Genomic DNA, 116,498 nt, shown 5'->3' on the forward strand with positions numbered 1-116,498 from the left:
AGAAGAGAACTTTGGGAGTGGAAGCACAACCAAGGAGGCAAGCCCAACCCTACCCCCTCCCTGCCTGTCCAGGGGCCCTGGAGCACTGCAGACGTGTTTCCCCGGGCGGAGGGTGGGGGAGAAGACCCTTTAGTGGGAGGTCAGCTCAGCCCAGGTCCTCACTGCAGTCAGACGGGCACCACCCTCCATAGGGGCAGAAGGGAGCAGCTGGACGCAGCTCGTTGAGGGTAGGAGCCACGGGCAGGTACTCGGGGGAGCTGGTGACTCAGGTCCAGAGAGTGCCGTCACATCACGCCATCCCCGGGGCTGAGACAGGAACAGGGAGGGGCCGGCCTGGGGGAGGCCTAAAGGTGACCCACCGTATCCTCAGAGAATGCGGGAGGCAGCCTGGGGCCTTGCGGTGCGCACACACACTCACCCCTCCTGAGCGGAAGCGTCGCGTCTCAGCCGGGGAGGAAGCTGCCCGCCGAGGGCTGTGCCCCCTGCCCGCGCCCACACAGACACCAGCTTTCCAGTGAGAAGGCCGGCTCGGAGGCTCCTCGGCTGGTGAAATGTCCACACCATACACTTTCCCACCTTAGCCATTTTCAAGTGTACAGCTCAGCCGTGCCGAGAACGTTCACGATGTTGAGCAACCAGTCTCCAGGACGTCTCTCCTTCTTGCCAAACTGGAACTCTCCCCCCCGTTACACAACATCTCCCTGTCCGCTCCCTCAGGCCTTGGTAACCTCTAATCTTTCTGACGTATGACTTTGACTCCTCTAGGGACACCGTGTCAGTGGACTTGGACCAGAAGTCCGGGCTTCGGTGTCTGGCTTCCCTTCCTGGGCACAGCGTCGGTGGGTGTAAGCCGAGTGGCGGCAGGTGTCGTGGCCCCGCTCCTCCTTAAGGCTGAATTGCTGCCCACTGGATGGGCCACGTTCGGTGCATGCGCTCATCCATCGGGGGCGCGCCCCCGTTTTGGGAGTCACGTTGTTGTGGACAAGGGCGTGCAGACATCCCTTGGCTCTCGCAGTCTCCCACATTATCATCTCTGTGTGAGCTCACAACCCAGAATGGAGCCTGAGGCCCGCCAGGAACAAGAAAGCTGCTGGTGCACCGGAGGGCGGCCCAGCCCCTCCCAGCACCTGGGCTCAGGTCGGGGGGCTTGGGGGGCTGCCCACAGTCGGAGGGGGCACAGGTGTGGGCCCCACTTGCTGTGAGAGAAACGACAGTTTAGCCGGAGGACAGGAGCTTAATCCACCACTTGCAAGTGTGAGCACAGTAGCTGGGTGGCAAAGAAGCTGCCTGCAGTGAGGGAGACCGGGGCTCGATCCCTGGCTCGGGAAGATCCCCTGGAGAAGGGAATGGCAGCCCACTCCAGTGTCCTTGCCTGGAGAGTTTCATGGACAGAGGAGCCTGGCGGGCTGCACTCCATGGGGTCACAGAGTCGGACAGGAGTGAGCGACTAACACTGTGACTTCCGCGGCAGTCCACGGGAACCGCACGGGTGGCCTCAGGAGACTGACCCCAGCCCCATCGCCCCGTCAGCTCTCTCTCAGCCCTGCCGGGGCCCCTCATCGCCCCGCACAGCGGCAGAGTCTCCGTGTCCCTCCGGCGCCCACCCTGCTCTGCTTCCGTCCATCACCCTCCCCCACGCCTGCTCTCACCTGTGGTGCTTCTAGAGTCACCTCCCGCCCCCGCGCTGGCCCCCACTGCGACGGAAGCCCTGCCAAGGCAAGGACCGGATCGCCTGGCGCACAGTAGGTCCTCAGTAAATGCCTGTGGAAGGCAGGAGCTAGCAGGGCTTGACCACCCCTGTCTGTGGCTCCCATGCAGGGCTCCGGGGGAGGGGGGGCGGTTCATCCGGGGCACCGGGCCTCCCCAGCCCCGGACCAGCCAGGCATGGACCCTGGGCAGCAGAGGAGGGCTCTGGTTCTGATCACGGAAGCAGAAGCAGGTGAGGCGGCGTCCTGGGCGGTGGGAGCCACATCTGGGGCTGCAAACACGGAGCAGCAGCCCAGGCGGGGCTGGGGCGGGGCGGGGCGGGGGCGGGCGTCCACCCCCCCGCCCACCCACGCCAGCTGAGGAGGACCCCTCCCCAGGGCTTCCAGCCCGCCGCCGGGAGCTTCCTGATGTCGCCACCAGATGGCAGCACCGGCGGCTGCTGCCCAGCTTCGCACCTGGGTCAGGGCCGCCAGGAACAGGCTCCCAGACCCCGCGGGCCCCACCCAGCCGTGTTCTCTGCCCGCCCTCTCCCCAGGGCACCCTGGAGAACACCACCCCCGCCCCCAGCCGTGTATCCGCAGGGGCCATCCTTCCAGGGGCTTCCGGAGCAGCGTGAAAGCCTTCTCCAATACGCTTCCAGCTGTCTAGCAAACCCCAGCCTCCCCAAGGCCCTGGGAAGCATCAGTGTCCCAGCCCGGCAGGCTGGGGGGCTGCAGGACCACGAAGCAGCCATCCAGGGGACGCTGAGTGGAGGCTCTCGGAGCCTCTATTTCCTCATCTGGGGCCGGGCTAGGGCAGGAGCGTGTGGTCCAGGGTCAGGACTCAAAAGAGGACGAAGTCGGAGAGGGGGCAGGGGATGGGGGCAGGGGTCCGCGGCAGGGTGGATGGTTCTGGGCCCAGCTCTCTCCCCTGGGGCCCTGGAGCCTTTGGGTGGGGGGGCAGGGAGAGGCTGCACAGGTGTGAGCAGGTGAGCCGCTGGAGACGGGCCCCGCCCCTCCCTGACGGACCAGGCGACCTGGAGGCCCAAGGCCTGTCCAGACCTGCCCGGGGGGGAATTGGGGTGGAAGGCCCGCTGGCCAGAGGGCAGAGGAAACTTTGCAGTGGGCAGGCGGGCAGGGTCAGGAGGGCTCTGGAGCCGGGGTCACTGAGCCTGTCTGGGCGCCGGCCGCTTCTGCCCGGGGCCCTCTGACCCATGCTCGGCCCCTCGCCAGCCTGGGCCTGCTGTCCCACGACGGGGTGGGCCTGGTTCCTTCCCCCATCACCGTCAAGGAGGCAAGAGCTGCGCCCGCTCACCAGCCTGAAGGTGACCGCGACACTCGTCTAGCCCTCCCTCAGGCTCCCGGCCGGGGACCCGCGCCCCTGTCATACGGCGGCCCCCAGGGTCAGCCCCTCCATCTCTCTCTGCCTCTCAGGGCCCGGCCCCCTTTTGCCCTCTGCCAGCGTGCTCTTTCAGAACACCGTTGCTAACTGATCGCTTTCAGAATCCTTGCGTGAAATCCGTGTTCATGAGAGCTGCACGGCACGGAAGTCACGATGTAAGAAGCTCGGAAATGCCCCCAAAGCCCATGTGAAGATCATTCCAGCACCTTTCGGTGGCACCTGCTTCCCCTGTCTCAGCCCCTGGAGGCCAGGCTTCGAGGTGGGGTGGGGGCTGCTTTCGAGGTCAGGGGTTCCACGGAAGGCAGAGCCCCACAGGCCAACTCAGCTCTTGTAAAACTGAGCACAGTGCCAGCTGAGGCCGGCTCCAGACCCCAGGCACGGAGGGTTCCTGGGGCCATGCTGATGCCAGGGGTGCCCCAGTCCGTCCCACCTGGCCAGCCAGCCCGCCAAATTCCCAGTGGCTGGTGGGGTCGGCCATGGGTCTGTTCTGGGGCAAAAAGCCCTGTATTTGGAAGTTCCCGAAGAATTGATGCTTTTGAACTGTGGTGTTGGAGAAGACTCTTGAGCATTCCTTGGATAGCAAGGAGTTCCAACCAGTCAATCCTAAAGGAAATCAACCCTGAATGTTCATTGGAAGGACTGATGAAGCTGAAACTCCATACTTTGGCCACCCAATGCAAAGAGCCAACTCGTTGGAAAAGACCCTGATCCTGGGCAAGACTGAAGGCGGGAGGAGAAGGGGACGACAGAGGATGAGATGTTTGGATGGCATCGCCGTCTCAATGGACATGAGTTTGAGCAAACTCCGGGAGATGGTGATGGACAGGGAGGCCTGGCATGCTGCCGTCCACGGTGTCGCAGAGAGTCAGAGATGACTTGACGACTGAAAGGCAACCGCCATCAGGAGCCCTGGCCTTGGACAGCTGGATCTGGGCTCGACCCCTGTGCTCTGAGCCGCCTGGCATTTCTCTTGGGGTCCTCTGGGCCTGACCACCTCACAGACTGTGCCCAGCTGGCTGGGCCTCCAGGACATCGAGCCTGAGGGACCCCCTGGGCCACTCGCCTTGGTCAGGGTGCGCTGGTCAGGAGGCGTCCACCTGGAGGCCGGGACCCCCCGGCTCAGTCCCTTTCTCCTAGCCTGGCCTTCCAGCTGCCCGCCACGTCTTCCCACTGCCACCCCACCCGCCCCCACTGCCTTCGGCTGCCCCTCCCAGGAGCAGGGACAGCCTGCAGGCACCGTCCCCTGGCCTGGATACTCATTAACTCTGCTGCCTACCCTATCAGACTGGGTCTTCCCCCCTCCTCGTACCCTGCATGCAGGCATCTTGACCTGGCGACCTGGCGTGGAGCAGACATCAAACCAGACGCCGCCTTAAGAAAGGCTTGGCCCGGGGCTCTCGGTGGCCACACTTCCCGGTGAGAACTGACCTTCAGGGAGCCCTCAGCCAGTGCCCCGGCCCACGTACGCTGTAGGCCACCCTCCCAGGGGTGTAATTATTTCCCCTTTTCACAGATGGAGAAACTCGGGCTCAGAGAGGGAGGTCATTCATCAAGGTCATTCCGCGAGCTGGTGGCTGAGCAGGGGGTCTGAGCCCAGGTGTGTCCCTTTTCCCCCTGCCCTTATCTATGGGGATGATTCCTTCCCCCAGCCTGGGGGCAGGGCCTGGATCTAGGGAGGAGACCAGAGGCAGGGATGGCCAGGAATTCAAATTGGTAGAGCTGGTGGGGGAGGGCCGGAGTGCCTGGGAGTGGCCGGCAGTGAGGGCTTGGGCAACCGGGCCCTCTGTGTGCAGGGCTCCGGGGGAGGGGGCAGCAGACGGGCAAGACTCTGCTGAGTCAGAGACGCCCCAGGGGCTCGGGGGGGGGGGGGGAGGCGTCAGGCAGGTAGTGCGGGCTGGGGCGGGTGGAGCACCCAGGGTGGTGGGCCAAGGGGCAGAACCGGGCGCTGGGGCCCCAGCCCGGGGTCATCGGGATTTAAGGAGAAAAGAGGCCTCCCAGAGGGCAGGGGGCCACCCTTTCCAAAGGAGGGAGTGGTCAGCCCCACAAGGTCAGGCCAGATAAGGGCCACTGGGCCCAGCCTCCCTCGTGACTTCGCCCAGAGGCTGCTGCCCCAGCCCAGGGGCTTCCTGGTGTGCAGCCACGAGGGAGCTGGCCTTTCCCCCACGAGGCAGGAAGCCCCCCACCCCGGCCTCTTCCCCCGACTCCCCGAAGCAAAGCAAACCTCAAAGCTGGAATTTGGAAGCCCCCAGGGTTCCCCGCTCTGTGCAGCCTTGCTCTCCACCCCATCCCATTGGCAGCCAACCGGGCAGACTCCACCAGACCCTGACCCCAAGCTGGGATTCAGGAGGGGTCTGCCTTCTCTCCTCCTGCCCCCCTTCTGCCCACCTCTCCCCAGTCCTCATCTACAGGCTCCTGCCTGCCCACCCGAGCCCTATGAGTAGAGACCGCTTGCGACCCCATTTCACAGGCGGGGAAACCAAGGCTGATGGAAGCCAGCTCAAAGGCAGCGGGTGTCAGTGGCCTGGCCAGGACCTGGATCCTGCTCCACCTGCCTTTTCCGTGGGCTTCTCCAGAAACAGGCCTGCCAGCCTTCTCCACTCAGAGCCGGGACCGGGCCCCATCTTCATCCGTCCACTCACTGGGGCCAGGCGCCCGGGCTGTAGTCTCCTGCAGACAAATCTCACCACAGACCCTGCCAGTCTGACGGTGGAGGCTACCAGGAACCTGGGGAGCAAGGTGCGGGGTGACCAGGAGTGCGAGGCGCAGGCCTATGGGAGTTTGCAAGCAAGTAGGGGGCCGGCAGAGCTTTCCAAGAAAAGGAGGCTTCACTGCGATTTTTGGCTTTATTTCCTGGTTCGTCCCCTTTCTTTCTTTCTGTTTTGGCCGTGCTGTGCCACGCGTGGGAGGTGAGTCGTTCCCCAAGCAGGGACTGAACCCACGCCCCGTGCAGTGGAAGCGCAGAGTCTTAACCACTGGACCACCTAGGAATTCCCTGTTTTTCCAAATAAAGAAATAACAGAAACGATACAGAGACGTGAAGTTAAGAACCCAACAGCACGGGAGCGCCTCGAGTTAGATGTGAAGACTCGCTCCCCACCCCTCCCCCACACCCACTGCTCCCTGGGTCTCCTGCCCAGGCTTTCTTTAGGAATTTACAACCATATATAGGAATGGAAGCAGGCTTTCCTGGTGGCTCAGGGGTGAAGAATCCGCCTGCCAAGCAGGAGATGCCGGTTCGATCCCTGGGTTAGGAAGATCCCCTGGAGAAGGAAATGGCAACCCACTCCAGTGTTCTTGCCTGGAGAATTCCATGGACAGAGGAACCTGGAGGGCTACAGGTCCATGGGGTCACAAAAGAGTCAGACACGACTTAGCAGCTAAACAACAGGAAGGGAAACACATTTCTGATTTTTCTAAAACCTTTAAAGGCGACCGCATGCTCCACATCGTTCTTGCTCCTCCCGCTTGGTGAACTGTCTCTGCTGACTTAACAGTGTAAGCCTCCCACCCCTCCTGGCTTGTCTAGGGACGGGGGCATCATCTTTGGCTGGGCTCCAGGCCCGTCTTGCCTCCTCTGGGTTACCGGTGGACCAGGCTCGCCCGCATGCCTAACACCCCGGATGCTGGCCCAGGCTGACAGTGTTGCCTGCCTCCCAGCTCTCGTCACACGCCCCGTGAGCCTCTGCATCGGATACCCACCCTCCTCTGGGTACCCCATGAAGCTTTCTTTCCCATCAGGAGTTTGTACACTCTGCTCCCCTGCCTGGCCTCACCCTGCCTTCCACCCAGAGTCTGGCGTTTGGGTCGCACCTATCCATTCACTCACACGCTCCCCAAATTGTTTCCGATCACAGTCCTGGACAGGGCGTCAGGTGCCAGTGTCTAGTTGAATGACACTCAACTAGGGGGGTTGTGGCCTCTCTGGGTGTTCAGGGCGTCTGGCTCTGCCTGGGGCTGTGGGACTGCAAAGTGAGGGGTGGGGCTGGTGAGGGGGAGACCCTGTCCCCAGGCAGGGCTTTCACTGGACAGAAGGTGTGTGGGGACAGCCTTTCTTCAGATGTTTCGAGAGGCTGCCTGTCGGAGCTGGGGCTGCACTCCGCTGTGGAACCTGGGGAGGGTGACCTCAACGTTTCTGAGCCTCATCTGTAAAGTGGGGCAATAACATATGCCTCTCCTACGGTGTCGAAGAGCAGCAAGCCCAAGCGCGTGACGTGCTGTGCCAGTCCCTAGAGTCTTGGCCGCCAGTACCAGCCACTCGAATTCAGGTGGAATCTCTGCCCTTCCAAGGGAAATTCAGCTTCCTTGCCGGACAACCCAGACACCGAGTTTCTGCAGCGCCGCTCTGTCCGCTGTGCGTACCACCTGCCACGCCGCCCCTTGTGACGGGCATGAATGAGGCCCTCGTGGCTTGGGAGAAGCAACAGATGGGGTGCATTGCTGAGGAGGGGAGAGGGCTGGAGAGACTCATTCACCACTTCGACTTTCATCGCGCGCCTGTTTGAGGTCAGGCATGAGCTGGGTACTGGTCTACGAGAGCAAATAAGACAGTCTTCCTGTCCTTAAGGGCCCTGCCCAGCAGCCGCGCTGGGTTGGGGCAGGCAGCCTGGGATTGCGGTGGGTGCCCTTCCCAAAGCGGGTGATGTCTGAGCTGGTTATGAGCTCTCCAGGCAGAGGTGCGGGAGCGGGGGAGGAAGAAGGGCGGCTCAAGTGGCAGGAGCCGGGGTGCCCGTGCCCGGGGATGGGAAGAGAAGTCGGGGCACGTGCAAGAAACGGAGTTTCCTGCTGCGGCTTGGGACAGGGCGGGGGGACGGGAGGCAGGTGAGCTGTGGTTTTGTATGGCACATACTTACACTATAATATTATTAGCTGTTTGTCTGAGATGCAAATTTTAATTGGGTATCTGTATTTTTTAAATCTTGCTGTCATATGAAGAAGCAGTGATTTACCCTTTGGGGACATTTTGTGTTTTATTTTTTCCTTTTTGTTTTTTTTTGATATCAGAGGAGACGATGGTAGAAGCAGCAGATGGTGGCGGGGGGCAGGGACAGCCCAGATACTTGGGAGTAACATACACACACTGCTATATAGAAAAGAGATAAGCAGCAGGGAGCGACTGCGTGGTACTCGGTTTCTTGTGATTGCCTGTGTGGGAAAAGAATCTGACGAAGAACTAGGTATGTGTTTGTGTGTGTATGGGGCTGGTTTAGTTGCTAAGTTGTGTCTGACTTTCTGAGACCCCGTGAACTGTAGCCCCCCAGGCTCCTCCGTCCCTGGGATTTTCCAGGAAAGACTACAGGCGTGGGTAGCCATTTCCTTCCCCAGGGGATCTTCCCGACCCAGGGATCAAACCTGGGTCTGCTGCTTGACAGGCAGCTTCTTTACCACCGAGCCATCTGGAAAGCCTTGTGTGTGTGTCTGTATACATGTATAAACTGAATCACGTTCCTGTACATCTGAAAATAACACAATATTGCAAATCAACGAGAGTGCAGTTTTTCAAAGAAGTAGCTGATCGGCTCTCCTTCATCGCTGAGCCACCCTCCGTGACGCAGCAGTCACAGTCCCTTCGCCCACAACTTGCCGGAGCCTGACTCTGCTCTACCTGCCCAGCCTCCTGTCACTGGATCCTCCCGGGATACCCCCCAGGCGGGAGCCATGACCGTTCCCAAGTGACTGATGGGAAACTTGATCGGAGAGGTTAGGTTCTGTAGAGACACGCAGAATCCCGAGAGCTGAGACAAGAAAAATATATCTGGCTCCCACGGGCTCTCCCGGCCCGCTACCCCGTGCTTTTTCGAGTTCTGGATCCTTTCCACACAAATGGAGCTTGACCAGGTTGCTGCCAGTGAAAACAAAGTTTTGAAATCTGCTGTTTTCACTGAACATCAATACTTTCCACCTGGTTTCTAAGTAGCGATGTAATAATATTGCGGGAGAGCAATCACACGTGGATTTTCTAGCGCGCTGGGCGGGAAATGGGCTTGGCGGTGGACCCCAGAGGTGGGAGCAGCATGGGAGGCTGCCCTGCAGCTAAGAGGGGCACAGCGAGAGCCTTGCTCCTGGCGACTGAGAAATCCCACCCTCACCCCAGACTTCCAGCCCCCCTCGACTTGAAAAGGAATAGGTACTAAGTGGGAAATTTGGAATGCTTTGGAAAGTTAAAGAAGCAGGAAAAATTAAATCTCACCTGCAGGATCTGAATCGCTACACTGTTTTGGGCAAGTAAATTCGGCAGGAAGTACTCACACTGAGAACACACACATATCCCTTACCCACAGGTTTGCTTCTAGAAAACTATTCCACACATGTAAAAGCAGGAATATGTAAGATATATATCTAAGGACTTAAAAAATTCTTTTTTAAAATTCCAAACCTGCATAGCCACGCTTAAGAGAAGTGTTTATGGAAACTTCATGCACCGCAGTGTTCTCAGCTATTAGAGGATGAACCTGGGCACACACTAGAAAGATGTCTGAGATGAGTCTTAGGGGGCAAAGGGCAAACGTGGGTTTTATCGTGACTTACCACTTATATAGCGTATTGTTTTATAGTTTCAAAAAAGCGAGGTCTTTTTTCGTGACACAGGAAGAGACACACGTTGACATCAGAGAAGGAAGCACAGACGCACAGCTGGTAATGTCACTTCAGAGCAGATGGGGGGATGAGAATCAGCAACTTTTAAAACACACTATAGCTAGAATTGTTCCAAATAGAAATATTATTTTTATAATAAAACAACATTAAAATGTATGTGTTGGAAAAAAATCCCAAACCCTAGGAAGAACCTCTGTAAACATTTTGATGTATTTTCTTCATTTGCTTTTCCGTGGATCAATACTCTGCATGCAACACATAGATACAATTTTGTCATTTGCTTGTCTTTATTTTTTGCTTCGTATCCCGTGCACTCATCTAGATTGTAAAATGTCCTTATAAATACCATCCATAGGGCCATCACCAGTCTCTTGTGGAGAGCTTAACCAGTTTCCTTCTGTCACTTACTTTGTGTATGGTTTTCCAAAGGGCGCTTGAAAAGCATAATCATACATTAATTTTAAAATATTTTATTGAAATACAGCTGATTTATAAAGTTGTTTTAGTTTCAAGTGTACAGCAAAGTGACTCAATTAAACATAAGCACATTCTCTTCTGTTATACGCTATTAAAGACACTGAGGCTTGTTCCCCAGATATTAGTTTTCAAATGCAAGTTGAATGAGTGACCCGGGAGCGCCTATGAGTCTCAGGTGAGCTCCCTGGCACCGGGGTTCCAAATCCAGTCTGGATAAAGACGACCGTCAAGCGTGCAGTCTACAAACGCCATTAATTTCCTTAGCACAAAATTCCAGAAAAAGAATTACTGTCAAAGTAATGATCATTCTAAAGCATTTTTATTTTTGGCTTCCACTGGCAAATTCATGTTCAGGAATGCTGAGGCAATTTATATGCTTCCAGTAGTATAGGAGAAAGATTACCCACCAGACCTCAGACTATGTGTGAAGGTTATCATTTGAAACCGATTTCTGAGTTGTTAAAAAAAAGCAAACAAACGAAAGTTTTAACTTCCATGCCTTTGGCTCAGTAGGGCGCTGACAGCTTTTCAGGAGTTTCTTCAGGAAGTCCCCCGCGAGCTGTCTTCGACTCGCCGCCACTGATGCTCCGTACTTCCTTTTCCATCACGTTCTTACCGTTGCTGGAACCTGTCTGTAGGTTTTCTGCTTCTGGGTTAGGGTGTTCTGAATTGAGCGCAGTAGCTTCATTCACTGTTTGCTTTCATATGTTAGCGCAAGTCCACCCTCGTTCGTGTTTTCGTTCCCAAGGCGGGAAAGGATAGCTGTTTGGGGGCTGTTTACTCTTCCAGGTCAAGTTATAATTTTGTTAAGTCTGATAACTGTCCAACTAGGGTTTCATTAAACGTACAAGTTTATTTGGAAGAACGCGTTTTCAGTCTTGCCGGCAAACTTGGGTCCCTCCCAGACTTCAGGTGCGATGTCCTATATTTACCTGGTGTCCAAAGTAAAGAGAGGTCCAGCATGTGACCCCCTAGAGCACGTCGCAGTCCCTGGCCCGCTCCAGCCCCTCCGAACAGCCTGGGTCCCGCCTGCCAACCTGTGCGCGTCGCTTGACCCCAGGGGCCCTCGAGGGGCTGCAGCCACCGGAAGGGGCCGGCTGGGCTCGGCGAGGGGGACCCCCGCGCCCTCGGGGCAGCCAGGGCCGGCGGGCCGCGGGGGGGGGCTTCCTTCTGCAGATCAAGGCCGTCGGCGGACCACGCTGGCCGCCCGCGGCGGGGGCACGGACCTGGGGTGCCAGGGGTCAGGGTCAGGCTCAAGGCTGGAGGGGGGGGGGGGTCGGCTCCGAGTGTGGGGGGGCCGAGCCCCCTTCTAGGGGGTGCGGTCCGCGCGCTCCGGGGCTGAGCTCGCGGCGCCGCCCCTGCACTCGTGGGCGGGGGGGCGACCAGGTGCCCCGGCTCCCCCCGCGCGCCCCTCCCCCCCGCCGCCCGGCGGCCGCCCCGGCCCCGCCCCCGGCCCCGCCCCGCCCGCAGGCCCCGCCCCCGCCGCGCCGCTCGCCCATTCAGATGTGGGTCAGGGGTGAGCGGGCGGCGCGACGTCACAAGCTTCCAAGATGGCGCCGGGCGGGCGGCTGTGAGAGGCGCTCGGCGCGCGGGGCGGGGAGCCGAGCCGAGCCGGCGGCGGGGCGGGCGGGCGGACGCGGGCGGCGCGGGCGGGCGCGGGCGGCGCCGAAGAAGAGGCCGCGGGCGGGCCGGCCGGCCGGCGGGCGAGCGCCGCCGCCGACGCACACGAGGTGAGGCGCGGGGCGCGGGGCGCGCCCCCGGGAGAGGGGCGTGGGCGGGCGCGCGGAGGGGCCGCGGCGCGCGGGGTGCGCGCGCGCGCGGGGCGGAACCCCCGCCGCCCGCCGCCCGCCGCGGGCCGGGGGTGTGCGGGAGCGCGGCGCGCGGCGGGGCCCGGCACAAAGCCCCCCGCGCGCGGGGCCGGCGGGCGGCGGGCGCCGGCTCTTTGTGCCCGCGGCTCCGCGCTGCGCCCCGAGCGGCCCGGGGAGCCGCGCTGCCTGACAGGCGGGCCCCGCTGTATGCGCCCGCCGCCGCCCCTCGCGCGGCTTCTGGCTGAGCGCGGCCCGCCGCCCGCAGGGCACGGCTGCGCGCGGGCAGGGCCGGGGCCGCGGCCGGGCCCTGCGGCGGGTGGGCGCGCGGCCCTGCCCCCAGACCGCCGGTGCGGGCGGCCGCTCGGCAGGAAGAGCGAGGGGCTGGGGGAGGGGGCGGCCGCAGGGGGAGCGCGCCGCCGGGCGCGGCGTGTCACTCTGTTTATCCGCCCGCGTGGTTCGTATTCTCGCCCGCGGAGCTGGGGTGCGGTGGTTGGGCCCGAGGCGGCGACGCCTGTGCCTGGGCGGTGGAGGGGGGGGGGGTTAGTGACTGACGGCGAGGAGGGGACGCGGCCCAGATAAAATGCTCCACAGCGGCCCCACCCAGAAGAGCGCAGAGTCGGCCCCGGGGAAGTGAGCCCGCAGCGGATCCGCCCGGGCCGGGACGGTTTCGAAGTTATTTATCCCGCGTTTCTCGGGTCCCCTCCACCTCCGGTGTGTTTCGCCGGTAGCAGTTGCCAAGCACATCTGGATAAGCGAGGGTCCCGGTCCCCCCCTCGCACCCCGTCAGGAGGAGTTGTCACCCGGGGAGGCCGCCCCTCTCTGACATCTGTGGCGGGGGGGAGGGGCCGAGCCGTGCCCGTAGGAATCCTGTGGGTGAAGATTGTTGACTGATGGACGGATGGCTGTGCTGGGGGGAGGGGGAGGCGGCAGGTAGCGGAGGGGCCTTCCAGAGCTGCTGGGGGTGTTCTCCAGGCCCCCACCCCCGGCCGCAGGGATGGAGCCGGGTCACCCATACCAGGCCCTTTCTGGAGCTAGCGTTTATTGCTTCCTGGCTCCTGGCTTTACTCTTCTCCTGCGTTCCCATCTGCCAGCGTTTGGGCTCCCTGGGCCTTTCAGCAGACATTTTCAAGAGCACAGGCCATGTGGCTGCTCTGTGGCCCTGGCTCTGGGAGTGGGCTTCCGCTCAGCAGAGAGCAGGGTCGCTGCAGTGGTCTGAAAAAAAAAAAAAAGGCAGATGGGCTGGCCACCGGCTGGCCTCCAGAGACAAAGCCGTGTGGTGAGATCGCTGGTTTAGCGGCTCTTAGCACCATGGGTGGGGTGGGGGGGCGGGTGAGAGGCTGATACTTGAAGTCTGCCGTGAGTGGCCCTGCCTGCCAGGGGAGCCAGTCCTGTGAGGTCCTGTGGGCAGGCAGTAGCCTGGGAAGGCTGGCAGGGAGCTTCCCACCTGCCCTGGCGGCACCGCTCCCAGGTTGGTCTTCCCAGCCGCCTGCGGGCCGGTTGTGGGGTGTTGCTGAGGGCCCGTTGCCCAGCTCCTCTGGCCATTCGGCTCGAGTGCTGGGGCTGCGCCCAGGGTTTCTCTCTGCAGTGTTTTCCTGCCAGTTGTTGGGACTTGCAGATTAGTCATTCGGCTTTTACAAGCAATTCCTGAAAAGAAAAATCTCCCTCCGGTTGCTGGCTCTGGGGAGAGGAAGAAGCAGCCTGAGGGAGCCAGGCCTTTAATTAAAGCCGAGCTGAAATGATTGCTGCAGTTGCTGGAAGGAGGGGGCGGAGGCGATGTGCCTTGTCCTGCAGCCAGGTACCTGCCAGGGACAGGTAGGCCGCGTCCCGCACTCCCTGCCCGTCTTGGCCAGCAGCCCGGCCTTCTCCACAAGCTGCAGCCCTGGATTAATCCTTGCATAGTGTTTTCTTTCCATGGATCAGGTTTCTCATTTTGTTAATAAGCACAGCCTCCGATCCACTTGAAGTCAGCTGTCGTGGACTCAGCAACAGGGTTTTGCATTATTGAGCTGACAGGCCTGCTGCCTTCCCCGAGTCCTCATTGTCTGCCCGGAGGTGGCGGCGGGGTGGGGGCAGTGTCTGTGAGCCGCAGCTCGCCCCCGAGCAAGGGCTGGCAGGGCAGTTCTGGAGCGTCGAGGAGCGAGGAAGGAATAAAGTCCAGTTTACCCAGGGGACCCGCCGCCCTGCTTTTTTGCTCGGCCTGTTGGCCTCCAGCAGTCGGCCCCACCCACGGCTGGCCTGCCTTGCCCACCGGGGCTGAGGGCCATTTCCCGCCCCCCAAACCAGGGGACTGATCACTGGGGTGGGGAGGGCTCTTGTTTCCAGCTGCGTCTGCAGAGAGCCCACAGGTCCGCTTCCTCCGGCCCTGGCCTGGGCGCCTGACTGAGGAGGGCCTCTGGGGGCAGTGAGGGGCCCTGGCCTCGGCGCTGTTTACTCTCCAGCGGCCTTGGACCGAGATGGCTTCCCTGGGCCTCGGTGTCTCTAACGTGTTTCTAAAGTGGGAACAGAGCTGGACTTCACCCGCCCGGACTGCGGCCCCCAGAGCTCAGCCTGGGGAAGGCGCGGGGCACACTGTCTCTGAGAGTGCTCCCGGGTGACAGGGGGGAGTGCCCTGGGCACCTGAGGAGGTGCTGAGGGCCGCTGGGCCGGCTGCAGCAGGGTGTTCACGGGGAGCCCTGCGGTCTGGGAAGGCGGGGCCGGGGTTCCGTCAGGAGGAGGGAGACGGGAGCGGGGCCCTGTAGGTGCCCGCTTCCGGGAAGCCGGCCCCGCTGCCGTCGGGCACCCGCGAGGCCGTGCAGGGGCCCCTTATCCGCTCAGCGAAGTGTTCTGAGAACAGAGGTGGTGCCCAGCCCGTGTGCCCGGGGCTGGCCTGGGTCTCTGCCCTCTAGCGCTCAGCCTTGCCTCTGAGCGGTGCGCCTTCGGCCGGGAGGTGCAGGTTCTGCTGCTTTCCCGGGCTGTGCTGCGGCGGCAGCGCCCTCGCAGACCCGGGGTTCCGTCACAGCCTGGGGCTGGGGGGCTCCGGGATCCCAGCGGGGCTCCCTCTGGGCTAGGGGCTGCCAGCCAGCGGGACCAGTTTGACTCGGCCGGGCCGCGGGGCCGCGCTTCCTGCTGGGAGGGGCCTCGCCTGAGGGTTAGGGACCTGGGCTGGGGGAGGGCTCCTGGGAGCGGCCGAGCCAGAAAAGCAGGTGGGGGTGGGTGGGGTTGCGAGTGGGCCCCCGGCGCGCTCGGTCGGGGGGGTGGGTCAGACCCGGAGGGAGCCGCTTCCAGGCCCCAGCGCCGTTCAGGAGGGGAGGGCCCGGGCGCGCGGCCCGGGAGGGTGTGGCCAGGCCGCGAGCGGACCGAGACCCCCGGAGACGCCCGCCCGGCGGGTGGGGTGGGGGCGTGGCCTGGGGGCTCGAGCGGGCCCTTCCGCCCGCGCGCCGCCAGGGTGCTCCGTGCGTGCTTGCTTCCTGTGAGGGGCCGCCTCCCCGAGCACGTGGGTGTGGGCGCGGAGGGAGGAGCCCGGAAGGGCAGGTGGCCGGCCTCTGGGGGCGCCCGGGGCGCTCCCGCTCCTGGGAATTCCAAGGCTCCCAAGGGAAGGCGGGGCCGGGCTTGGTGGGGAGGTGGCCTCCAGGTGGGGAGCGGGCCTCTTGCGGCCCCGGAGCGGCCGGCCCTGGAGTGGTCGCTGTGCGCACTGGCCTCCCGTGGCCTTGGGCTTCTTGCCCAGTAGCACCTCGGGGGTGGGTTCTCCGCGAGAGTGAGAGGGGCTGCCCCAGTGCCCTGGGAACGCCCTCCACGTCCGCACAGGTGGCTGGAGGTCTCCCTCGCCCAGGCTGGGGTCGCTGCCCTTTGGCCTTCTCAGCCTGCTCACAGGCCTTCAAAGGGCAGGCTTGCCCACTGGCCTTGCGGTTCTCCTGCGTGTGCTGCTCGGAAGCCAGCAGTGAGCTCTGGTGAGTAGCTGCAGAAGGGGTGAGAAGAGGGCGCAGAGGTGACGGCCAGGATGTTGGGGCGGCACCCCCGGCTCCTGCGGAACTTTCCCTGTTACGGGCAGGGGTTGCACCCGGCTCCGAGTCCCTGCTGCCCGGTGGGGGCCCTGGTGCTCCGCTCCGCAGGGGTCACCTGGAGCCCACCTATCCACTTTCCCTGAAGCCTGTGAAGTGGATACCACAAGTGCCTTCTCAGGAGGTGGATCTTTGTAGATAGCAAGGTCAAGGGAGCCGTGAGTCCCCTTGGACGAGCAGGGGTGGCCCCAGACTGCCCATGGGGTTGTGCTTACAGAGCAGGCCCAGCTGGCCGATCCTCCCGTGGGCTCCAGGGTCCTGGAGAAGCATCGGGTGCGAGGGGCTCACGCTCTTCATGGCCCCTCTTCCCCAGGTGGCTATGGGAGGGATGCCAGGCGGGTGTGTGCCGGGGAGCACCTTCTGGGCGGCCCCGGGAACCTCGTACCGCTCTCGGGCCTGCTTGGGTTTCAGACGGTCTACTCTGGCCTCCAGGTCGCTTTCTTAGGCCCTGGTTGGCCTCTCTCCCCAGCCGTGGGGACCTGGGAGCTCTTCCTGCTTCCCAAACAAGTCACCGGGGGCTGCCGCTGGGGCTCCCGGAACTGGGTCCTGCCCCCTCTTTCTCACCTTGATCTCAGGGTGTCTGGGAGAGAAGGTCCCTGAGGTTGTTACCTGGGAAGGTGTGTGAGGGAGCCCCTGACCAGGCCTGGAGATGGGGCCAGGGCTGGGAGGGGCACTGGGGGCAGGACCTCAGGTGAGTCCTGGCCGGCTGGCCCCTCTGTCCGGGGCCCGTTGCGTCCCAGGGCGGCCGGCACTCAGCCCCCGCCTGCTCTGGGCGGCCGCCGACGGGTGGTGAGCGGCCGGGCTGCTGGGCGTGGCGAGCCCGGCACTGGCCCGCTTGGTGTCCTCCGGAGTAGGAAGTGCAGCCGGGGGCCGAGTTGTCTGCTCTTCGTGGCCCACGCGTCTGGCAGAGGGGCCCATGGGCTCTGCCGTGAGCGGGAGCGGTTCTGGGCTGTGTGGCTTCTTCACCCGCCCTCCCAGGACCCGAGGCCCTTCCTTTTGGTGGAGAGGGGCTGGCGGTTTCTTCCCAGCAGCTCTGCTTGGACACCGGGAGGAAGAAGGTGCCTGCGGCTCCGGACAGGGCACTGAGGGTGGCGGGACGAGGGCGGGGCCTCCCTCTGGGACTCCTGGCCTACCCTACGTGGGCACGCCTGTGTGAGCACCCCTGGGCAAGCGGCCCAAGCAGGCTCCACACGCGGTCTGGAGTCCGCTGGTGGGGCTCTGGGGTAGAGTGCGCCCGTGGGACAGGCTCGCACTCAAGGGCGACGGGCGGTGAGCCGCTTCACTGGAGGGCCGCCAGGGTTCCGCTGGGTGGGGGCCGTGACTGGCGGCGACCGGGTGTGGACTGGCATCGCTTCCCTGGGCCGCAGGGCCGGGAGGACCCCTCCTGAAACAGCCCTTCCCTCCGCCCCTCCAGGAGGGCGGGTCAGAGCTGGTGGGTCCTCCTGGAGGTGTTGGCAGCGTGGGTGCACGGGTTCGTCTCTGGGCAGAAGGCCTGGGGGGTCGGGGCAATCCTGGCCGCCGTGAGGCTGCCAGTGGGGGCCGGGCGCGGGTGCCCTCGAGCTGCGGTGGGTGAGCCTGCGCCCTGAGGCTGTGGGCAGGGTCGGGGCGCTCTCCGCAGTCCGCATTCCATGCGTGTTGACGCTGACGAGGGCCGGGCGGCCGGCCTGGCGCCTTGAGCAGGCAGCACCCCTGCCCCGGGAGCCCGCCCGGCCCCTCTGCGCCCGGCCGGCGGGGCTGCCCACCTTGCAGGCGGCGAGCGCTGCTGCTGCGGCTGTTCTAGCAGGCCACCTGAAGTGCCGTTTCTTTTCTTGTCTTTGAAAACCGCTCCCCTCAGCGGCCCTCACCTGGGTTTCCAGCCTTTGGTGACCATCCATGAGCTGGGGGAGCAGGCCCTGCTGCAAGCCTGTGTCCCCACGTGCCCTGTGGTGCCCGGAGAGGGGGTAGGAGTGTTTGAGGTGGTGGCCAACAGCTGTTGTCAGCGTGGCCTGTGGACGCTTGGGTCCCCAGGACACTCAGAGTGCTCAGACGTTCCCCACCGGCCCCCGTCCGCAGGCTGACACGCACCTCGGTGCCGGCCGTGGCGCTGCCCTGGGTGCCTGGGCCAGGCTGCCGCTCCAGGGGCCGTGCAGGAGGCCCAGCGGTGAGCCTCGACTCCAGGGGACACAGCGTTGCGTCCCTGGGGCGAGCAGGGCAGGCCGTGTCCGCCGCTGCTCGTGAAGGAGGGGCTGACGGGCAAGGTGGTGGTTCAGCCTGGGGACCTTTTCTCGGGTGAACGGGAGCCTCCAACCGGAGGGAGACAGCTGACGGTGCTGTGGCCGGGGAGGCCGGGGAGGGGCTCGAGAAAGGCCTCCGTTTGTCCTGTGACGCGGCCGCGACGACAGCAAGAACCCGTGTCTTTCGGCCTAAACGTTAGAGCGCATCGGGAAGGTCTCATCAGCTCCGTGAGTGACTGTTTTCTGAATGACCAGCGCTTGGTGTTGCAAACTTGGGCTGGGTGTGAGCGCAGGGTGGGCTGCTGGGCTGCCGGGCCTCCGGGTGCGAGTTAGTCACAGGTGCAGCGTCAGAGGCTTGTTGAGTCTTAAGTGTTGGATCAAGGAAGGCTGGCCGTTGTCTGAGGGGCCTCCTCCCCTCAGCCCATCTGCTCCCTCAGCTGGCCCGTCCTCCCTTCTGGCCCACTTGCCAGCTGGGGGCCACACAGGGTCCCTGAGCTTGGGAGCCCCTTGGGTGCCAGCAGCGGGTGGGGGAGATGGGTGCTTCTCAGAGGTGGAGGCCCTCGGGCGTGCCTGGGGGCTGCGGAGGGGCGGCCCGGCCCTCTAGAAGCTCTCCGCGGGCCAGCCCTGACACGGACTTTATCCAGGCCCGGGAGTCCATTGAGAGCCCTAAGCCGGGGCGTGACTGGACGGACCTGGGTTTGAGGAGATGACTTGGGCCTGGCGGCTCCAGGTCGTGGGGGCACCTGTGTCGGACTTGTGGCTCCCGCCTCGCTCCTGGGGGAGGCGCTCCTGGGGGGGGGGGGCGCTCCTGGGTGCGTCCTGTGGGCCTGGCCCAGAAGCCCCAGTTTGCGTGGGCCTCCCGTGTCCCCGGTCACGTGGCTGGGGGGCCCTGAGGATGGCCCTTCCCTGGATCCGGAAGCTCTTGTCTCCCCGCGGCCAGCACGCCGGCTCTCGTGGACCTGAGGCGGTGGTGCGAAGCACACGCACGTTGCCCTTGTGAGAGGCGGCTCGCGGCCCCTCCTGGGGTCCCCACCGCTGAGTTGTGGGCGCGTGCCACGTCCCCGCGTCTGTCGAGGTCTTTGGACAGCGGGCTTGCCCTGTCTGTAGAGTGGGGTGCTGGTTGTGCCTCTGAGACTCAGCCACCTGCTGGGAGTCACTGCACCCCGCCCCGCGGGCCACCGCAGGCCCGCTTTCTGCCCCGCCTCAGCAGTCTGCGGTCACCCCCTTGGGCCGCTCTGCTTCCCGGGGCAGAGGGCTGTCCACGTCTCTGTCGCTGGACGCAGCCTGTTAACGTCAGATGGCTTTCCAGTCCCATCTGAAGCAGCTCTGAGCGTGTTCCGCCGAGTCCCGGGGACCCTCCTCTCTCCCTCCCTTCCCGAGCTTGGCCTCTCCTGTCTGGCCGGCCACAGGGCCTGCTGGACAGGCAGGCCCTCCTCTGAGTGTCCCCGCGGGCACTTCAGGCCCAGGACATAGGCTGTAGTATGTTCCTTAGCAGTTTCCTAGTTTTATCCTTGAAAAGAGCTTTTTAAAAACTGGTGGGTGCCTGAGGCGTCTGCTCCTGTGTTTACGGTCGTGGACCAGAGCCACCTGGTGGTTCACCTTTGGCGTGCCCCTGGGCTTTGGCGGGAGGCCCTCCAGGCTGGGCAGACCCTTCTGCCCATGGCCTCCTCTGACCCCAGTCCTGGGCCTCGTCCTGCGCCTCCTGGGAGTGCCTGCTGGGGTTTGCAGAGCCCCTTCCCGTCCCTCGCAGGTGTCACCTGGACCCCAGACGGTCAGTGTCGCGGTTGTTGCTGCCTTCGGCTGGCCAACCCGTCTGCCCTGATGAGAGGTTTCTGGTGGTTTTGTCCTGTAAAGATTTTTTTTTTGACGTGGACAATTTTTAAAGCCTTTGTTGGCATTGTTCTAGTATCGCTTTGGCTTTTTATTGGCCACGGGGCACGAGGGGTCTTCGCTTCCGACACCGCCTGCGTTGGAGGGCAAAGTTCCCTCTGAGAGGTTTGAAGGTGGTCCCTCCGTGTCCTGCAGGTTCCTGGCTGGGCTCGGGGGTTCCTTCCTTCACGTCAGGGCTGTTTCTCCCCTCGGGTTGTTGTGATTAGTCTGGGATTGGGTGGGCTTGCTCGTCAGCCCTGGGACCGGCCCTGCACTGACTCTGCCTAAGAAGCGTGCCAGCTGTGAGCGACTGCGCCCCAGGCTCTTCCCAGGTGGGCACACGTCCCGCGTCCAGAACAGAAGCTCCTCGTGTGTCGAGTCCTGCCCGCTCCCTGGCCCCCCCACCCTGGTCCTCCCCTGCTTCTGGCCTTGCCCAGGGCCCCCTGTGCCCCTTTAGGGTCTGGCTGCCCTGCTCCCCCGTTGGCTGGCGGCTGCAGGGCGTGCCCGTGGTCAGCTCTTCCTGAGCCAGGTTCGGCCTGCGCGCCGCCAGGGGGCTCTGCCCCTGCCTGGCTCCTGGGGCTTGCACGCCTCCCATCTCAGTCTTTCTAGAGCCTGAGCGTCCTCTTTCCTGCCCGGAAGCCTGCTTTCCGTCCTCAGTCGGCCGGGTGAACCCTGTCCTGCCGTCTGCCATCCAGTTTGGGTTTTGTTTCTGTGACTGTCCTGGGCAGGGTGTGGGGCCTGGGTGTCTGCCGCCATGCGGGTGCAGGGGTTGGCTGCTCTTTCCTGGGAAGGACCTCCACCCTGAGGGGGTCCTTCCTACTGTTCAGTGGGGAAGCGTCCTCTCGTCTCATACACAGAAGTGGTGATCGAAAGTGATAGGGCCTGTCTTGTCTTCTAGATCTTTGAGAGTCTTGGGTTAGCGTGAGAGGTCCTTTCTGGCTTCTCGAGTTGTTTCATGGTTGGGGTCTTGGAGTCTGCGACCTAGAGAGGCCCTGGGCTGGGCAGCTGCCTCGCTGACTCCTGGAAGGTGCCCCAGGCGGGTGGGCAATGGTGCCGGTCCCTCCCAGCAGGCAGCCCGGCCCCGTCCTGCCTCCGGGACAGCCCTGGGAGCTGAGCCCCATTTCCTAGTCACTCTGGGCATGTTTACGTGGGAAAGGTGTCTTCCCTTTGGGGGCCACCTCGTTCCTCTTGACCCCGGTCGCTGGGTGTTTCCTGCTTTCTGGGGAGTAGGAAGCTGGTCTCCCAGCTTCTGGGTCTGGGGTCAGAGTAGGGCCGGACTGTCTTCGTCCCCTGAATGTGCTCCCCGGTCCGGGCCTGACACCCTGCAGGGCGAGTAGGAAGTGGACGTGGGAGCCACCAGGCAGAGGCTCCTCGGGGCCCTGTATCCCGGCCATGTGGGGACGTCTCCCGCGGGCTCCCTGCCTCCAGGCTCCTGCTCTTTGCTGCCTGCTGTCCCCTTCTCAAGCGCTCAGGCCCCTCCGGCCAGCGGGGGGCCGGGCTGGCACCTTGTCTGGATGTTTTTGTAACAGTGATCTCGCCCCGGGCAGTGCTCCCCTGCCCCTCCCCATCTCAGCACTCCTGGCCAGGGCCTCCCTGCAGGACCCCGCCTGGTGCCCACCGGCCAGCTGTGCCAGGGCCAGCCGTGGGGGGAGCCGGCTGCAGGCCCCATGTCGTGCAGGTGGGAGCGACGGGTGGCTGGAGGAGGGTGGGGGGCACGCGCGCAGGGTTCCCCCAGACAGCAGGCGTCGCGTGGCGCTGTGAGCCCCCCGGGTGGGCTGCGCATGTGGGACAGAGGGGCTGTGGGCATCGGGAGCAGGCTCTGGGCGGTGGGTGGGGTGGGCGCCTCCTCCCACACTGCTCAGGCTTGGAGGCCCGCCCCGGGTCCCTCCCAACGCCTGTCCAGCAGTCTGACCGAGCCCCAGCGTCTGTTTCCTGGGCGTCCCGTCAGGAGGAGGGCAGGGCTCCTGGCATTCACAGGGCCTGCTGCTTTCCAGGAGGACAGTCTGGGAGGCCAGCCAGGATCGGCTGGCGGGCATCCAGGCCTGGGCTCACCGGGGCCGTGGGGCCCACTCGCCAGCAGCCCCACCTGCAGGGCAGCCAGAGGGGCTGCGGAGGGCAGGGCTGTTCCCCAGGGAGCGGCGGGCATGGCCCGGGCCCCAGGGTGAGGTGGTCAGCGGGCCGCCGGACCGGGCATCGGACGGGGAGGAGACACTGGGGTCGTCCTGGGTGGCGAAGTCTGGAGCAGGGCCCTGCTCTCAGCTTGCTCCTGTGACCTTGGGCAGGTTGCTTAAGCCCCAGAGCCCCAGTCTCATCTGCACTGGAGGCAGAGGGTGCACCCTGCGAGCAGGATGCTCATCAGCCTGGCATGGGGCGTCGGGGGCTGGCGCTGCCTCCAGGTGCCCCTCCTGCAGCCCTGGAGCGCCTGGCTCACACCTGCCGGGACCACACCCAGAGCTCCGGGCGCTCACGCCGGGTCAGCTGGACCCCCGCGCTGGTGGCCGCCGTGTGTCTGCGGCCTGTGACGAGCCCGCTGTGCTTAAGGCCCTCGGGCGTGGCGGCCAGGTAGTGGGCATCTTGAGGGGCTCGGCCCCCTGGTGGGGTGGAGGTGGGCTGGGATGCCCCCTTCTCTGGTTGGAGGGAGGGGCGCCTGGTACCACACCCTGTTCCCCTGCATCTCCACCCAGAGGCTGAAGGACGGGGCAGCCCGAGGGCTCAGCCTCCCTGGTTCCGGGCTCCATAGTGGTCCAGGCCGAGCTGGACCGGCTGCTGTGGAATCCGGCTGAAGCACCTGAGGGCTTCTCTCACTGCCTGCTGCCCTCCCGGGCGTCAGGAGAGGCCCTCCGTGAGGCCTGAGCTGGGGGGAGGAAGGGCGCCCGGGACCTCAGCCAGGACCCATTGGTCATCGAGCAGCGGTCGTGGGAGCAGAGGGCTGGGAAAGTTGCCCAGGGCCTCTGTTCACAAGAGACCCCTTCCTTGAGGGGTGTCGGGGTCAGCCTAGCAGGGACAACTCCCAGCCCCCCTCTCTGACCTGTCCGTCTGTCCAGGCTCTGGGCACGGTGGAGTGGGCGCGCGGGGCGGGCGGCTGGCTGCCGGGGCGTTCCAGCCCGTGGCGGCTCCTGCCAGGCTGGGCAGCGGCCCCACACCAGCGGGCCTCGCGCTGCTGGCGAGCCGGGCCGGCCCCCTCCCCGGCCACCCCTGCCAGCGGGGAGCCATGCTAGGGGCAGGAGGCAGCTGGCAGGCTGGAGCAAGGCCTCCCGGCCACCCCGCACCCCGGGTCTGGGCACATTCCTGAGGACCGGCCCGGCCGCCCTGGCCCTGGGCGGGGGAGGGGCGCGCCAGGAGGGGCTCCAGGCTCAGGCCGCCGCCCCCTGCCTGGCTGCACGCCCAGGGTGCCCAGGCCTGCTGCGGTGGGGGGCAAGCAGCCAGGACCTCGGGACTCCTCTCCCAGGACCTGAAGTTCTGGGGGGCCGGGAAGCCCGCCTGCATCTGGCGGCAGCTGCCAGCAGCCTTGGCGGGCTGGTATTGAAAGGGCGAGCCTGCGAGGGCCATGTGGTCAGGCCAGGCTGGGCAGGAGGGGGCTGGGCTCTGGCAGGGAGGGGGCGAGCGCAGACCCAGAGGGAAGGGCAGGGCAGGGCAGGGGGCTGGGGAGCCAGAAGCGGTTGAGACTGGATCTTATAAATAGCCCGCTGCACCAGCGCCTCCATTTCTGACCTTTTGTTATGTAAATGTGGCCAGCCTAGAAGGGCCTTGCCCAGGCCGCCTGCCACCCCGCCCGCCCAGAGCTGCGCGCCTGTCCCCCCACTGCCCCGACCGAGGCGGCCCCCGGAGCACCCTGCTTCCTGTGGGGAGCACGCCACGCCTGCCCCCTTCCTGCCGCTGCCTCCTGCCCAGCTGAACGGGCGCCGACCTCCAGCCTCGAGCCCTCCGCCCCCCGTGCGAGGCCTGCCTGCTAACTGTCCACCTTCTCTGCAGGTGACCAGGCATTGATGCACCCCCAGGGAGGCCGCGCACTCGAGGAGGCCACCCCCCCTGGCTGCTGCTCACATGGTTTCTGGGCCCCTGGCACTCCGGTAGGCTGGGGAGGGGGGGCTGGGGGTGCGGCAGGGGGCGGGGGCTGCTCTTCCTCCTGGGGACTCCGGGCAGCTGAGCGCCTGGCCTGCGTGCTGGCCCTGGCCTTTGTGTGTGGGCAGCGCTGGCAGCGTGGGGGAGGAGGGGCTGTGGGCTCATGGCCCTCCGCACTCCCAGCCAGGTGTTCCGCGCCTTGGGCTCTTTGTCCCCCTTGGCTGGTCACGGCGGGGAGGGGGGCTGGCTCCCTCGGGTCTGAGTGCTGGCCCACGTGGGCACTGTGCGCAGAGCCTTCCCGGGTGGATGGGGTGTGGAGGCTCCTCTGTCTTTGAAGGCAAGGGGCAGGTGGGCGGGCGCGACCCCTCCTGAGGGGGAGGGCGGGGACCCTGCATCCCTGCTGGGGGAGGCCCTGGGCAGCGTGCTCCTCTCCCGCGTCAGGCCCTGAGCCCAGGGACATGAAGGCCCCTGTGGGTAGGCACGCGCGCCTGAGCAGCCGGAGGAGCGGGGCCATGGCCTGGCGCAGCTGCCCCCGCGCACAGCCTCGGCGGGGTTTCCCAGGCTCAGACAACCTGCCCTACCCAGGAAGGCCCTGGGGCCTGCGGTACCAGGCTTGGCCAGGTCACCTCTCTTGCTCGGCACCCAGAGGCACAGGCCGGGGGGATGGGGTGGGGGGGGAAATGGCCGGGCTGCAGCGTCACGTGACGTTGCTGGAGGCTGCGGGTCCTACCTGCCCACATGGTATTCGAGGAGAAGGTGGCTTCAGTGCGCACTGGGCGACTCCGTGTGCAGATCCAATTTCCGGCTGGACTGGAAAGCCGGGTTGCTGTGCGCCCACGCGGGCGATGTGTCCGCCAGGGGTTCTGTCCCCTTGTGGTCTCTGCCGCTCACCCACAGGTCCCTTCCTCTAGGGGACGGAGCCCTGGTTTTTCTGCCCCGCACATGTGCCCCGCGTTGTCCCTGCGTCTTCAAGTGTACGGATGGGCTGGTGGCAGGCGGGCAGCCTGGGGGAGGCCCCCCGCTGATGGGCGCGTGTCTGCTCCTGCCCGCAGGTGGTGCGTGTGGGCGGGGCGCGGGGACCTGGGGCCCGACATGGAGCTGCCCAGCCACTCGAAGCAGCTCCTGCTGCAGCTGAACCAGCAGCGCACGCAGGGCTTCCTGTGTGACGTCATCGTCATGGTGGAGAACGCCGTCTTCCGCGCCCACAAGAACGTGCTGGCCGCCAGCAGCGTCTACTTCAAGTCCCTGGTGCTGCACGACAACCTCATCAGCCTGGACACGGACATGGTCAGCTCCGCGGTGTTCCAGCAGATTCTGGACTTCATCTACACAGGCCGCCTGCTGCCCGGTGAGCCGCCGGCCGAGCCCGACTTCAGCACGCTGCTCACCGCCGCCAGCTACCTCCAGCTGCCCGAGCTGGCGGCCCTCTGCCGGCGCAAGCTCAAGAGAGCCGGCAAGCCCTTCGGCTCGGGGCGGGGCGGCGCCGGCCTGGGGCGGCCCCCCCGCAGCCAGCGGCTGTCCACGGCCTCGGTCATCCAGACCCGCTACCCAGGCCTCGTGGACGGGCGCAAAGGGGCCCACGTCCCCCAGGAGCTCTCCCAGGCCAAAGGCTCCGACGACGAGCTCTTCCTGGGCAGCTTGAGCCAGGAGGGCGCACACGGCCTGGGTCGGCCCGTCTGTCCCGGCAGCGGGGAGGCCGGCCTGGGCGGCTGCAGTACTAACGGGAGCGGCGGCAGCTGTGAGCAGGAGCTGGGCCTGGACTTGTCCAAGAAGAGCCCCCCGCTGCCCCCCGCCACCCCCGGGCCCTCCCTCACGCCCGACGACCCAGCCCAGCTGAGCGACAGCCAGGAGGGCTCGCCCCTCTCGACCTCTGCCCCTCCCGTCGCCAACAGTGCCTCTTACACCGAGCTGGGGGCGGCCCTCAGTGAGCCCATGGATCTGGAGGGGGCGGATGACAACCCGCTGTGCCTGCTGGAGGGGCCGGGCGGGCCGCCGCCCCGCAAGAGCCTCCGGCACTCGGCCCGCAAGAAAGAGTGGGCCAAGAAGGAGCCTGCGGCCGCCTCCCCATTTGAGCGGAGGGACGTGGCACCCAAGGGCCCGTGCCCGGGGGAGGAGGCCGAAGGGCTGGGCGACAGGGTCCCCAACGGGCTCCTGGCCGGCAGCGCGGCGGCAGGCAGGCCCTTCGGGGAGGCCCCGCACGCCTGCAAGGAGGAGGAGGAGAATGGCAAGGACGGCAGCGACGACAGCGCGCAGAGCGGGAGCGAGGGCGGCCCGGCCGGCGCGCCCTACGTGTACCGGCAGGAGGGCTTCGAGCAGGTTCCCTACGGCGACAACCTGTACGTGTGCATCCCTTGCGCCAAGGGCTTCCCCAGCTCGGAGCAGCTCAACGCGCACGTGGAGACGCACGCGGAGGAGGAGCTGCTCCTCAAGGAGGAGGGCGGCGCCTACGAGGCGGGCAGCGCGGGCGCCGACGAGGAGGCGGAGGACCTGTCGGCGCCCAGCGCGGCCCCGGCAGCCGGGCCGCGGCCCTTCCAGTGCTCCGCCTGCGACAAGAGCTACAAGGACGCGGCCACGCTGCGCCAGCACGAGAAGACGCACTGGCTGGCGCGGCCCTTCCCGTGCGGCATCTGCGGGAAGATGTTCACGCAGCGCGGCACCATGACGCGCCACATGCGCAGCCACCTGGGCCTCAAGCCCTTCGCCTGCGGCGAGTGCGGCATGCGCTTCACGCGCCAGTACCGCCTCACCGAGCACATGCGGGTGCACTCGGGCGAGAAGCCCTACGAGTGCCAGCTCTGCGGGGGCAAGTTCACGCAGCAGCGGAACCTCATCAGCCACCTGCGCATGCACACCGCGCCCTCCTAGAAGCCAAAGACCCCGGCGGGCCCCGCGCAGCCTTACCCCCGGCCCCGCGCCCGCCCCGGCCCTGCCCCGCGCCGCCGTGGCGTCTGCGGGCCGGGCCCCGGGCGTGCAGGGTGGGGGGGGGGGGGGGGCGGTGCCGGAGGGAGGGGGTCCGCGCCCTCCCTCCCCGAGCCAGGGGTCACCGCTCAGTGGCGCTGGGACAGCGGGCCCCCACCGCCTACCTCTCCACAGCTAAAGAGCCCTCCGGGCCGGCGTGGCTGTGATTCCTACTGATCTGTTCTGTTCTTCGTTTTGAATTTTGTTTTTTAAACCAAAACCAACAAGATTTTCTTTTCTCCCGGCCCCTCGGGGCTGAGCCTGGCTCTGCAGACTGAATGTACGGGGTTCACCGCCCCCACTCCCCACCCCCGCCCGGCTGCGACCAGGGCCCACCCTCTGGGCCCAGGAGCCCCTCTCGGCCAAAGGCTCCCCTGGGCTCGAGCCCCCCGGCCGCCTCAGGAGAGAGTGCTTTCCCATAGTTGCCCAGGAATCTTCTTTGTTTAGAGGTACTTGTTTTGATTACGAGAAAACCCCGTGTAACGTGTATGTGAGTGTGGGAACTGGAAGGTCTAGGGTGCGGGGGGCGGGGGGGCTGGCCGCGGTGCGGGGTCGGTACGTTTCCATTTTCTCCGTGTGTGTGCGTGCAGCGTGTGTGTGGATCATGTCGCCCCCCTCCCATCAAGGTGGAGAGACTCCGACCTTCGCTACCTCTTGAACAGGATGTGGTTGGTGATGGCAGTTGTGGCCGTGACACTCGTTTTCTCCTCTGGGCGGGTCAGTGTCTGGTGGGCGTCTGGCCAGCCGCCGCCCTGACCCGGCCCGGTGGGCTTGGGCGCTCCGCGCCCAGGGAGCAGGGGAGGAAGTGAGCCCCTCCCCGTCTGGTGCCCGGCCCCCGGCCCCCTTCACCTTGGCACCTCTGGGCAGACTGGCAGCCACCATGGGCTCACCCTGAGTCCCACCCCCGCGCTGGGCTCTGTCAATCTCAGACACCTCCAGGGCTCTAGAGGCTCGCTCTCAAGGCCGGGCCAAGGTCACGAGGTCGGTCCGCTGTCCTCAGCCAGCTGCAGTCCAGGGCTGGACCAGCGGCTTTATCTCCTTCATTTTGCTTCCTGCTTTTATTTCTTCTCTTTTCTTTCTACTTTAATTTCAGACCAAAAATTCCGGAGTCATCCCTTCCCCCCTCCAGAGACCCTCCAGCTGAAACCAGGGACCCGGGTGGAGGGCACGGAGAGTGAGGGGGCTCGGGCCAAGTGGGGCCCTGCTGAGCCCGCTGCCGTCCCTTCCGGGGACGCCTGTTCCGGCAAGTCAGACAGGACCCCCCCAGCCCCTCTGCTCGCCCGACCCCCCCCCTCCATCAGCACTTAAGCCACACGACAAAAGTCTGTAGCGGGAGCTGCACACGCCCGTGGGCGTGGCCCCGGTGAAGCAGGTGGTTCAGGGCAGAGCTTCAGGGACGGGGCATAGAGGCCCTCAGGGACCTTCGTGCGACATAGTATTGTACCCACCTGAGTATTGTATCGAGCCTTCTCTGTATTTTAACAAGAAAGCAAAACACTAGTTTCTTATTTAAGACGTTAAGGGTTTGTGGGGCGGGGCGGGGTTCACAGGACACTTGGATTCGTTCTGCTTTCCCTTGGTTTCACGTGGAGTGCGTGCTCGTGAATGTGTGTGGACATGTGTGCAGAGCCTCACCAGGAGATTAGGCCATTGGAGGCCCAGGGCGGCTTACAGTTCTCTGCTTTAGTCACTTAATTCCTGAATGTTTCGGAGAAACAGGAAACAATAGCAGATGTCATGTAGGAAAGGATTTAAAAAAAAGGCAAAAAAAAAAAAGCTCACACCCAAATTCACAAAAGCTATTTTTTAAACCAAAGCACATTTTGAATGCATATGGAACCTCAATGGGCTCAGAAAAAAGATACTAATATATTTATCTCATTGTTTACATAAACTTTTACAGTTTCAGACCTCAGCAGCTGTAAGGCCAGTACCAGTGAGTCCCCACCTTCCGCTCGAGGCCCTGAGTCGGCCCGGAGGGCTCACGGGCAGGGGGGCCGCCAGGGTGGAGCGGGGGGGCGGGCAGCGTGGAGGCCCCGTCCTCGCGGAGCCCTCCTCCCAGCCCAGCTGGCACCAAAGAGCCGGGGCCTGTGCCGACCGGCCCCCGGGCCTCCTGGCCAGGCCAAGCGGTCCCGGCCAGCTGGCGCAGCAGGGTGGCCTCGGCTGTGGCCGCAGGACCCGAGTCTGGGCTGGGGCCCCGGGATGGAGGTGCATCCCGTCCCGCTGCTCTGCTCGTGAGACCCCCGCTGGGTCCCTCTCAAGCCAAAAAGCCAGGACCTTCGCACAGCTCCGCGGAGACTGCAGCGGGTCCAGCTGTGGGAGGGCTCACTGGGCCGGTTCTTACCGACACAGACGGTGCGAACACTCGGGACAGTGTTGCTTTTGTATCAATATGTTTGTGCAGTGATGAATGTATTTATTTCTCAGACTGGGGCGAGCGGCAGGCCGGGCTCCGCCACGCCACGCACGCTCCCCCGGGAGACCGAGCCCGCCGCCGAGGCTCCTCCAGGATTGCAAAAAAAAAAAAGAGAGAAGACGGACCTTTTAAGCAGATCTGAATCTCAGAGACGCGCAGCATAGCCATACAACCTCAGCCTGTGAAACGGACACTCTGGACCCAGAACCTCACGCAGCCGGGTGTGTTCCCGGCGGCTGCCACCCGGGGGCGCCGGCTGTCCGCCAGCCCCACCCGTCAGTATTCACTGGACTGGCCGCTAACAGGAGTGCGATCGATCATGGGGCGGGCGGACCCCAGCCGCCCTCCCGGCAGCCATCCCGGGCCGGGGCGAGGCTTGGGCAGCCAGGAGGGCAGGGCCGCCCACCCCTCCCTGCGGCTTGGGGACGAAAGCGGAGGCGCCGGGCCTTTGGCGGTGCCCCGTGCAGGGACCAAGGCCCCGCTCCCCCGGCAGCGGTGGTCCCCGAGCCCGCGAACCTGATCCCTGGAGGGGTGGGGCAGGCCCGCCCAGAGCCCGGTTTGACATTCCACGTCAGGGGGTGGGGGTACACCGTGGGAGTCGAGGCTGCCCGGGACCCCCGGCTTGTCACCCCACTGCGACTTTCTACCGGGAGCCCCTCCCCCTACCTCACCTTGCTATTTATTGCTGTAATTTATTGACCTCAAATATGCTGCATAACAGACCTCACTCGGGGCAGGGAAGGTCCCCGGGGCTCCTCCCCGCCGCTCGGCGGGGCCCCATGGGGCCAGGTGCTGAGGGGAGCCCCCTGCCCCCACCCACCACTTGCTTCCCTCTCCCCGTCTTGGGGAGCCCAGGTTGGGCGCTGTCCCATTCACAAATACCTCGTCGGAGAGGGGGGGTGGGGTTCCGCTGTTTCTTGACCGGAAACTGGAGGTGGACTCACGTCCGCCAGGCGCCCTTCTCAGGAAGGGGGCGCGCGATCGCACTCCTGTGCTGGCCACCGCCACTGTCAGGCACCACACTGCCCTCACCTCCCTCCAGAGTCTGGATAATTCAGGTCCGAGCTGGGGGTGCGCAGCCCGCCAGTATCATACAGCTGGTCACTGATGTCTCCATTCAGAGCGTGCAGTCTTAATGTACAGTGACGAGATACTGTTATTTTATGATCTTTTCATTAAAAGCTTGACTCGAAACTTGTGCGAGGCCTCCGCTTCTGGCTGTGTCCGCTGAACGACCAACTGCTTCCCTTTCTCCGTCCAGTGCTTTCAGGACCTGGGGGGTGGGAGCTGCCCACCTCGGTCCTAAGAGCGAGTTTCGGAGGGGCCTGGGTCCTCACTTGGTGGCAGGTGAGCTGGGCAGTGGGGTCTGCACTGTTGGCTCAAGCCGGCTGAGGCGGTGTGGGACGCAGCGGGTGTGTAGACCGGCTGTGGACCTGGTGGCCAGCATCGCCTTTGGGGCAGCGGGATCGGGCTGGGGCAGGGGCAGGCTCCTTCCTGTCCACCCCTCCTTGGTCACTTGGTAGGGAAGTGGGTGAGCTTAGCTTCCAGGGTCGGCGCAGTAGGCCCCATTTCCTAGAGGACTGTTCCACCTGAACCCAGGCGGGGGTCCCAGGCAGAGACAGACCCAGGAGGAGGGACGGACTGGGGCTGGGAGGGTGTCTACCCAGCTCAGGCCCTGGGCTCCAGGGGCCGCAGGCGGCTACAGGCCCGAGATGGGCTGCCCCCCAGAGCAGCATGGACATTGCTGCTGTGCCCTCGGTAAGTTCTGTTCAGCTGTTTAAAAAGGGGTTTGTATTTGTTTGGTTTATCAAAAGCGGTGCTCAAAGATAGTTGCAATGATCAAATGGCTCTTAAAAAGGCCTAAAACTAAACTTAAAACTAAGCACGGTTTCTGGTCCTTCCAAGCCCACTGCCACACGCTGGCCGCAGGGTAGGTGATCACTGTCTACCGTCTTCCCCTCCCCACACCCCTGAGTAAGTTACCAGGCGAGCAGTGTGATCTGGGGCTTGGCAAACTCTCCCCAGAAAGGCGCCAGATAGCAAGTGGTGGGCCACGCGGTCCCCGTGGCGATTCACCTCTGAGTCTCAGAGCAGAGGCAGCCAAAGCGGGCGTGGCCATGCTCGCGGTCAGGCACCAACCGCCGCGCAGTGCGCGTGCGTGACGGCCATCACGGCGCACATTTGTTTAATCCTGGGCCAGCGAGCATATCGGCCCTGCCCCTGTTTATTTTTCTGGAGGCTTAGTAATGATCGTACTTTTTCAATTCAGGATCTTTTCGCCCTGAAATGCCTCCTGGGCCAGTTTTCCACAGACTCGGACACGATTCCTGAGGTCCTGCCTTCCTGTCCTGCATCCGCGGTCCTGGCTTCTGGCTCCCAGGTGTTCTTCCCTTGGACGACGTGTATTTCCTCCAGGACCTTACTGACCACACGTGGGAAGTAGGTTTTTGAGACTTAAAATGTTAAAAATGTTTAAATGACGTGGAGTTTATGACTGCTGTTGTGTTGGGTGTGGAATTGTGGGTTGGACACCATTTTCCTGGGGAATTTTGAAGGAGGACCCTGGTCAGACCGGGTTAGGGCCCATCCTAGAGATCCATCTCTAGACAGTCACATTCTGAGATGCTGGGGGCCACATTTCAGCCCTCGGGGCACACAGACCTCCACGTGTGGCTGCAGGGGCCCAAGCAGCCCTCTGTGTTGCCATCACCTGCAGCGTGGGCCCTGCTCACAGGGTTAGTGTCCCCCCTCCTTCCCCAGGGCGCAGGCCCCCGATGCCCTCAGCAGTCACGGATATGCGTCAGCCCCCACAGTGTGCCCCCCACCCCTGAGGAACTGGCGAGGCCCCTCCCCCGTCCAGCAGGTCTCATCACCGTCCGCTCTGTGCTGCTGTCTTAACCACAGGCCCCGGCAGAAGCGTGTGGTGCGGGCTGGGTCTTGGCCACCAGGAGCCCGAGACACCGGGACGCGTTTGGCGATGGGGCCCCCATAACCTTCCATCTTTATGAGCTACAGGCAAACTTTCCAGGCCCTGGGGGCGCCTCCAGGACTTGGGCAGAGATCAGGACAGTGTTTGTCCGCACGTGCTCTGAGGGCTCCTTCCTGATGGGGACACAGACTTCATCACAGTCAGTCAACCACTCCCCGGCAAACAGGCTGGCGAGGAGCTGTGAGGAGCTGGTCAGACCACACCCTCAGGCAGGGCCATCCACGTGTGAGGAACAGCCTGTGCCAAGAGCGGAGGCCTCAGGGCACGTGGTCTGTTCACGGGGCTGAGGCGACTGCCCCGTGGCTGGAGTGGGCGCAGGCCGGGTGCTGGCCAGTGGGCCCGCGTCGTGGGGACTCTGTGTCATCCATTGTGTGACGCATCAGGGTTTATAGAAATCCTCTTTCTCTTTTTTATTTTGCTGTGCCGTGGTTTGCAGGGGGGCTTCCCTGTGGCTCAGCTGGTAAAGAACCTGCCTGCAGTGTGGGAGACCTGGATTCGATCTTTGGGTTGGGAAGATCCTCTGGAGAAGGGAACGGCTAGCCACTCCAGTATTCTAGCCTGGAGAATTCCATGGACTGTATAGCCCATGGGGTCGCAGAGTCGGACGCGACTGAGCGACTTTAACTTCACTCCACTTAGGTTTGCAGGATCTTAGTTCCCAACCAGAAGTCAAAGCTGAGCCCTGGCAATGACAGCGTGGAGGCCTAACCACAGGGAATCCCCCTTTTCTCTCTTATCAGGCAAAACCTGTTTCACTTACGGCAACAAAAACAAAGCCCCACAGGCGTGGGCTTTATGCTTATTCACTGATTCTTTCTCCCATCAGACACTTCCTGAGCGCCTGGCATCCCACACAGCCCTCAGCTGACGGTGCACTGAGTGTGCCGCTGCGGGGCTCAGTCCTGAAGACGGTGGGGAGTCCTGCACCACCCCCTTCCTGGGCTGCGCCCCTCCGTGGGGGCCCCCTGGTGGGCAGCGAGGCCCCAGAGGAGGACCTTGAACCTCAGTCCTTGGGGGAGGGGCAGAGCCGGGCCAGCGGGCAGCGTGGGGAGGCAGGCAGGTGCTTCCGGCCTCGCGTCTGCTGGGAGCAAAGGGCCGGAGCCCAGGCTGGGGGTCTGCTGCGACGGCTCCTGCCGCCCCCGGGCCCCACCGCCCAGGCACTGGCTTGCGTTTCCCCGGAGGCTTTGTCCGCCCCAAGGCTTTCCCCGTGGGGTGGGGAGGGGTCAAGGTGCCCTTTAGCTCACGCTTGGAAGTTGCAGAAAAGCAACCTGGGGTGGGGTATGGGGAGGTAGCCCCACCTGACAGGTGCAGACCCTGAGGTGCAGAGCTCGGGGGACGCTCACGCGGACACCCTCACCTGCACCAACTGAAGCGGCTCCACCCCGGCGGACCAGGCGGAGCGGTGGGGGCGGGACCCTGGGCGCGGCGCAGCATCAGTGGCGCCCAGTTCCTCCCCATCTCAACACCCACCGCGGCGCCTCTCTGCCTTAACAGCGGGGCAGACCTCCTGCCAGAAATCCACATCCAGCTGACATCTGCTCCTGAATCTCACTGGTAGAATCCTACAAGGAAGCTAAAAGCCACCGTGGGTTTAGACCAGTCCCGCTTTCCGTCTGGGGCAGGGGAAGGACAGCCTGGAACCCTGAGGAACAAGACCCTGGGAAGGGGGCTCACGGATGGGCTTGTGCAGGCGAGAAGGAGCGGGAGGAGGGACTTTTTAGAGGAACCTTAGTGTAGCTGATTTTCAGCGAAGTGACTCCGTTATACATGTACATACAGTCTTTTTCATATTCATTCCGTGATGGTGTATGAGGATAGTGAATATAGGTCCCTGCCATACGGGAGGACCTCGTTGTTTATCCATCCTGTAACAGCTCACCTCTGCTAACCTCAAACCTCCGACCCCTCCCTCCCCCACCCGTCCCCCTTGGCAGCCACAGGTCTGTTCCGTCAATGCGTTTCATAGAGAGGTTCGTTTGTGTCGCTTCCTAGATCCCACCTGTAAGTGGCAGCATGTGGCATTTGTCTTTCTCTGGCTTTCCCAGGAGGGGAGCCCTGGGTCCAGAGACAGGAAACTTGTTTACGGAACCCGATCTTTCCCATCAGAGGCTGCCCGGGCCACAGTGCCCCCGGCAGCGGGCGGGAAAGAGCCGGCCTCGCCCTCCGCCTGCGGCGCGAGCACCCGGCGGTGCGCGCGGTTCCAAAGCGCTCCGCGCTCGGCCCACTGTGACGCGGGCCCGGCGGCGGCCGCGGGCAGAGCCAGGCCATGGCCGAGGCGCAGGAGCTGCTTCTGCAGCTGCAGAAGGACAACCGCGACGGGCGGCTGCGGAAGCAGGAGCTGGAGGAGCTGGTGCGCGGGCTGGAGGCCGAGAGCGAGAGCCTCGCCGCGCGCCTGCAGGACCTGAGCGAGCGCGAGCGCGGGTGCGGGCGGCCCCTCCCCTCGCGCGGCGTGTGGGCGCCGCGAGGGGGCGGGCTGTGTGTGGACGCGGCCTCGGCCGCGGAGCCTCAGTTTCCCCTCCGCAGCCTGCAGCGTCGGCGGAGCCAGGCGGCGCGGGCCCTGCGTGGGGAGGCGCGCGAGGCGGCGCGGGAGCGCGCGGACCGGGCGCGCGGGCTGCTGGAGGCGGCGGAGCAGCGCCGACGGGCCCTGGTGGGGCGGGGCCCTGGTGGGGCGGGGCCTCTAGACGGACGGGGCAGTGGAAAGGGAGCGGCCTGGGCGGGGCGGGGCCGCGAGGGGGCGGGACCTAAGCTGAGGCGAGACCTCTGGGTGGGCGGGGCGGTGGAGGGGAGGGACACAGAATCGGGCGGAGCCCTGGTGGGGCGGGGCCTGCGAGATGGTAGGCTGCGGCGGCACCTCGGTGGGCGGGGGCAGTGGAGAGGGAGGGGCCTGAGGTGGGGCGGAGCCGGCAGCGGGGGCGGGGCCCGCGCTGGGGCGGGGCCCCCGGAGAGGCCTGGATCTTCCCCTCGACCCGGTCCAGGAGCAGCAGAACCGACAGCTGCAGGAGCAGTGGGAGGAGCTGTCAAGCCAGGTACCTTCCGGAGACGGCCTCTGTCTCCCGCTTCCCCCGGGGCTGCCTCGCCCCAGTCCCCGCCCCCGCCCTGCCCCGCCTCCCAGGATAGTCCCCGCCCCCAGCAGCCCCGCCCGCCCGGCCCTCACAAGCCCCACCCCCAGCTCTTCTACTACGGAGGAGAGCAACTGAGCCGGCAGCGGGCGGAGCAGCAGCTCGGGACCCAACTGGCGGCCCTGCAGGTGCTCGGGCGGGGCGTCGGGGCGGGGCTATGGGGCGGGGGCGGGCCTTGGGGCTCCGGGGGCGGGGCCCTGAGGGAGGGGGCGGGGCCTTGGGCGGGGTCAAGCGCGGCGCGTTCGCCGTGTGCCCGGCGCCTGACTCTCCCCGGATTCTCTGGAAGAAACAACTGGCGCTGGTGGAGGCCAAGCACACCATGCAGGCGGAGGCCCTGCGGCAGGTGCGGCAGAGCCGGGCTCTCGGGAGGGCCGGCTTGGGGTGTGCGTGAGGCTGGGCAGGTGCAGGACGGTGGGCAGGGCCGAGTGCCCCCTACCCCGTCTCAGCAGGGCTCCCCTCGTGTCAGAGCGCACGGCGGATGGAGGAGGCCTGGGCCAGCTTCCAGGAGCAGAGCGGAGTCTTGCAGGTGCCGCCCCTCTCCGCCTCCGACCCCGCCGCGGCCTCCGCTCCGCCCTTCCCCGGAGCCGCGGCGGCCTGCCCCGCCCTACCCAAGTCTTCCCGCGTGTGAGGCCTCACTCCCACCACCCGCTCCAGGAGTTGCAGGGCAAGGTGATGGAGGCGGCGGCTGCACTCGACAGCTCGCGGGGCGGCCCGGAGCCGTAAGAGGGTTAAGACTGTCGGATGTCGGGAGTTGGGGGAGGCGCGACTGCGGGCCAGGCGAAGGGCCCATCCTCCTGCCTTTCCCGGCAGGTGCGACTCACAGCCCCGGCGGGGGCAGGACTGCGCGGGCTCGCTCATGGAAGAGGTGGCCAAGGCGGAGTGTGTGAGCCCTGGCGGGGGCGGGCTTGAGCCGAGACCTGCCTCGCGGGGCCGCCCCCCGCACACGGGGGCCACCCCGTCAGGGACCCCCCCCGACCCCACCAGGGACCCACCTCGCCATGCCAACCCCACTGGGGACCACAAGCATCATGGGGCTGCCCACTCAAGAACCGCGCCCGCGTGGGAGCCCAACGGCCCCACGAGCCTCGCACCCCAGGGTCCCGCTCCGTCCGCGGCGTCCGGCAGGAAGATGTTCTCTTGTCTCCGCAGGAGAAGCGGCTGTTCGGCGGGGGTGCGGCGGGCTTCAGGTGAGCGGGCGGCTGGAGGGGGCTCGGGGCTGGGGCCTGGGGGGGCGCCCCGCGCCGCCAGCGCCCATCTGCCGGTGCGTGGTCGGTCCGCAGGCTATGGGCGCTGGGCGCCCTGCAGACGCTGCTGCTGCTGCCGCTGGGCGTCGTGGCGCTGCCGCTGCTCTACCTGGCGCTGGTGAACCCCTCGGCCCTGCGCCGCGGCCTTGCGCGCCCGGGCTCGGACGCCGCCCTGCGCCGCCTGCGCTACACGCTGGCCCCGCTGCTCCAGTTGCGTGCGCGCGGACTGCTGCCCGCCTAGCGCATCACGCCGGCCGCGGCCGCCCGCACCCGAGTCTCCCGAGTGGTTTCTGGGCGCCGGATTGGGGGTGTGTGGGACGGGGGGAGAAGGGGGTGTGATGGGAAAGGGGAGGGGAAGGGGCTTGGGGGTGGCGGCGAGAAACCTGGGGACGCGGGGCAGGGATGTCTTGTGTCCTCCGGCCAGCAGGCGCCGCCCCCCCCCGCCTCCGGGTCCCTCCGCCCTGCCCTCGGTTCCGTCCTGCCCTCGGTTCCGTCCGACCCCTCCGTTCCCCCAGCCCGTCCGCCCACTCCGGAGGTGTCGGAATCACGACTCAACCCACTCTCGCCGCCGGCAAATCCAGCTCGCGGCGCTGGCCGGCGGGTCCCCGCGGAGCTCCGTGTCCCGCGTCCGCGCGCTGGTTACTCAGACCCGCGGCGACCCTCGTCCCTGGTGGGTCCCTTGTTGGGGCGCGGGTGTCCTCCCCCTGGTCCGCGGCCTCTCCGGCGTCCGGGCAGTGGGGGCCCTGAGCCTTCATCACTGTGGTCTTGTCTAGCGTTGTCTGTTTCTGTGAAATATCCTGCTTAATGGAGGGGGAACTCGAGTTTCACTTCGTCTGATGCAAACGCTCGCTCTATTTTACTTTTTTTTTTGGCAGTGAAACTTCCGTACGTCCTGTGCACACATGCGTTGTGTTTCGCTCTGGTCTTTAAACAGTCCTTTTCTCGTTGATTTAATCGCACGTCTTAGTGTTTGGGGTTAAGTTTGTCTTTGCACTTGTGTGCAGTTTAAGAGTTGCGGGTTGAGCCCTAAAAGTCCCTCTTTCGTCTGGAGGTGGTGCTGTTCTGCTGGAACTCCTCCCGGGACTTCGTGACTTCGTGTTCGGTCATCCCCAGATGGCCCTCTGCACGGTCCCACTCTGGTTACAGTGGGTAATTCTGCAATGAGGGACTTCCTCAGTGGAGCCCAGTGGTTACGACTCTTCGATTTCACTGCTGGGTGCGGCTTGAGTGTGTGCTTTTGCTTTCGCTTCTTTTGGGTATTTACGTAGGAGTGGGCTTGCTGGGTCCAAGGGTGCTTCTGTTTAATTGTTTGAGGAGCAGCTAACAGCGCCCCGTCAGCAGTGCCCGCGGGGCCGGCTTCCCCAGGTCCTCTACTTTAGTTTGCTGGGTTCTCTGCTTCTTTTTTAATAACAGCCATCCTACTGGGGCTGATTTTTCTGCTTTCGGTTTTTGGGCACTGCATTCTCTACTTTCTATGACCACACAGTCACATCCATAACACGTTTCATCCGTAAAGCAAGGGAACTCGAGCTTTTACCCCCGAGCCCTCCACCCACTTCTGTGGAAGAGACACTTGATTTTTAAGGTGGACTTTTTTCCCCACAGTAAGTGGACTGCGCACCATCCCTCCCCCTTCCTGGTGAGCACAGCAGGGCACACGACCTCTGTGGCCTCCAGGCCCCTCTATGTCCACATACGCCGCAGCCACCATGGTGACGGGGGTGGGTCCCCATGTGTCCTCGGCAGGCAGCCTTCTGCAAACATCTTTTTGTTATTTTGCCAGAGAATCTGTGAGACCAGTTCCTCAGAGTGGGGTTGTGAGCCAGGGGTGACCACATGCATACTGGGGGGGTGGATGGCTGTGTTGGAGGCCCCTCCCCACAGGATAGGACCCCCTCTCCGCCTCGTGCACGGTGGGTGTGATGGGTGAGCGAGGGCACTTCAGGCTGGCTTTAGCTTGCAGGGGTGGTGGGTGGATAAGGGCCAGGGCCACTTCTTTTCCCGCAACTATCCATGTCACTTGCTGTTGTGGCTGTGCCTCCGTTTGGGGCTGCGACTGTAAATGAAACTGTTCTCATTCCTTTTCTTGGTGTGGGTACACACAGCTGACTTTTCACATCAACCTGTATCCTGAACGTCGGCTGTAGAACAGACCCAGGTTATTGTGGGTTTCTGTGTCCACAGGCCATTCCTGAGTCGCTTCTCTTTCCGATTCTGTTTCCTTCTCTGACTAGCCTGGCGAGGGCCCCAGGGCCCAGCGCTGAGCAGAGGCAGTGAGGACAGTGTGGTCTGGGAGGGCACACCTGTCCTGAGGCGTGGGGCTCTCGGGTGGGCCTTTCATTAACTGTATTATTGGAAGAGGAACTTGACTGCCCTCAACACTTTAGATTTCGTTTCCAGTCTCTGAAGCGATCTATTTGCTTATCAGCTCTTGGGTTTAGACTTTCTACCCAGCATTGTTAAGAACATTTATTTCTGACTTAAAAATGTAGTTTGCACACTGCCCCCGTCTTGTTCACGGCATTCAGCTTTCACTTCAAAGCCGACGCGACAGCCTTCCTTCCCACGAGAGGTGGACGTCAGTCCTGCGGTGGGCGAATCTGTTCTTCCGCGTGTTCACCCTGTGCGTGCCGTCTCTCCTGGCCCACTGCTCCCAGTCTCCCGCAGGCTGCTCCTGGAGGTCACGCCCCGTATTCCGGTTTGCTTATTTGAACATCTCTACCCACCTCCCCAGACACAGCCTGAAAGCCTCTGTCTTTTACGTGTATTTTGCCTGCTGTCCCAGCTCCACTGCTCCAGCTTAGAAATGCGTAGGCCTCCTCCAGCTCGCGTCGATCCCTCACAGTAGCACGGAACCAGCCTGAGGTGGTGAACGGGCGCACGGGCGCTGCCGCCGGTGCCGGGCGGCGTGCGTGCCGCCGGGCGTGCCGCTGTCCTCTGCCCACTGGCTTCCCTGCCAGTCCCGTCGCCTGTGCAGAGAAGGGCGCTGCGAGCCTCCAGCCCTGTTAGTCCATTTCTCCCGAGTTCTGTCAAGTTTTGCTTCAGAAGCACACATGTGCGTGCTGCTGGGGACTTTCCTCCCCGCCTTCCGCATCAGGCCTGTGACTGTATTTGAAGAGCATCTCTCGCCAGGATGTAATCGGGCCTCACATTTCATCCACGTTTGGAACTCCTGCCTCCTCATGGGCGGGCTCAGTCCGTGCACAGGTCACAGGGCTAGTGACGCAGTGGGCCCGTGCCTCGGCCGTGCGGCTGCTCCCCAATGACCTCCCTTCCTGGGCTGGCCCCACGTCTGACAAAGCTGTTGCCTCCCCACTGGCTGCCTGCCTTCCTGCTGCGCTTCCTGCAGCTGAGTGCTTTTGTGCCAGCTCTGGGGTCCCGCTGGGGGCTGGAGTGTCCCACCCCACTTCCCGTTTCTTTGTGCCCCCTTCTAGGTGCCCGTTCTCTCACCCACGGTTCCTCCCTTCACCTCTGTCTTACGCACTATGTACCGACCTTTTGGGCGGCTCACTTCTAGATGTTTTATCGTTTCTTTCGTTTCAGGTCTTTGGAGGGTTGTGGGGGTGGGATGGGCGCTGTGGGTGGAGGTGGGGGTGTCAGTGCGGGAGGACGGTGTGGTTGCGGAGCAGAGCGACCTGAAGATGCTGGAGATGGGCACGGGGAGGAGGCGGAGCGATGGCAGCGGAGGCAAGGCCAGGAAGGGACGCCGCCGGCCCTGAGCCGGCAGGGAGAGCACGGTGCTTTCGCTCCACTGGCGCCGTGCTGCCGTCTCTGCGAAGCTCACAGTCAGGGTGCCGGGGGCGGCCCTGAGCCCCTTGCTGCCCCCCCCCACCCCCCCGCCAAGCTAAATGTGCACTTAGGATCCAAGAGTAAACCAGGGTCCAGCGCAGCAGTGTTTTTGTTTTTATTTTGCTCACGTTGGTTAAATACCGCTTTTCTGACTGTTATGCCTAAGAACATACTCCCTGTACCTCTGAGATAGGACGGGTGGGGAATGTGTCCAGTGCAGGAAGAGCCTGTGCCCACACAGAGACCGGCTCTGATTGTCCTTCTGGCCACGCGGGTGGCACCCGGGACCGTGAGTCTCCGGCTTGGCAGGGGCACCTCTGGCCTGTTTATCCCTCGGATGAAGCGGCGGCCGGTGCACCTGCGGAGCTCGATTGTGGCCGTCCCGCCCTCAGTAGGGGATGTCGTTCTGATAGTACTGGATCATGTCATAGGTCCGGCTCCTGTGGGCACAGAGCGAGGGGCACTGTGAGGGGCTGACCCCTCTGAGCTGCCCTGGAGGCTCAGGGCCCAACCGCGGACCTCTGCCCCGCAGCGCCTCGCCTGCTGGGACCCGTGGAGGCTCCCTCCCTGGCAGCTCCCGGCTCTGCCCCATCTCCTCGCTCGTGGGCACCTAACGCGGGCTCGGGCAGACACCTTTCCTCAGCTGGCTGCCTCCTGTCCTAGGAGCTGAGCCCAGGCTGGGGGTCTGTGCGCCCCCGCCCAGCACACAGCAAAGCCATCTCGCCCCGTGCTGCCCGCCAGACTCCTCCCACCGGGCCACCAAGACCACGTGGCGCCCCCAGGCCGCGCGCCCCGGACCTTGGCGGGCCCACCGGGGTCAGTTCTCCGACCCCAGGGTGTGGGTCTGGCCTCCCGTGGGCCACCCCGTCGTTCAACCTGAAAACCTCCAGGCCACCTCTGACGGTCACAGCCCCGGGAACCTGTCCCCCAGAGTGTCACTGAGACCAGGCCCCTCCGGTCACAGCCCCCGCAGCCCCTCACCCCGCCAGGCCGGGCGTCTCAAGGTAGTGCATCCAGTCACCTGGCCCAGGAGTGGCCCCACCCAGCGCCCCCTGGACACCGCGTGGGGGCACAGCAGAGGGCAGGACTGGGGGCTTGCCTGTTGCTAAGGAAGCAGCTCTGAATGACCTTCAGGATGAAGTTCGCAGCCTCTCGCTCCGTCATGTTGGGGCTGAACCTGTGCCTGTGGGGGAAGGGCCACATCAGGGCTGCCACCCTGCTCGCGTGCATGTGGTCTGGTGTCCTGTGGGGCCATGGTTCCCAGCTGGCCTCAAGGGTTTGGGCCCCGTCCCAGCAGCTCCCGACCATGGGGCCGGCAGCTCGGGTAGGATGGGCAGGGGCTGGGCCTCGATGTGCCCTAAGAAACAAGGGGAGATGGGCACATCCCCTCGTGGCCGCAGAAACCAGAGCGCACCTCGTGCACAGGTCTGGGTGTCCCCGGGGGCACCTGGCCCGGGTGGCAGGCCCCGTCTCAGGGACAGCCACCCCGGTGTCTGCCCAGGACATACTTGAGGAGCTTGATTGTCTGGCCACGGAAGCAGGGCAGGCCCGTGTCCAGCATGAGGGTGACCAGAGAGACGACAGCGTCCATGTAGGGCCTGGGGAAGGGCAGGGAGGGCGGTGAGCAGAGTCCAGCCTGGGCATGGGCCCTGCCCGGGTATCACCACACTGCTCTGTGGCCTTAGCCACGTGGCGTTGGAAACCACGGGCTCTGGCTCAGGAAGAAAGGCGAGGAGGGCACTTGGACTGACTGGAGGCAAGGCCGAGCCTGGGAGGTGCAGACGTGGGGGCACCGAGGCCGAGTGAGGCGCTCTGGCAGAGACGGCAGATGTGACTGGAGCCAGGCCTCAGGGACCTCCTGCACACGCCCCTCCAAACCCCAAACCCGCCCCCCACCCCCCAAGGTCTGAGATGACCCGAGGGGAAGGGAGCCTGGATGCGTGGTCCCAGCAGGGGCCCCACCCTCCCTCATCTGGACCGCGAGGCTCACCGCACAGCCAGGTAGCCACGGACACACATCTCCATGAACCACTTGAAGGGTGTGGCCTCCATCTTGCCCCCCATGATCATCACCATCTCGTCCGTCAGCTTGATGTCTGGCTCCCAGCCGAGGTTGCCTCCCGGGGAGCTTTCAAACATGAACCCGAAATCTGCAGAACCCCCGAAAAGCCGCGGTGCTGGGGTCAGCCGCAGGCTGGGGCGGAGGGACAGAGCCCCGCCTCCTGGCTCCGCCCCCATGTGGATGCCGCGAGGGAGAGCCCCCCCCCTCCGGAGGCCCTGGATGGGCAGCCCCGCCCCGCCCCGCCCCCCGAGGTGGATGACGGGAGTAAAGTTCCGCCCCCCACGTGGAGGCTGTGGATGGACAGCCCGCCCCGCCCGCCCACCGAGGTGGATGACAGAAGTCCCGCCCACCCCCGTGGAGGACGGGGAAGGACAGCCCCGCCCCCGCCCGCCCACCGATGTGGATGAGGTGGCCCTTCTTGTCCAGCATGATGTTGCCGTTGTGCCGGTCTTTGATCTGCAGCAGGAACAGGAGGAGGCTGTAGGCCGCCATGCTGCGGATGAAGTTGTACCGCGCCTGCGGGGGGACAGCGGCTCAGGGCCCGCGCACCAGGCCGGGGGCAGGGCGGACCCGCACTCCAAGAGTCGGCCCTGGGGGGCCCACCCAGGGCTTCGCCGGCCCCAAGCAAGGCCATGGCTGCCCGGGCGGACCCAGACTGGAGGACCCAGGACGCCGGGCGCCCACCTGCTGGAAGGCCAGCGTGGACTCGTCCCCATACTGGCGCGTGAAGTAGTCGTACATGCCGAAGTCGGTCTGGCGGCCCAGCTGGTCCCGGGAGGTGCAGTCGGGGATGCACTCGATGACCCCGCACTAGGGAGGAAGGGCCAGGCTGCAGGCCGAGGGCCGGGCCGAGGGGCTGCTGGGCTTCCGCTCGGGACACTTACCCCGGGGGCGGTGGCCACCACCCGGTACGGGAAGACAAAGAGGTCCAGTCCGACCAGCTGGAAGATGTTTTTGAAGAGGTCAATGATCTGCAGGGCCAGCATGTCCTGGGAGGTGGAGATGCAGATGGTGGTGGGCAGCCACAGGGAAGCAAAGACTCACACTTCTGTGTGAGGCCGGGCGCCACGCCGGCAGCCGTGGAGAGGCCCCGGACGCCCGCACTGCCCTCCCGCCCAGCTGGGCTCTACCTGCCGGCAGTCGTCCCCCACTTTGAAGATGGCCGCCTGCCAGGAGATCTTCTGGCTGTCTGCCTCCTGCACACTGCCCTCCTCCTCGGGGTCTGAGCGGCACCGCAGGCCTGCGGGGAGAGGCCCTGTGAGGGTCCGGGGGCGCCCTGCTCACATGCCTGAAGGAACCCCGAGAACCTTAGGGATCGTGCCTTCAAAGCCCGAGGGGGCCGATGAAGGCCTGGCAGACACCGGGCCAGCGGGTGGGGCCACAGGGCCGCGTCTCTTCCTGAGAACAGCTGAAGACAGAGCCCCCTCTCCCTGGAGCGAGGACCTGCGGGCACTGTCAGGGCTGGGCCCCGTGAGGGGGTGCACAGCAGGAGCCAGGGCCACACCCTGGCTGGTGTCCTCTCAAGCCCACGCTGCTGGGCCTGCGGAGTGTGACTGCGTGTGGTAGCAGGGCCTCGCACAAGTGGCCAAGGCAGCGTGGCCCTGACCGGTGGCCATGCCTTCCCAGAGACAGAAGAGGGGGGACTCCAGCCAAGGCCGAGGACCAACCAGGCCCTGTGCTGGGGGGAGGCGCAGGACCCTGCCCGGAGGGACACCCCGGGCTCAGCACCAGGAGACAGTTGACGCCTGCCACGGAAGCCGGCCTGCCCGTGGGCGCTCGCACGGCGGCCAAGCAGACCGCCCTCCCGGGGTCCCCGTCACTGCACGTGTGTCCGCTGACCCCAGATGAGGGGCCGCACTGACCTGCCACCATTCACAGGAACCCCAGACTACACGGGACAAGGCACTGACCTTCCTTCTCAAGCTCACTAACCCCGCAACGTTTCACCTTGAACTTCGCCAGATACGGGGCCTTGGCAGCGCTAGAAGACAACAGACTGTGGGCGCGAGGGAAGGGGGAGGGGGGCGAGGGACGGGGGAGGGGCGCGAGGGACGGGGGAGGGGGGCGAGGGATGGGAGAGGAGGTACGGGGGAGGGGGGTGCACAAGGGACTGCGAGGGGGTGCGAGGGACGGGGCAGGGGGCCTGCGAGGGGCAGCCGGGGGTCGCACCTCTGCATGGGCGTCCCAGACTTGTAGTCAATGTCCAGCACGATGGCCTCGGGGTTGCTGGGCAGGTAGCAGCCTGTGAGGGTCGGAGGGTTGTCACGGGAGTGGGCGGGATGCAGGACACGCCCTGGGCAGACGGGGCGGTGCTGGGGCCTGGAAGCCCGCCCTCCCTGGCTGCTATTTCTCTGGGTCTGTCCTGACGACCACATGGCCCTCGCCACCCCCACAGACACGTCTCCGAGGGGACGCCTGAACCCTCAGCTTCCTGGGTGCCCCACCACAGGACACACAGGAGCCCTGGCCCCGCCCGCCTGGCCCCAGCTCAGCCTGGCTGAGCGGGTCAAGATGAGAGGACGCCCCAGCCTGGTCTGGGGCTGCAGTTTCAGAGCCCCCAGGGGGGGTCCCGACGGAGGCACTGGCCCTGGAACCACGTGGTCCCCTGCCTCCTCCCTCACTGGCCCAGCCTCGCTCACACGGCCCAGCTCCGCCCTGCAGCTGGCTGGCACCCCAGGGCCTCTGGGATGTGTCCCAGCAGCAGGAGTCCTCTCAGAGGCTGGGCGGGGCTCAGCATGGTCGGGAGACGCTCCCCCCGGGGCTGGTGCCCACCGTGGAGCAGGCCTGGGCACGCAGGCAGGGCCGGGTGTGAAGAGAGCGCGTGTGCGGCAGTGAATAACTGAGAGCTGTGCGGTGACATCTGGGCACTGTCCTGCCAACCAGCAGCACCAGGGCGGGGCACGGGCCCTCATACCATGGGCCCCAGCACAGCGCGGACGCCCCTTCCCACGCACACTGCCTCTGCTACCCTGGAGCTCGGGAACCTTCTAGAACCACAGCTGCTGGGGACAGGGCTTGGCCTTCAGAAAACAGCTGCAGCCAGTAGGCCCACAAGTGGCCGCTGAGCAGGGCAGGTTCTGGAGAGGGATGCCAGGCACCCAGGGCCCGCGCCCCCTTCCCACCAGGCTCCACCCCGCTCACCAGGCTGCACCTTCACTTCAGACAAGGCGGACAGGCAGGCCTTCTTTCTTTCATCGCCTTTGGGGTAGGGCCTGGGGACCAGGACACAGAGGCTGACCTTCACGCTTCTGGCGGCAGGCCCTCCTCTCTGAGGGCCGCTGCCCTGCGTGGCCTCCGGCGGCCTCCAGACCTCTATGCCCCAAGATGAAGGGCTGACGTGGAATTGCGCCCTCACATGCAGAGGGTGGCCCAGGGAGCCCACCCCGACAGCCAGGCGAGGATGGGGTGACTGGGCATGAGCCGGAGCTCTGGGGACAGAGGGGGCCAGGGTCCTTCCCCGGGGTCGGCCAGTGTCAACCCCAAGGCCCGTCCCGCACAAACGTGGGGCCAGGGTGTCTGAGGTTGATGTCCGCCCCGCGTGAACGTACACCAGAGAGGTTAATCGAGACAGGGCCCCAGATCGGCCAGTGGGTCGGGCTGCCTAACGCTGCTGGGCCCCTGGGAGCCTCCAGAACAGTGGCCTCAGACCCGACGCGAAAACTAATACGTGCTTCCCGTGCACCTGAGGGGCCGCGGGAGCCCAGGACGGCAGGTAGGCTCCCAGCCGGCTGCTCTGCGGTGGTGGCCACGGGGCAGGGGGCGGGGGCTGTGTGCACACTGCCTCCGGGGCGGCTCGCCTGCGTGGGGCCTGGAGGAGGTGCACTTACTTGATGATGGCTGACACATTGGTGATCTTGTTGAAAAAGTCAAACTCCCGCTGGTAGAAGTCCTTGGCCGGGCCGGAGAGGGAGCCCGTGATCTCCTCCACCAGCTGCTCCAGGAGATCACCGATGTCGGCTGCGGAGTTGCTGTGGCTGAGCCTGGGCCCGGGGCCATCTCTGTGGACCCCACCCGGAGGACGCGCGGGTTGGCCGCCCAGGGAGTTGCGGGACGGAGCCGCGGGGCTGGGGGCCGAGGTGGGAGTGGAGGGGTGACCTGGGCAGGGGCCCTCACGGGGGCCGGCACTCACGATCCTTCTGGTGGCCCTCTTCGTCCATGTAGATGTTGGTCTTCATGTTCCAGATGAACTGGTGCGCCAGTAGCTGGGACTGGGAGGCGGCCCACAGGATGTACTCCCGCACGTAGCCCATCTACCGGGGCGAGACTGTGGTCAGCCCGGCCCAGCCCCCTGTGAGGCCCTGCGCTGGCTGCAAGCAGCTGTCCTGCAAGCATGTCAGCCTGCCAGCCGGCCACCACATCTCAACTCAGGCACGTGCAGCCTCGCCCCCGCTCCCCCCGACTCTAGCCTGCCTCTGCTACTGTGGAGCAGGAGGTGTGGGCAGGCGGGCTTCCACCGCCACCCTGTGAGCTGCCCAGGGGCGGGTGGGTGCCAGAAAACCCTACAAGCTGGTGGTTGCGCGCTGTGGTCCCTGCCCACCTGTGACCTCTCCTCCCCCGTCATGCCCAGCTCAGGGTGAGTCCCCAGTCTAGGTTACGAAGGCGCTGGCCTTTCTGGAAGACTCCTGGGGGGCAGCCTCTCCTTCCCCACAGCCGCCTCTGCCCCCATCTGGGGCCGCTCCCCCACCACCTGGTAAAGTATTCCCTGGTCGGATGTCCTCGACTTGGTGGGTGCACTTCCCAAAGAGGTCAGGCTTCAAAACACCCAATTCTAACTCAGCAAGCAGAATGGACGTTGAACCGTGAACATGCAACCTCTGGTGCAGGCTTGGGGCTTGGCCGGGACAGGGTGGTCTGGGGGCCCTGGGCTGGGCCGGGAGGGCACTTGCTGGTGCCTGGAGGCGCAGGCTCGGAGAGGCACCGGGCACAGCGGGGTCACCCCGCAGGTGCTGTCTGTCCAGGCCCCTTCGGGGCACGCCCTCGCTCATGGCTGAGTTGTCCCGCCCCCCATCTACACACTGAAGCCCCGTGCTTGCTGGAGGCCTCACTGGAGATGGCTGGAGATGCGCCTTTGAAGAGCTGGTGAAGTTATGTGAGATCAGTGCGGGCCTCATCTAAGCTGACTCGTGTCCTCAGAAGAGATCGGGACACAGACACGAAGGACACAGGGCGGTGGCCCTGTCTCATGGCGAGGAGAGGGGCCTCGGGGGAGCCAGCCCGCCCCACCTGGACCCCAGACATCCAGCTTCCAGGCTTGTTCAGGTTCTGAGCCCGTGGACTCCTCCAGGGTGGCCCCAGCTTGCTAGCACACCTGGCCTCTCCTCCCAGGAGACAGAGAGCTGGGCATGGGAGTCAGGGCCTGCCAAGACCCCCTTCCAGAAGACAGATCCTGGGTGGCGGCCCACGCTGAGTGGCGGCCAGCGATGCTTCCAGAAGCTGCTCACCTGCACAGCAGGCCTGGGACTCAGGCGCTGGATGGCCATGTAGTGGGCAGAGAGCTTGGGCTCAGGTCCTAGCCCTGTGCCCCTGCCTGCCTGGCCCTCGGGGCTGGCGCAGACTTACCTTGTCGTACCTGAGCGCCTGCACGATCTGGGGGATGTAGAACAGGATGGCGTCCTGTGGGGGGCAGGGTGCGGCTGTGACTCCAGGGCGGGGGTCCCAGGAGCCCACCCCGCCTGGACCAGCCTCATCCTCCACCAGGCTGCCCCCACGGCGTGTCCCTGAGTGCCTCCCACTCCACAGCAGTCGGGGGCAGCCCCAAGGCCCGCCCGGCAGATGGGCTCACCGGCGGAAAGGATCGCAGGACCTTGACCCCGTACTGCGCCGTGAGGGGGTGCGGCGGGTACATGCTGGAGAAGTAGGACAGGCCCGTGGGCGGGTCCGCGGGCGCCCAGCACAGCACGTGGCTGAGCTCGGGCGCGTCGGCGTCAATGGTGTGCCAGGTGACCAGGAACTGGAGGGAGGAGGGGTCGGGGGTGGTCCTGAGAGGCATTCTCAACGGCAGTTGGCACGCTCTGTCCCCCAGCGCCGCCCCAGCCAGGGTGGAGCGCCGAGGCCGTCTTCTATAGTGCACGCCTCGTCCCAGGGCGGGAAGCGTGGGGCAGCGGCGCTCACGCCCCTCTGCGCTCAGGGCTTTGGTCACGCTCTTCCAGGCGGCCCCGGGGCACTTCAGAGTCTGTGTTCCTGCCCTGGCCCACCACCTGCCCCCTACCTTGATGGCTTCCGGGATGTCACTAACGGCTCCCGGGTCCAAGCGCACCAGACGCGTCACCTCGTTGCCGATAGCCTCCGTGTTTTTGAACCTGCAGGCACAGAGGGTGTGGGGCGCAGGCACTGAGGACGGGGCCGAGGAGCCCGGGACTGAGGAATGTGGCCGGCGCCCAGCAGCGTCTGAGCACCCTCGCTTCTGGCGTGTGCGGTGACCTGGGACAGAGGGCCCTGGGCCAGGAAGGGTCTGCCCTCCCCTTTCAAGGACCCCAACGGCCTTGGCCAGGCCCCAAGCAGCCCGTGGGCCAGAGGGCACCGCAGCAGGTGGGAGGGCGCAGGTGAGCGGTCAGGCCGCCCCGCATGGACTTGGCGCCCGTGGGAGGAAGCACTGGGCAGGCAGCGTGGGCTCAGGGGGTGACAGGCCCCCCGGACACAGGCACACGGGGCGGGGGTCTGTGAGGACTCAGCCCCCTCTGCTCCCGCTGGCCAGAGCCGTCGGGAGAGCTCACAACACAGGCACTGCTGCCCAAGGACGCCCCGGGAGTCACCGCAGCTGCTCCCTTTCCTGGTCGAGGAAGGCGGGCCTGGGGCTGCGGGGCACTGGGCCTCGGTGTGGCCTGGAGCGCACCTGGCAGGCAGCTGCACAGCCAGGTGCGGCGAGATGCCCCAGGCAAGGTTGACGTTGTCCTTCCACTGCTTCTCGCTCAGGCTGCTGTACTTGGACCTCCAGTTGGCCACGCTGCTCTCCCCCGCCTGGTCCAGCTCCAGCTCCGGGGCGGACAGCGGGTTGTACCAGGTGATGAGACGCTCGATCTCGGTGGCCTGGGGGACAGACAGGGACATGGCTGCACCTCTGCGTGCCCCCAGCCGCCCCGCAGGCCTGGCGGGCGGGCCTCACCAGCAGGGACAGCAGCAGGGTCCGGCGCTTCATGTAGTATCTGTGCAGCTGGGAGCCCCGGTTGGTCTTCTTGGACATACCTGGGGTGGGGGGTGGACACAGGGTCTCCCTCAGAGACGCTCCATGACCCTGAGGACCCGAGGGACCCAGGTGAAAAGCCCCACTGACCCGACTTCTTGGAGATGGTGGACATGCCGCTGGACAGCGGGTACGTGTTGATCCAGCCCTGTGTGGCCTGCTGGCGAGAGCCGACCGCAATGTCCAGGTTGCTCCGGGTGTCCTGGTTGTCTGCAGGCAGACACAGCATTCCAGAAAAAGGCACTTGGACCTTCCGCATGGACGAGGCAGCCACGGGGGAGCAGACGGGGGAGACGGCCTCACAGAGAGCCAGGCACCTGGGAGCTCCAGAGGACTGCTGCAGCACACGCTTCCTACGGCGCGCAGCGCTCCCCGAGCTCAAAGCAGAGCAGCCCGAGCTCCGCCCCCAGTAGCCACGGGGCACCTGCCCCCCAGGTGTGCTTCCACACGGGGGGTCCGGGGCAGATGTGGGGCCGCCAGCCCTGCTCCGAGAGGAGTCAGGAGCCACTGGGACATTCGCTGTGGCTGCCGTCCCCTGTCCTGTGGCAGGCCGCCTGTGTGCATCTACCGCGGAGACCCTGGGGCCCCAGGTGCTGCAGGCAAGGGCCTGACCACGGGGACACCCCCACGGCACTTATGTTAGAGTCGCTCCTGACAGGACTGCCCTGCTGGGCGGCAAGGGACCGTGCCTGGCCCCTTGTGGCCCACCGGCCGCAGCCCAGGGTAGGCTGACGGGTGTCCGGGGAGCCCGTGGACAGCCTGGCGCTGGGAAGCTAGGCCGAGGGTGTCCCCTTGCCAAGCGTGGCAGGGCAGGGGCAAGCGGGCCGGCGTACCTGGGGGAGCGAGCTGGCTGGCGGTCAGGTACTTCTTGTCTGAGAACACGGCGGTCCAGAACTTGACCATCACGGTGACGTCCTCACGGAGCCTCTTCTCCCCCTGGGTCGGGAACCTTGGGGGGCAGCTGCAGACGGGTGGGGGCCAGGGTGAGAGCCAGGCGCGGGGCAGGGGGACCTGACCCGGGGCGGGGGCGGGGGGCACCTGAAGTAGTCAAAGGCGGTGGAGTAAATCTTCTCGCGGAGCACGTTGCGGATGGTGGCGTTGGGCAGCACGTCTGCATGCAGCAGGGACAGGCCGAGGGTCAGCAGCCTGCAAGGGGGGCCAGGTCAGCGCTCCGGCTCCCCCTGCCCGAGCTCGGGGCCTGCCTACGGGCAGTGGACCCCACCCCGGGGCCCCCGGGCCTCACTTGAAGCGGGGCCCGATGGCCGCCACGTGCCGGTTCATGCTGCCCGCGGCGCCCCCGATGCTCAGGGACAGAGCACGCTGCAGGAGGCTGCAGAAGATCTCCACCTGGTCAGAGCTGCAGTACTTGGCGATCTCGAACCGCTGCACCAGGAACTGGGGGGGAACACACCGCCTGTGGGGCCTGCCGGAGGGCAGGTGGGGTCTGCAAGGCAGGGGGTGAGGGTCTGGGGGAGAGGAGGGCCAGCACCGCCCCCTCCTGGAGGGGCATCTTCAACCTGGAGCCCTGGGGTAGCCCCCCATCCCCGGGGGAGAGTGGGAGGAGCCTCGGGGGCACGTACGTCGATCCAGATGTAGTGAGGGGTCACCTCGGGGGCGCACGGTCTGGGCTGGCTGGCTTCAGACGCGGCCAGGGGGTCTGCTTCCTTTATCTCCGCAGAAAACAGGCCAAACTTCTGCTCCACGGTCATCTGCCAGGCCCCGGCCATCTCCCGCATGAACTGCAAAAGCCTGGCCGTCAGCACCTTCGTGCGGCACAGGGAGGGGCCTGCTGCGCGTTCTTGTCGGTGCTTAGTCATGAAAGGAGGACACGCTCGCTGGAGACTTAGGAAACTGAGGGCGTGTGAAGAAGAGCAAAGCCACACGGTCCCATGATGGCCCCACCCCGGGCCTTTCACCACACGCCCGCCCAGGACCACAGCCAGACGCATGTCCCGCTTCCCGATGCCCACCTGTCACTGCACCACCTGCTCAGGGCCTCCAGAACCCAGTGCCACCTCCACCCCACGGACCCACGACGACACCTTCAAGCCCCAAACCAGGCCTGGGAAGAGCTGTGGGGGCCAAGTGGAGCCTGAGTCCCCACCATCAAGGTGTGGGGTTTGGAGGGAAGCAACTCCTTCCAAATGCAAACAGATAGAGAAAAACAACAGAATGGGAAAGACTAGAGATCTCTTCAGGAAAATCAGAGATACCAAGGGAACACTTCATGCAAAGATGGGCAAAATAAAGGACAGAAATGGCAGGGACCTAACAGAAGCAAAAGAGATTAAGAAGAGGTGACAAGAAGAACTATACAAAAAAGATTTTCAAGATCCAGGTAAACATGATGGTGTGATCATTCACCTAGAGCCAGACATCCTGGAATGTGAAGTCAAGTGGGCCTTAGAAAGCATCACTACGAACAAAGCTAGTGGAGGTGATGGAACTCCAGTGGAGCTATTTCAAATCCTGAAAGATGATGCTGTGAAAGTGCTGCACTCAATATGCCAGCAAATTTGGAAAACTCAGCAGTGGCCACAGGACTGGAAAAGGTCAGTTTTCATTCCAATCCCAAAGAAAGGCAGTGCCAAAGAATGCTTAAACTACCGCAGAATTGCACTCATCTCACACACTAGTAAAGTAATGCTCAAAATTCTCCAAGCCAGGCTTCAGCAATACGTGAACCGTGAACTCCCTGATGTTCAAGCTGGTTTTAGAAAAGGCAGAGGAACCAGAGATCAAATTGCCAACATCCACTGGATCATCGGAAAAGCAAGAGAGTTCCAGAAAAACATCTTTTGCTTCACTGACTATGCTAAAGCCTTTGTGTGGATCACAACAAACTGGAAAATTAGAGAGATGGGAATAGCAGACCATCTTACCTGCCTCCTGAGAAACCTGTATGCAGGTCAGGAAGCAACAGTTAGGACTGGACATGGAACAATGGAGTGGTTCCAAAATTGGGAAAGGAGTACGTCAAGGATGTATTCTGGCATCCTGTTTACTTGACTTATATGCAGCGTACATCATATGAAATGCCAGGCTGGATGAAGCACAAGCTGGAATCAAGATTGCTGGGAGAAATATCAATAACCTCAGATATGCAGATGACACCACCCTTATGGCAGAAAGTGAAGAGGAGCTAAAGAGCCTCCTGATGAAAGTGAAAGAGGAGAGTGAAGAAGCTGGCTTAAAATTCAACATTCAAAAAACTAAGATCATGGCATCTGGTGCCATCACTTCATGGCAAATAGATGGGGAAACAGTGGAAACAGTGTCAGACTTTATTTTGCAGGGCTCCCAAATCACTGCAGATGGTGACTGCAGCCATGAGATTAAAAGACGCTTACTCCTTGGAAGAAAAGCTATAACCAATCGAGACAGCATATTCAAAAGCAAAGACATTACTTTTCCGACAAAGGTCGCCTAGTCAAAGCTTATGGTTTTTCCAGTCGTCATGTATGGATGTGAGAGTTGGACCATAAAGAAAGCTGAGCGCCGAAGAATTGATGCTTTTGAACTGTGGTGTTGGAGAAGACTCTTGAGAGTCCCTTGGACTGCAAGGAGATCCAACCAGTCCATTCTGAAGGAAATCAGTCCTGAATATTCATTGGAAGGACTGATGCTGCTGAAGCTGAAATTCCAATACTTTGGCCACGTGATCTGAAGAGGGGACTCATGGGAAAAGACCCTGATACTGGGAAAGATTGGGGGCAGGAGGAGAAGGGGACAACAGAGGATGACATGGCTGGATGGCATCACCGACTCGATGGACCCGAGTTTGAGCAAGCTCTGGGAATTGTTGATGGACAGGGAAGCCTGGTGTGCTGCAGTCCACGGGGTTGCAAAGAGCTGGACGTGACGGAGCAAATGAACTGAACTGACTCCTTTCAGGGCAGGGAGGTAGTCAGATTCTGAAGATGCCTTCGAGGTAAAAGGTCGACCTGGCAGCATCTGCTAAGGCTCGCCATGGAGTGAGCTTCCTTCTGGGCATTTACAGCCAGGGGGCGGCGGGGCCAGGCTGGGCCCGGGCACCTGAACCAGGGGCCAGAACTGCCTCCCACCTCAGCGGCACTGAGGCCCTGCTTCCTGTGCTGCACGAGGTCAGCAAGGCTGCTCGCATCTTATCTTCCCAGAAACCCAAAAAAGAGGGCAGGAAGCCGGCAGGGCTCGCCTCCGAGTTAGGGCTGCAGCTGATCTGTCTGCCCTCCTTCCTGCCCTCTGTAACAGCACATGGTGCCCGGTAACAGGAAAGTCCAGAAACTGAAGACACAGCAATAAAGGGCGCGGCCCCTCTCTGCTGAGGCGTGGCAGGGCCCGGCCCACACCTCCCTGTGGAGGCGAGGGGGCGACAGCCAGCCAGCAGCCCTGAGCCGGCAGCAAGGGCCCGAGGACAGGGGCCAGCGTGGGGCCGGGGGCCTCGAGGGTGGTGGGCAGAGCGCGTGCGAGGAGCGGCTCTCCACAGGCGGCACTTCCCTGGCACACCCGGGGCCAGCGTGTCGTCTGCCACAAGTGGCGGATGGGGCTAACAAGGCCGAGACCTCAAGCCAGCCTAGTGACCGGTGATGGCAGGAGGCAGGCTGGAGTCTCACAGACCCCAAATGAAAAGCAAAGTGCTGGGCAGAAAAACTGTTTCGTAAGCCCTCTCCTAATTTTGGCGAAAGAATAAGAAAGCGAGGGTGGGTGTAAGCCAGGAAGCACAGCCCTTCTCGCCAAGCCTCTGCCCCGCCAGGGTGCGGCCTTCCCTGCAGCCCCACGGAGCCCCGGCCCCCAGGCCCCATGGGCTCCATTGCTTCCCAGGATGTCGGGTCCACAGGCACCAACTTCACACAGATGACCCTGATGCTAGAACTAACCAAGCAGGCAAGGACCATCAAGTAATGACTACAAAGACGTTCAAAGACTCACAGGAAAAGACAGAAGAGGTGACAGATTTGTCAGCAAAGAAGTACAAAGCATGAGAAAGAAATGGGAACCCTAGGCCTGAGAATTATAATCCCGAAACAAAACTTAACACTGAAAGTGGTTTCCCGACAGAGCGCCTAAGGCAGGGACCGTCCGGGGAAACTGCACAGAGCCCGACCGAAGTGGGCCGGACTGTGAGGCAGGGAACGCGGCCCACGGGAGGGCCGGTGTCCGTGGGCACCGCCATCGTCTCGAGGTCCAAAACGAGCATCCCCAGAGCCCAAGTGAGGAGACGGGGAAAATGGCGTACAAAGTATGAAACACTGGCCTCAAGTTTTGCAAGTGTGATGAAGAGTCTGAAATCTCTAAATTTAGTAAGTTCAGGAAGTCCCAACATAAAATACACAGGAAATCATACGCAGGCACCTGAGACTCAAGTTATTAAAAGATCAAAGATCCGAAACCACACAGCTGTCAATTCAGGACCACAGACCCGGGAAAACCTGCCTCTGTGCAGGATGAAGGAGCATGTTCCCGCCGCCTGCAGCCCAGGAAGTGCGGAGAGAACCGCGGACACGGGCTCCCACGGGAGGAGCGGACATGGTTTGGACAGACCCGCCAGCTTAGGAAAAGCCCGAAGACACACACAGCCCGGTTAAAAGGCGCGTGTCACGTGCAGCAGCAACACAGGCGAATGTGAGTCACGCACGAGCTCTGATGGGACGGGACACAGCCGTGACCACAGCGCCCCCTCCCCACAGTGACAAGAGCCGCGTGAGATGGCCAGGTGGACACAGGGTGCAGGACCCATGCCGTCACCCTGGGCATGCGGTCGGAACCTGCCGCGGGCCCTGAAGACAGCCCAGCACCGGCCGACCTCCCTCTGGGGGGGCACGGCCAGTGACCCCTCACCTCAGCCACGAGTGTGCCCCTGCCTGAACAACCCAGTTGCATCCTTGGAAGTTATCCAGCTAACCCCCTCAGGGGCAAGAACACAGAACCCCCTTCTGACCGTGCATTTCAGCTTAATGAAAGCAGGAAGACCGAAGCGCATCCGCGTCACCATGGCAGTTAACGGGCATCTGGGAAACATGAATCTGTTTCCAGATGTTATGTGACCCTCCTCTCCTTGGGCCCCTCCAGCAGGAAGTCCAGAAACATGGGCACAGGGGGCTGCCCTCCTGGGCAGCTGGGACCTGGCTGCTGTGAATAAACACAAGCGCCCTGGTGGCTCAGACAGTTAAGAGTCTGCCTGCAGTGTGGGAGACGTGGGTTAGATCCCTGGGTCGGAAAGATCCCCTGGAGAAGGAAATGGCAACCCACTCCAGTATTCTTGCCTGGAGAACCCCATGGACGGAGGAGCCTGGCGGGCTACAGTCCAAGGGGTCACACAGAGTCGGACACAGCAGGGATGGAAGCCACCGGCAGAGCGAGGGCGCCCCCTGCCGAGCGCTGGGGGAGCAACAGCGTCAGGCACCGCCGGTCCCTGAACCCAAGTCCCCTCTCAGCTGGGAGGTGTTCCTGGGGTCAGGCTTTCCCATCACCGTCTTGCTGACATGCGAGGCCCCGGGGGGACAAGGGTGCTTGCCCGGGGTCTCCACGCTCCACAGCCAGGGGGCCAAGGCTGGCTCTCCACCCCTCGGGCCCCATGGCCAGCGTCTTACCGGCACCTCCACCCCATTCTTGCCGGCCAGCAGCCACTCCCAGCAGGCCAGGGCGGTCTCCATGCCGTGCTCGTTGAACATCTGCAGGGGGGCCCAGCACAGGTGGTGGAGGAGCTGCGGGTCACAGTCTGCAACCAGGGGGACGCCGTTCAGAGGCCCTGACGGCGGGCCCGCGGCCCCCACCCCCGCGCACAGCGGCCGTGGCCCCTGGGCCAGCACCTCTGCTGCTGATGAGCCTGGCTGTCAGCTTGAACATGGCCTGCGTGTACTGCTGAGCGTCGCCGGCACCCAGCGCCGCCCTCAGCTCCTGGACCATTATCTTGTTCAGGTCCGAGGTGTGGCCTGTGGCATCCGAGAACCGGATCATTCCGTACACCTGCAGGCAGTTGAGGTGCTCGTGGCCCGGCCGCCCAGCCCACAGCTCCGTGCCCGCGCCGAGTGCCAGACGGTCCCCGCAGCCCACCTCCTGCCCCCAGAGCTCCTCCTCCAGAAGCACCTGCTGCTCCCAATGCTCTGGACGGACCCCCAGGGAAGGGGGCTTCTTGAGTCGGATGTTTTTCTTTCCAAGACTTGAGAAGAGCTCCCACCCCTTTCAAAGACTGGACCTTCCCCAGAGACGCACCTCCCGCCACCCCTGGGCAGGGGAGGTACCTCGCCTGCATAGCGGTTGCGCAGGTTCAGTGAGGCCATGAAGTTGGAATAGTCCTTCTTGACACAGGCTGGCCGCTCCGTGAGCTGCGTCGCCTGCGAACACACCACGGTGGCCGCGCCGTCCAGCACGACCCCGTCTACCGCGCGGACCCGACCCCGCAGAGCGCTGGCCTCCGCTCTCCGTCAGAAGCACAGGCTGCGGCTTCCGAGTCTGGGGCCTGCCGCGAGCTCCCAGGCGGGGGCCGGGCCCCGACCACGGCGCACGTACCCCGAGGCTGGTGCTCTGCTTGTTGTAGCCGGCGTAGTGCAGGACGCCCTCCGTAGCCATGGCCAGCCCCGTGTGCTGCGACAGCCCGGACACCCAGTTCTGGCGCTTGCTCAGGTACTCCTGCCACGGGACCGCGTCGCCGCGGAGCTGAGGCGTGCCTCTGCGCGGCAGGTGGGCAGCCAGCCGAGCCTCCAAGCCGGCACCACCCCGCCGGCGCCACACTCCCCGGTCAGCTGCCCTGAGCTCCTCCGCAGCCCCACCGCACACCCCACCCCGGGCTGGCACTTCTGCCCCAGGTGCCCCCACTGTCCCTGGCCCCACACACCAGCGCCGTGTCTGGGTAAAGCTCCCGACAGCTGGAGGGAGCTCACCAAGGCCGCTTCCCGCCGACCTCAAGGAAGTACCTGCAGGTGGGACTTGGTGACCGTGGGCGCCCACTTCATGGCCTCCTGAAGGATCATCCCGCAGCGCGCAGCGAAGTCCTTGACGATGCTCTGGCAGAGGGGGCGAGGGCAGGCAGCACTCAGCGCCCCAGGGCTGGGCTGTGGCCCCGGGCCCCGCTCGGCCCTGCCCGCCTACCTCTCGGGCCTCATAGGTGTCCGGGACGGTGATGCGGTAGGGCACGTCGGGAATGTCGTAGTACGGCTGGTCCTTGTGGATGTCCTGGGAGCGCAGGGCCCACCTCGCACCGCGTCCCCACGGGCGCCTCCCTCCCTGCCCCCGCCCATCTGTGACGGGCGACCCCCGCCCCCCCACTTGGGGCGTGAGGCAGGCTCGGCGGGGGCGGGGCACTCACCGCGCTCAGCGACAGGGACAGGGTCTGCAGGATGTCCAGCATGGTCTTCAGCACTGTCCCGCTCCAGAGCAGGTGGGGGAACCTGCACCCAGAGCCCCCTGCTCAAGGCCCAGAGCCCGCCGCCCAGAGCTGTGCTCCTGAGACCACCCAACCCCATTGCCCTGGCCGCCACCGGCCAAGCCCCACTGCTCCCCACGGGGCCCTCTGTCTCCATCCACGGCCCCTACCCCCACACTGAACACGGCAAGACGGGACCCTTGAGCCACAGGGGCTGCGGGCACCAGCTGTACTCGCAGAGGCCCGAGTGTGGCGACAGCCGTGTGTGTGTGGCACCTTGGGGTTCACAGGAGGAGCTGCCGGGAGCCGGGTGCTCACGGAGTAGGCTGCGGGCATGGAGGCCGGCTCAGACATGCCCTCTGGCCCTGCCTGGACAGCATCTGCTTCGGGGACCATGCAGGCCCGTTCCTTGTCTGAGGCCATCACGGGGCCGTGGGGCAGGCCCGGGCTGCCCTCAGTGCCCTCCCCCGGCAGTCATTCTGGCAAGGCAGGGACAGCGTGGGGTGCAGGGGGCTTAGGGCGGGCCCGGTCCTCCTGTGGGCCAGGGGGACACCTGGGGCCTCTGGGGGGCTGCGGGCTGGGGGGCGGTGCGCGGCGCGGCAGGGAGCGGAGCTCACTTGTCCACCAGCCCGGACAGGTACTTGTCGGCGACCCTGCGGATGCGCTTGTGGACGTGGTTGAAGCTGACCAGCAGGAACTGCGCGTGCCGCTCCAGCTCCTCCTCGTTCTCCTTGGTCTTGGCCTGGGTTCGGAACACACAGGCTGCAGGCCCCGTGCGCGCGTTCTGGCGGGCATGCGGCAGCCCCGTGCGCGCGTTCTGGCGGGCGTACCCCCAGGCTTACTTTCTCCGCCATCATGTTCAGGAAGGCGTCGAACACCTTGTCGGCGACAGCAATCACACACTGCATCATCCCTGTGACACGGGGGCGTCAGTGGGGGGCTGCCCCGCGCCCCCGGCCACACCGGGACGTTCCCACCAGCCCCTTACAGGCGCCTTCCGAGTCAGCACACGGCCCTCGCGGCGACGCGGCAGCCTGTCTCTGCTCTCCCACTAAAACGCAAACAGCGCCCAGGCCGTGCGCTGCTTCTCTCTGCTGCCTCGACTCCAGTATTCCTGCGTGGTCTTGTCCCTTTTCTTACGTTAGGTTCGCTTCACTAGGGCTTTGGTGATGGGCACGCTTTGACAGCACAGAGAGGTTCGAGTGTGGTCCTGCTGGGACGGTGAACCTCGGGTCCATGCATAGCACCCAGGGGCCTGCAAGTCCTCATGTCTCACACACACTCGTGTCCTGAAAGCTCCCAGGAAAGGAGGACGCGGCCTTAAACCAGGTGTGGCCCACAGATCCTACTGCTGGAGGTGTGTGGGAGCCGCTGGGTCTGCTCAGGAGTGGCAGGCCTGCTGCAGCACGCAGGATGCCCCAGGGAGAGGCAGGTGCCCCACGGCGAGCTGTCTGCTCTTGGCTGACTAGCCCCGCTAACCGCTGCTCGTGAGACGTCTCTGCCCATCAGCTGCAGGGCACCCTTCCTACCTGGTCACTGGCACCAGGGGTGGCCCTACACAGGTGCCCGACCTCTCCCTGGACCCCGTGGCTCTTTCCTGGTCTCCCTCTTTCCTGATCGCACGAGAGGAGCACCTACAGTCGCTAATTTACAAACACTTGGAAGAAACGGGCTTCCCTGTAGCTCAGTTGGTTAAGAATCTGCCTGCAATGCAGGAGACCCGGGTTTGATCCCTGGTTCAAGAAGATCCCCTAGAGAAGGAAATGGCAACCCATTCCAGTCCTCTCGCCGGGAAAATCCCCAGGGACAGAGGAGCCTGGCGGGCTACAGTCCGTGGAGTCGCCACCACCCGTGGAGGAACAGTTAGCCGCTGCCCACACAGGCACACGGGGACACGCGCACACCACCTCCTCCAAGACGCTGTCCTGGTGTGCTTTCCCTTTTCTAAGCAAGACAGCAGGGACGTATCCACGTGTGGGTTCTGTACCCTGGCCTTGGTCCTCTCAGCAGCAGTGTTGAGAAGCAAGATCGCGCCTCAGCCACGCGCCGCCCAGCACATCCCTGCTCCCAGGGGCCCGGGCCACGTGCTATGCTCATGTTTCTGAGGCGGCATGCAGCAGCGCGGAGCTGCCTTCTCCAAGCACACAGGGAGCACACTCCGTCTATACCACTAAACCCCAACGCACCTCAGAGGCCCGCCGTGCCGACTTACCGGACTTGTCTTTCTGGATCGCTTTGTCCTCAAAGTAGCAGAACATCACCTGGAAGCGGTCGGGGTCGGTGGAGCGCAGGACCCTGCGGGACGGCCCGGGTGAGCGCACAGCTCAGGCCCAGCAGCCGCAGCGCCGCCCGGATGGGCGAGGCCGTGAGCATGGCTGCCCCTTCTGGGGCCTTGAGGGCCATGTGTAGGGCTGGCGGCTGCTCCGGCGGCAGTTCAGCGGCCTGGCCCCAAGCGGAGGTGGCCGCCCGGAGCCCGGGGGCATCGGGGGCTCAGGAAGCAGGCGCACACGGAAGAGCGGGAGCCTGGGCTGGCGCCTCTAAGGACGCTGATACGCCAGGAGGAGCGGCACAGCCCGAGCCGGGACGGTGTGCGCAGGGCCAGCCCGCGTACCTCATGTACTCCAGCCGGTAGACGGACAGCAGGTAGGTGGACATGGCGAAGTCCAGCTTGCCGATGAGAGTGGACACCTCGGGGGCCGGGTCCAGAAGGTTGACGATGGTGCTGCGCAGCTCGCTCAGCTCGGCCTGTGGGCGGCGGGGCTGCGTGGGTGCAGGTGGCCCCATCCCCGAAACCGGCCCCATAGACACGCAGGACCAGCCCTCTCATCCCCAGGAGCTTCCCGAAACCCCGCCTGGAGCGCCGTGCTTGGCAGGGAGGCATCCTTACGGGCGTGACTGTGTCGTTCTTCATGGCTGAATTGTACTGGAGGACGGACCGCAGGGGCTCTCTGCTGGGGAAGGTGAGCAGCGGCGACTTGGTGGCAATCTCACAGACGCCCTCGTACCACTCCTCCGGCCAGAGTCCTGCAGGACGGGGAGGGCTGAGGCGCCACCTGGCTCGGGAGGCGCCCCACTGGGGCCCATGCTGACAGCGGCTCTAGCCGTGGGCCCCTTGCCTGAGCCCGTCTCAGGATGGGAATAGAAACAAGTCTGTTTCCTAAGTGAGGCAGGGCCCCCGAAGGCACGTGGTGTCCCAGAACCCTAAAGCACGTCCCCACTGTAGAGGCAGCAGCCACACCGGCCGCCCTGCGTGTGCACACGCCCTGCCAGGCCCCTGGGCCTCACTCTGCACTGTCCCCGGGGCCCTACCTGAACCCTCCACGGCAAAGCCCATCAGCACCGAGTACAGCCAAAAGTCCCGGAAGAGCTTCTGCAGTCTCGGCTTCGGCTCCTTGATGGGCGGCAGCCGCCGGGTGAGCTGGCGGAGCAGAGGCAGAGAAGGGGGCTGTCTGCACATGGAGCTGAGCCCTACGGACGCGAGCCTGTGACCCGCCCTCCAGGCCTCCTCTCAGAGGAGCAGCCACCTGGCCCAGGAGGGGAAGGCCGGACCAGCGGCCCCCAGCAGGCTCCCTGGAAACCCTCCCGTGCCCTCGAGTGCAGGCAGGCTTTGTGCTGGGAGGGCCAGCCCCGCTTCACCACCAGGAAGCAGGCGGCAGCAGCCCCAGGACCTCGGCCAGGTGTTTACAGGTGGGCAGCGTGCCTGCAGGAGCACCAGGCCCGAGGCGGGGGTGCGGGGTTGGGGGCAGGGAGGCGCAGGGACCATGGGCAGAACCCAGCGCATGAAGCAGGTAACAACAGGTGAGCCTCTCGGGACTGGACTCCCCGCCCCCGCCCCCGTGGCAGCATTCCGCTGTGTGTGCTCGCGCGTGCGTGTGTGTGTTGGGGGGCTCAGGTATGGACAATGGTAAACGCACACAGCACCTGGCAGACGCGTAGACCCTCCTGAGCTTCTGGGAGAGGCCACGCCCCCACACGGTGCTAACTAACCCACCGCAAGCGGGTCTCCCCGGCCCAAACGTGCACTACGACCTATAAGCACCGAGTACGTGCCAGGTGGTGGCCAGGAATAGGGTGATGCCCACCGCTGTGGGGGGATGGCAAGATGGGCCCCTTCACCCACTGTGGGTAGGATGATAATCAATACAACTCTTCTTGGAAAGTGAGTCCAAAATAGGCACCATAAACGAGACACCCTGGGGCTTCCTGGCAGTCCACGGTTATGACTGGACTCGCACTGCCAGGGGCCCGAGTTAAGCCCCTGGTCGGGGACGAAGACCCTGCAAGCTGTGCAGCACAACCCAAACAAACGGAACCCCACAAACCAGACCCAGAGGCGCCCAGGACCGACGGCCCCTGCCAATGCCCCGAGAACCTCCGGAGACCGGAACCCCACAAAGCAGACCCAGAGGCGACCAGGGCCCGGAGCCTCGGTGCGGCCCTGCTTCCCTGCGACACAGGGGAGTTGGGCTGGGTGCCCAGAAGGGACCAGGGCCGGCATGCAGGCCTGGGCCAGGGTCTCCTTGTGGCCCCCTCGGCCGAGAACTGAGGTCGGCATGCACGGTGGTGGGAGCCCACATCCAGGGTAGCGTCCGAGCCACCCCCATGACACAACCCAGCTCTGGCCACAGGGTCCTGAGGGCTCGTCCACAAGGAGACAGACGGGCCTCCAAATGTGGAGTCGCAGCTGCTGGGCGGTGACCGGGCACACAGCGGGGCTTTGTGCTGACGAGGCTGGGGGGCGGTGTTTCATCTGCAATCTGTGTACTTTGGAAGACTGCGACTGCAGTCCAGCACCAAAGGTCGCGGGAGCGCGCGGCCGACCTTGGCCGATTCTGCCCCTGCAGAGCCACTTTGCACCAGCGGCACAGAGGTGAGTGAGTAGGTCTCCAACCTTTCTGCGGGTAAGGTGGGTGACGGGCTTGTTTCTCTGTCTGGCAACACCTTCCCATAGTCCCTACCGCTGTTTTCGGAATGGAAGGGTCTTCTGTCCATTTTGCCCGCCCGTGAGGAGGGTCTGCACAAGCTTAAGGACCTGAACTGGGGACAGGGCTGGTGGGAGGGGGCATCCTGGTTCTGGGGTGTCACAATTGGTTCAGGAAAATGTGTCTATGTGTGTGTCACACGTGTGCACACACACATGCAGACAGACCTGGCGAGCCTGGGGACAGGGCCCGGGGGTGGCGAGCCTGGGGACAGGGCCCAGGGGTGGCGAGCCTGGGGACAAAGGCCCGGAGGTGGCGAGCCTGGGGACACGGGCCTGGGGGTATTCTGTGCTGAGTCTGAAGTCCCATCCACTTTAAGAGCGTCCTCAGCTGTCAGCCACGCTCCTCCTGGGCCGGGGGACAGCAGCCAGGAGGGACAAGGGCCACGAGGGCCGGGCTCTGCTCCGTGCAGCCAGCATGAGGCGGCGCCACAGAACAGGCCCAGAAAAGCAAGCTGTCACATGGTTCACCTTGCGAAGGCACTGCTTCTCTTCAAACATAATACCCTGGATTTAAACACAACCAAGCGATAATTCTGAAGCATCTTACTTAACTCCTATGATGCTGAATGGCAAGACGACAGGGAGATGTACCTTCCAGGTCCCTAGCTTTTATCCACAGGACGCGAGGTCTCAGCAGATACACCCTGCTCCCTCTGACGAGGGCGTAATGAGCGTGACAGGCTTGTCAGCGTGGAACACGCAAGAGGACACGGAACGCTCCCACTTGTGCTGAGTGCACATGGGCAGACACGGACACCTTCGCCTCCACCTCCCTGTCGGCTCTCACTGCCTGCTCCTGAACCCTCGATTACAACAGAGGGGTCAAAGTCGGGAGCCACGCGCCTGTCCCTCTCCAAACGTGGTGCTCCGGGCGTGCGGCTGGCCGCAATCACAGGGCTGAGGGCCAAGCGCTGGACACTGCGGAGGGGCCATGACCCTGGGTCCGGTTGAGCCCCCGGCCCAGCGCAGGCGGGACCCGCAGGCTGGCACCCAGCACGGAGCTCCCGGCCTGGCCCCGAGCACAGGCAGAGGCTCGGGCGGGACTCACGGAGCTCCAGGGGCCTCCGTGCACTGAGCCCGTCCTCAGGCCCAACCAGCCCAGCTCCACCTCACAGGAGCCCACGGTGCTCTCCCAGCCTGGGTGGGGAACAGAAGTCCTGGTCCCCAGAGGCCCAGCAGACGGCTGCACACCCACACACTGAACAAGACACGCCACCGCAGGGGACTGAAGGGACACTGGATGCTGTCCCCCTCCTGGGAACCGGGCACGTCGACAGCCACGCTCTCCCGGGGGGCAGTGCCCAGCCAGGGAGGCGGGCACGCGGGGGAGGGGTGGCAGGCAGACAACCCCCCGGGGCACCCTGCTCCCATGGAGGAAGCCCCTCAGGCCTCTGGTAGGCGCTTCTAACAGCACCCCCACACCGTGACCCAGAGCACTATGGGGATCCTGGTGGAGACGGGGCCCTCCCACAGCAGCGGGCAGTGACTGGCAGATGCAAGAATGGTCACCCCTCACCCCCCGGGGCTGAGAGCAGCCCGGGCCGACCCCTGCACCGCAGACACGGCCCAGGTCACGCAGATTAGACCCCGCTGACTCCCAGCACAGGTGGCCCCCAGCCCCCTGCCAGCACCGTCCTCGTGAGCCCTCCGCACTGCAAGCGGGCCCCCGGCCGACTGGGGGACACTGCGGTGCCTCCAGGGCCCCGGGTGTCACTCGAAAAATTGACCCAGAACTCAGTACACGAGTGAAAAGGAAACTCCCTGGGTCCCCAGGCCCCAGGGTTTTGCCCACTTTTCCACCAGGAGTTCTGAGCGGTGCCCCTCACGAGGCCCCACGGAACGTCAGGCGTGTCTGTCTTCTACCGGATCCCAGCGTGTCTGGGGACGGGCACCCGGGGCCCCTCTGGTGTGGGGGGCTCCCAGGCCGTTCTCACGCGTCTGCTCTCCCCCAGCTCCAGCTCCTCTGGGATGTGGTGCCCGCTGCGCCCGCTCCTGCTGGCCCTCCTCCTTGCATCTGCGTGCAGGACCCTTGGCCCGCGGGGGCGGCGTGATGACGGTGGGGGTGAGCCCGAGTCTGCGGAGCCCCAGTGGGGGCGGCTGAAGGGCAGCAACGTGAGCAGGCCCCTGCCACCCGCCGCCTTCCACGAGGAGAACACGGTCACCACCGAGTGGGCCACGGACGGGGAGGAGGAGGAGGACTACCTGGACCTGAGCCAGATCTTCGGGGAGGACGGCGACGACTACGGAGACGTCGTGGACGCGGACCCCCCCCCACGCCCCGGGGCGGGCGCCGGCAGCGTGCTCCGGCTCTTCCCCGGCAAGAGCCGCGTGCAGCGGCTCAACCTCCTCAACGCGCAGTTCGCCTTCGACCTGTACCGGGCGCAGGCGGCACGGGCTGGCACGGCCGACAACATCTTCCTGGCGCCCGTGGGCGTGTCGGCCGCCATGGCCATGCTCTCCCTGGGCCTGGCGGGCGACACCCACCAGGAGGTGCACGCGGCCCTGCGCTTCGCCGAGTTCGTCAACGCCAGCACCACCTACGAGCTGGGCACCGTCCACAACCTGTTCCGGAAGCTGACCCACCGCCTCTTCCGCAGGGACTTCGGGTACACGCTGCGCTCTGTCAGTGACCTCTACGTGCAGAAGCAGCTCCCGGTCCGGGACGACTTCAAGGCCAAGGTCCGGGAGTACTACTTCGCCGAGGTCCGGGCGGCCGACTTCTCCGATCCGGCCTTCCTCGCCCACACGAACCGGCACGTGGCCCGGCTCACCAAGGGCCTCGTACGAGACGCGCTGCAGGACGTGGACCCCGCGACGCAGATGCTGCTGCTCAACTGCCTCTACTTCAAAGGTAGGAGGCAGCAGGCCCCGGGTTGGACTCGCGGGCAGGGCAGCGGGGCCTGCAGCCTCCACCTCCACCACCCCGCAGAGCCAGGCTCCGGGTGGCTCGCAGGGCCAGGGAAGGTCCCGGCGAGGAAGCCCATGGTTCACGCCTCGCTGCGGCCAGTACAGGCTGCTGCTGTCAGCGTCTCCGTCTCATGGGTGCGGAACTGCACCGCTGCTCTGAGGAGCAGGGCTGCTCAGCGTCCCCTCCAGCCAGTGTCAGACCTGAGCTGGTGCCTCTCTCTGCATCAGGCCCACCTGGATCTCAGTTTTCTTATTCTCTTTCGGGTCGGACCAACAGCTGGAGCCCGGCTGGGCTGGAGGAGCTCACGTTCACACCCCCCTCCTTCCCAGACAGCTGGGGCAGGGAAATCAAGCCCATATCTAGAGCTACTGCTCTGGGCCAGCAGTGAGGCACCTCCAAACCCCACACACTTGCACACAGGCCCCTGGGACCCCAGAGAGAAGGCAGTGCGGGTCTGTAAAGCCCAGGCCCAGCTCGCAGTGCCCTGTGGGCACCCCAGCCAGGACACCTCAGCGGCCCACCCCCCGCCCAGGGAGCCGGCAGGCAGCCAGGAGCAGCAGGGTCGTGGGGCAGCCGCGTGTGTGCCTGTGGCCAGGGCAGCCTCTGAGCGGCGGTTCTCAAGTGTGGCCCCCACACCAGCAGCATCAGTGCCACCCGGGTCCGGCCCAAACCAGACGTGTGGGTCAGACCGTGGGGCGGGCGGTGCAGCCTGTCTGAGCGACCCCCATGCCGCTGTCACAGAGGCCCTGCTCCGCTGACCTCACAGGGTCCTGGGTGAACAAATTCCCGGTGGAAATGACACACAAGCACAGCTTCCGGCTGAACGAGCGGGAGGTGGTCAAGGTCCCCATGATGCACACCAAGGGCGCCTTCCTGGCAGCCAGCGATCAGGAGCTGGGCTGCGACGTGCTGCGGCTGGACTACGTGGGGGGCGTCAGCATGCTCGTGGTGGTCCCACACAAGCTGTCTGGGATGAAGACCCTGGAGGGCCAGCTGACGCCCCAGGCAGTGGAGCGGTGGCAGAGGAGCATGACCAACAGGTGCCTCGGGGGCGGGGGGCGCCGGGCCGCGGTCGCTTTAGGGGAAAGGGTATTGTCCCCCAGGCCGCTGTGAGTTCAGCCCAGAGCTCTTGCTCGGCCAGAGGTGGTCAGGGCGCACCGGTGAGAAAAGGCGCGGCGACAGCAGCGGCGTGGCTCTGCCACAGCTCTGCCCCGGCCCCGGGGTCGTCCGCCACGCCTGTCCATCTCGGGTCCCTGTCAGGACAGGTCTGTGGTTGGTCGGGGCGAGAGGGACGCATCTGTCACCTCCCAGTCTCCCTGGGCCTGTGTGAAGACGTGACCCTGGTCCAGGCCTCCCTGTAGGACCAGAGCACAGACGGAGCAGGAGCCGGGGCAAAGGCAGGCCTGCCCAGAAGCCAGGCCGTCGTGCGGGCCGCAGGCTGGCACGGCTGCGACGCCTCAGGGAACGGGGCTCCTCTGGGATGCCACATGGGCAGAAACGCGCTCTCTTCCCGACCAGGACACGGGAGGTGCTCCTGCCCAAGTTCAAGCTGGAGAAGGACTACGACCTGGTGGGGGCCCTGCGGGCCCTGGGAGTCACAGCGCTCTTTGACAAGCACAGCAACACCACGGGGATCACGGGCCAGAGGATCGTCATTGACCTGGTAACACCCGCCCTCGCTCGTCCCGTCTGGGCAGGGCCCCCAAGCCCCCACCCCGCCTGCGGACCCCGGGCCTGCTCATCGAGCGCCCCGGGGAGTCCCACGTGGCCGCGGTGCACACCACAGAAGTGACACCGTTCAGCCCCTTACACAGCACAGCCCCAGCTTAGCTGACGGGTGGGCACCGAGTCCCGAGGGCTGTCCAGACCCAGTGAGCCCGGCCTCCCCCATCACCCCGCCCCTTCCTGGGAGGACACAAGCCTCTGCACCCCAACCCCGAGTTGTGACCGCTGCCCCCTGACGCGTCCCTTGTGCCCGACGCAGTTCAAGCACCAAGGCACCATCACGGTCAACGAGGAGGGCACGCAGGCCGCGGCCGTGACCACCGTGGGGTTCATGCCGTTGTCCGCCCAGGTCCGCTTCAGCGTCGACCGGCCCTTCCTGTTCCTCGTCTACGAGCACCGCACCAGCTGCCTGCTCTTCCTGGGCCGGGTCGCCAACCCCACCCGGCCTTAGTGGCGGGGCCTGGGCGTCTCGAGTGCTTTGGGGCATCCACGATCCTATTTCCCTTCTGACAACCACCACGAGATGCCTGCGCCGGGACCCCGTGGCCCAGCCCCCTTTCCGGGAGACGCGGACGAGGAGGCGACGCTCCTACCGTCAAGCCTGCAGGACAGCTGTCACTGAAGGGTGCTGGCGCAGACACACGGCCCCCTCCTCACAGGTCAGCCCCAGGCCCAGCAGCGCCCCTCTGCCACCCAAAGCTGCTCCCCACTATGGAGCACGAGGGCCCCCAAGATGCTGACAGCCAGCCCCTCCTCAAGCGAGGCCCAGCCCGCTGGCAGAGGCATGGCTGCTCAGAGCACAGCGTGGGCCGCAGCCACGCCTCCCACCCAGGGCTTAATAAACGGTAACGCTTTTACTGGGTGTGCTCTCCTTTCATAAGCACAAGTAACTAAGAGAAGCCGAGTTCACACTGCCCGACGCCCCGGAGTGCTGGAGGCTGAGAGCGATCTGAGGGCCCCACAGTGACCCAGGGCAGGGCACGCCTGCGGCTCGGACACGGCAGTGCAGATGGGGCTGGGGGCCGCGTGCACGGTGCGGCCCGAGACCCACTCCCACCTCCGGCGCTCTGAGGCGAGCCCTCCGCCTCAGGCTCCCTGTCTGTGAAATGGGGGTGACACAGCCCTGCCTCGCAGGACTGCAGTGAGGATGAAGTGGGTCACTGCCTGAAGGGGATCAGCACAGTTCTGGGGCAACCACCCAGCCTGGGGCCCTAACAGGGGCCTTGCTGGGCCCTCGCCTTCTCCGCCTGAGGTGAAGCATAGACTCCTGTGGACAGATGCCACTCCCACGAGAGAACGGGCACAGCTTTCAGGGGAGCCGGTGAGCTGAAAGTGTTAGCCCACGACCCTGTGTTACGACTCCGGGAGAATGAGTGACCTGCCCAAGGCCCCGGAGCTGCAAGGGGCCCCTGGCCGAGCAGCCTGAGTGGACCTTTTCCACGGCCTGTCACGTGGCTGCGGCTCAAGCCGCAGGTTCCAATTGTGGAACCTGGGACATTCTGAGGAGCGTTCACAGAGTCGCAGGACACAGCCCACGACCCTCAGGCAGGAAGGCACCTCGGTGGCCAGGGGACCCAGCTCCCTGACCCCGGGCTCCAAGGTCACCCAGGAGGGAGCGGCTGCCTTAGGGCAGGAACCCCTACTTCCCGCCCAGACCCACTGGCTAGTGCCCTCGACAGGGTAACTCAGGACAGCGTGCCACCGAAAGACCCCAAGCTGTAAAGAGTGTAGAACTTCAGAGCAAACTAACACCGAGGGAAACCAGCGTCTCCGTGCACATCCGGGTTGCCTGGAACAAAGGCCAGAACCACGCTCTCCAGGCTCCGCGTTAAGCAACACAACCAATATTTGTCCCCCCGCCCCCAGTATAACCATTAACTTGCCGACTCCACAGCACGTACTCCGTTCACGTGACAGTCACGGCAGCGACGCAGACAGTTTGAGGTGAGCGAGCGCTGGCCGGCCACAGCTCACAAGTCTGCCTGCCCTGACCACCAGCCCCCCGGACGGCCGCCCCGCCTTTCCGAGCAGCTCTGCTGGCAGGCAGAGTGTGCGTGGGGCTGGGACGCCCACTAGGACCCCACAGGCAGGGCCAGGGCTCCACCCCTGCCCCGGTGACCCTGACACGTGTGTGCTAAATCACAGTGCACACGTGTGCTCAGCCACGTCAGCCTGTCCACCTCTCTGTGACCCCGTGGACTGTAGCCCGCCAGGCTCCTCTGTCCATGGGATTCTCCAGGCAAGAACACCAGAGGGGGTTGCCGTGCCCTCCTCCAGGGGATCCTCCCAACCTGGGGATCGAACCTGGGCCAGAAGCAGCATGCTCCCTCCACTCAGCCTGTGACGCCTCACCAACAGAGCTGAGAACTACATTTACGCCAGTCGGCTGTGGGCTCCTGTCCACCTCGGCCAGCAAACACCACATCCCCAGCAGCCCCCAGGCTCAGATGACGAACACCCCCAGAGCAAGCCCCGAGACCCCTTTCCCGAAACACGGATGGGCTCTCCACCCACCCGCCTGGCCTCCACTTCTGGGGTTGCCCTGCAGCTGGGGGGTTAGCCCCTGTGTAGCTCCAGCTGAGGACACACGCGTACGTGCTCGAGACTGGAGTGATGAGGAAGCTGGCGGCAGATGCAGGGGCTCCACCCCAGGGTGCGCTGAGGGGGCGCTCGGGAACCACCTGCGTAAACAGAGCCACCCCAGGCAGCACCTGCGGGAGCACCGCGGAGGGGCAGGTACTCACCACTGCGATCACGGGGATGAGCACGCCCAGGTTCCCCGCGCTGCTGGAGGCCTGCGGGGGACAGAGCCAGGTCACTGACCAGCACCCCTCGTCTCATCAAACAGAAAGACAGAAAGGCCCCACACGGCATCGCGAGAAGTGAAACTCCTTCAAACAAAGCGATGAAAGACACGTACGGGGAGATGGGCACAGGTGCTCAACCTTACAATCGGAACAGGGCACACTTGACGGCACACGGGGGACGCGGCACGTATGCCGTGGCAACTCTGCACAAAGACCTCGCGGTGCTGCAGACGTGACGCCTGAAAAGCACTTGGGCCCCCTGCAAAGTGCCCACTTCGGACGCCGCCCCCCAAGAGGTCTTGCAGCCACCTGACACCTGTTTTGTTCCCACCACCTCTCCGTCCCACTCAGCCCGGAGGGTGGCCGCCACCAGCCCCCAGGAAAGCGCCAGCCCCCACTCCCAGTGGGGCCTGGGGTGGCACCCACCTTGAGGGCGGGCCCCTTCTCGCTGGCCCGCTCGCTGGCCCGCTTGCCCTCCAGCCCCAGCTGCACGAACAGCTCCAGCAGGTTCATGAGCAGCTCGTCCGCCAGGTGCTCATCCTGGATGTTGGCTGCGATGTTGGCCAGGGCGTTGATCACCGCCAGCGAGCAGTGCCTGCGGGAGCAAAGGGACGGGCGGCAGGAGGAGGTGAGCGAGCACAGCCAGGCCAGCCAGCCCTGGGGTCCAGCGGCCAGGCTCCCGAGGCGGCGGCAGTGAGCCCGCAGACGAGCAGCCCGAGCCCGGGGCTGTCGTGGGGACACACGTGGCACCACGCACACACACGGCTGGTGAGCAAGCCGAGGTCACGGCCACCCAGCCGCCCGCTCCCCTTGGGGGGAAAGAGGGGCAAGGAGGACCTCCACCCCGCCCTGTGCCCTGCCTGGGCCTGGCCAAGCCGAAGGAGGTTCTGCAAACACAGGAGCGTCTGTCCTTGGGCGTCGCACACCCGAGGCTGTGGTGCCCATGCTCAGGACCCACTGAGGACGGCACGGGAGTCCTCGCTGGTGTGCCACCCTGACCACAGAGGCGTGTGAGAGCTACCTGACACACAGGCTTGGGCTGGGCAGACTGCAGCGCCGCTGCCCGAAGGGCAGGCTGACGACGGGCAGGCCAGGCGAGGTGCCGTGCCCACCGGGCATCGGGCAGCCTGGGTGTGAGCAAGGAGGTGCTTGCTGAGGGCAGCGAGGTGCAGGCCATCCCCGCCAGGAAGCATGGATCTCTAGCACATGGTGCTTTTGTGAGAAGCGGCGTTAATTTACGGGACAAGACCCCGAGTGGCTCCCTTTCTAAGGATGGAGAGCGACAGGGAGGCAGGAAGGCTTACCTGTAGCCATGGTCCTTGTAGTCCTTGGTGGCCGAGTACACGACCGAGCTGGCCTTCACACTGATCTGCTGGAACAGGTTCCATACCTCCTGGTAAACGTATTGCTGCAAGAGAGGGGGGACCCGTGACCACACCTCCTGGTAAACGTATTGCTGCAAGAGAAGGGGGCCTGTGACCACCTCTCGCCAAGAGCGCCCTTGCTGCAAGAGAGGGGGGCCTGTGACCACACCTCGCCAAGGGCGCCCTTGCTGCAAGAGAGGGGGGCCTGTGACCACACCTCGCCAAGGGCGCCCTTGCTGCAAGAGAGGGGGGGCCTGTGACCACCTTTCGCCAAGAGGGCCCTCCACGGACACCCGGAGGGAAGGCGCACCTCCTGGTAAACATGTTGCTGGAAGAGAGAGAGGGACCTGTGACCACCTCTCGCCAAGAGCGCCCTCCACGGACACCTGGAGGGAACGCGCCGTGGGCCTGCAACTGTGCCAGGGCTGCCCCCTGCAGCTTTACGCAAACCACGCACACAGCTTCCACTTCCACTTCAGTCTAGTCACGTCAGCAAGAGCTCAGTTCAAGCCGCTTTACCTGGCCGTCTAGAAACCACTACTCTGAGCTCCCTTACTTGAGAAAAACCTCGGCACCCGGTGTTAAGAAAGTTGGGCGCACGGGACCCCAGGAGAGCACGTCCAGTCTGCACTCGCACGCTCCTGCGAGTCAGCGGAGCTCCTTGCGTGGGCCCGCGGCTCCCTTACGTTTCCAGTGATGACCAGGCAGCCCAGCTGGTCGACGATGAGCACGTCGAGCGGGGAGGGAGGCTGGCAGAGCTTCTGCTGCAGGATCTGCAGGATGGGCTCCATGACCTTTGGGGTGTCCCGCAGCGCCACCGCGATGTGGCCCAAGGCTCGGATGGTGTGGTCGGGGATCAGGTGTGCGTCCCTGCACGGGGGGGACACAGGACCTGGGAGCGCAGCTCCAACGCAGCGGGAGGTGGAGCCGGGGGCCCGGACCATGCGTCTGACAGGGACTGCCGGGGGCCTGTCGACACCAGCGCCAGGCAGGAAGGCAGGGCTGTGCAGCCCAAACAACGTCCAGGGGTACACCGAAGGTGGGCTTCAGCGGACACGGCGGGACAGACCCGCACCCGAGTCCAGGCTGGACGAGAAAGCAGCCGAGGAGCGTGCGCGCCAGCCAGCCCGAGCCTCAGGGGTCTGCGCGCCTCACTCCACACCCCTGTCCCCAGGGGCGGGGCGTACTTATCGCTCTCCTGGGAGATGTACAGCCGGTTGGAGAGGCTGGCCAGGAAGGCCTCCACGATCACCGGGTCCACGGTCAGGCCCGCCTTCAGGCACCTGAGCAGTGAGGCAGCACAAGCAGCAGCTGAGCGCCCGCGTCTGGTCCAGGTTTGGTTTTTCTGTCTCGAGTTTGTAGGGTTTAAAGAACTGCCCTGAATGCACTCCGCCCAGAAATCTGAGTGAACACCGAGACGCGATGAACTCAAACAGTGGCTCCGCGTCACACCACTTGGTAAACGTCTCGGTCGGAAATAACAACTTCACTGTTTTGCCCCAAACTTCTCCCTTCAGAATGCCAACTCCAGTCAAACTCCTGGAGGACCTCCTGGGTCCAGTGATTAGGAACCCGCCTGCCAATGCAGGGGCCGCAGATTCGATCCCTGGTCCGGGAAGAGCCCACAGGCCACGGGGCAAGTAAGCCCCTGAGCCACAGCTGCTGAAGCCGTGCTCCGCAGGGAGAGGGGCCACGGCAGTGAGGAGCCTGCACACCCCAACGAGAGAGGGGCCCGCTCGTCGCCAGCAGACAGCGCGCAGCGGCAGAGAGCCACCACAGCCAGAGACGAAGACCGAGCGAGCAAAGGTGGGCAACAAGCCTCCCTGCGCCTCAGCAGGGCACAGTAAGCAGGCGGCTGAGCGGACGCTACAGCTGCGCGGCGGGCTTCAAGCTGCATGGAGAAATGCTGTGGTCTAGAGGGAGCTCTCGCAGCCCCCGGGAGCACAGGGCCTTCAGGCCTCTCTCGCTCCTCACGTCTGGGTCCCGGGCCACAGGGCCTGAGGTGAGTCTCCGCTGCCCACCTGCAGACGTTGTCGATGGCGATGTCCCGAAGCTGCTCATACATGGATGGCTGGCTCTTCTTCCCCGGCGCCACGTTCAGGGTCGGCTCAGCATGCTCATTGGTCACACTGATCTTTATGTCGTTGCCGGCAACTGGAATTGAACAGTCACATCTTAAGTAAGGAATGGGGCAGGGCCATGTGACCTCTCTCCCAGCAGGAAGCCGGGAAGGTGGGGTGAGAGCAAGGCTCTCAGTCTGACTGAAGGGAGAGGAGCACACGCCCACCGAGCGGCACTTAACCTCACTCACTGCACGTCAGAAGATGTGGTCTGGGCCCACATTTTCAGGGCACTCACTCTGCAGGCTGCCCGGAGAGCAGGTGCCAGAGATGGTCTGGAGGGAGGGGCCCGGGAGGGAGATATCTGGGGGGCGGGGCCTGGAGGGGAACGTCTGGGAGGGCGGGGCCTGGAGAAAGGCATCTGGTCGGGAGCAGCCTGCAGGGAAGCTGGGCACCTCCCCCCACCCAGGTGGGGCCCTTACCTGTGTGGTACTGGCTGTGGCACTTGTACAGCTTCACCAGCACGGGGGATGGGACCACCAGGAAGTCCCGCAGGGAGGGCGTCACCGAGTGCACGACCACCGGGAACCGCTCGCACAGGCGGCCCAGGCCCTGCAACGCACACGGACTGTCAGGGGCCGCAGGGGAGGCGCTCACCCCCGCAGACACCACTATGACCGGAGTCGTGTCATGTCCACGTGCCACCAGGCATAATGACAGGACAGGGCGGTGGGGACTCCACCTAAAGTTGAGATTCACTGGTAACCTGTCCTTCACCTCCACAAGCTACGTAGGGGAGACGGGGCTCACTGGGAACGTTACTTCTGCACAGGCAGATGGGAGTCATGGGGCCTGGGATGGGTCAGAGCCTCGACAGGGTAGGTTCCCGTCCACCGCCTTGGAAATGCCCAGCACACGCTGGGGAGCCTCTGCAACATGGGACCCGGCAGTGCCTGGATCCTGCTCGCAGAAAGCCCGCTAGCCGTCAGCAGCGGCCTTCCAGCAGGGACCCTGTCCGCGGCAGGCTCAAGCTCAATTTCCCAGGCACAGCAGCTCAGATCGGCTGCTGGTGCCGGCCTCGGCCTGGACACTGTGAGAAGGTCTTGCGGATGGGAGTCCACCCCTTCCCGGGGCCAGCGACGGACCTGCAGACAGCAGATGAGCAACGGCAGGTGTGCGATGATGACCTTGCTGGAAGTCTTGGACTGCAACTTCTCAGACAGCTTGACGCACAGATTCTCTGCGCCTGAGTTCAGAACGCGGGCGAGTACAGAGCCTCAGCAGATACCGCCCGCCACAGGCGCCACACCCAGGCCGCGACAGAACCCGAACCCAGGGCTCTGGGCAGCTCCACCTCAGGGTCTGGGCGGCTCCCTGCTCCTGTCCTGCCTCCGGGACCACTCCATCCCACGTACCCACTCTGCCCCGACTCAGGCCCTGCCACAACTCCTGGGCCAGGCTCCGCCCAACTCAGGCCCCACCCTCCCCGGGTAGACCCCGCCCCCTGACTCAGGCCCCGCCCCCATCCCTTCTGCAGACGGGAGGCAGCGGCGGGGGAACCCACCCTGCTCGTCCTTCACTGCCCAGACCATGAGATCCACGCAGGCGGCGCTGGCCTGGCAGCGCAGCTTGAGGGGGCTCAGCTCGCTGTGGGCCCGGTCGGCATCGTGAAGGATCTTCTGGAGCTCCCCCTGGCTGCTGTTGAACTGCTCCAGCACGAAGTCGTGAACCTCCTTCACAAAGGAGGTGGGCAGGTCTATGGGCGGAGAGCACACACACTCAGGACCGCCCCTCACACAGACCCCTGGGAGAGAGCACTGCTGCGGCCCTGTGCTTCTAGGGAGGCCCATTAGGCGAACCTGGACGGGCACGCCCGCCCTGCACGTGGGCCACCCGACACTCAGGAAACAGTCATTCCCAGAGGAGAGAACCATGCTGTGTCCCAAGCTGTCAACACGGTCGACGTTGAACACCCGAGACACAGAGGGGAATGCCATCTCCAGAACCGCCTCATTAACAGGAAGCACTCCAGCGATGTGAGATAGCTCACACAGAGCACACCACGAGAAACGCTGGGCTGCAGGAAGCACAAGCTGGAGGCAAGACTGCCAGGAGAAGTATCAATCACCTCAGATATGACACCACCCTCACGGCAGAGAGTGCAGAACTAAAGAGCCTCTTGATGAAAGTGAGAGGGCAGTGAAAAAGTTCGCCAGAAGTGCAACATTCGAAAGTCTAAGATCACAGCATCCGGTCCCATCACTTCATGGCAAATAGGTTGGGAAATAGTGGAAACAGTGGCTGACTTTATTTTGGGGGGCTCCAAAATCACTGCAGATGGTGACTGTAGTCATGAAATTCAAAGACCCTTACTCCTTGGAAGGAAAGTTATGACCAACCTCGACAGCATATTAAAAAACAGAGACATTACTTTGCCAACAAAAGTCCGTCTAGTCAAGGCTATGGTTTTTCCAGTGGTCATGTATGGATGTGAGTTGGACTGTGAAAAAAGCTGAGCCCTGAAGAATTGATGCTTTCGAACTGTGGTGTTGGAGAAGACTCTTGAGAGTCCCTTGGACTGCAAGGAGAGCCAACCAGTCCATCCTAAAAGAGATCAGTCCTGGGTGTTCACTGGAAGGACTGACATTGAAGCTGAAACTCTAATACTCTGGCCACCTGATGCGAAGAGGGGACTCATTGGAAAAGACCTTGATGCTGGGAGGGATTGGGGGCAGGAGGAGACCGGGACGACAGAGGATGAGATGGTTGGATGGCATCACCGACTGAATGAACATGGGTTTGGGTGAACTCCGGGAGCTGGTGATGGACAGGGAGGCCTGGTGTGCTGTGGTTCATGGGGTCACAAAGAGTTGGACACACCTGAGCGACTGAACTGAACTCCAGTGGTACTTCCTGAAAAGAGGTCATTTGTCATATGTGGGAGGCTGGACACAGCCGAGGAAGGACCCTTGCACAGCAGGCACCTGGAGCCCACAGCCTGACCCAGCGTGCGTCCTCGGGGCCTGGATGGTAAGGAGGCCCCAGAGGCAGCACAGACACAAGCAGACGGGCCATCGCAGTTGCAACAAGCTGGCTGGGGAGGCCGCGGGCTCCAGGTCAGCCCAGCTGCCAGTGCCCATTGCCCTCCACAGCCTAACCTTTGCTGCGGCCCCGACGAGGCTTGGCTCCCAGAAGCGCTGGGGGTCAGTTGAGGAAATGGCTAAGGAAAGCAGAGACGCCCGCTGGACACCACGTGGTCGTCAAGACCGTTGTCACGAAGTGCATTCAGCACCGAGGAGAGCAGAGGAGACCGTCTTTCAAGCGAGGACGGCGAGGCCATGCTCCCAGCGGCTGCCCCGGGTCGGGACGCGGTGACATGGCCCTCACCTTTCATGTAGTACAGGGTGTCTCGCAGCATCCTGAGCACAGCCACGCACAGGGGGTCGCTGAAGGCGCCGTAGTAGAGGTCGGCATTGGGGTTGGCCTGCAGGCGGGGGCATGGGTGTGACCCACACAGCCTGTCGCTGAGGTCCCCTTCTGCTACCTCCTTCACTGACGCTGCCCAGAGATGCGAAAGGGGACTGGCCCAGCGTTGCCAGGGTTCTGGGCAGTGACACCTCCTGACCGCGTCGGCGGCTGTGGGCCGTGGTCCTGCACAGGCTAAGGACGGGAGGCGGCCGGGCACACACCGCACGCCCACCAGTGAGGCCTGCAGCGCTGCACCCATGAGGGGCGTGCCCCGGAGTGGCACCTGGGGCAAGGACCACACAGAGCAGTCGAGCCCAGGTTGGAATTCAGCTCCCACACCAACCGTCAGTCCGTCCGAGCCTGTCTCACACCTGTGCGGCAGGCACACTGGCCACTGCTCAGCGGTCTGGACAGGGCACTGCCAGGGGACCTGGGCAGGAGGCCCTCAGAGGACGCACCTCGATCACACCTGTGACCACCGCGTCCAGAGACTTGAGGACAGGCTCCTCCACGATCTTCTTCACCTGCGAGGAGAATGAGGCCTGGTGAGCCCCCGGCAGCCACCGTGGGAGATGGAAGGGCAGAGCCCGCCCACGACAAAACCATGTCACCACCTCCCGCTGAAAAATGGGGCAGAAGCGAGAGGCCAGCCGCGCACATGTCACTGGCGCCCACGCCCCTCCCCCGCCAAACGCCCCGCACCCTCCAGCACCTGGGGCCTCTCCTACGCTGGACAGGGCGGAGAGCAGACAGAAAAGGAGCCGCTCCCTCAGAACCGGGGACACGAGGCTTCCACGGCCAGAGGCGGAAGCACCCAGGCTCCAGGCCAGACTGACCTTCCGCCTGAAGCCCCCTCTCGTGTTGGGGCTCGTGGCTGTCTCCCCGCATGGCTGCTACAGTGGCGAGACGGGCCCGTGCCACACGGATCCCGAGGACGTGTGCCTCCTCTTTTTAACCGGACACCCGGCGAGCCGCACTGTGGCCGCCACAGCCTCCCTGGTGTCTGCCTGCAGGCTGCCCGCCCCTCGCTCCGCTCACCAGGTTTAAGAGCTCCCGGAGCATCTCGAGGGGAATGCTGAACTCCTTGTAGGTGACGCCATTGAAGAGAGGAGAGACAGAGAAACTGGAGCTGACGGCAGAGAAGTAGTAGTGGGATTCCGAGGCGCTCCCATCGGGTGAGTGAGAGGCTGACAGGGCAGAAGCAAGAGTAGGTCTCGGAGCACGCGACCGGACGCGCTCGCAACACCCACAAAAGGCATCGGCCGCACTCATGCTGACACTCCAATTCCTTCCTTCCCTTAAGAAACAGAGGCTGGCACGATCCAGCAATCTCACTCCTGGGCATATATCCGAATTATGAGCTGAAACGACGCGCGCGCCCCTGGGTCCACAGGAGCACTGTTCACAACAGTCAGGACACAGAGCGACCCGAGTGGCCGATGGCAGATGAAGGAGGACGTGCTGCAAACGCAGGGTGGACACTACTCAGCCGCACACAGGACGCAACAGTGCCACCTGCAGAACAGGCATGGATCCAGGGACTCTCAGAGAAAGGGAACCGAGTCAGAGGTGCCACAGGATGCCACTTATCCGTGGACTTTTACAAAGGTGAAGATGTGGGAGCAGAGAGTGGTGGTGACCGGGGCGGGAGGCGGGGAGGCGGCAGCTCTGTGGGCCGAGTGTGGGGGGCCCCAGCCCCGCTGCACTGGGCGCTGCAGAGGTGCTGAGGGGGCTCTCCGTGCTCCCGCACGCAGAGACCCACGGCTCACAGCTCGGCCTCGGCCACGGCCCCAGCACGTTGTCGTGCAGCAGACCACTGGGTCCTTCCCTTGAAGGACTAGCCAGTTCACTGTAAAAAATAATGCCACACAGGCAGGCCAGCAACCTGTGACCGGAGGGCGCCTCCTGGACACACAGCACAATGCGAGGATGAAGGCCCGTGTGGCAGAGGCAGCGAGGGGGCAGGCGTGCAAACAGGAGGCGGGCACTCCAGGGGCCAAGAGGCTTGGGTTTGACATTTATGCAGCGAGGTCACCGAGAGCTTTTAAGCAGGAAAAGAAATGATCAAATTTGTGCTTTTAAGAAATACTTCTTAAAAATAAATTCTTGTGGTGCCTGGAGAGGGCCTGGACCATCAGGGAGTGGGGAACGTGTGAGCAAGGGCAGGGGGTCTCCCTCAGGCCTGGCACCAGCCACGATGGGGATGGCCCTGAGTTCAGGCTCCCAGCCCAAGGGCCCTCAGGGTGTGACGGCGGTGGGGGTAGGCTGTGGACGGAGGCTCCCTCCGGCAGGATTATGCCAGGATTACGCACATCCTGGCCTTCGGGTGCAGCCCAGAGACAGTGTACCCGTGCTGTCCACACTTATCTGGTTCAGTCACACCGCTGCTTTTCAAAAACAACTCCCCAGGCATCTCAGATGCCCTTGAGAAAGGGTCTCGAGCAAGCGCCACCTGGCAGAGGAGCGCAGGGCTCCAGGGCATGCGCCCCTGCGGCCCACCCGACCCAGTGTCAGTCTCCGGAGGCGACGCCACAGGCTGCCTAACATGGGTCTGATGGTACAGGCTGACAGACGACCACATTCGGTAAATGACCCGAGAGTCCTCTGTGGACAGCAAGTTCCACAGAAAGCGCTACTAAAGGCAAGCTTCCACTCACGCTCATTACTACACGCCTTAACGTCACCCCGGTCCTTAACGACTTGAAACGAAGCAAGAGCAGGACCGGCTGTCACCACTGCCGCCTGAAAACGGGCACTCCCAAGGCTAGCACACTGAGACTCAGACGGCCGGCGCCGGGGGCCCTGCGTGTCCCTCTCAACACTTGTCTCCATGCTGGAAACACTTTCAGATTCAAGAGCAGCAAGTTTAATCGGGAACAGAAAACGGGTGCCCTGTCAGCCTGGCGCTGAGCTGCATGCCACTCGCAGACCGCGGGGGGCCTGGGCCCTGCCCCCACTTGGCCAGGGCGCTCTGCAGAAGGGCGAGGCCCACCTTCAAGGCAGTGAAAGGAAGATCCTCCGGGGGGGCTGGGAGGGGGCGCCCCACGCTCAGGGCTGACCTGAAACAGACCAGAAAGGCAGTCAGACCTCGGGCAGATGGGCTTCCGACCGCCGCCTTGCTCAGCCCCTCCTCCCTGAAGGCCCCGCGGCTACGGCTCTCTGCTGCAATTCTGCGAGCGCTGGGTCTCGCCACACCTCTGTGCCTGACTGAGCCAGGTTCCTGTTGTTCCCTGGCTTTCTCCACGAGCCAGTCACACGTTTCCTAGGGGTGCCGTCTCCTGCTCAGAACAGAGCTGTACCCAACGGCCAGGAAACAAGAGCCTCGCGCCCAGAGATGACTCATGTGTAGATCTCAGAAAGGACGTGGCAGCCGCAACCCTGCAGAGAACTCCCGCAAGAGCCTCTGAGTCCCCTCAGACCACTGCACGGCCCTCGTGAGCCCCAGGCCCCGGCTGTCCGGGAGCGCGGCTCACCTGCGCGACGCTGGACGCGCTGCTGGCCTTCCTCTTCAGGCTGCCCTCCTGGCACACGGTGAGCAGGCTGCTGGGGAGGATGGAGCGGAAGTCGTTGAAGGACCGCCTGCGCACGCCTTCCAGCTCCTCGGGGACACGGGGGGAGTGCGGGGGCGCTCTGGGGAAGAGCCTGGACAGGAGCGACTCCTCCGAGCTGCTGTGCCGCCCGAAGGCGCGGGTGATTCCCAGCAGGCACGGGACCGCGTGCTTGCAGAGGTACTCTGGAAGACAAGGCAGGCCGTGGTGGCACCCAGGGGCCCTGGGTCCCCACCTCGCCACCCCTCGACCGCAAATCCAAGGGCCCGAACAGCCTGGCAGCAGCGCCCAGCCCGGCGCTGACCTTTCCAACCCACCCACAGCCCAGCAGCAGGCGCGGCCCGCGGCGGGGTGTCTGAGTACCCTCAGCTCTCGGCAGCCCTCAGCCACGCCACCTGACAGGCTTCCGCCCAGGCCAGCACCAGTGCAGCCTGGGAGCAGGTAGACAGCTTCCCACCAGAGGGAAAAGGACCTCCAAATAGGCCACAGGGGAGGAAACTGAGCCCCCAGAGGGTGAGGGAGGGGCCCGGCACTCGGGCAGGACAGCTGTGCTCACAACCCGCCCCCAGCGGCCCCCTTCCCCACACTCTGCCTCTCGGGCCACAAGCAACTGAGGTAACATCCACAGGCGCACTGGTCTCCAAGAAGAGGAACTCTGAAGACTGGGAAATGCCGGGGAAAAGATAATCACAGTGCCATTAAAGAAAGAAGCCATACCTTTCTCCTGAATCTCCAGGGCCTGGCACATCCCCAGGAGCACGTGCAGAACCTGCAGCAGCGCCTCTAGTATCTGCAAGAGCCGAGGAGACAGGACACGCAGACTCATCCAGAAAACCGGGGTGACGCCACAGCCAACTCAGAACCAGAGGCAGCGTGGGACGGCCTCGCGTCCCACCTCACACATGACCGAGCCCCCGGCGCAGGCGCTCTGCTGAGGCGGGCGGCACCTTCGGGAACACGGCCCGCTTCTTGGCCAGTCCAGAGGGCCCCCGGCTCCCCTCACGGCTCAGCACCCTTGGTTCTTTCAGTCCATTCCTACGATTCACGGCCTTGCTGATGGCCAGCCTGACTTCACTGGAGTCGAGCATCGGCAATGGCCTCCCACTGCTACGCCAGGGGAGCCGGGACCGCCCCGGGTTATCGCCAGGCTCAGCTGGGCTCCAGATGTCCGGGGATGGGACACTGGCTCTCCAGCCCCTTCATGCTGCTGCCGGACGGGCTCACAGAGGTGAGCCCTGTCGGCCTCTCCATACCTGCTGCCCCAGGCTGTGTCCCTCCCCCGAGGGGCCAGTCTCTTTGGCCTGTCACAGAGCCCCACAAAAGCGCAGGGTGCAGGCTGAGTCCGTCGGGTGGGTCCTCAGTGCCCAGGCTGGCAGTGTCCACACTGTGTGGCCCAGGTCTCCACCCCTGGCTGGTCCTCGAGCCCTGCCCTCGGCCACACTGCTGACCCAGGGGGCCAGCGGCAGGTGGTCCAGGCTCGGAACCGAGCGCCAGATGGAGCCCCTCTCGGCCCCTCACCGCCCCTCACTGCAGGGAAGGGATCCAGACAGGGGACGAAGCTGGTCTGAGGCGACGGGGCCGCAGCTCCCATTCTGTCTAATGACACGGAAGCCGTGAGGACGTGAAAAGCAACGCTTTGTCCGTTTCACGTATTAAAGTTATACCACCGTCTTCTGTGGTGCTTCCCTATTTCAGTGCGTTAGTGATAAAAAAAGCCCTGTTAACGTTTTAAATAACAACATGTGATTGTACTCTATCTCATCACCTGTTGAACCAATCCACAATAAAGAACCTCAACTAAGAAAGAAGGGTGGAGACCAACGTAACGACAGAAACAGGGACAAACGAAGTCACAGCAACAGTAAGGAAAGAGATTTGAAAAATTAAAAGACACGGGGGCTGAAGAGCGGCAGCCAGCCGGGAGCACGGGCACACAGGCACACGCGGCTCCCCGGCAGGGCCTGAGGCCGGCCGCGGGGAGGCCGCCTCTGCCAGTAACAGAGCTGCTTAAGATGAAGCTTGTCACCATCCTATTCCTCTTTAGAAGGAGAGAGTGTGAAATACACTGAAGCAGCATTTGCACCAAAATAAACCAAAAGAAAAAAAACTGGGGCGCTCAGAGGAACAAACAGCCCCCACTCCCTAGAAAGAAGTGCTTCTGTTGTAAGAGCCCCTTTGATCCCCAGCGTGGAGGCAGCGGGACACAGGGCCTCTCGTACGGGGCAGCCAGGAAAGCAGGCCAACCCAGACCCGGGGGGCCGGCGGGGGCAGCCCTGCAAGCAGAACCCCGTGTTGCTCAGCGGTGGTGTCCATCACGCGCTGTGCGCCAGCACCAGCAGCCCGAGGACCTGCTTCCCGTCCCGCCATCACCGTGGGGCTCTGCACACAAGCACACCGCATCGCGGCACACTCACCTCACCCCTTAGGGAAGGGTCCCTGTAAGCCACGTCGGACAGCAAAGTGGCCAGGCAGAAGCTGAAGCTCTCGGCCACCGGGAGGGCACCTGGAGGCAGAGACAGGAGCTGGACCCTCACTCTGCCCGGCTGCTCCCCTCACACGCTGTCAAGGACCCCGCTCCCTGCGGAGGCCGCTCTCAACAGGGTAGGGGCCCAGCATGTTTCCTGAGAAACACCCCTGCCTTCCTCGCAACAAAATGATTCAGTTCAAGAAACTTTGATGCGTCCTGAGCCCATTTATAGTCTGAGATCACAGTGCTTTTTACTACAACAGCCTCCACGGTTTACTTCCAACCAACATGAAACTGGGAACTCAGTCTTGAGTGTGTGGGAGATACCTCATGGAGGCTGATTTTCAAATACCAATCACTATCACTTGAAACTGAGTTAATGCTTAATTCTCTCTTCTTCTGACGGATGGAGAAAATCTAAGATACTAAGAGGAGCATCCAGAGGCGCGCTCCGCTCCTCACAGGTGCTCAGGCCCTTCCCCGACTGAGCCTGCCAGGAGGGAGCGTCTCAGGAGCAGGGCCTCAGGGCAGGAAGGCAGCTCTGCACCCAGAGGCCCGAAAGAGAAGCAGCAGTTCTGTCAAGAGCACTGAGGGATGGCCAGGCCTGCCGCCGTGGAGACCAGGTCCCTACTGAACATGTAACCCGTCCTGGACGCTGAGCACCGACTCAAGGACACACACACACATACACACGATAGCCACCGCCACGTGTCTACTCAAGGACACACACACACACACACACACACACACACACACACACACGACAGCCACCCGCCACGTGTCTACTCAAAGACACACACACGTGCACACACACACGACAGCCACCCACCACGTGTCTACTCAAGGACACAGACACACACACACACGCACGACAGCCACCCGCCACGTGTCTACTCAGGACACACACGCACGCACACGACAGCCACCGCCACGTGTCTACTCAAAGACACACACGCACGCACACACACGCCTATGACAGCCACCACCACGTGTCTACTCAGGACACACACACACGCACACACACGCCTATGACAGCCACCACCACGTGTCTACTCAAAGACACACACACACGCACACACACGCCTATGACAGCCACCGCCACGTGTCTACTCAAAGACACACACGCACGCACACACACGCCTATGACAGCCACCACCACGTGTCTACTCAGGACACACACACACGCACACACACGCCTATGACAGCCACCACCACGTGTCTACTCAAAGACACACACACACGCACACACACGCCTATGACAGCCACCACCACATGTCTACTCAGGACACACACACACGCACGCACACGACAGCCCCCGCCACGTGTCTACTTTCCCACGAGACCCAGAGACACAGCTCCAGGCCCTTCTCAAGCACAAGTGGCCGGAACCCTCAGGAGGGCTTGTTGGAGCGGTCTGTCTGCTCCCTGGCCAGAGTCCTAACTCGGCAGCTCCAACGCAGGGGCTGAGACTCTGCCTTCCGACAAGCCCCCGGAGCTGAAGCTGCTGGTCCAGGGACGGCCCCGAGGAGCTGCTACTCTGGATGCATCAAAGCTGAGCGACACTGCTGGAATAGAAACTGGGAGGCTGAGGTGTCACCCAGTAATCGGGTACTTATACAACTCCAATGATCTTTAATAATGCTCAAAACTTCACGAGAGTGAGTCCACGTGTACAGAAGTGATATTAGTTTTGAAATAAACTAGGATCAACACATTTAATTAAACACATCAACGCTTTCTAGGACTCTGCTTCTCTCCAGATTAGACAGCAATGGTGCACACAGGTGTCTCACTTTCTACCATGCTCTGTTTCATCTGTAGGCTGCCAGATTCCAGGGTATCTGCATAGTCTAGACTCTGCCAGCTTTAGGCTGACACCAGCCGCCAGCGATGGTGAAAATCCAGAGGGCAGGAGGGGCCCGGGCAGACACACACAGGCGGTGCCTGAGGACAGCACGGGGCCAGCAGGTGGGCCCACCCAACAAATCCAGGCCCTGCCACGGAGAGGGCGGACGGGGCCGTCTTGCAGGCATCAAGCCCCAGTGAGGTCTGAAGGTGGGGGCCTCAGGCCTCAGAGAGAGGTTACAAGGAAACTTCAGTCTGAAGGTTCATGAACTCTGAAATGCTGGAGATCTTCCAAGCTGACTTTAGCATCTTGGAAAATCCGTTCACAAGACCACGAGCGTTATAAGCATTTAGCACAATGCCTGGCATGTCGTGGGGCTGTGTAAATATTTCAGGAGGGACGGGAGGAAGGAGGCAAGCAGGGAGGAAGGGACGGGAGGGCAGTGGAAGGAAGAGGGGAGATTATCTCACTTTCTCTTTGTCTTTGAAGAGACTTCAAAATCAAATACCAGCTAGACAGAAACACATGAATTTAGTCCATTTCTAAAGACGCAAAAGGCAATGGAAACGCAACAGTACTGAAGAAGCGACGCGGCTGCTCAGAGGGCGCCGCGGTCCAGCCCTTGGTCCTGAGCAGCCGCCAGGCCTCTGGAGAGCTGATCTGCCTGCAGGGTGACAAACCAGCTCGGGGACAGCCGGGCGCCCACCGCTGCCCAGGGGGACGTGACCAGAGGTTCCCGAGGGTCCCCGTGGCCCCACTCGGGCTGCCCTGCGTGGGGCTCTGGGGCACATGGGAACCTGCGGCCTGCGGCGCTGCAGGCGGGCCGCTGTCCCCCAGAGGGAGCAGAACTGGCTGCAGGCACCGAGCTGCTGTGCCAGGACTACAGCCTCGACCTCACAGACAGGGAGCACACGGTCGCTTCCCGCGCTCCGGGGAACGCTAAGCCAAATTACCTCTGCCCTTCCGAGCTGTGCTCTCTTCTACCCAATACACTTTCGGAAGACCTTTAAGAAGTCGAAGAAGGTAAGGAACCACAGAGTCTTTGTGCTTGAAGGAAAAAACAAAACAGGTTACATTTAATTAAACACATGGCTTTTGAGCACAGGCTGAGCCAGGAGCCAAGCACGCCCACAGGCTCCACGTCTCAGAGCAGGGTGTGCGCATGGCAGCCCACAGGCAGGCCGGCGCCTGCCCCTGCTGCCCTGGGTATAGCCAGCTCTGGCGCCTGGCAGAAGGCTCGTGTGCACTCGCCTGGGGCGGCTCCCTGACGGGTGCTCAGAGCCCCCAGCCCCGCAGCCGAGCCTCAGAGCCAGACGCTCCGGGAGAGAGAGGCTTCTGGACGCCGGGCTGCCGCAGCTGCTCTCAGCCTCCCTCCTCCCCCGAATGCGCTCCCACTCGCTTCCTTCTGCTCCTCTCTAAAGGGGCACGAGACGACAGCCAGCAGGAGCCAGCGGAAAAATCACTTGCAGGGAGTCAGCTCATAACCTCCCCCCACGGGCTCGCTCGGTGGTCTCCCACTGGAGGACCAGACAAGCGTTAATTCCCAACAAGGGTACACCATCAGACATCCTGAGATGCTGAGAAAACGGTGGTTTCGAAAACATGATTGCATACTCTGCCAAGGGTTTTTAAAATCACCTTTAAAAGGCACATGAACACATGCTCTAAAACTTAATTCATATCCATCGTAGTTTTAAAAAAAACACCACGATTATCTCAGAGTGCTGTCCTTTGGAAAGGGAAAATAATGGCTCCTCTGTGTCTGACTTGGCAGCGCTCTGCTGAGGCGAAACCCAAGTGCCCTCCCAGAGCACCAGCTCACCCCACTGAGACCAGAGCATACCTCCCTGAGGATGCGGCCCTGAAGGAGTCAAGTTCCCGCCCATCCAGCTACCCCAGCCTCCGGCTCTGATCTAGCTGAACGCAGAGGGTGCAAACTTCAACCCTAGCTGCACCGTCTTCTGCGCTCAGAAACACTTCACTTCGCAAAGGCTTACCTGTAGGTCAGATTCAATGAGAAAGATGCCCAACGCGATCACCGCGTCCCTCCGCCTCTCGTCCAGCTGGAAGATCCCATGGAAATCTACTGGGCACATACAGAGCAGCTTTTCGACCTAGAAAAGGAGACAAAAAGCATGGATTAAAAATGCATAAACCCACGTTCAGAACGGGCCAGTACTGAAAAGCCCAGTCAGTCTATACAACTAACAGACCATTTTTCCCCAGGCTAAAGATGACAGCAAGCACACCTCCAGCCTCTGAAGTGACGGTACACGTGCCTTTTGAGGGCCCTGGGCCGAGAGCTGAGCGGCCATGCCTGCGGCAGTAACGCACAACGGCTGGGGTCTGCCCCTCGGTGTCGGGGCAGCCTGGGTCCCCACTGCCCAGTGGCGCCAGTGACCAGTGGCAAAAGCCGCAGGCACCCCCCACCCCCACTTAAGGCTCTCTACACTCCATGCGTGTGTGCACAGCACTCGGGACGGGGTGGGCACTCAGCAGGCACTCCGTAAACAGTGTCCACCGCTACTGCACGTGCCCTGGCGGCAAGTGGAGGGCGGTGGGTGGACAGGCAGCAGTGAACGGAACCGATGAAAACACCGGATGACTGTCAGAGCGAACCAGCAGGGTAGGCCACCAAAGAACCGAAAATCGGGACTCAGTGTGAAAAGGAAAATCAGCTCAGTTCAGTCGCTCAGTTGTGTCCGACTCTGCGACCCCATGAATCGCAGCGCGCCAGGCCTCCCTGTCCATCACCAACTCCTGGAGTTCACTCAGACTCACGTCCATTGAGTCAGTGATGCCATCCAGCCATCTCATCCTCTGTCATTCCCTTCTCCTCCTGCCCCCAATCCCTCCCAGCATCAGAGTCTTTTCCAATGAGTCAGCTCTTTGCATGAGGTGGCCAAAGTACTGGAGTTTCAGCTTTAGCACCATTCCTTCCAAAGAACACCCAGGACTGATCTCCTTCAAAATGGACTGGTTGGATCTCCTTGCAGTCCAAGGGACTCTCAAGAGTCTTCTCCAACACCACAGTTCAAAAGCATCAATTCTTCGGTGCTCAGCCTTCTTCACAGTCCAACTCTCACATCCATACATGACCACAGGAAAAACCATAACCTTGACTAGATGAACCTTTGTTGGCAAAGTAACGTCTCTGCTTTTGAATATGCTATCTAGGTTGGTCATAACTTTCCTTCCAAGGAGTAAGCATCTTTTAATTTCATGGCTGCAGTCACCATCTGCAGTGATTTTGGAGCCCCCAAAAATAAAGTCTGACACTGTTTCCCCATCTATTTCCCATGAAGTGATGGGACCGGATGCCATGATCTTCGTTTTCTGAATGTTGAGCTTGAAGCCAACTTTTCCACTCTCCTCTTTCACTTTCATCAAGAGGCTCTTTAGCTCCTCTTCACTTTCTGCCGTAAGGGTGGCATCATCTGCGCATCAGAGGTGACTGACGTTTCTCCCGGCAGGCTTGATTCCAGCTGTGCTTCCCCCAGCCCGGCGTTTCTCGTGGTGTGCTCTGCACAGAAGTTCAATAAGCAGGGGGCCAGTATAGGTGGAAATCTCTGCAGAGGAAAAAAAGGCGCCAGGAGGCCCTAACGTTGCAACCCATGGATGTGATGAGGAACTCTCACGGACGTTCACAGGGTCTGGTGGGACGGTTTACGGGCAAAGGAAACTGAACCCAGTGCTTGGCATTCACCCTGAAAATGCACCAGTCGATTACCACTGAAGGCTTTTTACAGAAAGTAACTCTGTTGCCCCCTTAAGATTTTAAAACAGAAAATACACGAGGACAAACTGAAACTGCCAATTTCAGTTCAGTTCAGTTCAGTCGCTCAGTCGTGTCTGACTCTCTGCAACCCCGTGAACCGCAGCACGCCAGGCCTCCCTGTCCATCACCAACTCCCGGAGTCCACCCAAACCCATGTCCACTGAGTCAGTGATATACCATCCAACCATCTGATCCTCTGTCGTCCCCTTCTCCTCCTGCCTTCAATCTTTCCCAGCATCACGGTCTTTTCCAATGACTCAGTTCTTTGCATCAGGTGGCCAAAGTATTAGCATCAGTCCTTCCAATGAATATTCAGGACTGACTGCCTTTAGGATGGACTGGTTGGATCTCCTTGCAATCCAAGGGACTCTCAAGAGTCTTCTCCAACACCACAGTTCGAAAGCATCAATTCTTCGGCGCTCAGCTTTCTTTACAGAAACTGGCAAAAATTATGTCAAGTGCTCTCACCCCAAGGTTATGTTGACAAACTGAAGAACTGAAACAATCCGGAACACTGCAAGAGTAATCATGGTCACCGTCTGATCAAATGTTAGGTTAATCCCCATCAAACTGCTGTTATGCAGACGTTTTGATCTTTTGTAAAATTTAACCTAATACCACAGACATTAACAGCGGTATTTTTCTAACAATACAGAACAACGCTCTCAATGTCCGAGAAACCAGCAGAAGGGAAGACCTGAGTCACACACATAAAAAGCACGGGAAGAAAATGCGGCACGGGACTCCTTTGCAGTCCACTGGTTAGAACTCTGCCCTTTCATTGCTAGGGCCAGGGTTCAATCCCTGGTCCGGGACCTAAGATTCTGAAAGCTGCACGCTGGGGTTAAAAAAAAAAAATCAGTGTCAATACTCCTGAGAGACAGGCTGACCAGAGACGTTACGTTTCTTCTTCACGTTTTTTTATATCTGCCATAATATGTTCTAAAGGTAAAGAGTCCTTGTGTAATCAGGAAGCACACCCAGTAGGTTAAAATTAAAATACACACGCAAAAGGAGGAATCTACCCTGTGTGAGTCAATGCTCAGGCAGAAGAGCCCCACCGTGACGGGCAGCAAGGCAGGGCGCCACGGAGGCCCAGAGCTGATGGAGCACCGTGCTGACCCAGGCCCTGCCCCACGCAGCACAGCCGGGGGGACCCTGGGGGGCTGCAGGGTGGAGCGAGACTCAGAAACGCGGCGCCGCTGGCCAGGCCTCCTGACCAAACATGGAGAGGACCACTGGTCAACACTCCCAGGCGCCAACATCGCCGAGCCTGAGCTTCTCAGCAGCGTGCCCCCGTCCTGTCCTCTGTCCCTGCAGGCTTCTTGGGGGGCAGGGTAAGGATCACGGAAGTGAGATGCACGTCGACTTTGGAGTTAGACCCAGAGTCACCTGGCGACGCACAGAGCCTCAGCCTCCTGTCTACGTGGCATCCCGTCGGGGCCAGGCACCGAAGCACAGTCCTAGCAGGCTCAGCACTTGCCCCGTGAGGGTAGGTGGGGGCAGCACGCCTCTGACCCACTGCCCCTCTGCTCACTGGCACCACCAGAGGAGGCGCCACGGCGCAGTGAACCCTGGACCCAGCCCTGCCCTCACTCCAGGCAGGGGACAAACCAGGTGATGGAGAGGTCGTGCAAGGGGCTGACCCTTCCTGCAAGCCTCTCCTCCCCTCCTCCTCTGAGAACGTACGCTGGCAAATGCCACTGGCAGGGTTTTCCTTTTTCGTGGAAAGACACACACGTTCTTTTGAAGGCTAGACTGGCGCTGTGCACGCTTTATGACCCAGGGATCTTTCTGCGGGTCTGGGAGCCGTCCTCTGGGATGGACACGTCGAGGGGGGTGGTACCCCGCCTTCCCGGCCACCCCTGTCCCTTGAGGTGGGCAGGAGCCTCACTGCCACGAGCTCCTTGTGCCACAAGGTGAAGCTACTGCCAGAGTGAGGAAACGCCCAAGCACGTTACCCAGAACTAGACGCCCTCCCAAGTCAGGACGCCTAGGCCGAGCGCCGCAGGGGCAAGTCAGCGTGAGAGTGGGCGGACATCAGGTGCGTAGGTCCCAGCAGAGCTGCGGTCACGGCGCTCATTACACGCTGGCCAATGGAACTGATTGCAAAGCACACAACTTCTGTCATCTGAAACCTTTGGGCATAGTCTCCTGGGGGAACAGAATTCCCTGAGAACTGAACACTAAGCTGGAGGTATTAGTGGTGTCTCTTGTTAAATCTGTTTTTGAATTGTCACTCTACGTCCTGCCCCCTTGGAGAACACGGGACGTAAGTCAGCATTTTCTAAAAGATTCAGAGCTGCCTTGATAGACAGCGGTGCCTGTGACGATTCTGGCAGGTTGGCAAAGCAGCTCCCTCAAACCTCAGCTTTCTCAGGAAGAAAAGAGCAAGGGGACAGATTCTTGCAGTGAAATCCTGTGAGCAGAGAACTCCCACCTGCAGCGCTGAGGGCACGGTGGGACATGGACACAGCTTCCTGCCATAAAACAGAAAAACGGGCAGACACGTGAAAGCACGGGCTCACACACTGCGCTGAGGGTCGGGGAGGCAGGCGCCAAGGCGAGCCCTGCGGCTGCCCGTGACTCCTGCCAGGAGACGCGCCCCGGGCCACAGAGCAGGTCACGCTGGTCTCACGAAGCTGCGGAGACAGGAGCGGGGAAAAGCGGACAGACAGCCCGGAGAAGGGGGTGCTCAGCCGGAAGAAGCTCCGCAAATCCGAGTCGCTGATGCACACGCTCAGACGGACCAGGATAGGGTCATACCCTGAGAAGTGGGGCAGAAATCAAGCAAGGAGCTGGGAGCTGAACGGTTCCCAGGCCCTCGGCGAGCTGGGAGGAGCCTGGGCTCCTTCCAGCCAGAGCGACAAGCCCACAAAGCTTCCGCAGAGAACCCGCAGGGCCTTGCCTCCGCAGGGGAGTGGAGTGTCCCTATGGCAAAAGCCGTTTCAGACCCGCCCTAACCAAGTTTAAAACCACCTCTGCGACAGATGCAGGGAGACCAGCTGAGACATGCAAAGCCTTCCGGACAAAAGCCTCCACAAACCAGGAAGGCGCGGGAGCGTCCTCAGCCTGATGAGAGCCCGCAGCTGGGGCTCCCTGCTGGTTCCAGGGTGAAGAATCCACCTCACGGTGCAGGCCTCGCGGCTGCTATCCCCAGAAAGGCAGCGGGACCCGTGGGCTCTACAGCCCCTGCTCTGCAACGAGAGAATGTTGCCGGTGTGCGCCGTGAGCCAGTTACACCGTGTACTTTTCCTTCATGGCGCCTGTCCGCATCTCACGTGCTTACTGGCAGTTTTTTGTTTAACGCTGGTTTGTCTCTTCACGGTAAGCCCCATGACTGCAAGACAGGGCGCCCCTCTAGGGCCTGGCCCTCCACAGGCACTCCAAGACCGTGCGGGAATGAGCGGCGGATGACGCCAGCGTCTTTTGCTTTCACCGTGGTGAACCCGCGGCCAGCCCGAATCCCAGCTTCCGGAAGAGCTCTGAACAGAGATGCTCAGAAGAGTGGCTTCAGCGGAGAGTCTCTCAGACTCAGTGAATACTGGCAAGCGAGCCCGGAGTCGCTCTGCCGCAAGCCTGTATTTACACGGCGGGCTTGGCAACTGAAAGCCGTGCTCTGGATGCTGGGGTCACAGGCACAAGAGGCCAAGCTTTCCTTCACGAGAGAAGCAGATAACAAGAATAGACACGTGAATAAGAAACCAGGAGAACAGGCGCACAGAAACATTTCAGCGACTGAACTCGATGATGGGAACAGCTGCTGGGGGAAGGGACTGAGGCACCGTCTCCAGCAAGTGCAGATGGCCAAGGCAGGCCCGAACCGCAGGCAGGAGTCAGAAATAGGACACTCCTGCCCTCTGGGGGCGCGGGCGGTGGTGCCGCACACGCTCCCGGGAGAACCCAGCGCCCCTCGAGGCAGCCACAAGCACTTCCTCCACGGATGCAGGCCCTCCCCGGCTCCCCAGGCAGACGTGGCCTCTGGGTTTGACCCCCGACCCAGCCTGCTCTCCTCTGTCTCCACGCTGCTCTTTCAGCAAATCCTGTTCCCACCACTGGTTCTCCGCCTCCGCCACCAGCCAGAGCGCACAGCACTTGCAAACCCCACGGCCGCCCCGTGGAAAGCCTCGGCTGAGGGCGACCTCCCGGCACGGCCTGCAGCGCTTTCGCTGTCTCAGGGCTCGTCCACTTTATCGCCTTCTATCACTTTCTTCACAGACCTACCTAGAGCCACGAGGAAAGAGTTTAGGGCCCACATTAGAAGTTATCTGCGCCTCCCTCTCCCCGCCCCCACCCCAGCAAAATACCAAACAGCCAAGTGTCTTCCCAGAGGACTTTATTCCAAAGCCACAGGGTCCACCACAGACTCCTCTCTGGACAGACACTGGCCAGCCCAGCTCGTCGGACTGCTGCAATCGCAAAGCTGGCTGAGATCAGGACGCCGCGCGCACCTGGGAGGCCCAGAGTGGACCCGGCCCGGAGTCAGGACTCAAGCAGCGGGGCTGCGGCGTGAAGAGAGCACAGAATCCAAGCTCCCGCAGCACAGAAAGCGAGAGCACTTCTGCCCTGTGGGCTGGCTGCTTACCTCACGACGTGACAGAGCCAACCACAGCCAAACGTTATCTTTGCCTCAAAAGGATAAGATACTCTTTTCTGCTTTCTGAGTTGGCAGGGAAACATATAACAAAATCCAACCCTGTGAAGCCACAGATAAACCAGTACAAGGTGTCTCACCGATGCTGTCACAATACGCAGAACCTTCTGGAAGCAGGTGGGCAATAAACATCAAGACTCAGCTGTGATGTAACACAAGGACGTAATTCAGGAGAAGACTCGGTACTAGCTGTATAAGCATGCTGTTTGACAAGGAAAATCCGGCAAGTCTAAACAGAGAAATGCCCAAGTGTGGTTCCTCAATGCAAAAAAGAGCATGTCCCACCATGAAAACAATAACTATAGGCTACTTCTGCAAAACAAACAGTATAGCTATACATGGTTAAAGACTAAAAATCGCTTTAGGAAATGACAGTGCTCCCGGCTTCATGGGCTGGGCTGGGCTGGGCTGGGCCTCTCACCAAATTCATATGTTGACGTCCTAACGCCCATCATATGTTGACGTCCTAACGCCCAAGTACCCAAGCATGAGGCTGCATTTGGACACAGGTCATGGAAGAGGTGATTAAGTGAAAATCAGGTGATCAGGGAGGGCCGGTCCTACCAACAGGACTGGCTTCTTTCTAAGCAGAGGGGATTAGGACACAGAGAACAGAGGGAGGCCACTGAAGACACAGGAGAAGACGGCGTCTAGACGCCAGAAAGAGCGGCTTCTGGAGAGGCCAGCCCGGCTGAGCCTCCAAGCTGTGAGGAAGGTCACTTCTGGCGTTTAAGCCATGGTAGGTGGCACTTAGTTATGGCAGCCCCAGCAAACTAATATAGTTAAATGCGGCTTGATTCCAGGTAAAGATTTTCTTCTTCTTCCAAGTACTTCCTAAAATGTTTCAGAGTACATCTAACAACACTGGCTATGGCGGCACGAATACCCCCTGCCAAAGCCCATTTTCATCTCTCACTCAGTGGTTCTCTTTTAACGTGGCTTCACACAGAAAAGGGAGCAGGAGGAGAGACTTTTAGCTTCGTGATGCTGAAGAAATGCCAATTTCAGGACTTTCCCTCCACAGCCTGGACCACCGTGAACTGCAGAGAGCCCACCGTCTCAGCTCCTGGCCACCACCCCCCACCCCCGCCTGGAGCACACCTGCCAGCAGGGAGGGTCTGGTCCGACCCCAGCGCTGCAGGCCGGGCCCTTTAGACGCCGGGGCAGCTAGCTGAACGCCCCGAGATTCTGGCACTCTGAGGAAGAGCCACAGGGGAGGACCTGAACCCAGCTCCCTGAGGGCGGGAAGAGGGGCAGGAGGGCACGGGAGGCCGTCTGCTGTGCAGGTCTGCTCGGAGCTCCCCTCGCCCCGGGCGCGGGGTCTGCTAGTTCAGCACAGGCCAGGCGAGAGGAGGCAGGAACGGGTCCCCAGATGTCCAGGGCAAAGAGACGCGTGGCACAGGGTACAGGGGGCGGGAGGCGGCGGCAGCTCAGCAACCTTCTCAAGACAGGCAGGAGCCCGGAACGCGGAGCAAAAAGATGGGCGGGCACGTGGAAACCAGAGATGGATGTGCTATAGACAGGACTTGCTCTCTTCTCCTCTCCTCTCCCTCCTCTCCCTCCCAGAGGCGGAGGGCTGCGGCCTGAGTGCGCCTCACAGGGGCCCTTGGAGGTGGGCTGCAACCTCAGGCTGGGACGGCACTCCTAGAAGCAGCCTAGCAGGAAAAGGCCGAAGCTCAGACAAGAATCTGAGAAGAGAGGCCGAGAGCCCTGGAGCCTGGTCACAAGACCCGGGACACAGGAGCACCCAGGGGACACAGAGCAAAGCTGACTTGCTGCTGGTCACCTGAGCAACCAAGTTAGGAGTTTCTCATTTGCCTGGCCTGACGATCAATACACGTTTTCTGGAAGAAAGAGCAAACTAAGGAATTACGTGCAAGCAAAACGCACTGTCTTGTGACAAGCCTGGCTTCACAGCCTGGGTGTGGGTGGGTGAACGGAGTGCGCCACCCCCTGCCCCCGCGGCATGCCGAGGGACAGAGACAGGGCACCTTGACGTCGTGTCCCTAACACGACCCAGGGCTGCAAAAAGCACGGCCGGCTGCCTGGGCGCCCGTGTCTGAGCCAAGGCGGCAAGCCCAGCTCAGAAAACAGCCTTCCTTGGGCTGAAGCTATCTGCACCAGGTCCCACTCAGGCCTCTGCCCTCTTCAGAAGAAAGGAGGAGAGAGAAGATAAAGAAACAGGAGGAGAGGGTTTCAACACTGACCTCTCCCCGTAAGTCTCCACTTTCTTACCCCAGGTGGGTACTCGGAAACTCCTCTACTCTTAAGAACCTCGAGAATCCTTCCCTCAGGAATGCGAAGGGCTTCTCGTCCGCCGTTTTAAGTAGGGGAGTGGAGCGAGCAAACACACCGTATAGGGCTGAAGAGGAACAGTGTACCGGGGTGTCACCAAGCCTCAGGCAGGTATAAGAGAACAGGAGAAATTCGCACGTATCCACTGGAATCAGCCACCAGACCTTCCTCCCTCAAAAGAAGTAGGAGAACAGCCGCACGCACTCAGGTGTCCTCACGGTTAAATGTCACACAGTGAAAAGGTCTCACCAAGGAAGAGGACAGCCGGAGTCTGGAGAAAGCCACGCAGGGGCTTCCACCTGGCCCTCCCTCGTCTGAGGGTGCACCCCAAGCACGCTCCCCTCACAGCAGCAAGCAATGCCGTAACACAGCAGCGAGGATCGTGCCAAGGTTTTTGCTGAAGGCTGGGCACTTAGGCACTGCCTGCCTAGAAACTGGCTGCTCGACAGAAACCACGCTGCTTATGTGGAGTCAGACCAGTGAAGCACCCTTATCAGCTAAGGGGCGGAGGGGCAGTTCAAGCGCAAAGTTCCCCACACCAGCCAAGGGCCAACTTCCTGAGCAGACCCTGCTGAAGACAGCAGCCCTGGGGGCTTGCTGTTAACTCTCTCCTGCAGTGGTCTGTAAATGAGACAGAGCCACTGAAGGCACAGTAAGAGATGGTTAGGGAGCCTGCCGACCGGAAAGCTGCGGTATTTAATTGTAACACAGTCTGTAACCGTGACAACAGCGAGTTCAGGGCAAGAGAAAGCTACTGACAAGGAGGCTGCAGCCACAGGAGGTCCCTATGACGGGCGGAGAAGGCTGAAGCAGGAGCGCCGAGCTCAAGGTGCACCCTTCAGCTACCGAGCGGGGAAGCGGGCTGCCCTTGCTGGAGCCCCAGGACACGCTCCTTCAAGACCATCCAATTCGCTGCACCCCCTTCTCCGAGTCCAGTGAGCAAACTTCTGACAGCAGTCTTGGCCCTCCTCCTAGGAAGAGAATGCGCTGACCAGCTGCAGACCTGACTTCATGAACCAGTGCTGTGGTCCACCAGTCAGGCTCACGGAATGACAGCAGGGAGTGTTCGTTAGGCACCCAGGTCTACACGAGTCATTCTGTGGATCCTCCCAACTCTCTCATCAAGTATTTTGTATTTTGCAGGAAAAAGCAGAGAAGTACGCTGCTGAGCTGCCCAGTCACTCTACTGGAGGTGAATGATACAGGATTAAAACCCAGGTGGTCTTATCTCTACAGCCCACATTCTCTCCATTCGATTACACTCCTTCTCTGACTGAGAAGCCAGGCTGGCAGCAGGTTCCGGAGACCCGCTCCCTCTGTGAGTCGGGGAAGCTACAGGACTCGAGAAGGCCCAGGTCACTCTGCCAAAGTGCCTGCAACAGCCTTTCAGCTTCACCTGTCCCCAGAGCCACAAAACCCCCCGCAACCGCTCTTCCACTGTTGGATAAGGGTCTCTCCACCCGCCAGGAAGCCGGGGGAGGGTCAGGTCATCCCCTTCATCCTCACACCCGGTGGCGAAGGAAAGCGGTCCTTCCCTGCGCACCTGCGTGGGCCAGGCCCCTTCTCCTCGAGCTCATCTAACGCTCAAGAACTTCGGGTCACAGAGGAGGACAGCAGGGGCTCTGAGTGCTGAGGTCACCTGACCGAGACAGCCCACGGTGACGGCGCAAGGACCTTCCCTTCGAAAGGCCGCGTCTCCGCCACCGTCGCAGGCACCCTCGGGGCGTCGTTTCACGGCTCTCCCAAGACCAGGAACCCCGGGCTGAGCTCTGCCCAACGCCCTCTCCTCGGCCGCTCTAACGCCTCCGCCGGCCTCACAGACAAGCGCCGCGCAGCGGGTCCGCGTCTCAGCGACGCTGCTCCGCCGCCCTCCGCCGCCGAGGGCGACGCGCCGAGAAGCGCCGCGGCCCCGCGGGCGGCATCGCCCCAAGGTCACGGAGCCCCGCGGCGAGGCCGCCCGCCGGGCGCACCGGGCAGCCCCGCGCCTCAGCCCGCCCGCGCCTGCGGGCCCCGCCCGCGCCCGCCACACGGGCCTCGGACTCCCCCGGGCCCGCAGCCGGCGCCCCGGCCCTCGGCCCCTCGCTCACGCGCCCGCGGCGTCTCCGGCCGCCGGGCGCCCTCGGCCTCGCGCGGACCTCCGCCCCGCCTCGCGCGCCGCGGGCCCCTCCTCCTGTCAGCCCGCGCCCGCGGCCCAGCTACCTTCTCCAGAGACGCCGGTCTCTGCACAGCCAGGGAGCGGGCCAGCGACAAGACGGTGTTGAAGTAGAAGCCCCGCGAGGCGCCGCCGCCGCCGCCGCCGCCGCCCGAGCCGCCGCCGCCGCCGCCCCCGCGCGCCGCGGCCGCCGCCATCATCGCGAAGCGGCGCCGCCCGCCGGCTTCCCCGCACTCGGCCCGCGAGCGCCGGGGCGCACGGCGCAGGCGCGGCCGCATCCGGCTGCCCTGCCACGTGACCTGGCGGCGGCCGACGCCGGCGGGGCGGGGCCTCGGGCGGGCCCACCGCCGCGGGGGGCGCAGGCGCGGCGCGGCCGGCTGCTGCGCGGCGCGCCGTGGGCGTGGGCCCCCGCGCGGGGCACGATGGTCGGCGCCGGGGGCGGGGCCTGCGCCGCCGGGGCGGAAGCAGCTCGCGCGGGGCCTCGGGCGGGCTGACGGCGCTCCTTCGGGCCTCCGGCGCGGCGGCTGCGGCCTCGTCCCCGCGACGCGAGCGCTCGCCTCGCCTCGCCCGCACCAGACTCCTCCCGCCCGTCCCGGGCCGAGCGCCGGCGCCATGTCAGCCTACGCCCGGAGCTGCAACCCTTTCGACGAGGACGCGGAGGGCGAGGACGCCCGGCCGGCGCCGTGGTCGAACAGCCGCGACCTCGCGGACGGGCCCGGCGCGCCCGCCGACCGGCAGCAGGCCCTGCGGCAGGAGGTGCTGCGCCGCGCGGAGGCCACGGCAGCCAGCACCGGCAGGTCGCTGTCGCTCCTGTACGAGTCCGAGAGGGTCGGGGTCGCCTCCGCCGAGGTGAGTGCGCGGCCGCCGGGACGCCGGGCCGGGGCGGGGCGGGGCTCGCCCGATCGGCCGGGCCGGGTCGCGCGCTCTTGGTGACTGCACGGTCGGCAACAGTCTGCCAGCGACGGTAAGAGGCGCCGTCTTCACGCCCGAAGGGGCGGTTTGCTCCCGGCGGTCTCCGGAGTCTAGTCCGCCGGAGTGTTGCTGTTTGTTTCTACTTGTCGTCGAGAGGCATGCCCACGCTCTCCGGTTCAGGTAAGTAGAGGTTCTGGACAGCAGAGCCCGGGCTAGGGACGTGGAGGGTCTGTTCCTTTTACACGTTGCCTGGGCAGAAGCCGGGGCCCCGGGGCTTCAGCCCTTCCTCCTGTGCCTATGGCGTCAAGCGTCCGAGGAGATGGGTCTTTGGGTTCTTTCTGGCACTGAGCGCTTCTCCAGCTCTCCGAAAGGGGAGCAGAGGGGCCTTGTCTGCCTGGACGCTGCTGAGTGCCGGAGAGTCCCAGTCGGGTCGAGTCTCCAGGCCCTTGGTTTCCTTCTCCGTCCCAGCCAAGATGTCCTAGCCGTACGGGTGCGGTCTGTGACTCTCTGCCGCACCAGCTCACCTGTCCTCCTCCGCATCCATAGGTGGTTTCAGAGGTGTTAGGACCTTGGGTGAGAGCTGTTGTTCCTTAGCCACCACAGTTCTCGCCCCAGCCCAGTAATGAAACACTGAGATTGGGCTTTATTCTTAAATGTTCTTAAGAATGTAGTAGTAAGAAAGTTATTAGTATGTCAGCTAAAAATAATTAGCCTTAAGCATTTGTAGCTCATTGTCTTCCTCACCACGTGTCTTCATAATTTTCTCTTCTGGCACACTTCCCTCAGAGCCGGTCACTTGCAGTTTCTGAGGATTTTGAGGTCCATCCCGGCATTCTCCTGCTGCTACTTCCTGTCACCATATCCTTCATTGGCCCATCCTGCCTGTCTTTAGCCTCTCTAAAGGAGTTTACCTAGTGTCTGCTGGATTCCTGTGTTGTATCTGGGAGGATTCCTTGGGGTCTTAGGGCCCCGGTGGAGGGTCACTTGGCTAAAGGGCCCAGGCCCAAGGATGTCAGCAGAGAACTGTTTGAACAGGCGTCTGTGACGACTGAGAACAGGAGGAGTAGGAGACCAGAGGGACAGGAAGAAGAACGGCGGAGCAGAGGAGGCCTTGGAGCCTGGCTTCCACGGCTAAGGTGTAGATAGGAGGAGGAGGGACGTTGCCCAGGAAGAGAGGAGGCAAGCTGCCCGCCGGCCGGCCCTGCAGCCCAGGACTCCTGGGCAGGGAAGGGCTCCCCAGGGAGCCTCCAGGAAAGGCCTGGAGGAGGAGCCTGGGACCTGGCGCAGTCAGAGGGAAGGTCAGGAGCAACACAGGGACTGTGGGGACAAGCCCCATGCTGCCCCCCAGGGTCCTTCTCTCCAACGATGGACCGTGAGAACAGCAACAGAACGGCTCCTCAGGCCGTGAGGCCTGACCTGGCCAAGCCAGGCGCTGTCCGAGAGGCGCGGCATGACGGGGCCCGGGCAGGTGGCAGTCTCTGTCGCCGTGTCATCACACGCTGACCCTGCCCAGGGCTGAATCAGTCCTCAGGCATCTGCTCTCGGAAGCAAGAACGGTCAGCACCCCCACGCCACCCCACCCCACCCTCTCCAAGTTTTCTAAATCTCTCTCATCACTCTTTTATTTCCCTGGGGGATGGGGTGAGCTCTGTCCCAGCAGATCGAAGTCACCTGATCCACCAACCTCCCGACTCAGATGGGAACCCACCACGTACTTAGCACCGAGACATGTCACAACAGGACTCAATTTTTAAAGGGCTGAGACTTGACTTTTTTAGGTCGGGAAGGTCATAATTCAGGCCCAGTGTGGCAGCAGCGGGAAAGTCACTCAGGTCACCCCTTCCAAGGGAGAGCTGCCCTTCTCGTGAGAAACCTACAGGGGTCACCTCTCAGGGAGGGGGGTCACCTCTCAGGGAGGCGATAGCCCCAGGTCCTGACCCTGGAGGACCGAGGCAAGGTGGGCCAGCCCGAGGAGCACGGTCCAAAACCACAGACCTGTGGGCCACCCGACTCTCTCCTTCATAGGCACGATTTGTTTCTTCTCTTTTCCTGAGTTTTAATTTCTGTGATGATCGAGTCACAGCCTTCAAAGCAGAGGACACGCAGAAGGCTGCAAAGCCTCCTCACACCCCACCTCCCCTGCCCCCAGCCACGCCTGTCCCTTCTGTGTCCCTGTGGAGGGAGTCTGTGTGTGGAGATACACTTATCATCATCTTTCTCTTTTTTTTTAATGTTAACTCGAGCAGAAGTATTCTGTATGTTCTAGGCGGCACGTTGCTTAGCAGGGCAGAGGGCATCTCCCTAGCGCCGTGGGCCGTGCTGCTGTTCCCAGCCTGCCCCGTGCGAGTGGCTGTAGGAGCTCAGTTCCCCAGCAGGGATCAAACCCAGGCCCGGCAGTGGAATCCAGCACAGGGTCCTCACCACTGAATCGCAGGGAATTCCCGAAGGCTCTGCGCGCTGGGCTGCGCGGTGCTCCCTCTAGTGGGCGGCCTCTGTCTCTGCAGCCAGTCCCTGGACGCCGGGCCTTTGCCTGTTTGTGTCCCACGTGGACGCAGTCTTCCTGAGCCTGTTCACCACCCTGGCCAGGGCGACTGCCTGCCCCGTTCTGGCCACTGACGTTTCGTGGGGCCCAGGCTCTCAGTTCAGGGAGTCCGTCAGCAGGCTTTGGACCAGGGCCTGAGTGGCCAGCATGGCAGCTGGGCGACCGAGGGCGTCCCGGCCCGGCCCACACACCTGCGCACGGCCTCCTGTGCGCCCCTTCCCCGGCGGCGTCTCTTCACACCCCACAGTCACCAAAACTCCACTGGGCGTTCGACTCAGCGAGCTGGGCCCAGGAGGACACCTCTCCAGTCTAGGAACAGAGGCCGTCTCGGCCGTCTGTCCTGGGGGCTCCGTGACTTAGAGGATCCCTCGTCCTCTGGCCAGACGCTCCCACTCTCCAGGTGAGGGCGACCCTAACCAGAGGCTCCCCTCCATGGCAGCCTGGGCTGGTTCTGATGCGGCCAGAGTTTTTCGCACAGGCCTGTCCTGAAGCAGAAGCTGATGGAGAGTGGCAGACGGCTGCTCAGCTGGGTGATTCCCCTTGGCTTCTGACTGTGGAGGAGGAGCTGTGTCTTGCTCAGACTCTGCTCCCACACTCGGCCAGCACACTGGCCTGCATGTAACGGTACTTCCCAGACAGCTGGCGGGTGCGCAGGCCACCCGGCCGGGGGAGGAGGGGTGCAGGGAAAAGGATGACCTGAGCCGTGTGGCTCTGGAGGAAGTAGCTTTCTCCTGAATTGATTACTTTGGTGATTTTCTTTTAATACGCTATTGATGGTCAAGTTGAAAAGTTGTAGGATTTGGGAGGGACTTCCCTGGCAGTCCTATGGTTAAGACTCTTCACTTCCACTGCAGGGGGCATGGGCTTGATCCCTGGTGAGGGAGCTAAGATCCCGTGTGCAGCATGGCACGGCTGAAGGAGAAGTCCCAGGGTGAAGCTTACTGGCCTCTAGCCGTGAGAAGGCCCTTGTGTGGCCAGGCCGTCGAAGCTTGCTGGCCCCTAGCCGTGAGGAGGTCCCTGTGTGGCCAGGCCGTCGAAGCTTGCTGGCCCCCTAGCCGTGAGGAGGCCCCTGTGTGTCCAGGCTGTCGTCGTCCTGGCAGGTCGTAACCACACGCCAGTGCCGTGGCGGCGGGCTGCATCTGCTCCTCCCTGGAATGTCCGCTCTTGGCCACCACGGCGTCCAGGGGGACCTTGCTTTGCTGGGCAGGTGAAGCACTGGGGAAGCCGAAGGGCTGTCTGCTCTCCAGAGGCCATGTTTGGGGTCCTGAAAAGCACCCTCAGGTTTAACATTCCCCTAGAAGGACTCACAGAATCTTCTGAGCTGTTATCCTCGCCACTGTGGTTTGTTACAGCGGAAGGGTGCAGGTCAGCATCACGCAGGGGAGAGGCTGGTGGGCAGAGTCCAGGAGAGCCAGCACAGGCTCCCCTGGTGCTCTCCCCGAGGAGCTGTGCGCAGCCAGCACTTCCCGGGGCGACACGCGTCCTCCCCGTGGCTCGGCTGCCCACCTAGCCTCTCCAGAGGTTGCGGCGTGTGGCTCAAGGCCCCACTGTAACCACGTTGCCTGCACAAACGGTCAGGCTGGCCTGAGGACTCAGGGAGGTCAAGTCACTCTTCAGGGTTGTCCAGGGCACAGGGCCAGACAAGGCCTTCCTGGGGAACACGCGGTGTAGACAGCCAGGCCTGCTGAGCTAGCCACCCGCTGCCCCCCCAGCACCCTGCACACAGCAGGGGGAAGCAGCCTGCTGCCTTTGCCCTGGTGGTTCTCGGCCACCTGACCCCTGCTTCTGCCGGGACAGAGCCCCAAGTCTGTGTGTGTTCCCCGGTATGCTGGCTGAGGGTTTAGGGAGGGCCTGCCTCTACAGGTGATGGGGGTTACAGGGGGTGCGACGCCAGGCCATCTCGTCCTCCCCAGGAGCTCGTGCGCCAGCGAGGGGCCTTGGAGCGCACGGAGAAGATGGTGGACAAGATGGAGCAGGACCTGAAGACCAGCCAGAAGCACATCAGCTCCATCAAGAGTGTGTTCGGGGGGCTCGTCAATTACTTCAGGTCCAAACCCGCTGAGACCCCGCCTGCGCAGAACGGCACGCTCACCCCCCAGCCCAGTGGCAGGTGAGCAGGTGCCCGGCCGGCCGGTGAGCAGCAGCAGAAGGGGGTCTGGTGTGGGTGGACGGGCGTTCAGACCACCTCTCATGCCTTAAAGGGCCCCGGGGACCCTGGAAGTCACTCACGGGAGGCGTTTGTCCTGAGACACCTTGAAGCAAGTGCTCTGCGCTACTCCTGAGAGAGTGGACGCAGCCGCCGTCCAGTCTGCCTCCTGTGCGTGAATTGGGTCCCTGTAAACTCCTGCTCCCAGCAGTTGAAAGAGAACGGTCACTCGAACCAGTGCCAAAGTGACTTGCTTCCCAGAATTGTTGCTTTAAAAAGCCTTCACGTCACGTTTTCCCATGCCTGACCCAAGCTGCCCATTGATTATCACCTTAAAGTCACAGATTATCTGCTTCAGGTGTTGGCCAGAGACGTGATAAAATCGCGTGTGCAGGGTGGGCAGGCGTGTAAATGTCAGGTGCTAAAACATAAAAGACCGCGTCTCTGCTGGAACAAGCGCTCTGGAAGACGTGATAAAATCGCGTGTGCAGAGTGGGCAGGCGTGTAAATGTCAGGTGCTAAAACATAAAAGACCGCGTCTCTGCTGGAACGAGCGCTGCTGCTCCTGCGCCAGATGGCTAGCTCTTCCATCATCGAGCAGCTTCGCCGCGGCACAGAAAACCGACACCCTGCCCCTGCAGCAAAGCATTCAGGCTGCTCCGCTTATCCCGCGCTTTCATAGTTCCCGTCAGGACATCCAGGCTGCCTGGCGGCTCAGTGGCCAGTAGTCTGCCTGCAAGTGCAGGTGATGCCAGAGACGCGGGTTCAGTCCCTGCGTCTGGAAGATCCCCTGGAGGAGGAAATGGCAGCCCGCTCCCGCGTCCTTGCCTGGAGAATCCCACGGACAGAGGAGCCTGGCGGGCTGCAGTCCACAGGGTCGCAAGGGGTCGGACACGACCAAGCGACCAGACACCAGCAGTCAGGCCGCTCGTTGGCGGCTTGGTCAGAGGAGGCATTTGCCGTTCTCCCACGGGCGCTGCTGGGAAGACTGCCTGCACCATCACAGGTGGCTCTCCTTCCCTCTGAAAGTGTTCTTTTTCTCTTATTCACAGGTTGAAGGAGGCCATCAGCTCCAGTAAAGAGCAGGAGGCAGGGTACCAGGCCAGCCACCCGAACCTCCGGAAGCTCCGGGACTCAGGTTTTCGGGGACATCGTGGGCTGGGTGGGGCCGCAGGGCCAAGCGGTTCTCTCGGGGAGCTGGGACTGGGCATTACTGCGGGGTTCGGCCCCTCCCCCCATGGAGGGGGGATAAGGGAGTGGGAGCCTGTCCTGAGTAGCTCCCAGCTTTTCTGGCAGGGAAGCGCCTTTGCTGAGTAGGCTGTGACCCCCAGGATGCCCTCGGCCTCATCTACAGGCCCCTGGAATATTCTGGGCCATGTGGCCAAAGGGACAGTGTGGTTGCCAAGTGGCTGGCCTCGTGGGCGGAGTTGTCCCAGTTTTCCGACCGGACCCAGTGAAATCATAGAGGTTCTCTGCTCGTGGGAAGGGGGCAGAGGAGAGAGTGGTGGCCCTCAGACTGGCTTCCCAGGGCTGGATGGGGCCAGGAGTTGCCTCCCCTCGAGAGCCTGCAGGAGCCCTGCCCCACCAACACCTGGGTCTGAGCCCAGGAGGCCCAGCTTTGACATCCACCATCCAGAACCGAGGGTGGCTTGTGGGAGTCTCTCGGGGTGGCTAATGCAGCCCATGAGGCCCAGCCACTGGACAAGGAGTACAGGAGGGAAGGTGAATGACGGGCCCAGAAACGTCCCTTGTCTCGAGAGGAACAGGCCTCCTGGGGGCTTCTGTGCACCCCAGAGAGCCAGGCACGTCAGACGTAAGCAACCTGCAGGGTCTGGCAGAGAAGGGACCAGAGGGCGTCTAGGAGGTGAGAGCCTTGGAGGACGGGGTGAATGCTGTGCCCCTGAGCAAAGAGAGACCCCGAGTCTAGCGAGAGCTGGTCCCAGGAGACGGGACTTGAGGGCCCGGGCTTCTCTGCGTGCGCTCGGAAACGGGTTTAGAGGAGGCTTCCTGGGGGCAGACTCGTGCGCTCGGAAACGGGGTTAGAGGGGGCCTCCTGGGGCAGGCGCGTGTTGTCCGCGTTTCTTCTGTAGCTTGCACGGGTTTGCACAGCGACCACTCCATTGCACATCGCTACCTGCACGAAGCTCTTTGCTGAGCTCGAGGGCCAGGGTCTGGCCAGACCACCCTTACCTGGGGGTCTGTGATCTCGGAAGGGCTGCCCCAAGGAAGCATCGCCTTCCCCCACCTTCCGCATCCCCACCTGTCTCTCTCAGTGGCCTCAGACCTGAACACCTTAGGCCTTCCACCGATTGTCCAGGCTAAGATGAGTTTTATGAGGTGACTCTTCAGGGGCTGTCTATTAACCGTCCTCCCGTGCCTCTTTGTCAACCCAGACTCCGTCCCTGGAGGGGCCAGTTCAGCTGTGAGCTCCGAGGCCTACCCGCAGAACCCGCACCTTCGCGCCTGTCACCAGAGGATCGACAGCAACCTCGGTGAGCCCAGAGCGCCGCTGCCTCCACGCCCACCTGCACCGGGCCCCGGGGCCTGCCCCCCACCCACCCCATGCCTGCACGGCTCCCAGCCCCTCACCCCCACTAGGCTCTGCCCGCCTGCCTCCGTCCCCACCTCTCATCTGGGCGGTGACAGCGGCAGGGGCGGGGTCTGGGGGCACACTGTGCGCCCTGGTCTCTGCCAGCCCCCCTCCACCCGGCCCCACGCCAGCCTCCTTCGGTTGCCCCGTTGTCTTTAGCTCAGTGACAAGCCTCCTGGAGCACCCCGCTTCTGCTACCCTCACTCTTACCTGGTGAAAGAGCAGAGAGCCGCTCTGGGCGCGCCCCCCACTCCCTGTGTGCATGCAAACTCTCGTACTGCCGTAGGCACACAGATACACACACCTGCACATGTATCTGCAGGCACACGTGTGCACACACTCACACACACACACACAGCCACAAAACCCGAAGGAGGAGCTTTGCCTTCACCCGGACAGTCAGTCGGGCCAGGACTCCGCTCCCCGAGTCTGGGGACCCCAGGCCCTTGCCGGCCCCTCCCTGCTCACGGCCAGTGCTCTCTGCCACAATGCTGACGAAGCCTTCGTGTACTCGAGGCCGACTGTGACCTTACGGACACCTTTCCCCTTAAAGGCAAATTGAGATTGGTTTTCACCACTTTTTATGACAGGAAGCATCTATTACAGAGAGGAGTGAAGTGTGGGGTATGTCTCAGGTGTGCTTCCAGGCGGCAGATCTCCTGTCTGCAGCTCAGCATCTGTGCTTGACGCAGCGTCAGGTTAAAGGCAGCTGGAAGCTGTGTGGCCCTGTGTGAATTTCTAGAAGAAACACCATGTCCATGTACGGACAGTGGGTCTCCCGGTGGGGGTCGGGAGGAGGGGCTTTTCCATCGGCCACTTACTGCTTCTTCACTCACCGCTGTGTGTCCTGGAGCCAGAACTGTTGCCCTGGCACCTGGCCATCTCCCAGGAGGACGGGCCGGCGACCACAGGGGGCATCTGGGGTGCAGGTCCCGACGCCCTGACTTGGCTCAGGACACGCATACCCTCCTGTCCTGCAGATGAGCTGTCCGTGGGCCTGGGCCGGCTGAAGGACATCGCGCTGGGGATACAGACAGAGATTGACGAGCAGGACGACATCCTCGACCGCCTCACAACCAAGGTGGACAAGCTAGACGCCAGCATCACCAGCACCGAGAGGAAGGTGCGGCAGCTCTGAGGCGGAGGCGGACTCCGGCCCACCTCGGCGAAGAGGCTTCAAAGGGCTTCTTTTAAACTCTGAGAACCTTCACTTACTACTTCAAAATGTGGTTTAACATGTGTTTCCAGATGTAACAGAGTGGGTCTCGCGAGATTTTGTTTAGAGGACGCGGGCCCCCCTCCCCTCAGGACCCTGACCGGACAGCTGTGGGCCGGGCGGCAGTCAGGCCGGCCAGCGTCTCCATGTGCCGTGTGGCCCCCAGGCCGCCCGCAGCAGAGCGCCGAGGGCCGCGAAACCCCAGTTTGCAGCGCTCCCCCCGCCATGAGCCCATCGTGATCCTCTGAGCCCCAGGAGAGGCCAGCAGCAGGTTCTGAGTGGAGGGGGTGGGCGTCCTCGCTGTTGCGTGGACAGACACCACCTCCTCCCCTCCCGGCCCCTGAACTCAGCAGGCATTTGATTGCAGGAGGAGAAGGGGCTTCAGACCTGTCCTGCTCACTGTGACGCCTGGAAACACCCTGGGAGCAGGCGAGCCTGGGCTCAGGAACAGGTGCGACCCTGGCCCCAGGCTGCGTGGCCGGCCGGGTCCCGGAGCGCACACGGGCGTGCCTCACAGAGGTGCTCTGCCGAGCTCCGCCCTCGGGTCACCCGGACCGGGCCCCCACGCAGCAGCGCTCACTCGGTGCCGGGGGTCCCCGGCCCGTCCAGGGTGCCCACCCTCTCCCCGCGCTGCCGGCCACACGCCTTGACTCATCTCTTGGCTGTCTGCCCCCCAGTTTTAGGACTGGAATCTGCCCGTGGCAGACCATGCCTGGAAGCATTTGGCTTTTTAAAAGCCCAGAGGTTATTCTAACCACCCTAGCGTGTTCTCGCTTCTCATTTTATTAAAGAAGAATCATTTAAAAGCACTAATTAAAATTGATTTCTGAACTTAAATGATTTTCTGTTGGTACCTACAACAAAATAATTGAAGGCAGAAGGTCTCTTTAAACACAGGTTGCTTAACATGCTTTGAAGACAGTGAAAGGGACTGATTTTGATGAGACAGTACAGGTCAGAAGCTTTAAAATCACCATGCTGTTCACCGTGAGACCTGGCCTGACACGGCGACCTCACCGCTCAGGCTCAGTTGCAGGCAAAGCCCCTTAAAGCACAGGACAGACCTGGAGGTCTGCAGTGAGGCCTCAGCACTGATGGCAGCAGTTCCGACACAAAACTCCCACCCCTGACACTCGACCTTCCGGAAAACACCACTTCTGCAGGGACCACCTCTGCGGGCAGACACAGCTTTATGTCACGCTGCAGCCGCCTCGTGAGGCTGACCCGTGTCACTGTATCCCTGGGAACGTCCAGGGCGCGGTGGAAGGTGACCCGATCCACATCCGCCCTCCAGATGTCGTGCTCATTCTCCTGGTAGCTGGAAAAGGAAAAATGTTAAACGTCCGCTCAGCCTGCACTGAACCCGTTCAGGGCTCGGAAGCGTGACTGCAGCACCCGGTGGCAGCCCTGGGTTTTCCTCCCTGACGCCTTCCCCCACCAGGATTGGGGCAACCTCCCGCTCATCGCTCTCAGGTGTGGGCCCTTGGAGGTGAGTCAGCGCACCTTGACCCAAGCTTCTGCGATGGGTCAGTAAACACGCAAAGGCCACTGCCGAACACTTAGCCTGCCTCGCATCACGGGGTTCGTGACTGCACTGACTCAAAGCAACGTAGCACCTGACTGTGTGAGGCTGCTCTCCTCCCAGCCCTGGCCTCTTACCCCAAGCTGTGGAGGGAAGGTTGGCCTCACTCTTCTGGAAGTGTCCGCCCCCACACACACACACAGGGTCCATGTGTTTGGTTCTGCTCGTGTTCGAGTTGCTTGTTCTAAGGCCTGAGCCTCGCGCTGGGCGGGCAGCTACTCCCACGCCCACCAAGGGCCAGCCGGCAGAGCCGCTCACACTCCTGGAGGGCAAAGGAGGACCTGAGGGGTCTCCGGAATCCATAGGTGTCGGGACACGCAGTGACTGAGAAGTCACGTCTGCCCTCTGGACGCACGTGTCAGGAGACCCAGGGCTGCTGGGCCAGGGCCGGGGCCGTGGCCTTGCCACGAGGGGTCCGAAAGACAGACCTGGATTTCCACGGTCCATTTGGAAACACACCGTGCCTTCCGAAGAGCAGCTTTCCTGACTCAAGGCTGGCTCCACGTCACACGCGCTCCAGACTTAGAGGCAAGAGTCCCTCCCAGGGCGGCGTTCTGATCCTGGGTGGGCTGTAGTGGCCTCTGGGCGTCTCTTCTGCGTCCTGTGGCCCAGGAGACCCGCACTTAGCGTGGACAGCAAGAGGGGAAGCCTGCCTTCATCTCACCACCTCTAAGTTCTCTTTGTGAATAACGTGATTCTAAGCGTACACTACACCAGTTTAGTAGAAATCTTACAGTTTGCCTCCGGGAGCCTTTGCAGAATTGTTGACGTTACCGGTGCTTAACGCATTTCCCGCTCTGAGGAGTGAAATGTCTCGAGCACAAATGACGAGCGAGCCATTCAAAGCACACCCGAGTGGGACTCCTGCTCAGAGTCAGTGGCAGAGCAGCTCCCGTGCTTCATGCCTTCAACGCAACGAACGACCATAGTCCTTGAAATAAAATGTGATTTTTTAATCAGACTCTGCTTCCCGTGGTGGGGACTGGGTGGGGGGGTTGATTTCCTGGTGGTCCAGTGGTTAAGGATCTGCCTTCCGGCGCAGGGGACGCAGGTTCCATCCCTGTCGGGGAGCTGAGAGCCATACCGTGTGGCCGAACAGAAGTTGCTGAGTGCAAATCTTAAAAAGTTCTCATCAGAAGAAAAAAACGGAGGGTGGAGGGGGGATAAATTGAGAGAAGGGATTAAAACAAGAAAAAAAATGGACGGACTTTCCTGGTGCTCCAGTAGCTAAGACTCTGCTCCCAATGGAGGGGTCCTGGGATCAAATGATCCCTAGTCAGAGGAGTAGATCCCACAAGCCACAAATAGAGATGCCACCTGCTGCAGCTAAGACCAGGTGCAGCCAAATAAGCTGAAAAAACGAAACTGGATGAAGCGGTGGGTGTTAACCGAATTTGTCATGGGGACTATCTTACAGCGCGTGCATATATCTAAGCATTGTGCTGCACGCCTGAAACGGAAAGGTTCTGCGTCAACTATGCCTTGGTTTGGAAGCATCAGTTCTTCAGCATGCAGGCTTCTTTATGGTCCAACCTTTGAACTGTGGTCTTGGACAAGACTTCAGAGTCCCTTGGACAGCAGGGAGATTGAATCCATCAATCCTGAAGGAAACCAACCCTGAGTATTCATCGGAAGGACTGATGCCGAAGCTGAAGCTCCAGTACTCTGGCCATCTGGGGTGAAGAGCCAACTCATTGGAAAAGCCCCCGATGCTGGGCGAGATTGAAGGCAGGAGAAGGGGGCAGCAGGGGGTGAGCTGGTTGGAAGGCATCGCCGACTCAATGGACATGAATCTGAGCGAACTGGAAGACAGTGAAGGAAGGGGGTTCCTGGCATCCTGCAGTCCATGGGGCCGCACAGGAGGAAGTGACTGAGCAACTGAACCTCGGTGCGACTCGGGCAGGGGGAGTAAAATTCTCCCACCGCTGAAAGCCCGTCCTCTCCCTGCCGGAAGGAAGGCTATTGGAGAGACCTGGTTAAAATCAGAAGCTTCTCTTTCAGAAGCTCTGTTGTTCTCTAGACTGAGCGCTGCCAGGCAGGGCTGTGTGTTTTCACCTTTGACCCCATGACGGGTGGCTGCGGCCATGTAGCCATCAGCCATAGGGTGAGGTCAAAAGCTGAAGGCATCTCGACCAAGAAAATCAAAGACGCAAACCCAGTGTCTGGACACCCGGACACTGGGTCTTAGTTGCGGCATGTGGGGTCTAGTTTCCAGACCAGGGGTTGAACCTGGGCCCTCTGCCTCAGGAGCAGGAGTCTTAGCCAGTGGCCCACCAGGGAAGTCCCATCCTGGCTCCTGAGCTGCCTGACCACAGACCTCCTGTCACGGGGAATGACAGGTACCCTTCCTGCTTCGACTATTTTGAATCGGGGTTTCTAATCCTCACAGCAGAAAGCTGGCCGAGGAAAGATGGTTTTACTGGGAGTCCGTGGTGAGTAAACCCTCCTGAGATCACTGAGTCACTCTAGGGCTGCAGGAATGGGCGGGTCCAATTGCCTGATCGCGGGAGGGCTGGACCCCAAGCTGAATCATCGCTGCAGTTAATAGACTTTGCTCTAAGAGTGGAGAGGATCCTGGGTGATTCCTGAGTTAAAACAAAAACAATCTTCCACCTTCCCCGGTGGCTCACTGGTAAAGAATCCTCCTGCCAATGCAGGCGGAGAAGGCGGTGGCACCCCACCCCAGTGCTCTCACCTGGAGAATCCCAGGGATGGAGGAGCCTGGTGGGCTGCAGTCCATGGGGTCGCAAAGAGTCAGACACGACTGAGCGACTTCACTTTCACTTTTCACTTTCAGGCACTGGAGAAGGAAATGGCAACCCACTCCAGTGTTCTTGCCTGGAGAATCCCAGGGACGGGGGAGCCTGGTGGGCTGCCGCCTATGGGGTCACAGGGTCGGACACGCCTGAAGCGGCTTAGTGGCAGCAGCAGCCAGTGCAGGAGACACGGGTTTGACCCCTGACCTGAGAAGGTCCCACAAGTCGTGGAGCAGCTGAGCCCCGTGCGCCACAGACACTGGGTCGGTGCCCTGGAGGCCCCGAGCCAGAACTGCTGAAGCCCGTGGGCCCTATAGCGCCCACCACCCAGCCATTTCCTGGCTTCTCAACGAGAAGCCACCTCAACGAGAGGGCCGAGCACTGCGGCTAGAGAGAGAGCCTGCACAGCCACGAAGACCCAGTACAGCCGAAAGTACGTTACATTTTGTTAAAGTCTTCATTTTCAGAAGCACGATGTCCATGTGCGTGCTAAGTCCCTTCACTCATGTCCAGCTCTTTGCGACCCCCCCCTCGGGGAACTGCTATCACGACGTGGAGGAACCTGAAATGTGTACAGAGGGTCCTGAGGAGGAAGTGCTGGTGCTTTCCGACTGGCTTTTGAGGTTTTCATTTTGTGTGAGGAAAGGGGAACTCGGGATTGCAATTTTCTGTCTATCGCTGACATTAAAATGATGTTCCCTGAGGCCTCCCTGGTGGTCCAGTGAGTACCCCTCTGCCCCTGCCCTGCCGAGGGCCTGGGTTCAGTCCCTGGTCAGGGAACTAAGAGCCCTATAAGTTGTGTAGCTCGGCCGATAAAACAGAATGAAATGACAGGGCAAAACAGTGCACAAAAGCATTCTGACAAGAACTAACGTTGAGAATCTAAAGGAATGTTAAGCTGGTTTATACACTTCTGTGCTGTCGCAGTTAGAAGCAGCAGCAAGATCTCATTCCCACACAGACTTGCACCAGATATATTTTCTGAGCTGTAACTACAGTTCCAGCAGAATCTTTCAGACCTTGATGCCAAGCGCAATGGAAACTTCCATATTTCAAAATCTATTTAATTGGGCAATTCAGGAGTTCCCACCCAAACTTCAATTGAAGATGATTAATCTGCAATGTATTCATAACAACAAGCTAAAAGGCAAATGTCCAGAGAAGAATCTCGGAGAATTCCTGTACATACCATCCCACAATCTGGCTTCCCTGGTGCCTCCACACGGTAAAGAACCTGCCTGCAGCGCAGGAGACCCAGGTTCAATCCCTGGGTCAGGAAGATCCCCCAGAGAAGGGAATGGCTTCTCACTCCAGTGTCCTCGCCTGGAGAATCCCGTGGCCGGAGGAGCCTGATGGGCTGCAGTCCACGGGGTCGCAGGGAGCTGGAGAGGACTGAGCGACTGACTCTTGCGCTTTCACCCCACAGTAAGCATGCTCCATGAAAATCGTGCAGGGTGGGCAGTACCGTCTGGGTGCGAGACATCGTCAGGGATGACACAGAGCCTAACTACACCCAGCTCGGCACTGGCGGGTCAACAGCTCAACGTTAGGGGGCACTGATTCTGAAACCCAGAGAAGTGAGACATTTTCCCAGATGAATTCCATCATTCTCACTCCTATACTCGGATGATGGAACAGTTTCGCTCAACTACTATGATATTTTGAATTTCCTTTTAGAATATTGCAGGAAATTCTTCTCATCAGGCGAGAGAATGTTCCAGACTGATAAAAACAGGGGGTGCAGATCCCCTGAGGTGTTAAGATGCTCCCATTTTGCAGGAGTTTCTCCTGGAGCCAGGGAGGAAGAGCAAGAGGCTGGAGCAAGATTACATAACACTCCTCGATTTTCCTCTTTGTCCTGCAAAGCCTTAAATATTTCCTGTCTGGATCTTTAGAGGAAAATTTGGGGACGCCCGGTCTAAAGGGCTGCACAGCACTGACCAAGAAGGGATGGGAGAGGGAATCAGCGTGCCTCTAGGGGATTTCGCTAAAGGCACTCCAGAATGCTCTGAAATCAGGAGAAACAAGACAAGCTGACTTTCAGCTCAAGTGACACCAAAGTGGACTTTTAAAAATTTAAAACTAATTTATTTACCTACGTGGCTGTCTCGAGTCTAAGTTGGCAGCACACGGGATCTGCAGTCTGGTGTGCGAACCCTTAGTTGCGGTCCACGGAATCTTAGTTCCCTGACCAGGGATCAATCCTGGGCCCCCTGCACTGGGAACAAAGAGTCTCAGCCACTGGACCGCCAGGGAAGTCCGAGAAAACGGATATTTTATAAAAGAGGTGGCAGAGCCATTAACACTAGGTTAGAAAATGCCAGGCGGAGCCATGACCAGACTTTAAGACACTGGAATTACGTCGGCCAGTGTTTTCTAGAGGGGTCGGTGGAACTTCCTGAAACAGCAGCCAGGCCTCGTGCAGAGATGTCCCCCTGGGAAAGAAGAGACTAGCAGGCTGGTATTTTAAATAGTGCGCCATGGGGAATTATAATGGGGATGTGGACGTTATTTTATCAGTATTGAAGTAGCAAACTAATGGGGGGGGAGAAGATAACCAATAAGCTCCTCTTTTGTGTTAGGGAGAAAAATTTGGAAATAGACACGAAGCATGGGGGAGTAGTGACGGAGAACTGCAGGGTGAGAGGGAGAGGCGGGTCTCCAAGGACGAGTCTAACCCAGGCAGTGGTCAACCAGGGCTCGTGGAGACCATGCCTGAGAACCCCCGACCCGATCAGGTCAGCGCGGTGAGCGCGCTTGCTGCGTCTCCCCGGAACACAGGCAGGCCTCTTCTACCTTACTGTCTTCGCCAGCAAAGAATCTAGGGCAGGAAGAAGAGACACACACTGTCCTCCCGGGTCCTCAGTAAGGCAGCAATCTGGGAAGACCGTCCGGCCTTAACCATCGCTTGCAGGGTTGGACCAGACAGGGGAGAATCAGAAGTCAGTGGGGCGGGGTGGGGGCTCCCCTGGTGACTCACTGGGTAAAGAATCTGCCTATCAGTGAAGGAGACGTGGGTTCGACCCCTGATCCGGTAAGATCCCACAAGCCACGGAGCAGCTGGGCTGCTGCGGCACGACTACCGCGTCCTGCGCTCTGGAGCCCTTCCCTGCCGCAGGGGGCACCGCAACGAGAAGCCCGCTCGCCGCAAGTGCACAAAAACCGTGCAGCCATGAAGACCCCGCACAGGAAAGGGAAACAAACACATAATTAAAAAGAACTCCTCGGTGAGGGGACTTCACTGCCAGCCCAGTGGCTGAGGCTCTGTCTTCCAAGGCAGGGGGTGCGGGTCTGATTCTCGGTCGGGGAACTAAGACCCTGCGTGCCACGTGGCGAGGCCGAAAAAGAGAGCTGGCGTTGAATCCTCAGCACAGAGGCAGCCTCAGGGACAGGAACCCTGGCAAGTTGCTGGAAAAGCCTTGTCAGTTGAGTCTAAACGTAACTGTCTTAGAAGAGAGTAAGTACAATGCTATCTGGAAACCTCGGGAAGAGCAAGCTAAAGCAGAATCACAGATCTCTTTTACGTTATGGCCCCTTTTTAAAGCTTCTTGTCGTTTGTCCCTTCATTTCCATTTCATTACCTCTTAGTACCTAGGCTGTTTTTTTGGGGGGAAAAGTTTTTAAGCTTGTTTCAGCTGTGCTAAGGAAAAATAAGAAATTACTTAATTATTTTTATTGTGAAAAAATCCAAACATATACAAAACTAGAATAATATAATAGCTCCCCCTGCCACACACACACACACACACACACACACACACACAGACACACACACACAGACACACACAGACACAGACACACAGACACAGACACAGACACACACACACACACACACACACACACACACACACACACACACCCCTGTGTCTCCAGCTTGAACAATTATCAACAAGGCCATTCTTGGGACTTCCCTGGCAGTCCAGCAGTTAAGGCTCCACACTTCCATCCCTGGTCAGGGAATTTAAATCCCACATGCCCCAGGCTGCAGCTGCAAAAAAAAAAAAAGACCATGCTTGTTTCACCATTATCCAATCCAGACAGTATTCCCCACTGGAGTATTTTGAAGCAACAGGAGAGGTATTTTGCTTCATCTTTAAGAGGAATTTTTAAAGATGGGAGCATGGCACTTTCCCAGCAGAATAGTGATGGTATCTGAAATCCATCGCTATTGGTAACTGGGGGACAGATCCACCCTATTCCAAGATTGGCATTCCTTTCTGGTGCTAGAGTCTACCCTGGAGGGCCTCAGTTTTCCTATCAGCAAAGCAAGCAAAATGGACTAACTTATAGGCAATAATTGTGTAACACTGAAATGAGCCCTGGACTTCAAAAGACCTCCCTGAGTGCCTCTTGCAAAGCATACAACTTAGGATAACTTCTCTGAGATATAATTGTGTATCTTTGAGATGCTCACTAAACATTTTTTTGTATTTAATTTTGTATCTATATGTAA

General features: G+C 62.4%; 5 protein-coding genes across 5 annotated transcripts; 4 read left to right on the forward strand and 1 right to left on the reverse strand.

The window, feature by feature from the left end:
- The first annotated feature begins 24,129 nt into the window (after positions 1 to 24,129).
- Positions 24,130 to 27,012, forward strand: HIC2 (HIC ZBTB transcriptional repressor 2). Its single transcript, XM_052654977.1, has 2 exons — positions 24,130 to 24,155; positions 25,200 to 27,012. Exons 1-2 carry the CDS (start codon positions 24,130 to 24,132, stop codon positions 27,010 to 27,012), a joined length of 1,839 nt encoding a protein of 612 aa, XP_052510937.1.
- Positions 27,013 to 34,776: 7,764 nt separating this feature from the next.
- TMEM191C (transmembrane protein 191C) lies at positions 34,777 to 37,114 on the forward strand. The gene is made up of 10 exons (XM_052654997.1): positions 34,777 to 34,931; positions 35,034 to 35,157; positions 35,486 to 35,536; positions 35,680 to 35,757; positions 35,916 to 35,972; positions 36,096 to 36,155; positions 36,284 to 36,348; positions 36,440 to 36,512; positions 36,779 to 36,816; positions 36,910 to 37,114. The coding sequence occupies exons 1-10, from the start codon at positions 34,777 to 34,779 to the stop codon at positions 37,112 to 37,114; spliced, it is 906 nt and encodes a 301-aa protein (XP_052510957.1).
- A 3,646-nt stretch (positions 37,115 to 40,760) lies between these two features.
- Positions 40,761 to 98,501, reverse strand: PI4KA (phosphatidylinositol 4-kinase alpha). The gene is made up of 55 exons (XM_052654954.1): positions 98,349 to 98,501; positions 87,420 to 87,536; positions 86,376 to 86,469; positions 83,524 to 83,612; positions 81,827 to 81,899; positions 81,035 to 81,294; positions 80,554 to 80,620; positions 78,600 to 78,748; positions 78,020 to 78,085; positions 77,481 to 77,577; positions 75,658 to 75,849; positions 75,239 to 75,339; positions 74,576 to 74,705; positions 74,055 to 74,187; positions 73,221 to 73,316; positions 72,720 to 72,903; positions 71,974 to 72,077; positions 71,096 to 71,264; positions 70,607 to 70,657; positions 61,555 to 61,663; positions 61,133 to 61,269; positions 60,857 to 60,990; positions 60,458 to 60,540; positions 59,088 to 59,158; positions 58,863 to 58,987; positions 58,189 to 58,270; positions 57,972 to 58,055; positions 57,797 to 57,886; positions 57,393 to 57,512; positions 57,125 to 57,217; positions 56,693 to 56,849; positions 56,474 to 56,601; positions 51,485 to 51,643; positions 51,148 to 51,299; positions 50,943 to 51,050; positions 50,738 to 50,865; positions 49,995 to 50,114; positions 49,827 to 49,906; positions 49,557 to 49,750; positions 48,933 to 49,023; positions 48,507 to 48,674; positions 48,284 to 48,337; positions 46,854 to 46,974; positions 46,552 to 46,681; positions 45,866 to 45,936; positions 44,894 to 44,966; positions 44,635 to 44,705; positions 43,855 to 43,964; positions 43,609 to 43,713; positions 43,409 to 43,534; positions 43,120 to 43,240; positions 42,653 to 42,812; positions 42,171 to 42,260; positions 41,762 to 41,845; positions 40,761 to 41,102 (listed from the first exon to the last, which is right to left on the reverse strand). Exons 1-55 carry the CDS (start codon positions 98,499 to 98,501, stop codon positions 41,051 to 41,053), a joined length of 6,306 nt encoding a protein of 2,101 aa, XP_052510914.1. The 3' UTR covers positions 40,761 to 41,050.
- On the forward strand, positions 62,916 to 68,313 carry SERPIND1 (serpin family D member 1). Its single transcript, XM_052654981.1, has 5 exons — positions 62,916 to 63,115; positions 65,182 to 66,080; positions 66,904 to 67,177; positions 67,656 to 67,800; positions 68,122 to 68,313. Exons 1-5 carry the CDS (start codon positions 62,916 to 62,918, stop codon positions 68,311 to 68,313), a joined length of 1,710 nt encoding a protein of 569 aa, XP_052510941.1.
- A 306-nt stretch (positions 98,502 to 98,807) lies between the features above and the next one.
- Positions 98,808 to 110,215, forward strand: SNAP29 (synaptosome associated protein 29). Its single transcript, XM_052654996.1, has 5 exons — positions 98,808 to 99,150; positions 103,669 to 103,865; positions 104,954 to 105,039; positions 106,295 to 106,393; positions 107,472 to 110,215. Exons 1-5 carry the CDS (start codon positions 98,914 to 98,916, stop codon positions 107,627 to 107,629), a joined length of 777 nt encoding a protein of 258 aa, XP_052510956.1. The 5' UTR covers positions 98,808 to 98,913; the 3' UTR covers positions 107,630 to 110,215.
- The last annotated feature ends 6,283 nt before the right edge of the window (positions 110,216 to 116,498 follow it).

The sequence above is a fragment of the Budorcas taxicolor genome, chromosome 17, assembly GCF_023091745.1.
Source record: "Budorcas taxicolor isolate Tak-1 chromosome 17, Takin1.1, whole genome shotgun sequence".
Taxonomy (NCBI): domain Eukaryota; kingdom Metazoa; phylum Chordata; class Mammalia; order Artiodactyla; family Bovidae; genus Budorcas; species Budorcas taxicolor.

Bases quoted from the DNA above. Each gene is read 5' to 3' on its own strand.
- TMEM191C (XM_052654997.1), top strand. From the start codon at position 34,777: ATGGCCGAGGCGCAGGAGCTGCTTCTGCAGCTGCAGAAGGACAACCGC. The intron at 35,537-35,679 runs GTACCTTCCGGA...CCCCACCCCCAG, and splicing joins GGGAGGAGCTGTCAAGCCAG to CTCTTCTACTACGGAGGAGA. The intron at 35,758-35,915 runs GTGCTCGGGCGG...ATTCTCTGGAAG, and splicing joins CCCAACTGGCGGCCCTGCAG to AAACAACTGGCGCTGGTGGA.
- SNAP29 (XM_052654996.1), top strand. From the start codon at position 98,914: ATGTCAGCCTACGCCCGGAGCTGCAACCCTTTCGACGAGGACGCGGAG. The intron at 99,151-103,668 runs GTGAGTGCGCGG...CGTCCTCCCCAG, and splicing joins TCGGGGTCGCCTCCGCCGAG to GAGCTCGTGCGCCAGCGAGG. The intron at 103,866-104,953 runs GTGAGCAGGTGC...TCTTATTCACAG, and splicing joins ACCCCCCAGCCCAGTGGCAG to GTTGAAGGAGGCCATCAGCT.
- SERPIND1 (XM_052654981.1), top strand. From the start codon at position 62,916: ATGTGGAGTCGCAGCTGCTGGGCGGTGACCGGGCACACAGCGGGGCTT. The intron at 63,116-65,181 runs GTGAGTGAGTAG...GCTCTCCCCCAG, and splicing joins TTTGCACCAGCGGCACAGAG to CTCCAGCTCCTCTGGGATGT. The intron at 67,178-67,655 runs GTGCCTCGGGGG...CTTCCCGACCAG, and splicing joins CAGAGGAGCATGACCAACAG to GACACGGGAGGTGCTCCTGC.
- HIC2 (XM_052654977.1), top strand. From the start codon at position 24,130: ATGGTTTCTGGGCCCCTGGCACTCCG. The intron at 24,156-25,199 runs GTAGGCTGGGGA...TCCTGCCCGCAG, and splicing joins TCTGGGCCCCTGGCACTCCG to GTGGTGCGTGTGGGCGGGGC.
- PI4KA (XM_052654954.1), bottom strand. From the start codon at position 98,501: ATGATGGCGGCGGCCGCGGCGCGCGGGGGCGGCGGCGGCGGCGGCTCG. The intron at 81,900-83,523 runs GTGAGTGTGCCG...CGGCTCTTGCAG, and splicing joins ACCCTTCCCTAAGGGGTGAG to ATACTAGAGGCGCTGCTGCA. The intron at 77,578-78,019 runs GTGCGTCCTCTG...CCCCGCCTGCAG, and splicing joins TGGTCACAGGTGTGATCGAG to GCCAACCCCAATGCCGACCT.